This window comes from Rhipicephalus microplus, chromosome 6 (genome assembly GCF_043290135.1).
Source record: "Rhipicephalus microplus isolate Deutch F79 chromosome 6, USDA_Rmic, whole genome shotgun sequence".
In the NCBI taxonomy this organism is placed as follows: Eukaryota; Metazoa; Arthropoda; class Arachnida; order Ixodida; family Ixodidae; genus Rhipicephalus; species Rhipicephalus microplus.
In genome coordinates this window covers 8751091-8890693 of record NC_134705.1, presented here as the reverse complement: position 1 = coordinate 8890693, position 139603 = coordinate 8751091, and the positions used below count along the sequence as shown (strand labels likewise).

The window sequence follows — 139603 nt, the reverse complement described above, 5'->3', positions numbered from 1 at the left end:
AGGTGCATAACGGATCGCGTTTTGGCATCAAGCTGCAAATGTTAGTGTAAAGCAGTGAGAGATCATGCTTAACACACTGATTCGGTCTTCGTGGCATTTGCGCCCGTTGCTAGGCCTGACGTTCGACAACCAACTGCTTAGCCTGATCAAAAACGTATGTTTTTCTGCCACAGATAAGCTTGTCATAACGGAGCTTAAACGGGGTGTGCTGTGCTTTTCCAAATTCGATAAGGCGTCTTCTGTCTACACGAATTTCCGGGGCAAAGTCTTCACTGATGCCGTAATCTGTGCCTTTCAGTTTACTGCTAGACGAAAGGAGTGCTTCTTTATCCTTGAAGTGGGCAAATTTTACTATTATCGGTCGCCATTTCCCCTCACGATAAGCTCCGAGTCTATGGGCACGTTCTATGTCGCGACTTTGAATAGTCATGCCCAGGCTTTTGTGACAGAGATCAGTAACCAGTTCTTCACTAACACGCCACGCCTCGTTTCGCACGTCACTGAACCTGTAAAGGATCAAGTTGCGCCTTCGGGATGTGCTTTCCATGTGGCTAATCCGGTCAGACAGCCTAGTTACCTGAGCAGCGCTGTTAGTGGCAACAATTTTAATGATTTCAAATTGAGACTGAACATTTCAAAGTGATAGTAAGTCGGATTCTATTTTGGTCAACCGCGAGCTCAGGTCATTGAACGTTTTTTCATGTTCATCAAGGGTTGATCTGATTGAACCTAACTGCTCAAGCATGGCCGACTGCCCAGATTGCAGCGTCTTCAGTATATCAAGCATGTCACTAGGCACTACTTAGGCACCACACAGTGTTCATTCCTAGGTCCAGGATTAGTCTCAATATCACCTGCTAATAACAACAATTTCAACAGCATTTTGGCACGATCGAGAACTACAGAGATGGAGCGCCGTGGGCTCAGCAGAACAAGTAATGATCGGCATCCAGTTCGCTTAGCGTAAAGGCAGTGGTAATTCGTTACCTGCGTAGTGAAGAAGTCAAGCGGGTTAGCATGACCCATCGCCGGTGTGCCGCCGAGCCCACTAGGCACAGCGAGCGTCTGCCCGGGGTTTATATTGGTGCTCCAAGGAACGGTGGCGCAGTCAGAAGATAGCGTGCCTGAAATCCAAGATGCCAGCCGATGACCACGAGGCAACCGTAGTGATAGCGTTTGGCGGTGATGCGCATTCCAATGCACAGTACAGGCTGGCCTGGCGCACCCCGTCATGGCGAGGTGATGCGTTCACAGGCAGGTGGTCAGCGCCGCATGGTAGTGGAGACCGGGTAGGCTGGTCGAAGTTCTGCAGTAGTATCAGGATCCAGGGCAGCACGAAGAACTGCGTAGCGAAGAAGTCAAGCGGGTTAGGATGACCCATCGCCGGTGTGCCGCCCACCAGCTCGGCGGCACACCGGCGAACTGTGTACTTGATGGGCAGCTGACTGGGAATCGCAAATTATTCATCGCGGCGAAAATTTTGTTGTAGCAGTATTAGACAATGCCCCTTTGCGCATGCCCACTTCAAAAAGTTTGGCTGTGCTTGTGCTACGAGGGTGCAGGGGCTTTGTCGAAGGCCAGAAACTCTAATGTTCCTTCTCGAAGGGTGAAGGTCGATAAGACATATATAGTTGTGCCCCATGTGCATACAATGCTGTACCACCACAAGAAGGTTGGGAAACGACATGGAGTTGAGGTGAAGTTTTTGATGCTTAAGGAGCTTGCAGTCTTATGCATGTTCATAGGCGGCCACGAAAACAGGGTGCAAGAAGCACTACACGAAATCATATGCAGAATGCACTGCTGGAGGGGTATATGAAATACATTTGTCATGTGGCTAAAGTTGTGTGGCACAAATGGAAAGATGTGCCAACATGTGCACGTGTGAACACGATTTCTTAGTAAAAGAAACGCATACAAATGGGCACCTACTCACCCAGTGCTCAGAGTGCAAGTGTAAACCAATGCTGGAAAATAAGAAAATATTGAGCTGCTGCTGCGATAATAGAGCAAGTAAAATTTGCAAAACACACCACACAAGGAAGAAGGGAAATGACTGTGCCAATGAATCATCTGTTGACTAAAGTATGAAGTCCTTTGCCACTTTTCATTGTCAAATTACTATATTGCACATGGACATCTTGTAAAACTTTGTAATAACTGAGCTTTTGAATTTTTGTATACTGCTGTTTGTGTGTTGGGAGGCAGGCTTGATTACCTTGTTGCAAAGGCTCCTTGGTGGGGATCTACCTTACTTCTTTGTTATTTGTCTGCATAGCATGAGCTTACTTTCATTTTGTGGATTGTTCATTTCAATCTTCTTTTTTTCATGGTTGCTCAAATTATCAACCTTTAGCACTTCTCAAAAAGTACTACACTTTGCAGTCGAATCTCGTTATAGAAATCCTCAATATAATGGTTTTTTCGAAAATTCCCCTCCAAATGTCCATTGGTTTATTGTAAAAATGTTTCACTACTACAAATTTCAGAATATTGCATGTTTCAGAATAGTTTATCGAATTTTATCTCCCTTACATTTTCAGAACACTCCAAAATGATGAATGACGACTTTAAGAAGCTATTCACGGCTGTAAACATAATGCCCAGCTCCGTAGCTGCCACTCTCCTCATGATGAGAATGCTGACATATTTCTCTTTGCCTGCACTATTCAATTGTGCGATAGCCCTGTTGCCATCATCATCGTCTGGAACTTGCTTTTCAAGTTAGCCTTTGCCCCGTCATCCTTGCTTTTGTCAGGCAGCTTGACATGCGGGCTGGTTTCTAGCCTTTTTGTTGGTGGTTGAACATTCAAGATGAGCTACGGAAACAGCACAAGAGGAATGCTTAGACGGGAAAAAATGCAATACGAGAGACCTATTGGTTGAAGTCTCTGATAATAACTCGCTCATGCTGTACTAACGCTCACACAACCTACAGTGCTTCAACAAAGCGTGCATGTGAGCTTAGCTAATGACTGATAAGATCCGTGTCGTTCATTGTGGTAAGGAAATTGTGACGAGAGTAAAGACGGCGTTGAAACAGTGCACGCAAACCCACGTGAAGAATTCGTATTAACTGCTAACATTTCGCAGTGCGTAATAAGGACGCGCCTGCTTACCGTAATAGTTTATTTTCCAGCAGTCGAGCTGCTCACATCAAGATAGACTGCCCTCTTTTTCAAATAAACGGTTCTGTATTACTTCGAGTTTGTTTTTTCGCACTTATTTGAGCATAATGTGGTTGCTCGATAATGTATACACAGCATGGGTATGCAGCTCATGAGTTAATCTTAACTATTTTTGTGCAAATTTTTATTACTTTCTTTAAAGAGACTTCACAATAAAGGATAATATTTAGCGGTTATTTGAGATTTGTTGCATTGAAATTTCACTGTGTATTCACCATTGCTACAGATCCTTCTTATGCGTTATGGCTGCCGTGCAATGAACACTGTGCCACCAGTGGTCCGGGTGCAACTAGCAACTTCGATGAGGACGGCTTGCCTCATGAAGACTATGGCTGTATGTGTGCCTTGTTAATTCACTGATAATTTTTTAAATGGTGCATTAGTAGCTGTAAGCTATGTCTGTAGACAATTACCAGCATCATTTGTGGTCTACACTACAGTGTTGCTTGTGTCTGTACAGTCTAGTGTAGAACATACTCACGACTTGCAGTCTTACATACTCACGACCTGCAGAACATACTCACGACCTGCAGTCTGCTGCCTGCAGTCTTGCAACTTAACGTGCTGCATCGGGCACTTTGTCCTAGACAAATTGATAACGGGCGCAAATAAATCGCACTGGCGAGCTTAATCAAGAGCAGCACGCGTGGAACCAAATTTGGGTGCTGGGTGCTTCGTTGTGGGTGTGACATTTTGGGAGGCCATCTTTCATGCACAGCGTGAACTAGTGGTGCAATTTTATACGCGTTCCGAATCCGGACGGAGGCGGTCCATTTTATTGAGTCACTCGTGATTGGTACATTTGAGCCGGGGGAAATGCCGTGACGCTCTGTCACGTGACAGACAGAGGCGTTTCGCTCCATCGAGTCACACCGGATTGGCTCATTTATTTATTTATTTATTTTTACCCTCAGGGTACACAGTACATTTCAGAGGGGAAGGGCATGCCCAACAATGAAAAAAAAAACAAGCAATACAAAGCAAATGGCATAAAAATGTCACTAATTGGGGTACAAAGATTATTACTCCTAACAACTCACATCAGAATAAAGCAAATGATAACACTAATTTTATTTTATTGCATGGTGAAGGCAAAAAGCAATACAAGTAAACTGTTCAACAAACATACAGGGGGTAATTAGGTAATAATTGTTTTAAGGACATTCTTAAATTGAATGGGTTCATTGATGCTTGTTATTGATGCAGGCAGGGAATTCCATTCATTACAAGTTCTTGGGAGATATGATTGGGCATATGTTATTGTGTTGCAATGGGGGACTGTGACTTTTTGTTGGTGATTAAGGCGAAGAGAAATGAAGGGAGCAGCTTGGATTAAACGGGACCGGAGTTTCGGATTATAATAGAATATTTTATGAAACAGACAAATGCGAGTACGCTTTCGGCGGGTAACTAGTGGGATGAGGTTTAGAGATGCCTTCATTTGAGTGACACTAGCTGAACGATGGTAGCTAGCCAAAATGAAACGAGCTGCAACGATTTTGAATGGATTCCAACATGTGTGATAATGTTACCTGACCGGAGTCCCAAACAGATGAAGCGTATTCCATTTGAGGACGGACGTATGTGGTATATAGTAATAACTTTAGTGATGATGGAGCAAGAAAGAAGTTTCTTCGAAGGTAACCCAGCGTTTTATTAGCTTTGGACGCTATATGTTCCGTATGTAAATTCCAGGACAAAGTGTTAGTTATGTGGACTCCGAGGTACCGGTAAGCTGTTACAGTTTCAAGGGGGTGACTGTGAAGAAAGTAAGTTGGACAAGTTGTACTCGACCGCGAAATCCTCATAGACTTGCATTTTCGAATGTTTAGTTCCATTTTACAAATATGACACCAATGAAGTATGTTATTGAGATCAGCCTGCAGAGAATGAATATCATTGTCATTAGATACTTTACGGTAAATCACACAGTCGTCAGCGAACAAACAAATATTGGAAGTAATAGTAGAAGGTAAGTCATTTATATAGATTAGGAATAGCAGGGGGCCAAGTACTGATCCTTGAGGAACCCCAGAATCAACCGGTGCAGTGGAAGAATTAACATCGTTAGTGCTGACAAATTGAACACGAGAAGAAAGAAATGCACGAATCCAGTTAAAAACTGCAGGGTCAATTTTTAGAACACTTAGTTTATGTAAGAGCAGGGAATGGTTAACTTTATCGAACGCTTTAGCAAAGTCAAGAAATATACAGTCAGTTAAAGAAGCAGAGTCCAAAGATAAATGCAAATCATTAGTAAAAGAAATTAGCTGAGTATCACAAAAAAAAAACATCTTTCGAAAGCCATGCTGATTTGAAGAGAAAAAGCTATTATCCTCTAAAAAATTAACAAGATGAGAAAATATTATATGTTCCATTATTTTGCATGGAACACATGTGAGAGATATAGGACGATAGTTAGATGGACTATGTTTATCACCGCCTTTATGTACTGGAATAATCCCAGCAGTTCTCCAGTCTTCAGGTAGTACACCATCATGATACGATTGTGAAAATATGCATTTAAAGATGATGGAACTGTATTCTTTCGTATTCTTTAAAAAATTACTTTTAATTCTATCAATACCGTGAGAAGACGTTAGTTTCAGGTTGTCGATAATCGTGATGATGCCATGCGAGTCAAACGTGATGGGATCCATCGCAAAATGATTGTACGACTGAAACTCAGGACGTTGGGTATAATTAGATGAAGAAAACGACTTAATGAATGTATCATTTAGCACAGTAGAACAAAGATGGTCGGGAACAGGATCGCCGGTGGGTGTAACCAATGATACTTTACTGGTGCTAAGTGGTTTCATTATACTCCAAAAACGTTTAGGATTAGTCTTCAGGATATTCGGCAGGGTTACATTGAAGAACGAAGATTTAGTATCCTTTAGCGCTCGCGAATATGCTAAAGAGGCTGTCTTGTACTTTGTCCAGTTGGCCGGTTTAAGTGAATACTTAGCGATTCTAAAAAGTCTTTTTTCCCTGTTAGAAAGTCGGTTTAAGTATCTGTTATACCATGGAGCTTGGTTATTGGAGTACACCCGGCGAAGAGGGATATGGAGATGAATTAGTTCAGACACTTTATTACGGAACAAACACCAATTGGTTTCTACTGAGCGCCCAAGATAACCTGGTAAGAAAATGTTTAAAAAGGAGCACAGTTCATTATTAATGGCGAGATAGTTACCCTTGTTGTAGTCTCTGATGTTCTTGGACTGTTTTACTGATGGTGCATGCGACAAATCGAATGTGAAATGCAAAATATTATGGTCGCTCAGGCCAGGCATGTGCAATACGAGTGACGTGACAGTCTCTGATGACGTTAGTACTAGGTCTATTAGGGAAGAAGAAGTTTGAGTGACACGTGTGGGTGAGGTGACGATTTGTGTTAAACCAAAATCCATGCAGGTGGTGATAAACTGGTTGGCCTCAGTTGTCGGTGGGTTGGTAAGTGGGAATGCGTGCAACCAATCAATATTTGGGTAGTTGAAGTCCCTCATTAGTATGAGTTGTGCATTGGGATAATGAACCGTTACTTGATTTAGGCAGTCTTGCAAGCTATCACAAAATGACGCATCGCTTGATGGGGCGCGATAGCAAACGCCAACAATAACTTTCTTGAAATTTACATTCAAGCAGCACCACACAGATTCAATGTTTGAAATAATTGGTATGCAGTAGCAATCAAAACGCTCGTCCACGGCCAGCAAAACTCCACCCCCCACTCTGTCAGAGCGGTCACTACGGTAGACTACATACCTTTTTTCACAATGAAACAATTCAGTGTTAGATATCTCGCTGCTAAGCCATGTTTCAGTTAGTGCGATGAGATCGGCTTTCATATCGTTAATTACTGTACATAACTCATCCTTTTTGCGGTAGATACTACGAATGTTAGTATATAACATAGAAAATTCTAATCTCTAGCGGGTAGCACCGTTTCCCCTCCCGTGTCCCTAGCGATCTTTATGCTGAAGAAGGCGGCCAGAGCGGAGTGCTCGAGAGGATGTACCATGCGAATTCGATGCAACTTTCGAGACACCGATCTCAACAATGGTGTCATCTATGTCATTGTAGCCAAAGGATTTACCACCAACATGCAGTTTTTTGTACCCAAGTTTATATGGCTTACGCAAGCTTTTGGCATGCTCTCTTGACTTTTTTTGAATTTCGCGCGTGGCGGGGCAGAAATCCTCACTGAGAGCAAAGCAACTATTTTTAAGCAAGGAAAACTTAGCAAGAACCGCTTCTTTTTGCTTGTATGCAGCAAACTTGATAATGATCGGCCGTGTTTTCATTTTCATAAACCGACCGAGCCTGTGAGCGCGTATAATGCTATCGCTGTTAAGGCTCAGATTCAGTTTATCATTAATGATGCTCAAAACTTTAGCTTCAGATTCAGTATACGCCTCGTTTTCAACATCAGTTATGCCATAAAAAACTAAATTATCTCCTCGAGAACGGTTCTCTGCGTCGTCAAGCCGATGGCGCAGTGCGCAGGCTTCCGACTCAAGTCGATTAAATTTATCATGTAGCTCACTAAAATCGGCCCGACATTGCTGAAGTAATGTAGTCTGGCCTTCAACAGCCTCTAACCGTGCCTTTATATCAGATATGGCTTGAAAAGTGTTTTTCTGCTGGTCTTTCAGCTCACAAACCGTTTCAGCAACTGATTTTTGTACTGTTTTCATTCTGATTGATCGCTCGTTTAAATCTTTGACGGTTTTAAGAACTTCCGCAAGAGCAGCCGATGATTCATCAGGACCCGGGTTGCACTCAACATCCCCACACAAAAGCAGTAGCAGCGAGCAAAAAGGTTCGAACAAGGCTTCAGGGCATGGAAGCACGACTAGAAACGGATCATCTGATTTAAAACAATGGCGACGTAGTTGGGACTGGTAACTAACCTGCAGAATGAGCAAGAGCGTAGGTGAGCCTCCCATCGTTATGATGCTTCCATGCCCATTGAGCGGCGACTGCGCAGCACTCGGTTTTAAACGGGGCGTAGGTGGGGCTGTCAATGTTCCTGCAGCTGCCACGAGTTGAGGTAGAGCAAGATAAGGCAGGAAACCTTGAAGGTGGTCGTGCCGGCAGGAATGCAGTCACTCTAATCCAGGTGAAGTGGCATCGCTGGACACTTCCGAGGCTGTAGGTCCAGTGGCGAACGCACCGGCTAATGGCACTTGCGAACAGTTCCCGCAGCCAGCAGCACCAAAGACGAACTGCAGAATGAACAAGAGCGTAGGTGAGCCTCCCAGCGTTATGATGATTCCATGCCCATTCATTTGAGCCGTGACGAATGCCGTGACCTTCTATGTCACGTGAGCCAAGGTGTCACGCGTCAGTTTTTGTCCGTTTCTCATGCGGAGGAGAAGGAACGGTCTGAAGAACCGTCCGAAACGAATGGATTTAAATAGCTGCGAGGTGGCTTGGATTGGATTTAAATGTAAGCGCTTTGCACCTTTCACTATCCGAACACTTTGAGAACATGACGTCGCAGCGGTCCTCATGCACTTATGCTGCGATTCAATCCTCCCTCCGTTGTTGTAGCCACCCCGTCTGTTTGTTCATGACCGTTGTCGTAGACAGGCAGACAGACACACGGGCAGACAATCAGACAGGCAGATGGACGGACAGACAGACAGGTGGACGGACAGAGAGATGGACGGACAGACAGATGGACGGACAGACACAGACACAGATGAACGGACAGACACTGACAGACAGACGGACGGACGGACGCAGGCAGGCAGGCAGGCAGGCAGGCAGGCAGGCAGGCAGGCAGGCAGGCAGGCAGGCAGGCAGGCAGGCAGGCAGGCAGGCAGGCAGGCAGGCAGAGCAGGGCAGGCAGGGCAGGCAGGGCAGGCAGCATCACCGAGTGCGTACTATGTCCTTGTTTGTTGTTTGTGGCACTCTTGAGCACGTTTGTGGAGTGCTCACAGCTACGAAGCCATACATGCATCATGTCAGGAAAGAGGCGACTATACTCAGCAAAAACTTTTCTTGTCCTTGAAAGGAATGCTACGGCGGTGGAGATTTCTGCCCATGTAGCCCTACATGAAGTAGTTCAATTGAACGCGCATCTCGTAATGCATCTCGTAATCTCGATGAAAAGTGGCAGGAGGCACACCATCAGTGTTTGATGTATACGCAGACTCGGGCGCCGCTTAGTGTTTGAGGTATACATAAAAAGACGACGATACAGGGCTTTCTCACGTGTCGAAAACCCCGTTAAGGTAAATAAATACAACTGTCTTGTTGCTGTGTACTGCATCCTGTTTTGAACTGTTCCACACAGAAAATAAAAGAGGAACTTTCATATTTCACTTTGAAAATGTGTGTACTTTTGCAGAACTACGTTCACTGGCGATAAGATGAATGTGATTTGGCTCTGTAGCCTTCGCTTCAATGCCAGTAAAATCTGTTTCTGAGTGTGGAGAAGGCAGAGTCATCAATGCTGCTGTTGAACAGCTCGCAGATGACTGCCTTGAAGCTAGCAGCTTGGATGATGACGATCGCCAGATTTATAGGGTCGATTTTATGAGGTCTCCGATATTGAACGTGGCCTTTCTGGATTCGAAAAAGAGCTGATGTATCTGTGAAAAGCTTCACCCAGTCCAAGCTCCGAAATGGAGTTTAAGATGTGCGTGTGAGAGATGATGTCAAACGCTTTTTCCAAGCCAAGACCCAGGATGCCTGTTACGTCCATTGTGTTCACGTCTATGATTTGATGTTTGAGCAGCTTGATGTCTAATTTGATGTTTCAGCAGGCCCCGGAGCTGATCGTCCATTAAGGGTTTGAAGAACTTCCCAAGCGTCGCTGGTGGCCAAGGGCTCTCCGAGCTCAGTGCATGGGGGTTCAGTGTAAGGCGAGTAGTCTGAATAGCTTGAGGAGCCAATGGGTAATTATCTGTGAGCCAAACCATCCGGTATAGCGTCTTCAGAATCAAACTGTCTGGCGGCGTGTATGAATTTTGCAAGGGCTTGCCTTTGATTACTCTTTGAATTTGACTTGTTCAAAAGGTGCTTCAGCAAACTCATTTCTCTCCTATTCTCAATTGGCCATCAACAGAATTGCACACCTCATCTCACTGCTGCCTAGAGAGCGTCTGGCAGTGGTCCTCGATGGTTCGGTTAAGTTTTGCAATTTTCTCGCGAAGCCGACAATTGAACCTCTGCCCCTTCTACTTATTGAGTAATGATTTCTTGGCCTCTAGGAGGTGCGCAAGGCAACTGTCCATCCTATCCTTTTCAATTTTCGTGTGTATCTTTTTGTCACCTCACCAACGTCTCCCTTGAGCTGTTTGGCCCATTGATCCAGGCTAGGGGTGGAGTCTCCAACTTCCCTGCATTTTTTTCTGATATGCCGGAAGTAATCCTAATCTGTGAAACTAAACTCTCGTAGGGGCTCACCTTTTACACTGATATGGGTAGCTAGGACATTATGGTCACTACCCAGATCCACGTACAATCGTGCCAAGTAGCAGATTCAACATTTTTAACAAAGGTAAGATCTGGCGTGGAGTCCCTCGGGCAGGAGTTACACATCCTGGTCGGAAATGCTGGGTCCGGGGCTCCGCAAGGGCGCCTGCGCAAGTAGGCGTTTGGTGTGTAGCGACACCATAGACCCGAGCGAACGGGGGGGGGGGGGGTTTGGCTCCCTCCCACGCCTAGCCGTGCGGGGCTTTGCCGTGTCCGGGGAAAAGGGGATCCTGGGGGTTGAGCCAACGCCGGGTGATTGGACCTTTAAGGCCCCCCGGCGGAGGCAACACACCCCTTTGGCCCCGGCTTCACGTAGACGGCACCCCTGGGCTTACCCACCCAGGGGAAACCGGCAGTCGCCTTTTCCTGTCTCTGCCTCTCTTCATCTTCGTCTTTCCCTCTTACTTTCAATCTTTCCTGATATCTCCCCTCTTCAATTTCTGTTTTTCCTGGCGGCAAGGGTTAACCTTGTGGGCCTATTCAAACTAGGGTAAACCATAATGGGTTATAGTAACTGCGTACTGCTGGCGTTGCGCAGACATGCCTCATGCTCTGCCACGTCCCCTCGTTGGACTCCGTGGTGGGTGGTAGGCGCCGTTACCGAAAAATACACATTTTCCCATGGGATCCTCGATCCCCTCTTTAACTGATCGTGCTTCGAAAAGGGTACGCACTGACGAAACTTCACTACCTTGGCCCAAAAACAGAGAAGCTTTCCCAAAATACCATGTCCTCCATTGCGAACAATCATCTACCATAGCTAGAGCAATCTCACCCTTCCTTGTGGCCAAGTGCTTCAGAAAGACCATTGGAACCGGTTATAAGGCCACGAAGATGGCAAGTGAAGATCCGCTTCTCGAATTGAAAGACAAGGAACAGTACAATAAACTCTCGCACCTCATAGCCTTTGATAACATCCCCGTCTCTGTGAGCGCACACCCTACCATGAATACAGTGAAGGGCGTGGTATCGGACGAAGATTTGATGACACTGAGTGAAGAAGAGCTCTTTGATGGATGGAAGGACCAAGGTGTAATACATGTCCAGCGCATCAAAATCAGACGTAACAACAATGAAATAGCAACAAAGCACTTGATACTCACCTTCAACTCAACCACTTTACCTGAGACTGTCGAAACTGGCTATGTAAAACCCCATGTCCGACCCTTCATTCCGAACCCGAGGCGTTGTTTCAAATGCCAGCGATTTGGTCATGCATCCCAGAGCTGCCGAGGACAGCGGATGTGTGCATCGCCTGAGTGTGGCACAACCAGCCACAGTGCTGATGAATGTAGTCATGACGAGGTCCTCTGTGCTAACTGCGAAGGTAGTCACCCCGCATACTCCAGAGCGTGCCCAGCCTGGAAAAGAGAAAAAGAAATAATAACTATAAAAGTTAAGGAAAATATCACATTCAGGGAAGCAAGACAACGGTTGTCGTTATCATTGGCACTAAAAACACCTTTTGCCGAAGTGGTGCAACGAGGGACGGCACCACAAAGGCTCTTGGCAGTTGCCCGGACAGCGCCTAGCGTGCCGATGCCAATGCCACAAGCCCCTATGGCGGGAGCAGCCAGCGCTGCCCTGCCCACATTCAGCCTGTCCACACCAGTGACCTCTACAAGCTCTGGCAGCAGCCAGGGCAATCACGAGGCCAAGGGGGCTTCATCGACCCCCAGCTCGGTGGGGACAGACTTCGTCGACCGAGGCGAAGTCTAAGCGACGCACTGATCGCTCTTTAGAGCGGGCGTCCAGTGCCTCACAAGAGGCTATGGACACTAGTTCAAGCCAAAGCGCATTCTCCAACCTTGTAGTATGGGCAATACGAAAATGTATAAAACTTTATCCGTCTGTAATTGTATTCATCCTCAATAAGCGATTGACACTGCAAAGTGAGACTGTTGGCACGTTAAGGATAAAAGGAATGCTGTAGAAAACAAACACAAGTTTTATTTGAAACTGCTGGAGTAATAAAAAATAGGGGGTGCTGAAACAAAATCTATGTGGTGACACGCATATGGCCTGTTGAATCAATATTCTCAACATGCCCAAGGAATGTTAACATTAAAGTGTATTTTCAGCGAAGAAGCATGGTGGGGTAACCTAAAGAACCAAATTTGACACCGAAATACACCAACACTGCTCCCAAACATCCTACACGCGCTGGCCTGTTTTCTAAACTTACCTGGCAGCTTTCGGAGACTTGGTATTCTCATTCATCACGTACTGATCAAAAATCAACTTCGTGCGGGTTGACATTTTTTGAAGGCTTAGTTCAAGTTTTTTGTGCTTGCTCGCTTGCACTCTCATCTTGGCCAATTTCGTCTGACACAAGGTCAGCTGTTGCTTCGTTGCCCGAAGTTGGCATTTCAGCAGTTTAACCTCGGCGAGAGGGCTGGTAAATTCATCTGTCTGGCACACCGAGTCCGAAGTGCGCGTTGGCCCCTCGCCGACAAGATCTGTGGGCAGTGCAAGATCTGCACAACAATTTCAAAAATTGTTTCAAATAGTGCATTTTCAGCTCACACACTCCTTCGAAATTTCACCGATATAATCACTGCACGGGCAAGAAAGTTAAAACAACATTGGACGTAAACTCCCCTTCATCACACGACGTGGCATTCGATGTGCCTGGTTTGGCATGAACTTCTGTTTTACGGGCACATGAGGACGACTCACGACGTCGCTTCGCTGGGGACCTTCTTGTCAGGGTCCGTGACCGCTGCTTCGGCTTCGTCAAATACGCTGGCAAGCCGTCAAACTTCCTTAGAATGGCACAAGGCTTCAGAAGGGGCTTGTCACGCGGAAGTGACACTTTTTCGCCATTCACCACAAATTCATCTGCGCGGACGATGTCACTGACATCGAAATGCTTCTCGCACACTCTCACATACTTAGAGTCGAAGCAAAAGTCATCCGTTTCTTGCCTTGGAATCAAGCGCTTCCGTTTCTCGCGCACCATGCCGTCGCTGGGTAAACAGAACAAGGAAACTTTTTCTGTTCTGCCCTTGTACCCGGAACGACATCCCGGGACACAACACGTGTTCGGCATCGTCGCTGCACTAATGCCGCATCACAACAGCACGATATGCACGTTTTCCACACAAAGCAAACAACTCGCATGGATGGATGGATGGATGCTATGAGCGTCCCCTTTATAACGGGGCGGTGACAAGTATGCCACCAGGCTCGACAAAAAAAAACCCTTTTTTCTTTTTTTTATGTTGGCCTAATGCCTCCACTTCGATAAATTCTATCTTAATGGAAAAAAGGTAAATTTTCAGCTTAAGTTCTCTGCCATTTACGGCACACTGTCCATATTTTATTTTTCCAATATTTATTTTTGTCCTTTCTCTCTAATTTTCTGCCACCAATACTCTAACCGTCTCTTACTTATTTCAATCGCGGGTGTGTTCAGCTTTCCATTGTTGTCCCTAAAACCCAAGGCTTCCTGTAGGCTCGTGCCCAAACGTACACCTGGGTGGATATCTCCACATTCAATCAGAACATGCTCCGCCGTTTCCTTATCTTTCCCGCAGCATGTGCATTGTTCTTCTTCTTTACTGAATCTTGCTTTATAACTACGCGTTCTAAGGCAACCCGATCTCGCTTCAAACAGTAAAGCGCTTCCCCTTGAATTATCGTAAAATGCCTCCCTCCTTATTTCATTTTTGCCCTTTCGGTAGTTACTCAAAGCCGGTTTTTTCTCCATAGCTGCCATCCAGTAAATCCTCTCCGCCTCCCTGACTTTTCCCTTAACGCTCTTTGTTGACATATGGCTCACAATACCAGCCGTATATTTACTAGTGAGTCTTCTAGTTCTTTTTCTCCACTGTGTGTCCACGCTCTTCCTATACAAATAACGGAACACCTTCTCTGCCCATCTACTCTCCTTCATATTTCTTAGCCTTTCTTCGAACCTTATTTTGCTCTGCGCTTCCCTCGCCTCAAAACCTGCCCACCCCATATCGCCCTTTACAGCCTCGTTTGTCGTCTTCCCGTGAGCACCCAACGCGAGGCGTCCCACAGTCCTTTGATTTACATCCATTCCCGATTGCACCTCTGCCCTCATGCACACCACTGAGTTCCCAAAAGTAAGCCCTGGAACCATTACACCCTTCCACAGACCTCGAAGCACCTCATACCTATTGTATCCCCACAACGCTCTGTGCTTCATTATTGCCGCATTCCTCTTTCCTTTTGCTGCCGAGGCTTTTTCCTGTACCTCCATGTATCTATCACTCTCATTTAGCCATACTCCAAGGTACTTGTATTCACTTACCCTCGGTATTTCTTGGCCTTGTATGGACACCGTCTGATCACAGGGATCATTGAATACCATCAAACCACACTTCGTTACACTGAATCCTAGTCCAAGAGCTTCACCTTCCCTTCCGCATATATTCGCCAGCTGCTGTATATCATCTCGACTGTCCGCAAATAAGACGATATCGTCCGCATAAAATAAACCTGGAAGCTTCTGCTCAATCATCATGCCGCCCTGTTTGTGTGACAGATTAAAACCAATGTTGCTACCTTCTAGCGCTTTTTCCATACTCACCATGTACAGCATGAATAACAGTGGGGACAAAGGACATCCCTGTCTCAGACCCCTGCTAACCTCAACGTTCTCTTTGCTACGCATTCCTTCCCACTCTATGCAAACTGTATTTTCTCGGTATATCTCCCTCAAAAGCTGTATACAGTCGTCAGCCATGCCCATTCCTTTCAATATATCCCACAAAATTTCCTGATTAACGTTGTCGTATGCCCCAGTGATGTCTAGAAAAGCCACGTACAAGGGCCTATTCTCTATTTTAGATATTTCTATACACTGAGTGAGAACAAACAGGTTATCGTCTAACCGCCTGTCGACTCGAAATCCGTTCTGAAGTTCTCCCAAAATATCGTTATGTTCGGCCCATGTTTCTATTTTCATTTTTACTGCTTGCATCGCCAACCTGTATAGTACCGATGTAATGGTTAGTGGTCTATACGAGCGAATCTTGTCCTTTTCTCCCTTGCCTTTATAGATTAAGTTCATTCTACTTTGTCGCCAACTGTCCGGTATTTGTCCGTCCTTTAAGCTTTTTTCTACTGCTTTTAACAATGCTTCTTTAGTGTTATGTCCTAGTTCGTTAATGAGGCTAACGGGAATCCCATCTAAACCCGCGGCAGTGCGCTTTGGAATTTTTCCTTCGGCCTTTTTCCAGTTGAAATTATCTAGTACTAGCTCTTCCTCTGTTGCTTTCTCCGCCACACTTTTACTCACCGGGGAGATCCCCTGGACGCTCTTTTGAAACGAATCGGCTGTTACCTTTTGGATGTAACCTAGCGCTTCGTACCCTTCCAATTGATTTCCTCCTTCATCTAGAATATGCTGTTGCGTTGTGACAGACTTCCTACCTAGCGCCTTTATGTGGCTCCAAAAAATCCTAGACGCGGCATCCTTTTTTTCGTGTATCTCTGTCATCCAGCGTTCACTTTCACCTTTAATTTTTGCCTCTACCGTCGTTCGAGCCAGCGCAACGCCGCCCGACCGGCCCAACGAATCCCCTCAGTGAGATGGTGGCGCCACCGCGCGGCAACCCAACGCATCACATGAAGCTCTCCCATTGAGTTACGGAGCAGTTTCGTGACCAGTAAAATTGAAGGACTCTGGCGTTGGCTTGCGATGGCGTACTAATCACAACAATGTTCTGCACAGCGTTAGGACAAATGATGTATTCTGCAATATCCGCAGCGGGGAAACGCGCCGCTGTCGAGAGGGCTTGAGAAATCCGGACGTTACTGGTACTCTTGACGTTCAGGCCTCCCCAAGGCCTAACAATGATGTGAAAATATTTCCTTGGTAGACGAGGAAGCCTTGACGCTTTGGGTAGGTATTTCTTCACGTTGGCGGCAGATCGGGTGTCAGCGTTCTTGCTGTATGGTGGGCCTTGAACTTCAGCGCCCGCCACGGATGCTTTAGTTGACTTACGCTTACAAAGCGCCGTTGTCCATCCAGAACACTGGAATTCTTCGGGAGAAATGTCCTCCCCTTGCACAGTGACTTGCATAGCTATCTTGATAGCTGAAATGCGCTTAGCCTTGCGTTAGGCTTACTTAAGCCTAACCTTAGGCCTAGTAAGCCACAGTGTGGTCTAACAAAAAAGTTCTTCAAAATTCGGTAAAAGATCCATCCTCGTGACAAAATTGTTTACACGTTGTCCTCAAGACTTCGGGCGTCGACTGGAGCAAAAGGCATCAAACACATAGCTAGCTTTTACAGAAAAAAAAAGGTGAACAAGCAGGAGCCGATGTTTAGACGACCGCATAAATCAGCTCCCTCTAGCATTTTCCGACCTGCGAGAGCGGGGGACATCTGTTGTGATGGTTTAATTACGGCCAATGATGATGCCAACACTGCGGAACCGTGCACAGGTTTTGGCATTGTGAATGAAGTACGCAGCGAGAGCGATTTGTAGGAATCGGATTGCGAGAAGGACTGAACTTTGGAGCCAGTGCCTCATGCAGCTTCTTCCACGGGCCTCAGCGAACGAGCGATTTGCTGTTTTAAATGAACTCGAGACCGCCCTTATCGCTTCTGTTCTTCGATACACGTGCATCACGGACTTTTTGAACCGAAAAGTTTGTGTTTTCACTCGCAACTTTTTCTAAAAGCTTTGTTTCATTTACTATGAACTTCAGGACACAGCGAAGGGATGCCACGTCACGCTCAGGTTCATTATAAGCGGGCTCCACTGTGTTTCGAATACTTCGAATAGTACAATTCTAGTGCCAGTCAAACAGAGTAGCAAAGATTGTTAGAAAAGCATTTCATATATTTGTGCACTTCTACAAAGAAAATATTTTTGGTGTGGCCCTACAATATGGCAGTTAAATCAGATACATCAGAGCACTGGGCTCACTTTGGCATCTAAAGAGCAAACTGGAACTAATGAACTACAAAGAAAGTATGCCAAGAAACTGCATACATTGATTCACATCTGCCCAGCCATTGAGATTTATCTACCTTGGTAGAGCATTTGTGCTGTACTTGTTCTTTCCTGAAAATGTGATGTCTGTACTTCTGCAAAGCTGATCATTTACGGGGGTTGAAGCTTAAACTTGTCATTTCTTTCAGTAAGCTGACATAGTGCAAGAGAGAGAGCCTGTTTGTAAAGAGCAAAATTCTGGCAATACAGTTCTACTTGCTCAAATTTAAGTTAGGCAGAAAGAGAGAAAAGTGCACATTAATTTCCCACAGCCCAGCCCCAGTGAACGCTCAAGCAGACATGACTCCAGCGGTGAACCAGGCTCATGCAGAAAGCTAGCCGCCTCGCTATTTTCTGTGAAGCCATGCTCGGCAGGTCTCGCACGAGCACGTTGCTGAGAAGCGAAAGCTTGAGGCCAGGGGGAAGAGCAGTGGCAAGATGAGGCTCCCGTGGAGCCCCCCTGAGCAGGCCCAGCCCACGGAGGATCCGGTGTCAGCCAGTCCCGGCCAGCATTGCAGCCAGGTACTTCCTCACGGTGGGAGGACATATTTCGTATAACATTCGTTCTGGTCAATCATGTTGCTAGTGATGTTGAACTAAAATGTTTTCCACTGTATGACATCGAAAAGAACAGCGGTGCTCCAATTGTGCCATTTAGGTACAGTGCCATCTTCCTGTGCCTTGTCGCGCATATTCGAGTAAAGCTCGCACCAACTGCACAAAAGTCCACCAACTCTTCTAGTTTTCACAACAATGTAGGCCATTTATAGTCCAAAAATATTTCTTGTCACGACAAACACTATGCAGCTTTTCCAAAGTGCCCTGATGCTCAATGCATTTCAGCAATGCACTTTTTGTCACAATATATCCAGCCTAATCAGTCTTCGCCATTGCATACATCGCCATTGTTGAAAGCTGAACATGCCGTCAACAATTGAACATATTTGTTAGCGAACTGACATTAAGGCATAGAGAAGTGATCATATCGTTCACAAGTCACTTCGCGTCCCATAATGTAGCCATCAAAGACAAGCAGTAACAGCTACCGTATATACTCGCATAATGACCGCACTTTTTTTTTCAAGAAACTGACTCCAACTTCGGGATGCGATCATTACGCGGAGTAAATTTTCCGTGAAAATGTATTCTGAGCACCGGAAACGCAAAAAAGTCGCTAATCAGAATTCTTACAGTAGCTATCACGAACTTAACGAAAAATAAAAGTAAATTAAGGCTTAACTTTGTAATAAAACGCATGCATTACGCAGGAGCTACATGCATGGCGCACTTCCCTTTTATTTTTTACCTCTCCCAACCCCCTAACGTTCATTCAGACTCCGAAGCATCACTGGCGTCATTGTCGTCGCCGCACGGTTACCAGTCGAAACCGGTAGTGTTTTCACTCTCCCACAGAGGGTCATCTTCTATGCCATCGAGCGCGTTGTAAAAGCCAGCAACAGTCCATTCCGCCGCATAAAGCTTGTCGTCCAGCCGGAACTGGCGCGGATGTTTTGTGGCTATTCCCAGCCTCCGGGAAACTGCACGCCAGCGTCCGTATCATGTCTATAACTGTTCTTGCGCATGTCCTTCACGTATTCGAGCACTGCCTTTTCAATGTCTGGGAACTTGCCAAATTTGGGTCCTCGGAAAGCCCATCGCGTGCTGTTAGTAGCCATGAGCATGTCGCGCTGTTTTTTCCAATATCGGATCCGGATTTCGTCGACGCCGAAATGTCTGCTGGCAGCGCGGTCGCCGTGCTCTAGCGCGTAGTCAAGCGCCTTCAGCTTGAACGCCGCAGTGAAGCTCGCATACCGCCCCATGGTGAAACGGCACTTCAACAGATGATCAGAAAGCACACCAAAAAAAGAGTGGTCTCAGGAAACAAAAAACATTGCTGCGAGATGAACACAGGTCGACCAACAGGCGGCCGCCGCTGTAACAGTGTGGGATGTCAAAACAAACATGGCGGCTGACGGAGCGAAGCCACAGCAATATTTTTCTTCTTTGCGTCAGTTATGGAGGTTGTGAGTACGTCACACGCGTGAAAACAGTTTTTTCCATCTAAATAAGTAATGCTTTCATTTAAGTAGGTAAATTTACGGCATTAGCTAGCATAGTGATGCCCGCTTTCAGATCACAGAAACAATGATAGGTGCGTTCAGCTAGACTTCGCACATGACATGTCGATGCGGCAAGTTCAGGTTGTGATCATTACACGGGGAAAAAAAACGTTGAATTTAGACGACAAAGTTTAGGGGTGCGGTCATTATGCGAGTGCGATTATTACGCGAGTAAATACAGTGTAGGCATTGGAGACTCGTGTGTTCAAAAGCTTTTATGATATAAAAAAGTAGATGTCTCTTGATCACACTGGGCAATGTTCTTCATTATGTCTATAATAAAGCCAAGGCAATGATTCCCACTTTTAGTTCATCTGGTATGATGAGTTGCAACGTCTGCTTGAGCACTTCCAGGACTTTTCGCGCGGCTTGATTTTGAAGCTGGCATAACTTAGGTGGCAAGCCACCGTGACCAAATGGCCAGCCACAAACAAAGAACTCTTATGCGCTTCCCGAACGCCATCAGAACAATCAGTGTTGTCATCAATTGGCAAAAAAAAGTTCAGTTTTACCTCAAGGGTGAAGAAATGAATGTAATAGCAGTGAATCGAAATGCTATACAAAGTCAGGCTGGCAGCTAACTTTTTTCAATGTGATATCACAAAACACCAGAAAGTGCTAGTGTAAGCGAATGCAGGCTCTTCGTGGAGAGATGCTTTTTTACACAATGCGTCCGTGTAGAGAGTACAACACGTAGCAGGGTATACGAGCCAACTGCTGATGCCTGTCGAGGTAGTACGCATGCCCGTAGAATTCAAGTTCACAATTGCTTCAGGAGCGAGACCCCTGCCCCATCTCCATATCCCTTACTACTTGTTTAAGACCTGCGAGGCATTCGCCTCTTCAGAAAGCCACTTCAGAAAGAGCAACACTTTTCGCACAATCTCCTTCGAAGTGTGTTTGAGCTGCCCACTGATGGCTGCTGAACTAGGACGCACGCCAGTGCCTTTAGAAGCAGAGTTCACCCCTTCCCTTTCGTCTTTTCGTGCTTGTTCAAGGCTGGCAGGTTGTTTCCTCTCTGCTTGGACAGCAATCCTCCCAAGCGGGGTGTTTACATGTGCCCTCTGAGCATTAAAGATGGGCCAGCTAGTAATATCTCTGTTTCAGCTGCCTTCATCGTCCCTGCTCGAGCGCATTCCTCTGTGGGTAGTGTATACGATGGGTGATGGCATGTTATCAGTTTTGGCTTGACATGGGATGTAGCAGCGACTGCTGAAATCCGTTGAGTGTGTTGATATTGCTGTAACAATATTAAGGTTATTGCACAATTCACCTTAGTGTTAAAAAAATGAAGCATTCGACAAATGTTGTCGAAATGGGGTGACATATGCTCTGATTGTTCTCTCTGACTGCTCAAGAAGGCCACTGTGGCTCCTCAAAGCTTGCTACAAAAGGCACATTTGCCTGCTCCTAGGACTACTCCCAAACCTATGTACACTGTTCTACCTTTGAAAGGGACAAAGAAGCCTTTTCTATTTACAATAAGTTTTGTTTAAGAACTAAACACTTCATATGCATCCATAGTCATATGAACACACTGTTGAACGAACCGTGATGAAGTTTCACTGTTTATTATTTTTTTCTTTTTGGTAAAGCCATCTCAGTGACACCCTCTCTACATTTTTTCTAAGCCTTCTTTCTGTAGTCGATTTACTTTTGCTTGCTCTGCTCAGGGTTCGCACAGCCCCTTAAAATTCTTCAATATCATTGATATTGACAATATCAGTTTCAGGGCCCTTGAAACTTGTTGAATGCCCTGAACTCCTTGTAATCCTTGGAAATGCTGTGTAACAACCTCTAGCTTATTTCAAACGCCCTTTTTTCTTAAGAATGACAATGAAAACAAGCTGTGTTGACAAAACTGTGTTCATGAAATTGCACAGCCGTGACAAAGACTATCTATCGGAAATAAATGTAACCCAAGTCATATTGCTTGGTCGCGCCATGGTTTATAAATAGGCTATATGCTGTCATCTTTGTGCACTCTGGAGCTAGGCCATGTCCACAGCTGTAAAGGTGGTGCTGCCATCCATTGTAGCGAGTGCCGTAGAAGTTGTGCAGGCGGAATCAGTGGCGCATCATGTCTAAATTTTTTAATATTGTGCTCCTACATGGAAGACTCATTTCTGCTCTGTTTTTTTTGAGGGGGGGGGGAAATCTCATTCATAATCAGGAGAAAAAGAGGAGACTCGTAGAAGATCGTCCATTGACTGGCATGGCCTCATAGCACAGCGCTTGACGATGGCAGGCATCGCTCCCTGTGCCATCACGACACCTGCACTGGGCACAATAGAGAGTGGTATTTTGTCTGTCAGGCTTGTGTGTGAATTTTCACCCAGTACACAGTACGCTTTCTTTGAAAAAATTCCAGGTGGAAAGTTCTGGTTCCAGCTTGCGTGGCTTCATCATACGGTATATCGCAACTTAGTGTGATCGGAATCAAGTGATCTTTATCCAACCAAGATCACAATACAGTCGAATGTCGATTATACGTCCCCCGGTTTTGCGACGACCGGCACTTTACGACGAATTGGTTTAGTCCCGACAATATGCCCCATAGAAATAAAGTATTTAAAAGCCCAGTTTCATGCGAACTTCAAATCTTACAACCCTCAGATTTCAACCGAAAGGAAAAAAAAACACCTTCACTCGAATCAAACATTGACGCTTATATTCACGAGTGCGAAATATGAACTTTTATTCCCCTAGGTTCAAGATTGGAAAAGTAGCGAGTGAGACAGGATGTCTTTTTAGGATGGAAAATTTATTCTCCTGAAAGTTCATGCTACATGAGCCCCGATCACATGCGTACGTATCTGGGGTCGTTACCTGGTTGAGGTCCAGCGACTCAAAGTAGTTTTAGCCAGCCAAAAAGCTCATATTTTCACGTTTTCGGTTTGTAGAAACTTTGCCTACTCAACATACAACTGATATCTTGTCTTCGTCGCAGTCACAGGCTTGTACACGCATAAGAGTGTGACATAGCTGTCTTCTTGATGCAAAATTACTTTCGCTCGACGTCAACATTCATAAAAGGGAGAAACCACTAGTAGTACCTCACAGGGCAACAAATTACAACGCACACAGCTCAAGTCGCGCACGAAGGCATTCTAGACAAGCTTGTGGTCTGTCACTTTTGTGTAATAGTGATGACATTGTGTCTCACTCTTCTGATGGGCAGGCGATTTTCGGACTGTTTATCATATAAATATACGCGTTGAATTCTATTTTTTGTTTTTTTGTAAGGTTGAGAATAAGGACTCCGTTTTACCTCCTTGAACTAAGCAATGCTGCCATTAGCTGCCACTTGGCAAGAATAATTTAATATACCTTCCTTGCATCGGCACATGGTCATGCCGTGGGTCTATTCAGGCAGTCTGTACCAGTTTTTTGGGCAAGGCTGAGTGTCGCTGCCTAAAGCTTAGTTTTCAATGCGGATAATTTCTTAATTACACAATGTTGCGCTTTGGCAACTGCGCCGTCCGCACCCCCACTGCGCATGCTCGCGTGTCGTGCTGCATGCACACATTTTGTGCCGGCCCAGGAAGACACCCGCAAAACTGTCGCTTCCCTCCCCCTCTCTCCTCTCACAAGGCCAACGCAGGCTGTGTCGGCTAGTAAAAAATCGACCGCTTGCCCTGCAAAACCGTTCGCTGGCCACCCTGTATGTCTAGGCACTGGATCGTGCATTGAGAATTCACTCAAGCAAGGGAGTCTTTACTTGGCTTTCGCTTGACTTGATGCTTTCCTTGACTCGAGTAGATGTGATGGAAGCAACATTACCTTCACTCAGTAGTGGGGCACAACCCAACATCAGCGTCATACCACTCTCCTTTATTCAATGAATAAGAACAATAAAGGTGTAATAACGATTAAACATTCACAAATTATACCCAATTGCGCAATGTTCACGCGATACCCCCTCCACTTTGTAACGCATTTACTGGAGTTCCCCCCGTAGGAAAATGCGGGCGGGTTTCTTTTTCGATTACAGGACGCCTGGGTTATATGACTGTTTTACTTGGTCCCTTGAAAGTTGTATAATCAGGGTTCCACTGTATTGTAGAAGATGTTTGGCATCGCAACAATTGGGTAATTTGCCTTGAATAGCCATCGGAAAGGCACAAAGCTCTGATACAAAAATTTAGCAGGTGAGGTCATCTCATCTGTCGCAAGTTTTATGCAAGTGGCAAACCTGACCTTCGAGGTGACTTGTCATCGTGAAATCACAGCAACTGCCTCTCGAACTGTGACACTTGATGGAGACTACAGAAAGAACGACTCCGGGGTCGAAGCAGAAATATAGTGGATGATGAAAGTTACATGGTCACATCTGTTGCTCTAGTGCATTAATTTCGAATTTATTTAAAATGATGTTTTCAGATGATGAAATTTTGCGGTGTTTTACCTGTTCTGAGAATAAATGCTCTTTCATCGTGTGCAACGGTCTGGTTCATTTTTAAGGAGGGACCAAGGTTCTCAGGGCTCTCTCATTTATTTTTGAACCAAGTGTGACAGAAGTTGGCATGCTTACTTAGTTTGTTCTCTGGATTCTAAAAATGTAGTTATTTTTTCTGTAGCTTCATTAGTTGAATAAGTAATCAAGATATCAATTTATATTCTTGCCAGAATAGAAAAATAACCACCTGTCAAAAATTTATAAATAACATAGGGATCGACAGTAGAAAGCATAAGACATGCAACATAAGAAGCACTTTTTTGAATGGGTCATTATTTCTTACTTTACAGTACACTAAACTTCAAAGCCCTGAATTTGGCCATTGTGTGGGCATACAAAAGACTAGTTTGGAAAATTTGCATCAAGAGAAATCAAAATCTGCTTCCTATGTTGTGTGCTCCAAACATATAGCTTCATGCTGCAAAATAAAATATTCTGCTATCTGTAATAGTTTCAGATATATTGCAGTAATTTTCATAGAGGGTGTACAAAATTGCCATTTTGAGAAAATGAAGAAAACAAAGAATTGTAACATTTTTAACTGTAAAAATGTATGCGCTTATGATTACACAGCCATTGACATATAAATGAATGCTAGAAAGCCTAAGGAGTGCAATGCTGCAAGCTGATCGAAAATTGAACGAGTACTTCTCGAATTACAGCACAGTAAAGTTCGTTGCATGTAACCAAATAGAGAAATTTTTATATTAAAATAAAAAAACGTAGCTGTCCATTAAAAATAGGCTCCCAGCAATGTTTTTTGTGCACATTCAGCTACATTGTGCAAAAACAATTACAACTCTAGCTGTCCTAGGTCCACTTTTACCGAACAAGCAAAAGAAAGTGGTCAAAATCTGTGCTTCGAGAATAATGCTGTTAAAACCTAATTTCGCAGTTTTAAGGAAAAAAAAATCGTGGCACACATACTTTTAGGCAGTTAATATGCCCCGGGAATGTAATAGGACTGATTGTTTGTACGAGCGTGTCGTTTCTTCTAGTCATGTAGCAAGTTGTCGCCGTGTGCTCGTCTGCCGCGAGGCCGCTTATCAGTTCGGTGACTGTACTGATGGCGATGTCCGACAAATGTGCGTGTGTCATCCACGATCCGTCGAATAACGCAACGATGTTTTCCGGCTTGTCCAGAATAAGTTACCCGTAAGTGTCGCGAACCAAAGTCGCTCCCTCGCTCATCAATTGATTGATATGTGGGGTTTAACGTCCCAAAACCACTATATGATTATGGGAGACGCCGTAGTGGAGGGCTCCGGAAATTTAGACCACCTGGGGTTCTTTAACGTGCACCCAAATCTGAGTACACGGGCCTACAACATTTCCGCCTCCATCGGAAATGCAGCCGCCGCAGCCGGGATTCGAACCCGCGCCCTGCGGGTCAGCAGCCGAGTACCTTAGCCACTAGACCACCACGGCGGGGCCCTCGCTCATCAATTTTGAGGCTACACAAGTGCCGAGGTGTTAGTTTCCTTTTCACGTAAGACTGCCGCATTTTCGAGTGGAGATTGCGACAACGTTGCGAACACGTTGTTAAAAGCAGTCTACCTGTGGACCGCGAGCATGTTCACTGCGAACGGATTGACTTTCTGTTGTTGGTCGACGCGCGGCGTACTCCACTCTGACGACCTGTCGTGCAGTTCAAGATCCTTTCGTCAGGCTGGGGGAACCACAACATCGCCGGGTTTAGCGATAAGACTGCACTTCCGTTCTGTCACTACAAAGATTGATATCTCTCGTAGCTTCACTTCTGCTTTTTACTTGCCGTCCTCTAAGTGATGACGCTGCAAAACACAGCCGTTCTCAGTGACGTCGGCAACCAAAGCGCTCGTACGTGAGTTAGGCCTACACCGGTGACTGGGCGACCGCCGTTGACCGCGTCGAGTTCATTATCCTCGTTGTCCTGAGCCATAGCGGGGATCTTTCTGAAGTTCACAGCGAAAGAACCACCGCCAAACCCGCTTCACAAATTATTGTAGCACGGAACTTCTTTACTTCCGCAAGCAGTCAGTAGCACCATGACAAAATGGCGCTTGTCTGTGCGCGTCACGATGGTGAAGCAGACGTCGAAAGCGCCTCTTGGCCAATCCTCACTTGCCCCAAGCAGCCAATTGAATCACGCGCTAGTGCATCTCAATGACGCGTTTTCGCTAAAAAAACAATGAGCAAGGTGAGCCAGCGGTGGCGGGAAATTGAAGATGAAAAACGACCCTTCCAAAGGAGACCAAGATGAACACCATAGCTCCTGTGTAACGGCAACAGTTTGGCGCGGAAAAAGCGCGATTTTAGCGTCAATTTGCGCTCACATTCATCTCACAGGGATGTTATGAATTGATTTTCCGCCAGAAATAATGACGCGAGAAGCTAGAAACTTCTCAGATAAGTGCGAAAATAGGTGCAGATTTTGAAAATATCAGCTTCAAGAAGTGGATTTTTTTGCAATTTTTGGCCTTCTAAGACCCGTTTCACCCTTTTATTTCACAAGTACGACAAGTAATGCAAATGTTTGAGCATATTGTAGTACTTTTTGTTGGAACCTTGAACGAATACCTGCAAAGGAAGCAACTTGATGTTTCACGTCAGATCGTGGAACAACTGTGAGGTAACAACCAGATATCTGACTTCGACATTCTGCGGTCACAGCACAATAGATGACCTCTTGCAGAAGTTCACAAAAGCACTCGCATCGTTTTCTCTGAGCAAAATTGTGCAGCTCATGATGGATGGCCTGAATGTCGACTGGAGGTGAAAGTTGTTCTTAACAGTTTCATTGACAACAAGCTTCTTTCTGAGCACAGAAGAGATGTTGTGTGTGCACAATATTCACTTCTACCAAGAAAAACTGCATGAACTAAAGGACTTGGAAAGAGACCGTGAATGCCTAAATGTTATTTTTGTGCGCCTTAAGCATGCATTACCTGTTCTCAATCTTATGGGAAATGCTGAAGGTCCTTCTCTTGCCTAGCTATGAACAGCTGTTGTTAGAACGAGCTTTCAGTGTGAACAAGCTAATTATAGCAGTGATTATAGCAGAACTCTTTTATATCTCTCAGTTAGTTATCTATGAGGCTGTGAGAAACCCACAGTAGGCTGCTTACCGTTCCTTTGTTGAAGGAAGTGAAGTCATCAGTGCTCCAAGATATGCCTAGATATGCGTTGCACACAGGAGAACAGAAGCATGTTGTAGCACAGCGGATAGCTTTCAGAAGGAAAGAGCTTGAGGTACAGAGCACGCAAGATGAGATGGCAGGGCTCCGAAAAACTCTGAAGTGCTTGCTGGGGGCAGTAGATCGGGCTTTGAAAGACTCCAGTGCAAAAAACGACATGGCATGTATTTTGTCAAGGTGAACAGGTTTCGCATAACAGCTAAATAAAATGAGGCGGAGATAGCTGTTCTTGAAAAAGATGTCAGTGTAAAAGCAGAGCTGATTTCATAAGTCATGCGCAAAAGTAACATTAAGTTTACACTGCTTGAATCCTTTTTTTCAGCATCCTTGAAATCCTTGAAGAGTCTGTGAATTTACAGCGAAATATTGTGTGCGAACCTCATGTGTTGATTGTCGCAATAAACACACAGGAAACAGCGTTTTCTTTCTGATGAAAGGTCACCAGTGGTCTCTTGCAAAATCTAAGACCATGAACAAAAAGTCAGCTTATTGGCTAAGTAGGGCCTCTAGTTCCGGGCTGACTCTGTTGAACATCATAGGTTGCACACTTGCGACGACGTTGTGAGCGTGGGAACTCGGATTTCGTTTAAAGTTGTTATCATGTCTCGGCCACATAACGATGTTTTCGGACTGTTAAACACTGTTACCGTGCCTTGCATATCCTTCCCATCGCATGTGGCCGTCTTGCTTAGTTGTCCCAGCTGGAGAAGTTCACCCAAAAGGCAGGACAGTTTTAGCTGTGTTTTTCGCAACTGCCTCCCCTTCATTTCATACTTCAGAAACATAGCTGCTGAAATGATGCTTACAGGTGGTCCGGTGTCCACTAGCATTGTTAGAGGAATGTTGTACCTGCTGATGACTCCATAAATAGGTTTAATCTTTCAGATACTTGATTCTTCGAGAAGGACGACCCCTATGGCGTACAAAGCCTCGGTATCGACCGAGGTCATGCAGTCTTCAGCTGTCGTTGCGTACAGCCCTTTCCATTGTGCATTCGCATGTGGCTTCTTCTGTCGGTGATTAGATGTTGCTGAATGACACATTCGACTCAGGGGGCCTCGACTTCGGCGCACCCAAATGCTGCTGAAAAACGCCCGGTCCTGGAGATAACAACGATCCATTCTGCGCCATGTGACCTGCCTCCATACGTGTCTCCCCAAGGGGACGCTGCCCAAGCCGCCAGAGGGACATCGACCGCATCCAGCATGGCCTACGTAAGCCGCCTTCCGACTTCGCCATAATTCAGTGGGCATGGAATGGCAGCAGCGACGATGGTCGCTAAAAACCCTTTTTGCTTTTTTGTTCAGTTGGCTGCACTTCTCCACACGTGCCGTTATGCCTGCGCCGTGACTTCGGCGCACCCAAATGCTGCTGAAAAACGCCCGGTCCTGGAGATAACAACGATCCATTTTGCGCCATGTGACCTGCCTCCATACGTGTCTCCGCAAGGGGACGCTGCCCAAGCCGCCAGAGGGACATCGACCGCATCCAGCATGGCCTACTTAAGCCGCCTTCTGACTTCGCCACAATTCAGTGGGCATGGAATGGCAGCAGCGACGATGGTCGCTAAAAACCCTTTCTGCTTTTTTGTTCAGGTTGGTACTGTACCCTCGCTCTATTCGAAAAGATCCGATAATATCTGCCTGCTGCTATTCCCGTGCCCACATGTTTTAGTGCCTGAGTTTCATGACATTGTGTATGTTGTTAAACTTGTTGTACTAGGAGGTGACGTTGAGCTTAACCCTGGTCCCCCAAAACTGGACCCTGCAGCTGAAACTAGCCAAGTCTTGTCTGCAATTAACCGTCTTACTAAGCACCTAGACGAGCGGCACGACCAGCTCTTGGAATCTACCAATGAGGTAAAAGAAAACCAACGAATTCTTGACACCAAGGTATCTGACTTAACAATGCGTCTTGCCGCTGTTGAAGAAAAAGTAAGTTTCTTTGACGTATACATGATGAAGCGAATTTGGACGCGATGAATACGTCAGCTGTACGTAATGAAAGCGCCACACTACAATCACGGCTAGATGATTTTGAAGACAGGGCACGACGAGAAAATTTGGTATTCTATGGAATATCTGATTGTGCGGAAGAGACGTGGGCTGAAGCAGAAAATAAAATTAGGGGAATTCTTTCTGACAAGTTCAAAATACAATTGTCCGATGAAGCGATTAATCGTGCGCACAGATTAGGAGCGTTTGTCGAACATAAGTGCCGGCCAATCATCGTCCAATTTGCGTCTTTTAAAACGAAAGAATCAATTTTTTCACAAAAGTCCAAGCTACGCGGTACAAACATTTCAGTTGCTCAGGACTTTTGTAAGGCAACGCGCACCGTACGTAAAAAGTTGCTGGATTTCGCGAAGGCCACCAGTCAGCCATTTTCGATGAAGTACAACAAAGTTGTAATCGACAAAAAGAGCTATGTGTATTGCAGCATTACCGATCGTGTTGTTGAAATTGGACTAAAGGATGGGCGCTTTCAAAACTGCCGAAGTAATCATAATAGTCTGGGCTAAGCCGGATCGTGTTCCCCAAACAAAAGTGAAGGTCAGTCTTCAACGTAGCTAGATGTGCGCACACAGGCTGATGCTATTGAGCGGGAAATTTCCTTTCTCCTTTGTAATGTAAGGAGCGTAATGAACAAGCGTGACGAATTATTATCCCTTGTTCATGCGTGCCTGGCAGATGTAATCATACTGACGGAAACCTGGTTGTCAGCGAAAATTGATAGCAGGGAAGTTTTGCATGGTGCAAAAAACTACGTTCTTTATCGCTACGACCGAGGTAGCCGTTCTGGCGGAGGCGTCTTAATTGCGGCATCAAAGGAATTTGTGTCTTTCAAAGAGAATGTCGCTTCTGAACTAGAATTAGTTTGTGTGTGCATTCGCCTGCACCACAAAGACTACATTCTTTGTGCCTGCTATCGGCCTCCAAATTCTTCTTCAGGCTTTTCCGAAATATTTCATGATGTTTTAAATAAGATACATATTAGATTTCCTGCTGCAGGGTTCTTTGTTCTGGGAGACTTCAATCTGCCCGATATTTCTTGGTGTTTACCCTAACCAAGTGCTAGCTCCAGCTCGTCTGAAAGCGCATCTTTTGTCAGTGTGTGCTCAGATTTCAATCTAATACAACTTGTCAAGTACCCGATCCGTGTTACTACTACCAGCTCAACTATTCTAGACTTAGTCCTCACAACTCACGCAGATCTTGTTACATCCCTTTCTGTGATACCTGGTCTCATTGACCATTCAGCAATCCACTTTACTATTCCCAACAGGAATCCCAGACGACAGAAAACCTCCAAAACATTCAGAGACTATAAACGTGCAGACTATGCTGCAATAAATAGGGAGCTTGAAATATTCACCGAAGAACTGTTTCAAAATTTTGATCAGCGTTCTGTAGACAAAAACTGGCATCAGTTCAAATCCAAGGTGTCTGAGTTAATAGACCACTATGTACCACTGCGTAGAATAACGAATACTGTTCAATCCCCGTGGTTCACACCGACCGTAAAGCGACTACGCAATAAAAAGCAGCGCCTTTTTCGGAAAGCCAAATGCTCGAGGTCAACTGACCGATGGGCTGCGTACAATGAATCAGCCGATGAATATGCGCACGCGCTTGCCGTGGCTAAGCGTTCTTTCTTTGAAGTTACCCTCCCCTCTATGCTTAGAACTAATCCCCGTAGATTTTGGCTAACCATCAACGGAAAAAGTGAAAAGAAAATTGAACTGATGTCTGAAGACGACTGTATGATCCCAAGTGAAATGTGCTGCGAAGCCTTAAATACGGTATTTTCGTCGGTATTTGTGACCTGTACGCCATACAGTTTGTCCCCTTTCCCTGCTTGCAATTATTTACCTATGGATCCATTAATCATAGACTGGGTGGGTGTTGCCAAATTGATAAAGAATCTGAAACCTTCCTCCCCCGGAGATGATGGTATTAACCCCAAATTCTTAAAAAATACTGAAATGTTATCCGCTATAATTCTATCTAAGATTTTTTCACAGTCTCTGGGAACTTCTGAAATACCACAGGATTGGAAGGTCGGAAAGGTGGTTCCTTTGCCCAAAACAGGTAACACTCACAATCCCATCAATTACAGACCCATATCGCTCATCAGTGCACCATGTAAAATTGTTGAGCACATTATCTACAGCCATTTAGTCCGCTTTCTCGAAAACAATTCCTTTTTTAGCGAATTCCAACATGGTTTCAGAAAAAATTACTCCTGTGAAACTCAGTTACTTAGCCTCACTAACGACCTATTTTGCGCCGCTGACCGTTCTTCAGTTATCGACTGCGTATTTATCGACTTCGCGAAGGCATTCGATACCGTTTGTCATAAACTACTGCTTTCTAAATTAAACTCAATCAATCTAGATGTAAATATTCTCAAATGGTTGGAGTGTTTTCTAAGTAACCGCACACAATACGTTGTTGCTAATGGCTTTATTTCCACGCACTGCTCTGTTACGTCTGGTGTGCCGCAAGGTTCTGTCTTAGGTCCCCTATTATTCTTAATTTATATTAATGACTTGCCGAATACACTATCATCAACTATTAGACTCTTCGCGGACGACTGCGCAATTTACAGAGAAATTTTGGATTCCGCTGACCAAAGTGCGCTACAATCTGACCTTAATAAGATTTCTACCTGGTGCGATACATGGTTAATGAAACTGAACACAAATAAGTGCAAAGTAATGCGAGTAACCCGTCAAAAACATAATACTACAGCGTGCACTTACATACTCAACCACGACCCCCTAACCAAAGTGTCATGTTACAAATATCTTGGCGTGTACATCTCGGATAACCTTTCTTGGCAAACACCCATCGATCATATCACAAGTGACGCTAACCACATGCTCGGTTTTTTACGACGAAATTTTGCTCTTGCTTCAGCAGATATTAAACTCGTTTTATACAAAACTTTAGTTCAGCCAAAGCTGGAGTATGCGTCGTCGATCTGGGACCCGCATATCAACTCGTTACTTCATGATATCGAAGCTATCTAGAATCGTTCCACACGCTTCATATTATCAAACTATTTTCGTATGGCTAGCGTCTCGTCCTTGAAATCTTCCCTTAACCTACTTGATCTGTCTGTTCGCAGGAAAATATTACGACTTTGTCTTTTTCATAAAATTTATCACGCCAATTCAACGCTCAAAGATTCGATGCTTTTTCCTCCCACTTATCATTCGACAAGAAACGACCATCAGTTCAAGGTTGGCGTACCCAGCAGCCGGACAAACTATTATTTCAACTCATTTATTCCTAAAACCAGCTCGGACTGGAACCACCTCCCCACCTGCATTGCTTCAATAATTAATCCAGCCAATTTCAGGGTGGCTATTAGTGGCCATATTACCTGATTTTTTTTTCGCGAATTCCGCGGTTTTGTGTAAATCCTGCTTGGTTGTTCCCGTGTACGGCAAATGTTTTTTGCCCCTTTTGATTTTTCCTTTCTGTTATTGTTTGTTTATTTTTCCAGTTTATGCGCATACTTCAAATATGTTTCATATGTGTAACCACACTCCTGCTGCATTATATACCTGTAGAGTGTTTTACCCCCCCCCCCCTCCTCTCTGTAATGCCCTTGGCCCTGAGAGTAAATAAATAAATAAATAATTAAAGAAATAAATAAATATCGTTTTCCACAGCCGATGAGTGCAAATCCGCAGTTGTGCTGAAATGATTATTAGCCGAAGGCACGCGGCTAATGCAGTGGTAGAGCTGATAAAGATGTAAAAAGAAACGCTAAAGGCGTTTTGGCGTTCCTGTCCGAAGAGTCTAGTAATGTTGTTCCTTTCAATCTGGGTACATTGGCTATACTTTGGCATTAAGTTTTCAGTTGACCTTATGCGAAGCTTCAGCCTGCACTTTCCCGGCAGCCGGCTCATTCACTTGGGTCCCAGGAAAACATACGCACATTTTTTTGACAGAAATAGATTTCGCTAGGTGTTATCAAGACACAAAGTTTTGAAAGATACAAGTATATTCAACCCCATTTTTCTTTTTGAGAAAGAAAGAAAGGGGGAGAAATAGATCAGTGGACACCCCCTTTACTTTCTCTTCCGGAAATCTCTCAGATTCAGAATCCTTGAACTTGGCACGTAAGGATCGACATCGACCTGACCAAACTGCCCATTTCCAAAACAGCAATTTGGCCTGAGTTGATATGGTTTTACTAACCAAAACTGCATGGTGAATAGTTTTACTGCACCAAACCACAAACAAACGAAGTGAGAGACTTGTAATGCTCTTCAGTGCTGGCTCCTTCCCTGTTGTGGGAGCGGTGAAGCTGGGGAAAAATATAGGGAGCTATAGTGCAAACTAGATATGTTTGTTATAATTGGAATATGTGTGTACTATATAAGTGCAATAAAAATGTGTAAATTTTGAAAATTTTGAAGTAAAAATATTTCAATATTTTGTGCTAATTTTAGTTCTTGAAGAACCTGTGAACTAGATATGTTTGTTATAATTGCAATATGTGTGTACTATATAGGTGCAATAAAAATGAGTAAATTTTGAAAATTTTGAAGTAAAAATATTTCAATATTCTGTGCTAATTTTAGTCCTTGAAGAACCTGTGACATGTCCTGGGTAGTCCTATAATATCCTTGCATTTTCGCTTCGGAAACCTGTACGAACTCTGTGAATCATACTGACTGAGTTGGGGGTCCTGAGGCATGGGTCAGTAAACATTACATTACGCTTGTGCACAATACTTATCTGTTACAGTGGACCGGAAGTTAAACTGCTTGGCTGCTAACCTGAAGGTTGTGGGTTGGCAACATTCTTGCTTCAGTGGAGGCTATGGTGCCTGCATCAGCATGTCAAAGAACACCGTGTGGTCGAAATTTCAAAATCTCTCCACCATGGGGACAATAGCCAGAAATTTTTTTGGGAAGGCACCTCCTTGATTTTGGGAGAGTTACCCCTTTGAAATAGTTAATCTTCGCGCTCTATGCCATGGCGAAAAAACATTTCGGGGGAGGGGGCTGTGGCACGGGCCCAGTGTTTACCTCATGGCTATACCCTGCTCTCCACTGCAGCATCGCTCCTAATTATATGGTGACTTTTGAACGTGAAACCCCAGATACTTAATTGTCAGACTTTCATAATGAAAAGCAACCCATTCTGTCTAATCATGGTGTTCTTTTGTTGCTAATGCTTTTGTGTGTAGGCTGTGTCCATTCTGATCATATAGGGAGGATCTGGTTTACACCTGGTGAACTGTTACTGTCAAAAATCCTATTACATGCTTCTTGCATGAAGTGAGCCTCCTCAAGTTTATTGTAAGGCATTCCATGATTTTGTGTATTGCTTTCAGTATTTCTGCGCTCTCGACGACGGAGTCAAGCTGACCATACTGAGCAGTGTTTTGATGAGCCTCCCAAAGAAATCTTTTTTCTACGTCTGCAGAGGTTTATCGGCAAAACTTATTTGCTGCTTCTTTCATTGCTCATTATCTTAGCATTGTAAGCTTGTCCTTTTTCTTTATTTTTCAAATTTGGGGAATACGTTTGTAAGTGATCTTCTCACAAGTGTACCCATGCTTTTGCAAGGGTACTTGATTGAAAAGATTATGCTGTGTCGGCAATTGTTATGAAATGTTTAGAAAAAAATGATGAATAAGAAAGAGCTCCTCATTGGCATAATAAGTTGAGTATTTGAGTGTTGGTCATCGGCATCTATCAAGGGCCATGTTAATATCCGTAGTATTCACTGCAAGATTCCAAGGTCTTCTTTTTCTTCTAAAAGTGCTAAAAGAATTCTTTCACTCAGTTTTAAAGATGAAATGAGGTGAAGCCAATTGGGCATTGTTTAGCTGCTTCAAACAAACACCCTTCTCTTCGAAACTCCATTGACTTCGAAAACAGGGTCTCAATTACTACCTTTTTCACCTGTGACTGTAGAACAAGGGACTTTTGTGCTGGCAAAGCTGTGAACCATTGATTGGCATGCATATCCACAATTATCCTTTCACTCCTACCCTACTGCCGTGGTCTGGTAGTTAGGCAATCAGTTCAGTTGTGAGACGAGCATTCAAACAGCACCTTGGTAGTTATAGGGTGAAGAAACGACAACAAAAAAAAAAAAGCTCTTGCCTGTCCTTGCTTCTTTGTCCTGTATAGCGCTGTACTATGTTGGAAAAGGAAAATTATTACCAACATTTGCTATGAGCAGCAGCTATCTAAGCTCTGCACACCGTCTTCTTTCTGCAAGATGTGTCTTCTAACCAACCCCAGAGGGTAGTTTCATTCCTTCCATATTGCAGCTCGCAGATGTGCTTTAGCGGAAAATAAAGGGAATGGAATATTGTATCAACGCCCCCTAAAAGAACTATGCCTGGAACGTGTCTCTTTTTACAATTGGGAGCCTCCTGTCAGCACCTAATCTCAGAGGCCATGCTTTCTGCCGCTTGTTGCGACCTGCCGTCGCGCGAGACCGCTCACCTCCGTACTGCTCAGTCACGTGACATTACTGTACCGCTCTGTCACGTGACATCACGGCTGCTTAGAGGCGACTGTAAGAGCATTGATAGTTCGCAGGGGGTGACCGTCAGAGATGCTCGCTTACGTACCCAAGGAAGAGGGTAAAATTTGAGAGTAGGGCAGCACGTTCGCGGCTGATGTTCCAGCATAGTTTTTGTAGGAGGCATTGATTGTATAAATGTGTTGCACAAGGCAGTTGACTTGCGGTAAATATAGCGAGGTGTATTACCTACCACATTGTGTAATAACCAGAGATGTGCGAATACGGAAATTTTGGGTGTGAAGCAAATTCTAATAGAAAAGTGTGAACGCAAACTGAGAATCTTGTTTTTCAAATATTCCTGGGATACTTTTTTTCATTACTTTGATGGTGAAAACTGCAGAAAAAAAAGAACGTTCAAAGCATATTCTGAGGTACGTCACATTATGAAAGCCTTTATTTTGGCTAGGTTGATGAAGCGCTAGCAGGATGGTGTTTCATAGTTATCTAATGAACAATGAAGTATAAGAATACATTTAGAGGCCCAGGTAAGGCAACCGTTTAATGTGCCGAACAGCAGCGAGACAGCAGCCAGTCGTTTTAGCATAAGTAGCAGCACGAGCCCCAGCCACAAGTGTCGTCTTCGTCGTTGCTCTAGCTATGCCCATATTTGTCACTACAATGACTCCCCAGTGGAAAAGGAGCCATCCAGGCACAGTTTTGCCAGAAAACGAGCCATCCTGGTACAAGCAGGACAGCACAGTTTCGTGCACAGTTTCACGCCTGTGGTGCTGTTAATCTGTACAGGCAAACCTGCATATAACAAAATTGATAAATTCCCAGAAAAATTCGTTATATGTAAGTTCGGTACAAAAATTTGTAAAATAAATGGGAAAATATAAACAAAAGGGGGACTGAAGGCAGAGCTAACCCCAAACACTCATTTACAGTAAAAAACTGCCTTACTATTGTTATAGCAATTATATGGACACTCTCGGCAGGTTGTTGCTGTGGCCGCCATGTTCGGCAACAAGTCCAAATTGGCAACAAGTCCAAATCGACAACATGCCTCCGCACATTGTAACTTTGACAAGTGGGTAAAAGCGTGAGAACGCTGCTAAAGCAGAGATCACATGAGTTAGCCCATCACTTTCGCCTGGAAAGTGCATAACATCGCCCGCGTGTTAGAACTGCGATCGAATGCTTAAACAGAAAGTAAACTACCTGTCTTGAACGAGCATGAAACAACGTTGGGAGGGGGGGGGGCAATCGCTAGAGTAGTTATAATGAACTTGGATTTTAAGGGCGGTCACAATCGCTGATGCGCTTGCTATCGCGCCGAGTATCAGTGCGGTTTCAACGTGAAGGGACTGTGTGAAAAGAGCAAACGAAATCGTTTCAGTCAAAGTAGAAGGCTCGCGATTCTCCCCATCGAAGGATAACCGCTCGTGCACAAGCATCTAACCCCCCTCTCCCCCCCTCCGCATTAGAGGAGCAATGTACACATGGGAGATAAACGACTATCATCACGTCGAGACAAGCTGTGTGTGGGCAGCCTTTTTTTTCCTTGTTTTTCTTGAGTTTATATATATATATATATATATATATATATATATATATATATATATATATATATATATATATATATATATATATATATATATATATATATATATATATATATATATATATATATATATGAAGGCGGCGGCGACAGAAACCCAGCCGCAACTGCCTATCGCTATTAAAAAAAAGCAAAGCTGAACGTCATCGGGGGACACACCTTGCGTGTGCAGTGGAACTATGTACACGTGCACGGCGTCGGAAACGAAGAGCGAACGACACGGACGCGGTTACCGCGGACAATATTCGGTGAAGCGCCCTTCATATGCAGCACGGCCCCACATATGTGACGCTAAATGAAAGCGACCGCGGCGGCGAGAAGGGGGCAACGACGGCTCGTAAGGTGCAGGCCCTCCTGCCCGTCATACGCGTGCCCGCCACCACCGCTTCGCGCTTTGACGGCGGCGGGGCAGCAGCGGAAAATGCATGCTCGTACCCAAATGCCACAATGCGCATCAAAATTCCAAGATTGTCCATGGGGAAAATTCATTATATCAAGGTTGTCTCGCACAGTTACTTTGTTACATAGAGGTCGCAAATACATGTGCTCCTATGAAGCGACCACAGGGAATATGAAAACTTCATTATATCCAGGAATTTTTTATATGGAGGTTCGTTATAAGCAGGCTTAACTGTAGTTGGCTGAATAGGCTCCACAATTTAGTTTACTGGCGATGTCTGGCGCAGGCCTGGTATAGTGCGTTGTACTTGGCTATGAACTTAGAGGAAAGGTCAGTTCCAGACAATAGCACACAGAGTCACACGATTGTTACAGGCGCGTATGACGACGGGGATGAGCGTCAGTCAGGAGTGTGCTTGTGGCGAGCTTGATCGTACGTGGTAAGCAAACGTGCCAGCTGCCGACATTCTTTGTCATTAGTGGCGGCTTCGGCCAAAGTCGTAGTTTCTGAAGGGTCTGGGTTGTTCAGAAGGATAGTGCCAAAGAACAGGGAAGGTTCCCGACCATAAAGAAGGAAGAACGGGGAGAATCCAGTTGAAGATTGAATGGCACTGTTGTAAGCGTAGGTGACGAATGGCAGTATGTGGTTCCCATTCGTGTGGTCATCGGAAACATACATGGAGTGAATGTCGCCTAGTGTGCGAATAAATCAATCTGTCGTCCAGTTGGTTTGGGGGTGATATGTGGCAGTGTTCCGATGCACGATGCTGCATTCGCGCAGGAGGGCTTCTACAGCTTCATATAAGAAGGAATGCCCGCAGTCACTGAGAAGCTCGCGGGGTGCACCATGAGGAAGGATGAGGTTGCGCAGAATGAACAAGCCTACTTCACAACCAGTGGCCTCGGGAAGCGGTGAAGTTTCAGCGTAGCGCATAAGGTGGTCCACAGCTACGATGACCCAGCAGTTTCTATTTGCTGTGTATGATAGGCGACCGTACAAGCAGATTCTGATGCAGTCGCAAGACTGAGAAAGACAAGGCAGTGGATGGAGTGACCCTGTGGTTGTGCGAGGGGAGCTCTTCCGGGGTTGGCATGAGGAACATGAACAGACGTACTGCTGAACAAAGCGGTACATTTCGCGCCAGTAGTATTGAATTCTTAGGTTAGCATACGTCTTCACCACACTAGCATGGGCGCATTGCGGATCCGCGTGGAAGGAGGCACAGACGTCAGAACATAGGCGGTGAAGAATTACTAGCAACCATTTGCGCTCATCAGATAAGTAGTTTGCTCGGTGCAGAAGGCCATCAAGGATAGTGAAATGGCCGGCAAGTCGTCGAAATGAGTGATTGTCAGTACGTGGAGACATCTGAGACAGGTACTCTAGGAGAGACGCTATCTGTGGATCCTCATGTTGCTCAGAGGAGATGTCTGCATGCTGAAGTGAAAAACTTTGCAGCTGGAAACATTTGCTGTAACATAATTGTGGGGAAGTGGTGAACGAGAAAGAGCGTTGGTGTCCAAATGCTTGCGGCCTGACCAATAGACTACACGGATGTCGTAATCTTAAGATGTAGCGTCCTGCGAGCTAGGTGACCACATGGATCTTTTAATAACTACAATCAACACATTGCGTGGTGATCAGTCTCAACGTCGAAGGGGCGGCCATATACATAAGGTCGGAATTTCGTGATTGCCTAAACTATGGCAAGCCATTCTTTTTTCGTGACTGAGTAGTTATTTTCCACTATAGTGAGGGTGCGACTAGCACAGGATACAACATACTCACCGAAACCAGAATTACGCTGGGCAAGAATAGCGCAGAGGGCTACTCCACTAGCACCCGTATGGATTTCAGAAAACTGGGGGTGGAGCCCTGCAACGTAGGTGCACCAGGGGACTGACTGCCACAAAGATCTAAACTGGAATAAGAGTAAACAAGTTCTTTGGGTGTAGTAGAAAGGGCGGCATTCTGGAAAGAATCCCTAGGAATTACTGTTAACTTGGATGCATTCCACACTTTTCCGTCACTGAGGAGAAAAGTGGACGGCGCAAACTGAGGCTTCACTGTAAGAGGCCTACTATACTTGAAAAAGCCTTTACTATGGAGTCTTACCTTAACCAAATCGCCGACCTTTATGCGGGTTTGCTGCGCACCTTTCCTTTTGTCAAAATACCCTTTGCTCTTATTCTGTTTCGCTGAAACCTGATTCCGGACATGAGGCAACCCATTGGGTGACTCCGATACTTTAGGACGAATCCTAAAGTTGCCAATGTCTACTTTGGAACGAGGTTGTCGACCGTGCAGCAAAAAAGCTGGAGACAGGCCAGTCACCGCATGTGGTGTGACCTTATACGAACTCAAAAATGGTGTGATGCTCCTCGAGGCATCTTTAGCTTCAAGTCTGGCTACCTGCAAATGTTCCTTAAGAACCCTGTTAAGGCGTTCTATTTGACCGTTGGCCTGGGGGTAATAATTGGACAAAAATATATGATGGATGCCCTGTTTCTTTAGATATTCCTGAAATTGTACAGAGACAAGTTGTGGACCATTGTCAGTTACTAAGAACCCTGGTAGCCCTTCCCGGCTAAACGACGATTCCAACAGCTTAATGACATCCTCTGTGGAGATAAAATTCGTGCCAAGAACTTCAGGCCGTTTCGAATAGTAGTCGACTTAGGTAACAAGATACCTGGGAAAAGATACATTTAACGGGCGACAATGTCCATACCCAACTTTTGCCACGGCCCTTCAGGTCATTCAACGGGCTGCAACGGGGCTACACGTGACTTGGCCGACTTGTCCGTCAGCTGACAGATGTGACAATGCTTGACATTTTCTTCTACAGGACGATCCATTTGGGGCCACCAATATCTTTCACGCAGAAGTTGCTTAGTACGTACTATCCCTTCATGATTTTCATGTGCTATTTGGAGGAAAGTAGGTACCAGAACACTAGGAATGACTACATGGTCACCACGCATGAGTAATCCGTCAACACAAGAGAGTTAATTCCTAACATGAAAGCAAGCCATAAACTCATTGTTTATATGCTTCTTAAAAGGCCAGCCCTTGGATAAACATTCACATACTTTTTGCATCGTGACATCTGCATTCATTGCAAGTTGGATGGTTTCTTTGTCAACTACAGATGTCACTAAATACACTATTTCTTCATCCTTGCTAAGTTCTGCACAGGTCTGATTGGCAGCCTAGACAGGGCATCAGCGACCACATTTTCTGAGCCCTTGGAATATTCTATGTCAAAGTTGTAATACAAAAGTCTAGCTGACCACCGCGAACTCCTTAAAGGCCATCGGCCTGCATCACCTACGGCTAACAAAGCAACTACAGCCTGATGGTCGGTTCTAAGGGTGAAACGTCTACCCCAGAGGTAAATATGCCACCTTTCACACGCGAATAGACAGGCAAGCGCTTCGCGTTCACCCACAGAGTAGTTTCTTTCAGTATCTGACAAGGTTCTCGCCGCAAAGGCTGCTGTTTCAGGCTTAGAACCATACCGCTGCTTTAACACAGCCCCGATGCCCACATCAGATCCATCGGTTGTAACCACCACAGGTAGCTCAGGATTAAACATCTTAATGACATGCGAACAAGTCAGGCGCGTTTTCAACTGGTTAAAACTACGTTGGGCATCCTCCGACCAGCAAAACTTTTGGCCCTGCCTGATCATGAGACAGAGCGGTTCAACTAGGTCTGCATAATGATCAATGAACTTGGCATAGTATCCTGCCAGACCTAAAAAGACTGTAAAGACTTAATGTCTGTAGGAGCAGGGGCATTTACTATAGCCTTTACTTTACTTTCTAACGGCGATATGCCATCAGCTGAAATCCGGTGTCCCAAGAAGCTAAGTTCTTTCACAGAAAAAAGACATTTATCATTCAACTTCATGCCACTGTTGGCTATGCAAGTCAAGACTTCAATTAGGCTCGGGTCATGCTCAGACTGAGTCTTACCCCACACAAGGACATCATCCACATAGCAAATTACATTCTTGCAATCTTTTAAAATCTGGGACATCATTTTTTGAAAAACTGCAAGCGCAGACGCCAGACAGAAACAGACACGCTTAAACCTGAACAAGCCATCATGCGTGATGAACGTCGTTAAGTCCCTACTGCTCTCCTCTAACAAAAGCTGGTGATAAGCTGACGCTAAGTCTAGCTTAGAAAAACAAGTGGCTCCATGAAACATCTGCAACAACTCTTCAACGCGCGGCAAAGGATACCCATCGATGATAATTGCCTTATTCAGTTCCCTGAGATCTACACATAGCCGGATGCTTCCATTTTTCTTGCGGACGACGACGAGCGGCGAGATCCACTCGGAAGCGTCGACGCGTTCGATGACATCCGAGTCCTCGAGTCGTCGCAACTCGGTCGTCACCTGATCGCGAAGAGTCAGAGGGAGACGTCTCAGATTGAATGTAACCGGATTCACACCTGGCCGCCGTTGAAGGCGATGAATGAAACCCTTGACGAGACCCAACTCGTCGCTGAAGAGCTGCTCGAAGCCTGAAGGCACATTGGAGGGACACTGCACTTCACATGATGCGTGTCGACACGTCAACCACGCGCCGTGAATCTGGTTGCCCAGTCGCTGAATCGCGTCAAGGCCCAAAAGCGATGTGCCCTTATCGGTGACATAGAAGACCACGGAGCAAGACCGCTGCAACACTTTGGCTGGAGCTTGGAAGGAGCCAAGGACCCCGATGCGCTGCTTGGAGAAGTTTCGCAAGTGGACTACAGCTTTGAACAGGCTGTGCTGTTTGCTGAAATAACGCTGGAAGTCTTCTGCAGTCATCAAGGATACAGACGCTCCTGTATCCACCAGTAGTCGTAGGGTAACATCATCGACCACAAGGTGGACGACTAAGGCTTTTCTGGATGAGGTTCTAACTCTGAGCACGGACAACAAAGGACGATCCGAAGATAACATTGATGAGCTTGAAGTTGAGTTCAACTGAGTGGAGGCCTGCTGCTCCGGTACGACGTCGACAGCTCCCCTCGAAGAGACGCGCTGTACAGGGGCAATCTTGCGGCACATCGACGCGAAATGTCCCCAAGCGTTTCACGTATTGCAACGTTGACTTTGGGCTGGACAATTCCGAAAACTTGAGTGGTGTCGTCTGCTTCCGCAGTGGTCGCACGATTGAGGTTGGAAGTCGCCTGGAGACTTCTCATTTGGGCCTGGAGCGCGGTACCCAGACGACGACTGCGGCTGAAAGTCGCCATCTTGGCCTCCCGGACCTGGTGACGTGACGTCACGGCCTCCCCGACTGGCGCGGCCATTCTTTCTCTTCGCACCGCCACATTGGGTGCCTTGTCTAACGGCTTCGACATGTTCAGGTTGATTGGGAGCAAATGCTTGGTTCGCCAAGGACAATGCTTCGAGCGTCCGACCGACTTCTTCCGCTTTCTCCAAGGACAACTCTTCGCCGTATGCCAGCAGCTTCTCTCTCACCCGCAAGGTGAATGAGCCGTGAATAATCTGATCGCCGATGTGTTCCGTGTACGTGAGCCCAAACTTGCATCGTACGGCTTTCTTCTTCAGAACTTTCACGTAGTCGAGGAAACTCTCGCCGGGGAGTTGACGATGACTAGTGAACTCGTGACGTTCAACTAGCGGATTAGTGGACGCGGCGAAAAGCCGGTCGAGCTGCTTGACGAGACTGTCATACTTTTTAACGGTCGAAACCGAAGAATCTGGGTCAGACGCCGGCGTAGTTGGCGTCGCGTTGCTTGGAGTAGACGCCGCATTGCTCGTCTCGTGTCGGGCTTCTTCCTGTTCGGCTGCCGCGAAACACCTCCGCTGTCCTTCCCGTCCCAGCAGGCTGACGAGCACCGACGCACGACGCGCGTCGTTCCAGTCGCTGTCACCAGCCGCCTCGAGGTGGGCCTGAAACATTTTTTTTAATGAGTCCACGGAACCGGGTGCGGCCCCGGCAGCTGGAGGAAGACAGGAAGGTGCTTGAAGAAAGCCATGCCGACAGGAGAGGTGGTACAGAGAGGTGTGGAGCGGAGCAAGGGCGAAGGCCTAGGCGAGAGCTTGCCAGAGTCTGCACACAAAGAGCGCTAGGCCTCGCGTCAGACACGGGTTCTTTCTGCCGTGGTAGGAACCGAGGCGAAGAACATCCTCGTCGCCATTCTGTTGTGTCGGCGAGCGGCGTCCGACGGCGAGGGCCCGACGACTGAACGCGAGATGCAACATGCGCCGGCACACGCCCCCGACACGCGCAGTAGAAGTGAGTTGACCGGAGCCCGCGGGAACCCAACAAAGACTGAGCCGGCCAGCGGCCGTTTATTGAACGACACACAACGGACACGCGAACACACGCGATTGGCTGCATGAAATTACGTGTGTGCTGTTACAGACAACATCTGTTGAACAGAGTACACACTAGGGCGCACTCAGTGCGCGTGCCACTCACAGGTGGCGCCATGACACAACAGTGTACTACTTCGTGTTTTGGTTCTTTGTGTTGTGACTTCGCGTGTTGCGGCTGTGTTTGTGCGCGTTCTCGCCGCCGTCGCGCTTCATGGCAACCATCACAGAAGTTAAGCGGCCAAAGCAGCCAGCAAATGATCTTAGAAGAAAGGTTATGATAATAAAAGATGTGATAAGCCGACGCGACGTCGCCTCACCGTGCAGGAGGCCGCCGAAGCTCTCGCTATCCTCGAGGAGTTCTGCGTTTGTTATAGCGACAGTGAACGTGCGCACCACCACCTGATGGGATTAAATAAGACCGTTCTGTCAAAAATTTCGACCGCGAGGGAGTCAGAAATAACGCACTTGTTTAAGAAATAAAGGTTTGTCTGTACTGTGTGCGTTATCTTTTTGTTTTCATGGTCTGTTAGATAATTCGGAATTCAGTTAACTCGAACATTCTCTCCGGTCTTGTGAGATCCGAGTTAACGAGCTTTTACTGTACAAGCTAGGACGTTTGCGAGGCAGCTGAGGTGGGAGTCATTGTCGTTCGAGAAAAGGATGACGTTACCCAAATAGCATAAGCATGTGTTCCATTTAAAGCCTCTGAGGATGTTGTCCATGAAACGATCGAAGGTGACAGGCACATTACAGAGGCCGAATGGCATCACGTTGAACTTCTACAATCTGTCAGGCATTACAAACGCAGTTTTTGAGCTGTCGGCATCATTCGTAGGGACCTGCCAGTAGCCATATCGAAAATCTAAAGAAGAAAAGAACTCTGCTTCTTGCAGGCAATCGAAGGCGTCATCAATTCTGGGCAGCGGATAAACGTCCTTTCGTGTGGTCTTATTGAGACGCCTATAAACTGGAGAAGCCCAAGGGCTGTTTGAGGGTTCTATTACAACACGTTGAAGCATATCGACCACCTGATCATCAGTGACATAGCGTTCAGGATGAGAAACTCGATACGGGGGCTTGCGCAAAGGTGCATGGCTACCGGTGTCGATGTGGTGAACGATGGCAGACGTGCGACCCAAAGAAGGTTGGCTATGGTCAAATTACATGTTCAAGCGATCGTGTAGAGCCAGAAGTCGGGAACACTGAGCAGCAGGAAATTCAGGGTCAATAGATGCTAAAAAAGCCTCGGGAGATGAAGTGCGAATGATAGCAGTAGTAATGGTGTTTATGTGAGATGATAGCAAGCTATCAGGTATGTGACTGGAGGAAACAGAATCAATGTCCTCAAGGTGTCCGATGACTTCGCCACAGAATTAGATGTCTAGGTGAAGAAGCGAGTTCGTTATGTAGATGGAGCCATGTGAATTTTCTATGGTGACAACTGCGAATGGGAGAAGGAAGCTTTTGGGAAAGCCGAAGGCGTCGGAGGGGATAAAGAGGGCGTCGACAGAGGGCACACCTTTGCAGATGAGTGGCACAAGATCACAAGATAGAGCAGGGATGTGACTGTGTCCATGGCTACGATGACTCGAGATGATAACGGCTAAAAAAGGGTCTTTCAGGCGTTGGTGCATCACACAGAAGTAGTTCACTCATCGTGGACAACTCTAGTTCAGCACGCGCACAGTAAACGACGGCATGATGAGCTCAGAGGAAGTCCCAGCCCAGGATGATGCAATGTGAACATGGGGAAAACGCAACGAATTCAACTACAGTCTAGCCTGCTTATAACGAACCTCAGCCTGACGCGACATCCATTCGCTGTATCCAGCAGTTCATATAATATGAAGCACAGCTTTTAAAAAAGTGGCGAGTGAAAACACAAAACTTTTTGCCCTAGAAAGTCTGTGATACATGTGTTTCGAAGATCACGAGCGATATGAGTGGCCTTGAGTTTAATTCAAATGGCAGCGTGCTCTTCGCCGAGGATCGTGGCATAACGATAGTTAGCGCGATACCATAACGATGACACAGAGACAAGAAGGAGACAAAGGACACGAGCGCTAACTTCCAACTGAATGTATTGCGCAGAGCGCGAAAATATATAGAGGAGACAGTAACCATGTGACAAAACCATATGGCACAAAGAGAAAAACATGAGTAAGAGGAAAAACAACAAAAAAACGAAAGCACAGAAAAAGGCAGAGAAAAGTCTATAAGGAAACAAAACAGAAAAGTAAAGGTAATGTAACTACTTGTGCGCACCAAAACCTTCGAGAAACCTTAGCTCCTTCTTGGACAGAAAAAGGCAGAGAAAAGTCTATTAGGAAACAGAAAAGTAAAGGTAATATAACTACTTGCGCGCACCAAAACCTTTGAGGAACCTTAGTTTCTTCTTGGACAGAGACACGAAGGGCTTGCTAATGCATGACACCTGTTCGCGTGCCATCTGCGTGGCCTCGACGATGCCTCGGGTGCGCTCATCCTTGTGCTTGTACAGCGTCGCTGTGTCCTTGAAAAGGGGCACAGAGTTGCACTCAGTGCAGTGCTGAGCAAGAAAACCATCTTTCCCGTTTCGAACATTGTTAGTGTGTTCTCTCAGTCGATTGTTCAGATACCTTCCGGTCGTTCCGACATAGCAAGCACCGCATGAAAGAAGGGTTTTATAGACAATTTCCCGGGAGCATTCCGCAGCGGAAAACGTGTTGGAGTTCGTGTACTGTTTTCTGTACTGTTCAAATCACTCTTGCCGCTTACTTCATTCACAATGCCCTAATCCGTGCACGGTCTCGCAGTGTCGGCATCATCGACCATAATTAAACCATCGCAGCAAATGTCTCAACCCACTCACCCAGGTCGGAGTCAACGACGCACTGCCACTAATCGCTGACTTGGCAGCTGGGGCAGCGTACCGAGCGTATCCGTAACGCTTCCACTTGTTTCTTCAGGTTGGAACTTTCTCGATTTTTAGTGCACTCCTTCAATTTGTATTTTGCTGTCCCTTGCTGCCACTACAACTGTTGTTGCGTGTTATTTACCAACATTGACGATGTCAGGAGAACTTGATGCCCTGAAGCGTGATTTTCGTAAAGAAATGAGGGAGATGAAAACTAGTATGGATTTCATCAACAAAGAGTTTGAGTCTCTGAAAAATGAATGCACTGAACTAAGAAAGGAAAATGCCACTCTCAGAGCAACGCAGGAAGCGCTCCTGCAAGAAGTTGAAGCATTGAAGAAGAAAGCCCATGAAAATGCATTGAGTATTACAGCGCAGGAACAATACTCTAGAAATAAGAATATCGAAGTCAAAGGGGTTCCGCAGGTAGCAAACGAGAGCCTTGAAGGCATACTCAGCAAAGTGGGCGATCTGATAGGTGAACCAATAAGGAAAGATGACATTGAAGTTTGCCACCGGTTGCCTACGCGGAGTGCCGATTCTGACCCTAACATTTTAGTCGTTTTCAACAACCGTGCTAAGCGAGATGCTATCGTCGAAAGGGCCAGAAAAAGTAGGTTCACTGCAGCAGACATCGGCTACACGAAAAAGCAGCCGGTCTATATTAATGAGCACCTCTGCCCGCGGCTGAAGAAGCTGCTTGGGATGACCATAGCAAAAAAACGGGAACTGAACTGGCGCTTTGCGTGGGCCAAAGGTGGCAAAGTTTTCGCGCGGCAAACGGAAACATCACGCATTGTGCGGATTGCATGTGAAATTGACCTAGAAAAAATGGTCGACCAAACGCCTACTAGCTAATTGCACACTTGTGAGTGCCACTTTCTGCATTTTACTTCGTTGTTGTGATAAATTATGCTTTATAAACTGGATATTTCGAACCATGGCGACTATCTGAAATTTTTACACTTAAATGCGCAGTCCGCGAGGAATAAATACGACGAGTTGACTTTGTTTTTTGATGCATTTTCTTTTAACTTCGATGTAATAATGTTATCAGAAACTTGGTACAAATATGCTGACGACGTACTTAGCGTTCCCGGATATCAAACTTTTTTCTTAAACAGACCTACACGTCGTGGTGGAGGCGTGCTGCAGCTGGTATCGAATGAGCTGTCATGCACGATGCTACCAGAATTCTGCCTTATAGCGCCAGACTATGAAGTTTTAAGCGTGCAATGTAAAAAATATGTTTTCGTTGTTTTATACCGCCCGCCAAACGGAAATATCGACGCATGCCTTCTTTTTCTCGAAAGGCTGCTAAGTTTCATCTGCCTAAACGACCTGTACCTCGCGATAGGTGGTGACTTCAACGTTAACCTTTTGCAAAATACCAAATGCGCGCGTGATCTACAACTTATTTTTCAGTCATTTCATTGTAGAAATGTGATAACAACACCTACGCGCCTTAGCAGCACTTCCGATAGCCTCCTTGACCTTTTTATAACAAACTGCACTATCGAAGACACGAAAGCAGGTACTATCGTAGCTGACATGGGTGATCATTTGCCAATCTATATGTTCTGTCCATTCAGTGCATCTTCTGGGGGTGCTCGTCACTCCAAGACTTTTCTTGTCCAGGAAATAAACTATAAAACGCTAAGCATGTTCCGTAACGAAATTGGAAACGTAGATTGGACAACCGTGTTTCACTGTAATGACCCTGATAGAGCATATAGCACGTTCCTACACATTTTGAAAGGTATCTATGAGAAGTGTTTTAAGTTTAGAACCGTACAAAAATGTGCGAAAGGTCGCAAACCTTGGCTTAATAACGAGTGCGCAGTCATGATACGCAAAAAGAACTTACTATATAATAATTTTGTCAAAACAAGGGACCCATGTGAGTTTGCGGCATTCAAGAAATATCGCAACCAGGTAACAAAGTTCTTGAGACATACTAAAAAAGTTTATTTTGAAAACCTTTTCAGTCAAATAAGTAGTCGGAGCGACTTGCTTTGGCGCGAAATTAACCAGTTGTTAAACCGCAACAACCGCCAGATTGCTGAGCTTGAGCTAATACATAATCACAGGGTCATAAAAGGCGTAGAACTTGCAGATCAGTTTAACGATTATTTTACTAGTCTGGAAAAAAGCGATTTTAATATTGCCGCGACTGAATTTTTAGGTCCGCGCAATGCATACACAGCTTTTTTTGCGCCCACAACTTCCGATGAAGTCTTCCAAACCTTTATGTCCTTAAAAAATAGCAAAGCACGTGACATAAACGGGTTACAGATAAGACCGATAAAGTTTGTGGCTGACATCTTATCACCTGCACTTACTCACATTTTTAATCTTTCAATATGTGCCGGAATCTTTCCTCAGGAAATGCAATGCGCGAAAGTTAGCGTCATTTTCAAATCTGGTGACAGAAATGTATTCTCGAATTATCGGCCAGTGTCTGTTCTCCCTGTTATATCAAAAGGATTGGAAAAAATTATTTGCAAAAGAATAACGGCTTTCTGCGATAAACACTCGATTATAACAGCGCAACAGTACGGTTTCCGTGAAGGAATGTCAACAGAACTTGCCCTACTAACACAAAAAGAGTTAATCTTGAACAGTTTTGAAAATAAACAATTTATGTTGGGTATCTTTGTTGACTATTCTAAGGCGTTTGACCGCCTGAATCACCGCACTTTATTTACAAAACTAGAACATTACGGATTTCGTGGCACTCCTCTTGAGTTAATAATTTCGTATCTAAAGCACAGAAGGCAATGCGTTGCCATCATGTCAGAACAATCTACACTACAAAAAATAACTCAAGGAGTACCGCAAGGTAGCATACTGGGGCCCATACTATTCAACATTTATATCAATGATATAACAAATATTTCTAATGACGCTGACTTCATAGTTTATGCAGATGACACCAGCATTTTCTTGAGATCAAGTGACATAAGTACTCTCTCGGTCATCTCTAACAGTGCACTGAAATGCTTAGCCGAATGGAGCTTCGTTAATTCATTAAAACTGAATACAGCAAAAACTAAGGCGGTCCTTTTCACCCCGCCGCAACGACATGATCTTAAAGATTTCAGATTGGAGCTTGGATCTGCTCGCATAGAACTTGCATCAAACGTCAAAACCTTGGGAGTTGTTTTTAACAATCATCTCATTTGGAATGATCATGTTGATCACATTGCCACCCGTTTAGCGAAAGCCTGTGGGGTGCTCTGTAGACTGCGCTATACTTTACCGAGGAGCGTTAAACGCATGATTTATAACGCCCTATTTTCCCCTCACTTAAAGTATTGTCAGTTAGTATGGGGTGACACTACAAAAGTCAATTTACATAGGTTGAGTGTGCTTCAGAAAAGAGCAGTTCGTCACATAGCAAATGTTCAGTATGATGCCAATACTGGAGAACTATTTTCCACCCTTAAGATCTGCCCCCTCGAAAATTTCTATAACGTTAACCTCGCTTTAAAATGCCAAAAATACTTCCGATGCAACAACCATAGTTTTTTGTTATTATGCAAGCTGACTATACCTAAAGCTATCTCATATAACATAAGGGAGAGAGACAGATGGCTCATACCTTTTTCGCGAACGAAATATGGGATGAGCAGTCTGTCATACCTTGTGCCACGCTTGCTCAACGAATTTGAAAGAAATGGCATTTGCATACAAAGATCTTCAAGAAGTGCAATAAAACGGTATGTGGGTGAGCACTTATCTTCAAAGTAGTAGTGCGCGTTACGTTAAGTTATTTTTTTATCAAAAAATTTGCCTGTTATACAAGCTTCTCAGTTTGTTAAGATGTTTACATACATGATGCATAATGGTCTTTATTGCGCATACAAATTTTGTACATCTCATTTGTGCGAAATAACCTGTGTATTCCATTATTCTACATTATTTCCGCTTGCGTTATGCACTGTTTCATGATTTTTCTGCTAGATGTGATAACCGAAAATGTTTAATAGAAATGTGAAATTAGAGATGTTTAAATGCATGGTAGGTTGTTTTTGGCTGTCGAGAATTGGGGCAAGGACCTTTGTCAAGCTGCTGTATAGCAGCTTTTTGTTCTTGTCCTCGTGTTCATTATCTTGCTGTAATGAATGCCAAATAAAAATTGATTGATTGAAAAAAAAAAAAAAAAAAAAAATTAATCAGCCTCACCAAATATACAAACCCCCTGAAAATGCAGTCACCAACTCAATGCAGCGTTAGCATAGAAACAGGTATGCGGCATGCTCCCGGGAAGTTGTCTATAGGACCCCCCTTTCATGCGGTGCTTGTGCGACTCTATATGATTCCTCCGATTCGATTCCTCCAAACATGCGATTCGATTTCTCCAAATCACTCTTGCCGCTTACTTCATTCACAATGCCCTAATCCGTGCACGGTCTCGCAGTGTCGGCATCATCGACCATAATTAAACCATCGCAGCAAATGTCTCAACCCACTCACCCAGGTCGGAGTCAACGACGCACTGCCACTAATCGCTGCCGCAGTGGTCCCGTTCGGAATCTTTAGGCTCGGCGTTGGGCCCGACATTGACGAAGTCGGCCGTGTGAAAACAGTTTCGCACTCATGTAGTCATCACTGCCGCCCACGAATTATTTAACATCTCCACAGCTGGATACCCGGACGCTCAAAGCAGCAAGTTGGCTGTCTGGTGATCAACAGCTATGAGCAAGCGCTTCGCAACGCGTCACCTTATGCGCGGATTACGCCCAAGTCAAGCGGTCGCACTTTCGACGTTTTGTTGAGCAGCACAAAAAAACGTGCTAGTCCTCCCGCCGGCCATCATGACCACACACACACACCTAGAGCGAGCAAGACGCATTCACGTGACACACATCCCAGAACACATGGTACAGCACTGGGCTCATTTCTAGTTAGAAAACAAAACTTCTGAATTCGAGCCAGCCTGGCTGGCGTCGCGGAGCGGTGGAGACAGGCGAAGGAGTTGTGATGAAGACAGGAGAGAAGATTTGCGAGAGAAGGACAAGAAATTGCGATAGAGTAAAAAGAGGGGAGGATATGGCCGGAAAGCGACCTTGCAAAACCAAAACACGCGGTAAGGAGGCAGGTAGGGTAGCTTGCTTGAAAGGTCCGCGAAACGCGCAACTCACGCGTAGAAATTCTTAAAAAGACCTGAACGCGCATGGCCGCCTAGATTGGCACGCGCCGTGATGTTCAATGAATCGGCGGCCGTGGTCAAAATTTGTTTTGTCGCGCCAGTGAGTTTGTGTGGCCTCACCGACTTTGATATTTTGTGATTTGTTTTGTGCAAACTAACGCCCATTTTTACGCTGCTTCCTCATGCATGCGGAGGGCATGCGTAGCCAAGTGCTAAGTGAGCAAGAATAGGTCATAAACACGAAACGAATAGTGAATTATCAGAGTGAGTGGGGTACCATAGGCACGTGCAATAGAACTTTACGCTAAGACAAGACGCTGCCGATTGGATGCAGGCGATGTTGGCAAATGGTCTGGTCACTCCAGCGGCCAGCGAGGCCAAATACAGTACCAGCGATCGAAAATGGTGGAGATGAATGACTGGTCTTCGAAAAATCGGTGGCAGTGTGAAAACACTGGCCGCGTCTGGCGAAGCGGGTTGCTCGTAGTAGCGGTGCGGAGGGGGGGGAGGGGCAAAGTACAGAGGGGTGCACCACAAAAAGAGGTCGGGGAGAGCGGCAACTAAAGGCGCGTGGAGGCAGGCTTGGCGTTTACCAAACTAATGGGCACCTCGCTGATGCCTGATCAGTGATTATAAGTGGTTTCTGAGTGCCGTTCGCTGTAACCAATCGGCGGCGCTCAGAGATGGTCTTTGTAAGTGCCATTTTGTGTCATGGAAACAACGTATATTTTCACGGTCATGTGGATATTGTTCATTTTAAGCGAAAATTTGTTTTAAGTGGGGCCGTTATTTGTGGGCTAAACTGTACATACAAACTATTCTGGAGGACCAGTCGAGCTGTGCACGCCACAGAAGGTTGGTTGTGATGTGCAGTTGCCGTGCGGAGAGACACGTCGGAAAGCGGAAGCATAAGCTTCTTCAACTTGCAGCACAGTTCACCACTGAGCACACAGCAGCACCAGTGTCAACCAGCACTCGCGCAGGCACACCATCAATATGCACAGTTATTTCGTTAGTGGGTAAAAATGGAGGCCTTGAAGTTTTCAATATGGGCGCAACTCTTGCCTCAGAAACTGCGACGGTCAGTTTTCCGCTGGGGCGGGTAGCGATCGAAGAAGCATCAGAGAAACAGAACGACGCCGTGGTAAGAGCAATCGTTTTCTGTTGAAGCTGCGGGGACGTGGCGGCGACTCATTTGACGTGCGGGGGAACGAAGACGACTGTGGTAGCTTGAGACGATTGGAGCTGTAACTGGCCTCACCAGCGCCTCACCAGAGGTTGTAATCACGACGATGGCAGTAGCGTGCTACATGGCCAGGGAGATAGCAAACGTAGAAAATCGGCCTGTTTTCCGGAGTGCTCCAAGGCTTAGGCGGTGTGGGGTGACGAAAAGGAGGTGGGTGTGCACGGATAGGTGGACTCGCTGCCTAGAGGGGACGGGGCTGTCGAGAAGGATCCGTGACGGGTAGTAGCGATGACAATGATCGACTTGCGGCCTTAGCATAAGTCAGAGGTCGGAGATAGGCGAAGGGTGGTATGTGGGAGGCAGAGCATCAGAACGTAGGGCACAAGAGACAATTGGTGCGCCACTTTTCAGACGAACTGCTGGATTTGCTGCATTATCCAGGTTTGTTCAGAGGAAACTGCGCCAATGGTCAACGCAGACGTGGAGCTTGTGTCGAGGTTTGGAACCCGCGTAGAAAAGCGGTCTCTCCGCAGCTCGTTCCAACTCTGACAGTGGTGAAGCAGCTGGGCGACAGTCCGGGGGTTTTTTGCAACAAGCATGTAAAAGGCACCGTCCTCGATATCTTTCATGATGTGCCGTATTTTGTCAGTGTCGGACATGACGAGATCGATGCGACGGTAGAGGCCCAGAACATCCTCAATATACAAGGTGAAGGTCTCACCAGAGTGCTGTGCGTGATCGCGCCAGCACTGTTTGGGGCGGAGCTTGCGAACAGTGGGTAGACCGAAGACTTTTACAAAGTGTGTCCTGAAGGTTGACCAAGAGGGAATTTCAGCTTTATACCACAGCTGTGCCACACCCGTGAGATAGAAATTAAGGTAACCGTGCTTGGCTGTGTCATCCAACTTATCGTGAGCGCTTACCACTTCGTACTGAGACAGCCAGTCTTCAGCGTCTCTGTTGTTGGTCAGGTCGAAAATCACTGGATCTCGCCGCTGTGCCGTTCTGGTTCAGGTTACAGATGGGATTAGGACTGCAGGTGGCTGGGTCATGTCTTCTGGCATTGGTTAGCCGGGTGGTTGATGTAGAGTCCGGGAACGTAAATTCAGGTTGAGGAAACCAGCACTCTCCACCAAACGTAAAAATACTTTTAGACACCCAGGTAAGGCAATCATTTAATGTGCCTGTGAAGAGGACAGCAGCGAGATAGCAGTCAGTCGCCTTAGCAGCAGCAGCAGCACGAGCCTCAGCCATCGTCTTCGTCGTTGTTCTGGCTGTGCCCATCTTTGTCACTACAGAGGTACTGAAAAAAAAAATAAGAGAGAGAATACCTCCTGATGCAGACTGAAAGCAAACCGCGATGTGCAGGAAAGAAGCAACATAAGTGGGATAAAAAAGGCCAGCACATACAGCTAGTATCTTCTTCACCCCTTAGTCTTTAGGTGGACAAAGGAGCAGCTATATGGCACAGCAAAAAGCTTTCAAGACTCCCTCCTAAATTCAAAGCAATAAGAAAGGGGGAGAAGAAAGTTCTTTGTAGATGAACCTCCTAACAGCAGTAACAACTGGGACCCTCAAGCTATTCCATCCTTTTGTATCCTCTATGTTCATCAGTTTGCTAACAGGAGTACAGTGGAGAACAAAGTAACACAAGAGCTTGGCTAGAAGAAAAATCGGGAGGAAGGAGGGGGCAGAAAAAGAAAAGCCAAAGGAAACTGAAAACAGTAACAAAAAATTATCTATACACTATATTCGCATATAAAACTAAAAACACATTTGTGGCAATGGCACTCCCAGCGGAGGGTCAGATGCATTGTCATCACCATCGCACAATTGCACCCGAGCACATGTTGTGGTCAGTTTGCATCATTTCACATAGGGCCTATGTGCATCGTATCCGTTTCCAGTGAAGTGCAAATTGCGATAAGTTATTTTTGTAATGAATTTATACGGCAAAATGAAGTTAATTTCGAGCTATGAATATATCTGTATCATGTCTTTTTTTCTGTGTTCGAGAACTTTTGATGGTGAGTAGCGCAAACTTAAATCCTCAGCTGCACGTCAGTCGGGAAAAGTTACTGCAGGCTGAAATTAGGAAAATATCAAGGAAAAGCTTGCAAACTTCAAGCAACTCGTCATATTGTCACGGGGTCGTGACGTGGCCGAAGACAGGAGACTTTGCGTTGGAATTTAACTGTTTATTTGGGCGAACCTGTGCCCAGTAAACGGAACGTCCGATTACAGTAGCAGTCTTGAACTGATAGCGGCGAACGGAGCGTCGGCCGTCGATCAACTAGTGACAAGCGGGTAAGCGCGTCGGCATTTATACTCTTGCCGTCGAATGTTCTAGCGTTATCGCTGGCGGTGGCGTAGGTTCCAGAATAATCTGGACCGTTCGCACAATGGGCGTGATCTTATCGAAATGATCTACTACAGTCCGGAAGCTTCTCGAAAACTGCAGGCGCGGTTTGCGCTAAGAATCGTGTAGTGTTTTGGGACGATAACAAAACTTGGGAAATGGAACGTGGCATTGCCCTCCTCTGAAAAAGGCATTGTCCCGATGCTTTAACTAAAGATGAAGGTACAACAATAATGCAAGAAAGTACAATGAATAAATTACGATACAATATTAATACAAAAAAACACTGTTTTAGTTTGTTAACGCGCATGAAACGGCTTGAGGCGCGCGACATGGACGACTTCAGGTCGCGATTGGCATCGTTGAGAGTTCGTGATCCCGTCGGGGACAACCTCGTAATCAAGTGGGCCGAGACGTCGAACCACCCTGTACGGTCCGAAGTACCATCGCAGAAGCTTTTCACCGAGTCCACGTCGGCGTATCGGTGTCCACACCCAAACACGTTCACTGGGCTGGTATTCCACGAAGCGTCGTCGAAGATTGTAACGACGGCTGTCGGTCGTCTGTTGATTCTTGATACGGAGACGCGCGAGTTGTCGGGCTTCTTCGGCGCGTTGCAGGTACTCACTTACATCAAGGTTTTCTTCGTCGGTGACGTTAGGTAACATTGCATCGAGCGTCGTTGCCGGGCTCCTTCCGTAAACCAATTGGTATGAAGATATCTTCGTCGTCTCCTGCACTGCCGTGTTGTATGCGAAGGTCACGTACGGAAGAATGGCGTCCCACTTTTTGTGTTCGACATCGACGTACATTGACAGCATGTCGGCGATCGTCTTGTTAAGCCGCTCGGTGAGGTCGTTGGTCTGTGGTTGGTACGCTGTCGTCCGGCGGTGGTTTGTCTGGCTTTATGCCAAGATAGCTTGAGTAAAGTCTGCAGTAAATGCTGTTCCTCTGTTGGTGATAAGGACCTCCGGGGCACCGTGACGTAGGACGATATTTTCGACGAAAAACTTAGCTACCTCGGATGCACTGCCTTTTGGCAGGGTTTTTATCTTGGCGTAGCAGGTGAGGTAATCGGTAGCTACCACGATCCACTTGTTTCCGAAAGCCGACGTCGGGAACGGCCCCAGTAGGTCCATACAAATCTGCTGGAAAGGTCGGCAAGGTGGTTCAATTGGCTGCAGAAGTCCCGCTGGCCTTGTTGGCAATGTCTTGCGTCGCTGATAGTCCCGGAATGTCCTCACATAACGAGTGACGTCGGTGGTAAGACGTGGCCAGTAGTACCTTTCTTGTATACTTGCGAGCGTGCGAGAAACATTGAGGTGCCCTGCCGTCGGATCGTCGTGCAGGGCCTGCAAGAGTTCTGGTCGCAGAGCTGAGGGCACCACAAGGAGGTACTTAGCTCGAAGCGGTGAAAAGTTTTCTTTTGTAGAAGACCGTTTCGCAGGAAGAACGACGCAAGTGCGTGCTTGAATATCTTCGGGACTTCGGCGGTCGGGCCTTCGAGGTATTCTATTAGGGTCTTTAGTTCCGGGTCGGCCCGCTGTCGTTCAGCGAAGTCGTCGGTAGTTATCGTTCCGAAGAAGTAGTCGACATCTGGGTCGTCGGATAGTGGTTGGTCGACAGGTGCACGAGAGAGACAGTCTGCGTCGGAGTGTTTTTTGCCGAACTTGTAAATGACAGTAAGGTCATATTCTGGAAGTCTCAGGCTCCATCGTGCGAGGCGACCTGAAGGGTCCTTCAAGGGGGCTAGCCAGCACAAGGCGTGGTGGTCGCTCACAACTTTGAAGCGCCTGCCGTAGAGGTAGGGGCAAAATTTCGACGTAGCCTAGATGATGGTGAGGCACTGCTGTTCTGTTGTGGAATAATTGGCTTGTGCTTTGGATAGCGATCGGCTGGCGTAACTAATAACCCTTTCAAGTCCGTCAGCCCTCTGCACAAGAACGGCGCCAAGAGCTACGCTGCTTGTGTCAGTGTGTATTTCTATCTCGGCTAATTCGTCGAAATGGGCAAGTAACGGAGGCGTCTGGAGGCGATGTTTAAGCTCCTGGAAAGCGTGTTCCTGCGGCGTTTCCCACTGGAACTCTACGTAGGCCTTGGTAAGGTTAGTGAGAGAATCGGCGATGCGGGCGAAGTTTTTCACGAACCACCTATAATAGGCGCACAGGCCCAGAAATCGGCGCACCGCCTTCTTGTCAGTGGGCGGTTGGAAATCGGCGATGGTGGCTGTTTTCCGAGGATCAGGACAAACTCCAGACTTGCTAATAACGTGCCCAGAAACAAGAGCTCCTCGTACGCAAATCTGTACTTTTCTGGCTTCAGTGTGAGTCCGGACGTCTTGATGGCTTGAAGTACAGCTTCAAGACGCCGAAGATGCTCATCGAAACTCGAGGAAAACATAATGGCGTCGTCCAAGTACACAAGGCAAGTCTGCCACTTCAATCCTGCCAGTACTGTATCCATAACGCGTTGAAAAGTTGCAGGCGCTGAGCAAAGGCCGAAGGGCATCACCTTAAACTCGAAGAGGCCGTCTGGTGTTATAAACGCCGTCTTCTCTCGGTCTCTTTCGTCGACTTCGATTTGCCAATAGCCAGTCTTGAGGTCCATTGACGAAAAGTACTTGGCTTTATGGAGCCGATCAAGTGCGTCGTCTATTCGTGGGAGAGGATACACGTCCTTTCTTTTGATTTTGTTCAGGCGGCGATAATCGACGCAGAAACGTAGGGTCCCATTCTTTTTCTTCACTAATACCACGGAGGTTGCCCATGGACTCTTGGACGGCTGGATAATGTCATCCCGCAGCATTTAATCAACTTGTCTCTTCATGGCCTCACGTTCTCGCGTCGAAACCATGTACGGACTCTGACGGAGTGGTCTTGCATTTTCTTCGGTTATGATGCGATGTTTCGTGATTGGGGTCTGCCTGATTTTTGATGACCACGAAAAGCAATCTTCATATTGCAGGAGCAGGGCCTTGAGCTGTTCTTGCTTATGGTTCAAAAATCTGGGATTGACATCGAAAGCTATGGGAGGTGCTTGGTTCCTCTGAGCAGGTTCCGCAGAATCGGCGAGGGTGAAAAGCACTGGTGGCTTTGACAATTTCTTCGATGTATGCGACCGTTGTGCCTTTGTTCACATGTTTATACTCATTGCTTAAATTCGTGAGCATAACCGTTGCTTTGCCTCCCCGTAGCTCTGCAATTCCTTTTGTGACGCAAATATTTCGGGTGACCAACAGATGCTGACTGCCTTTAACGACGCTTTCCAAGTCAGATGATTTAGGAGCGCCGACTGAATAATGACGCTTGAGCGAGGCGGACTGGTGACTTGTTCTTCCAGCACATTCAAAGCATGGTTTCCTGACGGCGTGCGCGGCGTTAGCGCTTCATCTGTGGATAACGTTATCGACTTTGTTTTTAGACTGATGACAGCACCATGGAGGCATAAGAAGTCCATGCGAAGGATGACATCTCTCGAGCAACGCTGTAGGACTACAAAGTCTGTAAGATAAATACGGCCGTTAATGGTGACTCTCACTGTGCAGATTCCTGCAGGCATCACGAGATGACCTCCGGCTGTGCGGTATTCAGGGCCTTCCCAAGCTGTCCTAACTTTCTTTAACTTCGCGGCGAACGGCCCACTGATGACGGAGTAGTAGGCTCCAGTATGGACGAGAGCGGTCACACTGTGGCCGTCGATACGAACGAGGTCGCTAGTTCGCCGTCTCGCATTAAAGTTAGGGCGTGGCGTCGGGTTACGGCTGCGTTGGCTTGTTCCGCTGCTTTCATGTTGCGTCGTCAGGCCACCTTCGGTAAGTGAGCTTTCGTCGTCAGGGCTTTGCCTGGTTGGCGTTGTGTTTGGAAAGCTCCGTCGCGTCGTCGTCGTCGGAGGAGGATCTTCGGTAGTTCGTCGCACAGCAACCGCACCTCCATCGGTTGCTGCCCTTAGTTTCCCGGATACGGGCTAGGAGACCGGCCCCGCGTTGGGCCAGAGTACTGCTGGGGGTGCGGTGACATGCGGCGGCTGGGCGATGGCGAACGGAAAGGACTTCGTGGTGTCCATTGAGTTCCTGTCAGGTAGTCGGCGATGTCACGTGGCCGTTCTCCTGGCTGTGGATGCGGTGCATTGACGGCGAAGCCACGCAGTCCCATCTGTCGGTACCGGCAACGGCGGTATGTGTGTCCGGCCTCGCCGCAGTGGTAGCAGAGCGGGTGGTGGTCAGGGGTGCGCCAGACGTCAGTCTTCCTCGGCGCACTGCGCTGGCCCGCTGGGCAACGGTAGGACGTCGGTGGGGGTGGTGGCGGCGGTGGCATCTGGCGAAGGAAGTGCGATGGGGCAGTGTCTTGGCGTGCGCGTGGAGGAGGGGTGTGGCGGCGGGCTGCAGCAGCATAGTTCATGGCTTGCAGCTAAGGCTCTTGAGGCTGAGAGATGCCCAGCGATTGCTGGATCTCCTGGCGTACGACGTCAGCGATGGATTCTACGTGAGGCTGCGCTGAAGGAAGTAATTTTCACAGCTCTTCTTACACGATCGCTCGGATCGTCTCCCGCAAGTCGGTGGTTCCAAGCGCTTGAATGGCGGCGTAGCTTGTAGACGAGAAGCCACGGTTATATTGCCGCGTGCCCATCTCGAGCATCTTCTCTATCGTAGATGCTTCTGAAATGAATTCGGCGACCGTCTTTGGGCGGGTTTCTGATCAGCCCGGCGAAGAGTTCCTGCTTTACTCCTTGCATGAGCAGACGGACCTTCTACTCCTTGAACATGTCGAAGTCAGCGTGGCGGAAAAGTTTAATCATATCTTCCGTGAATTGCGCCACGTTTTCTTTTGGCATCTGCATGCGGGTTTTAAGAAGAGCTGCGGCCTTCTCCTTGCACACCACACTTGCGAAAGTAGTGAGGAACCTGGCGTGAAAGACGTTCCACGTTGTAAGGCTTCGCTCTTGATTCTCAAACCAGGTTCGAGCAGCATCTTCTAAGGCGAAATACAAATGCCGGAGCTTGTCATCGTCTGTCCAGTCATTGAAGGTGGCGACGCGGTCGAACCTTTCGATCCAGCTTTCCGGGTCTTCCAGTGGCGAACCGCGGAAAGTTGGCGGCTCTTTGGGTTGCCGGAGCAGGAGTGGTGCAGGCTGCACGAGGGCGGTCATGGTGGCAGTAGTTGATGTCGGGATCCGGGTCTGCCTGGCTGCTTCAGGAAGGGGCCCGTACTCTGGTTGTAGTCTCCTCTGCCTGCGGCTTGTTCGCTGTTCAGGGTTAGCGTCCGTGTCTTCTTTGCCGCTTGGGCTGGGGTCACGGCTTGAAGGGGGCGTCCGGAACATCAAAGAAGCAGCACCTCCACCAGATCTCACGGGGTCGTGACGTGGCCGAAGACAAGAGACTTTGCCTTGGAATTTAACTCTTTATTTGGGCGGAACTGTGCCCGGTAAACGGAAAGTCCAATTACAGTAGCAGTCTTGAACTGATAGCGGTGAATGGAGCGTCGGCCGTCGATCAACTACTGACAAGCGGCGAAGCGCATCGGCATTTATACTCTTGCCATCGAATGTTCTAGCGTTATCGCTGGTGGTGGCGTAGGTTCCAGAATAATCTGTACCGTTTTGCGAGACTGTGTAGACACGTGGACAGCTTCGCAGAAACACAAGCAGCTTGCTGTGACGGCGTTTAGCTATGAAGGTCACAAGAACCGAGAAGGCTTACTGATGCTAGCACGCGCACGGTTCAGCAAGCATAGCGCTGTTGTCACCATACTGGATGCTTTTAAGATGCAGCCAAAACACACGTAAGTCAGTGGACACAACTAGCCTGAAAACGATTGACTCTCTGCGAACCGACTGCTTCGAGAGAGAGACAAAAAATAGAAATAATACCCAGTTTTTGCCTAAAAGCAGGCCGTGGTGCAGAATCTATTGTGCACAGCCGATTACGTTTTTTCTGTGGCCATACTACGCTGTCTATCCCATATCCCGCAGCAGTTTTGATACACTCCTTTGCGTCGCCACTGTTTGCTATTGGACAGTTGTGTGAAAGTGCGAGATTCTTTACTGGGCTTTGGCAAAAACAAGGATATGGATTTGTGGCCGACATTTTAGTCAGTACTTTTTGCTGTGGCACTGTATTTATACCTTTGTCGGCAGCGACGATACGTCAGATGAAATACGCACGTCAGGAGATGAAAATTCTTAAGCTGGAGCCCTATGCGCAGTACATTGAGTGCATGGTTATGCCGCGTTCCCAGCAAGTATGCAATATTGAGGTTTTACTATAAGTAAACTCTATTCAGTGTTTTCAAGTAACATAGTTGTATGCACTTGGCATGTTTATATTTATTTTGGGGGGCACTTCTAATATGACGAACAAATGACTGTGATCGCTTCAGTTTACCTCAACGGGGCGGTAACTTAGTTTTCTTTTCTGTTCATTTGATTTCTTTTTGCTGAGTGCATCATTTCTCAGAGACGTGTAGCTATTGAACACTTTATTCATGGCAACAATACATTTTTGATTACCAAGTCTGGAGTGTGGCCAGCTATCTGCACAAGCATCCAATTCTTCGATACCGTTCAATAAATGCATAAAAACACAAGGAAGCCACAGTCAATGACCGGCACGAAAGGGGGGGGGGCTTTAGTGATGCTGTCAAAAACAGCAGCCGGCTGTGAGAACTTCAGTTTACATGGACTGATGCTGTTCATTTTCATATGGTCACTTTCTTCCAGCTCTCATTCCATGTGTGTTTGTATGCCTTAACATGGTTGTTGCTTGCTCCCCGTCGCAGTTGTCTAGTGGCTAAGGTACTCGGCTGCTGACCTGCAGGTCGAGGGATCGAATCCCGGCTGTGGCAGCAGCATTTTCGATGGAGGTGAAAACGCTGTATGCCCGTGTGCTCAAATTTAGGCGCACGTTAAAGAACCCCAGGTGGTCAAAACTTTGGGAGCCCTCCACTTCGGTGTCTCTTATAATCATAAGGTGATTTTGGGATGGTAAACTCCACATACTGTTACAAGACTACGTCACGCTGAAGAATCAAGACAGACAGCGAGAAAGACGACGTGATTCTGGGATGTGGGGCACGCTCTGGCTTGTCATCTCGGCTTAGGCTTGGCGTCGTGCAAATATGTTTTAGCTGTAACCTCGTTTCTCTGTGTGCCCTCCAGTAACAATTTGGTGGAGGTGCGGGGTAGCAAAGCACGACGGAGCTTCGCAGCGGACACCAAGTTGCAACGTCTACCGACAGGGATGCTGCGCCAACAGCCATGCCTCGCGCATAAATGGCGCCCACTGCACCTATGATCACTGTGACCACTCCACCCCGCGATCCTGGCAACTTTTTGGGCCCTGATGGCGAAGACGACGATGAGTGGCTTCAGCTCTACGAGCTTGTGAGTGAAAACCACAGATGGGACCCAATCATGATGCTGGCAAACCTTATCTTTTACTTGAAAGGCACGGCCAAGGCGTGGTTCAACAATAACGCGGAAGAGCTCACCAGCTGGGACGTCTGTAAGACGAAGTTGTGGGAGTTGTTCGGTCAATCTGCCGGGTGCAGGCAGGCCGCTAAGAAAGAGCTTGGTAACCATGTCCAGACATCCATGGAGTCTTACCTGGCCCATATTCAAGATATCTTGACCCTCTGCCATAAAGCTAAGTCCATGACCGAAGCCGACAAGGTTACACACGTACTCAAGGGCATCGCTGATGATGCCTTTAGCCTTCTTGTATTTAAAGGCTGTTCGACAGTTCAAGACGTCATTAAGGAGTGCCGACGCTTCCAAGACGCTAAAAGGTGTCGCATTACCCACCACTTCACCCGTCTTCCTGACACCGTAGCAACATCAACTTGTGAGGACCCCCGTTTTGAGACCCAGCCCAATCCACTTTCTGCGGACATTACGAGGGTCGTTAGATGCGAAATCGAAGCGATGTCACCAGCACCTTTGAGGGTCCTGCGCCGAACGATCCTCAGCCCACCATATCTCTCATACTGAGCGTTGTGCGCCAAGAATTGGCAAACGCGGGCCTTCAGTCGATTTGTTCTGTGCACTCACCCGATGTCCATACGCCTACCTTGAACACACGTCAGCACTACCGGCGTCCTGCTCCACGTAACCGAGAACTAAACGCATGGAGGACGCCTGATGACAGGCCAATTCGCTTCCGTTGCGAATTAGTGGGACGCATTTCGCGTCATTGCCGAAGCACGTGGATGTCGCCCTCGCTCAAAAACCCAAACTTCACGAACTTCGACATATCAGCCCGCCCTTCTGGCCAAGAACCGACACGCCGCGATGACTCAGCTCATTACGACATGACCGCCACGACCAATGCCCAGTATAACCACTCGCCTTCACCACAACGTAGATTCTCGCGGTCTCCTCCGCCACCCCGTTCCCCATCCCCGTCCTTCGCCCGGTGGTTTGCTTTGGGAAACTATTTGGTGCAGCTCTTGGAGGTGACGCTGCTGCTTCGACTTGCCCTACAATTCCTCTGTTGACCCTCCCGACCAACCAGAACTTGCTTGATGTAAAAGTGGATGGTTTAACTGTTAAAGCTTTAGTTGACACTGGCACCCAAATTTCTGTTATGAGCTCACACATTCATGACCGCTTAAAGAAAGTCTTGACTCCAGCCCTTTCACGATGTGTTCGTGTTGCTGATGGCAGTGCTACTGCCGTCGTTGGTATCTGTACAGCACGCGTTATTATAGCCGGACATCAAACTTACGTCCTCTTCACTGTTCTCATCAACTGCACCAATGATGTTATCTTTGGTCTAGACTGTCCGCCCATTCGGCCCTGACTGTTCAGCTAGCACGGTGCAACTCGACCTGCCCTGTATGCCTGATACGCCCAGTCTGCCCCAAGTTCGTTTCTGCTCTTCTGAACATGCCCGTTCGTCACCGCACACAGTTACCTGCATCACCGTAACAGCGTCGCCACCTGTACCTGATGGAGACTACATGCTCACGCCCATTACATCCGTCCTTCTGACTCGCAGTGTTACTTTTCCGCACATTATTATTACGTTACGGGAAAACCGTGCTTGCATCCCTTCGCTGAACTTTGCTCTGTGTCCGCAAGTGCTTCGTGTGGAATAGCGCTCGCCATGCTGACACCCTCGAGGATTGCGTCATCTCAGCTTTATATCCCAACGATGTGCGTCGCCGCAACTGCACGCAAGCCTGTTCTTCGACAAAGAGTCCATCTTCTAATGTGGAAAAAATGATCGCGGTGGACCTTTTGCCACAGCAAACTGACGTGCTTCGTCACGTCTTGGAATCGTACTTTGACGTATTCGACTTCTGTGACCGCCTCTAGGTCTAACCAGCATTGTGAAACACCGTATTAACATTGGCGATGCATCTCCGGTACATCGACGACCGTACCGCGTTTCTCCTGCAGAGCATCAGATCATTCAAAAAGAAGTCGAAAAGATGCTCGCCAAAGACATAGTTGAGCTATCTTCCAGTCCATGGGCTTCCCCGGTTGTTCTTTTAAAGAAAAAGGACAACAGCTGGCAATTTTGCGTCGGCTACCGACATTTGAACCGGATCACTAAGAAAGACATCTACCTGCTACCGCGCATTGACGACGCCCTGGATGGCCTTCATGGCGCTAAGTATTTTTCCTCCATCGACCTTCGCTCAGGGTACTGGCAAATTGCTGTCGATGACATGGATCGTAAGAAGACTGCTTTTGTGACTCCTGATGGTCTTTACCAGTTTAAGGTCATGCCGTTCGGAATATGCAATGCTCCAGCCACCTTCGAACGAATGATGGAAACTCTCTTGCACGGGTTCAAGTGGTCAATTTGTCTATGTTACCTCGACGGCGTCATTGTGTTTTTCTCGACCTTTGAAACACACCTTGACCGCCTTTCCTCCATCCTTTCTGTTTTTCGTAACGCAGGACTGCAACTTAACTCATCGAAGTGCCACTTCGGACGCCAGCAAATAACCATGTTAGGCCATCTTGTGGACTCCTCTGGCGTTTGCCCTGATCCTGATGAAGTTCGAGCTGTGCAAAACTTCCCCGTCCTGACCAGCACTAAGGAAGTCTGAAGCTTTTTAGGTCTATGCTCTTACTTCCGACATTTTGTAAACAATTTTGCGGACGTGGCACGACCTCTTACGGACTTGTTGAAGGATGTTTCATTCTCTTGGAGCACTTTGCAGGTTTCGGCGTTCTCCAACCTCATTGCGTTGCTCACAATACCACCTATTCTGGCCCATTTTGACATGTCTCTCCGACAGAAGTCCGCACTGATGACAGCAGCCATAGAATTTGGGTTGTTTTGGTCTAGCATCAATGCGGCTGCGCCCACGTTTTCTCATATGCCAGCCGTCTGCTCTCTGCGGCCGAGCGGAGCTACTCTATCACTGAACGGGAATGATTTGCTCTAGTTTGGGCGGTTGGCAAATTTCGGTTCTACTTACATGGTCGTCGTTTCACTGTCACAACTGATCACCATGCCCTCTGCTGGCTCTCGTCGTTAAAGGATCCCACTGGGCGTCTTGGTCGCTGGGCACTACGGCTCCAAGAATATGACTACTCAGTGTCTTACGAATCTGGCCGTTTGCACCATGACGCTGACTGCTTGTCCCATCATCCAGTGGACCCTCCTGAAACTTTAGATGAAGCGCCGCCATGTGTGCTCTCTCTCTCTGCTTTGAGCAACATCCGTGATGAACAGCGCCGAGATCCCGTCTTGCGTGATATTATTGAGAAACTGAACTCTACAACGCCCCATCCGTCTACTCGACTGTTGGTATTTAAAGAGGGCACCTTGTACCGCTACAATGTCAACATAATTGGGCGCAAACTGCTCCTTGTGGTGCCTTCTCACCTACGTTCGAGTGTTATCGCCCAGCTCCATGACGCCCCCACCACCGGTCACCTTGGTCTCTCTCGGACTTACGACCACGTGCAGCGTTGATTTTACTGGCCCAGGCTTCATTGCTCCGTGCACCACTTCGTCGTCCCATGCGACCAGTGCCAACATCGAAAAAAAACCCTATGAGTCTTGTCGGACTCCTCCAGCCACTTGATATTTTTATTGACCCCTTCTTTCGAGTTGGTCTTCATCTCGTACGCCCGTTCCATCAGTCTACCGCCGGAAACAAATGGATAGCTGTCGCTACAGATCATACAACCTGGTACGCCATCACTTGGGCTTTGCCAACCAGCTGTGCCACAGATGTTGCCGATTTTCTTCTGTAGGATGTCATCCTCCATCATTGTGCTCCATGCCAACTCCTCACAGATCGTGGACGCTATATCCTCTCACGAGTTATTGACGACCTGCTTCGCTCTTGCGAAACCAAACATAAATTTACGACGGCCTACCATCCACAAACTAATGGGCTTACTGAACTATTCAACTGGACTTTAACTGACATGCTCTCCATGTACGTCTCCTCTGACCACCTAGACTGGGACGTTGCATAGTTGCATTGTTGCATTGCCATTTATCACATTTGCATACAATTCCTCACGCCACGATACCGCTGGGTTTTCACCATTCTATCTCTTATGTGGTTGCGACCCAACTCCACCTTTCGGCACCATCTTTCTGACAGCTGTCGATTCGCCGACTGAATACGCCCGTGACACTATCACCAGAGCTCACAAAGCACGAGAAGTTGCTCTGAAGTTCCTCTTAGCATCACAAGTGGAATAGAAGGAACCTTACGACACACATCATCGAGACGTCTTCTTTGTCCCGGGTTCCCTTGTATTGCTGTGGACACCGACTCGGCATGTTGGTCTCTCTGAGGAGCTGCTTTCACAGTACTCAGGACCCTACTGCGTCTTGCGCCAGGTGACCAACGTTACCTATGAGGTAGCTCCGCTGAAGTCGTCATCTATAATGTCTGCATAATTTATTCATGTCTCCCGACTGAAGCTCTACCACTTCACAACATCATAGAAAGCACCGAGACGGTGCTTCTGCATCCGGGGGTCATGTTACAAGACTACATCACTCTGAAGAATCAAGACAGACAGTGAGAAAGACGACATGATTCTGGGATGTGGGGCACGCTCTGCCTTGTCATCTTGGCTTAGGCTTGGCATCGTGCAAATATATCTTAGCTGTAACCTCATTTCTCTGTGTGCCCTCCCGTAACAATATCAATCATCATTGTTGTTGCTTGAAAGCTGCATGTGCACAGTAGGCAGCCACATTGCAAACCAGCGCAGCCGTGTCCTGTCGTGGCTTGTTCAATTCAGCATTTGCCCTCGAGTGTCTCCTGAGGATTGGGCGCATTTTGTAGGCGTACCTTAGCCTAAACTTCGAACACTTGAGTTATCAACATGATAAATCGTGTCAATCACCCACTCACCTGTATCTTCTAAAGCGAGCCTCAAGTGAGTCGATTAAAATGTCACTTGAGAGGACGCATCCAAAGTCGAGTTCTTGCGAGCAGTATCGAGGCGCTTCCATCAGGGCATACGTAGTATTGCCATAAAACTATGTGGGTGTCTTTGTGAGAGCACCTGTTTGCGCATTTTGGTCCCTCCAGTAAAGAAGCCAGCTAACAAACTCGTTCAGACATTGCAGCTGATATCATTGCACTTTGGCTCTCGCCACTCATTTTTTCAGCCTGCAGCCTGTGCTAGGAGTTATCACATTCACATTGATCGACTAATTTACAATTTAAGTCAGTGAAATTTGCTGTTTCATTGCCAAGGACCAAATGCAAAGTTTCATCTTTATTTATCAAAGCTGACGACAAGAAGGGGTTAAATATCTTCAGAGCAAGCGCAGCACTTTTTTGCTTTAGTTAACTTGGGTTCAGAGCCTTGAAAGTCAGACCGTAAGCAATTTACACACCACTATATTCTTCAGCTTCATGCAGTTTTCTTAGCTTTGTGAATGATGCACCTTCCAGCCTTTTGTTCTCCTCATCATAACAATGAAAATTAGGATAATACAGTGGACTTCCAATTTCCCGGACCCTCAAAAGATCGCGAGAACGTTAAAAAAAATCAGACAGTTCGCAAAAACGAATTCAAGTATACACACTTTATTAATGGATATGTTTTGCTGACAGAGGCGGTCATGGCAGAAGTACAGGATTCTCATTGCAATTCAGCAAATGCATCGTTTGGGTGGCTCTGAAAAGAACCGTTTATACTTCTTCCTTCCATTATAGAGATATTTCAGAGCTATATGTATAATGTAAGAAAGAAAAAAAATTTATGTGGCCGGCATCACTGCATTTCTAATCTCTTAGGCGAAAAAAAGTAGCTTATTTTTGTTTGCACGGCATTCCACTTGCCCGCGATGATGTCTGCCTCAATTTCAGCTAAAGTCGTGCTGTCGCTGTACTTGGTGTGATTACTCGAAACTCCAAGCTTGTTGGCTGTGTAGGCGCTGCCTCTTCAATCTCGATGGCAGAGTCGTCAGACTCCTGCATAACTTGATGAATGGCTTAGTTATTGGTCAATGCGCACACAGCTCGAGGTCTTTGTCAGCGTTGGCAAAGCCCTTTAGGGTTATCCTGGCTGGAATAGAAACACCGGCAGCATGTAGTAGGTCGAAGGCAACGTCCGGGGGTTGAAGTTCTTCGCACACATTGTCTACTTCACGTGAGACGGCCGTATAGGCGTCAAGTACTTCATGTGAAAACAGTTAAAGAAGGTCTATTGCGTAAAGGCCTTCTAGGCATAACAGCCTTCCATGAGTCCGTGCACATGCCTACAGAAGACCATAGCTCAACAGCATAGCTTTTCCCACTCGGAGCACAGGCACAGCACCATGCTGACCATGTGGCTTTGGCCACAGGTTTGACTAAGCTACGGCTTGCAACAGATTGGCGTACGCTGGATTGCGGCATTTTCGGTTTCGAGAGTACGAAAACCAAAATGGTCGCATCGATAGTGACAGCGAGTCTGCGATTAGCAATAAAAAGTCCAGAAAATCAGATGGCAAAAGCTATAAACACCCAAAATTTCGGACAAATACACCGACTTTATGGGGAACTTGACGATGCCACAGATGCGTCCAAGAAGTCAAGCATGTCCAGAATTTCGAGCGTTCATGAAATCGGATGTTGACTGTACTGGCACTTGTCAAAAATTTTCTGGTTTATCTAGTTGTATCTAGGATGGCTGCCACTAGGGCATGTTGGTAAGTTCATGATGAATTTACGCCCACAAAAAGCGCTCATCCTGTGTTCTTTTTGCGTCTTTGTACTTATTGGCGCTTGTTTCATCATATATCTCTGATGTACTTTAGCTAGTGAAACAATGTGAGGTAATGTGAAACAAAGGTTTTTGAGGATCCGCTGGATGTGGGTGCATGATTGCTAGATTGTTGCATCCTTCAAATTGTGACATGTTCCTGTAAATTGAATTATTGTCTGTTATTGCTGCCTTATTATGAAGGGTGCAATAATCATGACTAATTTACTTGTCTTAACACTTTATGTAATTCCACGGCATATGTGTGCAACATTATTATATGCTCACTATAAACTCTGGACCATTAAAGCGTGCCTTGTTTCTCGCGGTTCAGTGCTGTTAGGAGTTAGTCTTGAACTGCTTGCCTTGTACCATAGCGAACCTTCTTTAGTTTATTCCATCAAAGGCAAATTTTAGCCTGGATACGATGTGTGGTTGTGATTGGAGTGGAGTTCTTCTCTACGAAGCCTTTCATTTAATTGAAATGAAAAAGAAACCTTATTCTTTTTCTTTCCTTTCAGAAATGCCTTATCAGCTTCGAAATGTGAGTCGGATGACGTCGAAAGTCCTGTATGTCCTCACTGAGCCTACCCTCTGATTAGACGCAACATATTCTTATGGCCAAGATATTGACAACTTGACTCTGCTTGCAAAAGAGTGAGTGTTGTTTTCTTTTTTGCTAACTTCTGCGATTTTCTTTGAGGAAAAAAATGTGGGCAACTTTCACGTGCACTAGTTTTTCGATGTTGCAAAATTTTTCATTTTTAATTTTCAGCATTGACAAATTGGTACGTCAAAAATAGGTTTTCCTTACCCTTGGCACGAGCTAAGTGTAATAATATTTAAATTGCCTACCATGTACATTGGTAAAAATCAAGGCTTTATTTTCTTTGTTAGACACACCAATAATGAGAACTAAGAGGCAGCGATAGCAAGGAAAGTACAGAGGACGTAGTATATGTAATGCAAATGGGAAAGAAGACAAGTTACGAAAAGATAACTTGCCATGGGCAGGCAACCAGCCTGCGGACTTTGAATAATGTGTTGGATGCTTTGATAGCTAGCGAGCTACAGAGGCAGTAATGCTCTCTAGTCCACATTATGGGGTGTGTGTGTAGACTTATACCCGGTAGGGTTATTGCTACTAGTAGTTGATGACTGCGAATGTAGGAGCTTCTTGCACTGTGGCTCAGTTCTCCTCCGTACTGCATTGTTGTAGCCACCTCTTACTTTCACAATGTTTATTAGATGGAACTGCATTGTTGCAGTACATGAAGTGATCACTAGGTGGCTGAAGCAATCTCAACTACACGCGCACATTGCATGTGGTTTAGATTGATTGGAGAGTGGACTGACACACGGATGGACGACTGTGCTGTGAGCCTGCGAAGCTTCGCCCCATTCATCATCATTCACTTCGTGGATGTGCTACGGTTCTTTTAAAGATGATAGTCTTTCTTAAGGACCTTTGACGCAAACATTTTGGCCTGTCTGCCTGCCTGTCTGTACATTTGTCTGTTTATCCACTCTTAGCGACATCGGGTACTTGAAACGGTCAACCCCGTCCGCAGCGCCCACCTATGTTGCTCAAGGTTGACCGTTCGTGCTTGTGCAATTGTCCATTAAAAAGCAATTATTGCGCATGTCTGGGGTCCCATAACAACACGTATACATTCTGCATGTGCGTCTCTTACTAGAAAAAGCATACATAAGTAATTTTAAGGACCGTAGCGCTTATCACGCTGCACTGACCATGCAACGCTTCGACGGAAAAGCGATTATTGCCAGCGCTTTGCTAAAACGAAATGGTGGTTGCACCTACCCGTTGCCTTGCGTTCTACACCTCATAACCTCTGAGTTGGGCGCGCACACCCATCTCAAAGCCACGCGTTTTGTTTTCTAAGACAACTGCCAGATGGCGCTTCTGTCTCACGTGTGACGTACCTTGATGGGCTCGTTCGCCTCCGCTGCACGCTCGAGGCATTCTAACGCAGTGCCTCCAGAATATCATCCACCGATTTTCTTATGCGGAACATAAAATAAATGTCTTGTTCACTCTCTTCACACGCAAGACTATTTTCTTTCGACGACATTTGCAGGTTTAATGCAGATACGGGGCCAATTTTTTTCTTTCTGCCTGTTTGCATCAGGTAGCTTGTGATCTTACAGTAGACGACTGATTTACCTGACCCTCAAAGGATTGCGAGGACATCCAAAAAATGTGGCAGTCCGGGAAAACGAATGCACGCAAAAGTGCACCTTTTAAATGCGAAGCATTTCTTAGCGAACTTCGGCGACTTTGAGCGTATCTATCTATCTATCTATCTATCTATCTATCTATCTATCTATCTATCTATCTATCTATCTATCTATCTATCTATCTATCTATCTATCTATCTATCTATCTATCTATCTATCTATCTATCTATCTATCTATCTATCTATCTATCTATCTATCTATCTATCTATCTATCTATCTATCTATCTATCTATCTATCTATCTATCTATCTATCTATCTATCTATCTATCTATCTATCTATCTATCTATCTATCTATCTATCTATCTGTCCGTCCGTCCGTCCATCCGTCCTTCCGTCCGTCTCTTTGTCTATCTGTGTCTGTCTCTCTGCCTGCATCTGTCTCTCTGTCTATCTGTCTCTGTCTCTCTGCCTGCCTGCCTGCCTGCCTGCCTGCCTGCCTGCCCGCCAGCCCGCCAGCCCGCCCGCCCGCGGTATGGTATGGCATGATGGCATGGGGAACACAAGTGACAGACCCTAACAAGAAAATCATGACATGCAGGTCATGTAACAACATGACTACATGCCACGCTCATGATGCGCTCATGGCCGTTTCGATAGGGTCACATATACCAAATTTGGTATTACACTTCGTAAATGGATGACGAAAGTATGTCACTGATGCAAACATGATAATCATGAGATGCGTGTCATGTAACAACATGACTACATGCCACACTCATGACGCGCTTGCAGCCGCTTCGCTAGAATCACTTATACCAAATGTGGTATTACGGGACGGGAACAGATGACGAAGGTATGATACTGGTGCAAACATGATAAACATGAGATGCGTGTCATGTAACAACATGACTATATGCTACGCTCATGATGTGCTCGCGGCCAGTTCGCTAGCTGCACAACTACCAAACTCGGTATTACGTGACGCGAACGGACGACATAGGTAAATGACTCATGTGAACAGGATAATCACGACATGCGTGTCATGTAGCAACATGACTGCATGCCACATTGATAATGCGCTCGCGGCCGTTTCGCTAGCTTCACATATGCCAAATTTGGTATCATTTGACCCCAATGGATGACGATGGTATGTGACTTGTGCAAAGATGATAATCATGAGATGCGTGTCATGTGAAAACATGAGTACATGCCACAGTCAAAGCGCCAATACATTTCGACGTGACGCAGTGCGCGTTCTTGCCGGCGTTCAATTCGTCGCGTCACGACGGCATTGCGCGCCAGGCGCCGGTCCTGCCATATACTCGCAGGCGCACGCGGCATTGCGTTTATTTGACCCATGCGCGTTTCAGGGCATTCGGCATCTCTCCGTCACAAAAAAAGAAAGCGCATTGGCGTGAGATGGAGCATGTCGCATTTCGCGCCATTTGTCGTTAGGAAGCGCCGACGGACGCCGCTCACGCCTAGCGTCAGACTATAGAGTGCTTGAGTTTTGCTAACATTGCGTCGCTGTGCTCAGCGTGCACGTGCATGAACGCTACATTGGAGTATGTCGGGTCCTTCATGATGCGCTCGCGGCCGTTTTGCTAGCTCCGCATATACCGAATTCGGCGTTACGTGACCTCAATGGGGGACGAAATATAAGACTGGCTCAAACATAATTATCCTGACACGCGTGTCATGTAAGAACATGACAACATACCATGCTCATAGCATGCTCGCGACCATTTTGCTAGCTCCAAATATACTAAATTTGGTATCACGTGACGTGAATAGATGACAAAGGAAAATAACACATTCAAACATGATAATTATGACACGGAAGTCATGTACGGCATTATTTACCTCCCCCTTGTAACCTTGTGCTGATATTAAAGTGACATATCAACATTTCTCATTCGTTCTTCGCATATCATCAATTCCTTCTGTACGTGGTATCTGCCTATTTTTTCACAGGTATTTTTCGCTGACAGAGAAGGCAATGATAGGGGTACAAGATTTTCATTGCAATCCAGCGAATGTATTGTTTCGGTGGCTCTGAAAAATGCCATTTGTGTTAAAAAAGATATGTAAAAATAACTCGATGTGGCCCGCGCAATCTCATTGGTCAACACTTTGGCCCCCAAAAAGTTTCTGATTATCTTTTGCAGGGCAATCTGCTGGCCCGCAATCATGCCTGCCTCGATTTCGGTTAACGTCATGCTGCCACTGTACAACGATGACAGCGTCATCAGTGCTAGCGTCCACTCCGAGCTCGTTGGCTGTGTAGGTGCTGCCTCTTCAAACTCGGTGTCAGAGTCGTCGGAATCCTCCGTTACTTGACAAATGATTTCGTCAGCCATCAATCTCCCACTCAGTTCGAAGTCCTACTGAGTGTCGGCGAAGCCCTCAAAGGTTATGCCGGCTAGAATTGAAACGTCAGCAGCACGCAGATCATCGAAGGCAATGTCCACAAACAGAAGTTCGTCACACACGCTGTCTTTTTTAGGTGAGACAGCTTTCTTAGCATCGAGCGTCGAATGTGAAGCCTGCATTGCAAAAACAGTTACGAAGAGTCTCTTACGTAACCGCCTTTTATGAGTCTGCAAGCATGTCATGCTCAGACCTGAGGTCAACAGCGTAGCTTTTCCCACTGGCGGAGCACAGCAACAAGCAGCTGAGCATGCGTGACTTATAAAAATGCTTCAAGTTGCAAATCATGCCTTGGTCCATCGGCTGCAGGATTTATGTGGTGCTTGGTGGCATAAATTCAATCTTTACAGCCTTTAGGTTGTTGATGTGGCCACGCGCAGCGCAGTTGTGCGCAGAGGCAGTGTCGCATCCAATGAAGTGGCAACTGAGGAGCGGCTATTTTTAGTTGAAAACTTTTTTGTTCACAAAAAGCAGCACTTTTGGGTGTTACTGCTCGAACCTTCTGTCCAGCTTGCGGGCATACGCTTGGAATAGCTGCTGGGTCACCCTGCCTTCTTGTTGGCTTCGTAGAGAACAGGCAGAGTTGCTGCCTTCTTGAAACATCTTTGATGCTTCAACTTCCCTATCGCAAGCTACGGAAGCTTCTCACTGCCTGACATGTTCCTGCGAACGAAGACAGGGAGCCACTTCTTGCTATTGTTTCCGCCGTAGCAGGGGTCACCAGCAAATGCAAGCATTTTCTTTGACAGGAGCTTCTAAAACAGTCCTGTTCCGTTGCAGTTGAAAATAAAGTCTGATAAAAACTACTGGAGCAAGAACTGCAGCCTTCCATTCCGATATTTGGCGACTACGGAATTGTTGACGGCACCGCTTTCCCTACAGATCTTGAATTTCTAGTCATTGTGACTCCCTCAATTGCAAAGCCATCCATCACTGAACTTGAAATCCTTCTCGTTCATCTGGCGCCCAAAAACCTCCACCGTTTGCTTCAGGATGTCACGTGACACCGGGATTTTCTTGCTGATTGTGATATTGAGCCACACAAGGAGCACTTCCTCGAGCTTCGGGTAAACACCCTGACCTGGATTCTTCTTTGCAGCCCTGGTTGACTTCGCACTCAGTTCCAAAATCTTTGCCTTGTTCTGCATAAATTCCGAAACAGTTTGCTTAGAAAGTCTGCACTCCTTACCAACCTCTGCCTGTGACTTGGCCGTTTTGAATTTGTTTGATGATGGCGGCTTTCTTTTTCATTGTAATCCTATGAGGTAGATTTGTGCGCTTTGAAGACGTGGACAAAGATGAAGGAGCAGTTGGTGCGGTCGCTTTTAACGGCGAATTCGCTTGAAAAAAGGCAGCACCAAACAGCTAAAAACTCAGCAAATGCGAATGCTCGGGAAATGTGAACGCTGAAGATACCGTGCTGCAGCACACAATCTACCATATAGCTGACAGAAAAACACGTGAACGAACACAGTGGTTTGACTGGGCTATGGCTGGCAATGAATTGGTATGCGCTAGGTTGCAGCAAAGTGCGGTTTCGAGAGTGCGGCAGCCACGGTGCTGTAGGCGTGGTGCTGCTGGCCGCACTTGGCCGCACCTGCAATGCCGAGTAAAGTTTTAGGCCAAACAATGAAATCAGTGGCGTTTGGTGGCAATTTGTAGTCCGCGGCTAGCGGTAAAAAGTCTGGAAAATCAGATAGCAAAGGGTTTAAGTGTCCAGAATTTCGGACATTTCAATACATTGACTTTATGAGGAACATAATGGTGTCGGGGATGAGTCCAGGAAAGCAGGCTTGGCCATGTCCGGAATTTCGGGCATCCAGGGAATCGGTCGTCGACTGTATTATGAGATGGCAGCTGACCAATATTTCCTCCCATACCACCTGAAGGTATCAACTCTGGCAGAACGAGACCTTTGCTATGGATGAAAAAAAAGTGGAAATTATAAGGGCTAGTGTTTGGTACGCAGAATATTTATCAGGATTAACAGACAATGCCAACCAAAGTATAGCTGCTGTTAGCAGTAATTGTAATGTAAATGTGAACAAAAAAAGTGGGTGAACAGATAACTTGCCGCTAGCAGGATCTGAAGCTGGGACCTTCGAATAACGTGTCCGATGGTCTATCTACTGAGCTACAGTGACGGTACCCCCCCCCCCCATTCACTATATGGGTATATGTGGTCATTCTCTGGTAGTGTCTACGCCTCTGTAGGCGTCGTTGCGGAGATTTGTACTTTGACTTGAGCATTGTCATTGACTTGATTGATGACTGTACGCGGTGTCACGCATTAGAGGTTAGAATTTGTGTCTAAATAATTTTTCATCACTTTTTCCTGATAATCATAAGTGAGGCACAAAGACAACAGGTCTCAACTTTAACCAAGACTTAGAGCTTCATACTGAAGTATTGTTAGTTCTCGTAGATGGCAACCAAGCCATAGCCCTAGTTCCAGAGGAGTCCGCAGCGCAGCAACACAGTCAGATGCTGCTCAACCAAAGCGACAATGGTCCTCGATCCAACTTCACACAAACCCTTCGCTGTTAGATGGGGGATGCACTAACCAACCCCATACAGTAGGGAACTCTAGACTTGGCTTCAGTGAAAATCGTTGCAAGTGCTTTTTCTGTCATCGGCTAAGAAAACCTGGTAATGGTATGCCTTAGTGACAACGTCCCACTCTGCACTCGTGTAGCAATTGTAGCACGAATGCATCTGCCACTTCTGTCTAGCTCTTCTGAATGATGTGAAATGCACTGTTTAACTGGTGAATAACTGCAACAGCTACCACTGTTTTCTTTTGTGAGCTTTCTTTTCCCTTGGTGATGTAAGTGCATCTCCAGGAATAGAAGTGCTGCGCTGATTGTCCCATGCTGCGCCAATCTGATGTGCTGCGCCAAGCGGCGCCTAAACGGAAATTTGCACATGCAACTTCATATTTAGTTGAGAGCTCTATCATTCATTGAGTTCACGTGTGTGCTACACAAAGAGCGTAATCATGTCTATAAAAAATTCCGCATTCATATCAAGCATCGTATTTCGGATAATGCATCAGCCTTGCGCCACGTGAAGGCAATTCATGATTCTTGTTAAGGTGGCGTTTGTGTGCATACCTCACTATGCGACTCTATGTATGTTTTAACAGCGAAAGTGTTTTACAAGCTATAAAAAATACTCGCCGCACTGATGCCGAGACAACCACCGAGCGCGTGCTGTGCTTGGTGGTTGCTCGGCGACAGTGGGGTGAGCTTTTTGCCATATAAACTGAAAGAAAAATTAAAAATCAGTCTCACTGATGACTGCAACAGCAACAATTTGTAATGTTGTAATGGTGATGCCGCACACACTCCTTTCTTACCATTATGCGTGTAACGCTGCCTTGCGCAAACGGTGCCCGAATGATTTGTGACTTTCTAGATAATCTTAGAACCGTCCGATGAGATTACGCGCACGATGGGTACACTGCAGCTTGTTCTGGAACTTACATGGTGGCTAGCAATAATGCTGGAATTTTCGATAACACATGTATAAATGCTGCCGCACTTTATTTGGTGGCAGATTATCGACGGCGACGCTCTATGTTGGTGATATCAGTCTGCAGCTTGTAGAGTGACGTTTCATTTTACTGGCACAGGTTAGCCCAAATAAAAAGTTCACTCATGAAAACAGCGACTGCTGCCTTCGTCCACTTCACGACCCTATGGTTATACGAAGGCTGACAGCTAACTCTCTTGGATCTGACATAACGACACTCACAACTATACAAAATGCTGGTGCAATAGAACAAGTACGTCCACTCCAGGGAGAAATGCTCTTATCACGCAATTCATTCCTGTTAAGACCGCACCACATAATACAGTGTGCGAGTCAATGTGCGATGATGCTTACTGATATTGCGTGCGCCAGCTCTCGTAACCTCACTCTTCATTAGAATCAAAGCTCACGGCTGCTGCTTGAGCGACCCTTTTTTCCCCAGCTTCTTTTCATGCTCGTTCAAGATGGGTGCTGTGTCTCCTTCCTGCTTGAGTATTTGACAGCAGTTCCAATACGCGGTGGGACGCTAAAGCGTGTGCCCTCTGAGCGACAAAGGTTGGCTGCCTCCATTAATCTCGGCTTGAGCAGCGCTCATCACTCCAGCTTGTGCAATTCAAAGTGCGGGTCAAACGTACGATGTGCGGGGAATGGTACCAGCTTGTAGTTTATGCGAAGCGTGGTGGCGACGGCGAGAACCCATTGAGTGTCCATATAATTCCTATCGTAATAAAAAATTTTCATTTAATTGCCTAGCAATGGCGCGTCGAGTGCATCTAAATTTACCCGTGGTTCTCATGTCGGTAGTGGCATTTCAATGACCAAAAGATAAGTTTTTACATTTAATTTTATAGAGCCCCATGGCTTTAGTATGAAGACGAGTTTTAATACATAGTAGCTCATTCCTAGTCTTGAGTTGCTGTTCATGTTGTATGTGGTGTTTTAATCAGATTTTGTACATTGCAACATTTTAACACTAATTTTTTCTTCCTTTGACTTCTAGTAGCTGTCCGGAACGCTGTTCATGTTTTTTCTTTGAATCGCTGCACTTTCACCTTTGATGTAAGCTTTAATATATATGAATTTCGAGTAAGTCTGGTAGCTTGATCAGCACCTAGTAAAACCCAATGAAATGTTATGTGTTAACCAGAAAGCAAAAATTTGAATTAACAGTGTTGTGGTCCAAGGAATCTGCTCCAAAACTCACCTTTTGTTGCTCCACAGCTGCTCCGAAATTCGCTTTTTACTGCTCCAAAGCTGCTCCAAAACCGCATAATTTCTGTTCCCAAAGCTGCTGCAAAAAACTGAAGCTCGATTCTACTCCTTTTTTTATTTTGTGCAGGATTTGTTGTTGAAGAGGAGAAAGTGACAGCGGCTATTCTTCACCCCCTAGTGCCCATCAGGGATAAGGCACACGGTGTGCTTCCGCATAGAAGCGGGTATCAGTAGGCATCGCCTGCTAGGAAGGCCTTCAGCAAGAGAAGCGCAAAACTGAGCCATGCTCACTGGCAGACGCTCCTTCCGAGGACACCTTTGATTGCAGTATCTGCATCTTCATGAGCAGGGAAGTCATTGACTTGCAAATGAAGTTCCAAAAGCAAAGTCCTGCTAAATTCTTACACACGTGGGAGGATAGCACAGAATGCATGTTGGACATACAGCTCTACCTTTTGGACAACTGCAGTTGCTGGTGGGTAGAGAGCATTATGTAGCATGAGAGTGCCTGTGCGGTAGTCAGTTGTTTTTTGGGCGCACTCGATCTTGAAGTGATGCTGAAGGAGGTGAATTTTAAAGTGTTCAGTATGGGCTGGCCTTCGTTCTGTTTATGTCTGTGCACGAGCAGTGTACGCAACTGGTTGGCGATCCTCTGATGGCCAGTTCTGAAGAAGTATGGCACACAGCGATAATGAACCTGCTCATGAGTACACATTGAAGGCAAGAGTGCACCTATTCACTTCAACATACTCTCAGCTCCGAGCCACTGCAGTGTCGATGTGAAGCCGAGTGTTGCCTGGGTTTACATGAAGTCACTGTGTGCATTTGTGCTGCCATCGACGATTGTCCAGCGATGAGCAACATATGCTGATTGCAGCACTTGGGCGTCTTCATGGAGTCTTCATTGCACGAGCATCTTCGTGGAGTCTTCGTTGCACAAGTGTTGTCGAGGGAGAGGCTTGGAATGAGGCACAGATTGTCTGAGGGCGAGAACCTGACATATCAAAATATTTTTCATTGGCTGGTGACAAACAGTTGCAGTTGCGAACTATGCTTTGAAGGTTGTCTACAAAAGGTACTACATCGAGAGGCATTTGGATGTTTCTTTTAAAAGGATCGACGTTCTACAAGTGCAGAGGTTTGTTGGCAAAAGTTATTTACAACTTTTTTTTATTCCTTAGTATCTTAGCATTGAAAGCACATGCTTTTCTTTAGCTATGGGAATAGCAAAATCCAAAGTGCGAAGTGAATTTCAGTAGTGAAGCATGTGTGCCAATGCAATACAATGTTTTAAAATATTTTTCGAATACCTTGAAATGGAATTTCAAGAAAAAGTTCTTATAATGACCGAGGAGTCATGTATGTTGATCCGATCTCACTTTGCCTTTTTGCTAATAGACAGTTTTGTTTTGGAAGCCTGCCTCTCTGTTTGCAAGGTGCCTACAGGTGATACTAAGCATCCAAAGTAGTTGGAGAGGCCGAGCCTCCCTGGGGCATATTTTGAAAATGTTTCTTGTGACGAAATTGATGAAAAAGGAGGCAATACAAAAGACGATTTGTATTTATGTACAATATTTGGCACCACCCAAGGGTTGCCCAAATTTGGGGTCTTAAACAGCAATAGTTGGGCCCCTATCTTTCCTACCTCAAGGTTGGGACCAGTGTTATCTTGATTCAATACACATGCGACTGCAGAAGAGCCTGATAGGCAGCTTTGCCACAATTCTAGAGTGTGCTGGGCTGACACTAATAGACTGTTTGAAAGGCAAACTGTTTATTCGATGTTGACTGTATTTGTCTTCGAGAAGTTCGAATAGTAAAATTTTCATAGCGAATCAAATAGCAAATACTGTTCATAAAATACTTGGCGTTTGAAATGTTTACACACCTCTACTTTTTCTTTTAATATTTTTATTTTCATATTATTACCCGTGTGTGTTCTCGCTGTCCTGAGTAGACAATTACCATCAGTCACCTGCGGCACATACCCGCCTGTGGGTATGTGCCACTGTTTGGCAGAGAGTATTATGCAACAGTATTTTAATATTAATCGTGTCATGACCAGCAGGCAATATTCTAGCCTGTGCAAATATTCAAATGCTTAGAATATTCCTGTGAATAGTACAGTATTGGAATTCACTTTGATTCGAATTTAAATTATTGATATTGTGAGGAAGAAGATGGACACTTGCAAAAGCACATTGCCATCGCCAGGCTCGCTCGACTGTTCGTTCCCTGGCTACGCTTTGCCTGCTGCTACTGCTATGTTCCCATTCGCTGTGAACCTCAGTGAACCCCCGTAACAAGTGTTGGAGCTGCTGGGTCATGTCAACCTGGAAGTTCGCAGCCGGAAATTCAAGCCAGCCTCTGCAATGCCGGATAAAGCACCAAATCAACCGCAGCATCAACCTGCAATGCCGGATGAAGCACGAAATTAACCGCAGCAACAGCCTGCTGTCCTGGTGCCCACATTGGTCTGCCCGGGCCCATCGCGTCAACGTGACCCACCAATCTTCAGCGGTACAGAAGAGGAGGATGTTGAAGACTGGCTCGCGAAATACGAATGGGTAAGCGTGATCAACCGCTGGGATGACGCTGCGAAGCTCAGGTACGTGTCATTTTATTTGAGTGGCGTGGCCAGCGTGTGGCATCGAAACTACCAACGCGACTTCCCGACGTGGCCTGCTTTCAAAACGCACGTGACGAAAGTATTCTGGCGCCCCGCTGTTCGCAAGCTTCGAGCCGAGAAACGGTTGCGTGGCCGCGAATGGTGAAACATTCACCAGCTACATTGAAGACGTTGTCGACCTGTGTAACCGCATTGATGTCGCAATGGCCAATGCCGACGAAATCAGGCATATTTTGAAAGGGATTGACGACGACGCCTTTTAGATGCTGCTGGCAAAGAACCCGTCCACAGTGTCTGAACTTGTGAGTCTTTGCCAAAGTTTTGATGAGCTGTGCAAACAACGCACAGCCACGCGCCGTTACCATCCACAGGCGACTTCAATGTTGGGATTGACTGTTGCTCCTGACAACTTATCGCTGCTGCTACAGATTAAGGATTTCGTTCGTGAAGAGGTCGCTCGCAAGCTTTCGCTGATGCAGCTTGTTCACGACCAGTCGAATTCCCCGTTGGCGCTCTCTCTCCAAAACATCATCTGGGACCAGGTCGCCGAAGAGGTCTCGCTTTCGATCTATCAGGCTCCGACTGCTGCTCCCCTGACGTAAGCCGCAGTCGCTTCCAGGCCTGTGATGCAAGGTTACAGCCCTCGTAGTCCGCCTATTCGCCTGCCAGTATGGCCGCCCACTCGCCAAGTCGTACAGTACGCACGAGCCGAGGACCCTTGGCGCACTCCAGACAGCCGTCCCATTTGTTTTCATTGTGGTCTAGTTGGCCATGTGGCCCGTTACTGTCGCTTTCGTGCACCACCTATCTTCAACTGTGTGCGTCTACCATGAGTCACGTATGCACAGCGTCAATCCCGCCGCAGTTACTCAGGCGACTACAAATCTGGTGCTACCTCCCGGACCCCACCCTCCTCTCGCCGTTCGTCTTCTCCTCGCCACCGCTCCCTTTTCCCTATGCACCGACGGTGGAGCCCTGTGCTCCAGGAAAACTAAGTGGCGCAGTTCAGGAGGCGAGAACTGCGGTTCCAACGAAATGCACAAGGCCTCAAATTTCTCCCAGAAACGTTATTGAAGTCGCTATAGAAGGAACATGGACGCTAGCCCTTGTCGACACGGGCGCTGCCCTTTCAGAGATTGATGTCCGCATTTGCCGTCATACCGAAAAAGTCACGACGCCTGTTTCTGGACTATCCCTCCCTCGTACAGCCAACGCGCAGCACGTCGAGCCATCCGGTGCCTGCACAGCCCGTGTCGTCATCCAGGATGTTCTTTATGTGGTCGAATTCATTGTGCTGCCATCTTGTTCTCTCGATGTCATATTGGGGTGGGATTTCCTCTCTACACAACGTGCGATCATCAATTGCGCCCGCGCTGACCTCCAGTTGTTCCCATTTTCGACAGATGTCATCGATGACAAGGACACATGTCACGAAATCACAGTTTGACGACACCATTCTGCCTGCCCAGTCTACTGTTCTTGTCTCCATCTCTTGCGACTATGAAGACGGTGGCTCAGTGTTTTTCGCACCGTTTCCACTTCTAGTTCGCTGCCAATCACTGCCATTGCCATTTGCCATTCTCGAGTTTCATTCAGGTGCCTCTGTGATGTACATCACCAATCCATCGCCCGAGCCATTCACTTTGGGACGCCGGGAAACACTCGACAAAGCCGAGCCACTGGCGTCATCTTCGGTATTCGAGACCATGGACGACCACACTGATATGGCCACCCTCGAGACATCGACTCCTCAGCCACTACCGTGATCTTTCACACCAGCTATAGCCAGCGATCTTATGACGACACAACGAGACCAACTTCTTCGCTTGCTCGACGATTTCTCTTCGTCTTTCGACTGCCAAGCAAGAGCACTCGGCCACACAAGAACTGTTTCAAATACTATCGACACCGGAAGCCACGCGCCCATTCGTAAGCGTCTTTACCGAGTATCGGCGAGTGAGAGGCGCCTTATCGATAACCAGGTGAATGACATGCTTAAACGCGGTGTCATTCAACCTTCCAACAATCCTTGGGCACCACCTGTGGTCCTTGTTCGGAAGAAAGATGGCACAATACAATTTTGCGTCGATTATCGCCGGCCTAACAAGATTACCCGCAAGGATGTGTACCTGTTGTCACGAATTGATGACGCACTCGACTGCTTGCAAGGAGCGGAGTTCTTTTCTTCCTTGGATCTCCGTTCAGGCTACTGGCAAGTGCCCATGGCTGAGACTGACCGCTCTAAAACCGCGTTTGTAACACCAGATGGAATATACGAATTCACTGTAATGTCATTTGGTCTCTGTAACGCGCCCGCCACCTTTGAACGCATGATGGACGGCATCTTGCGCGGCTTGAAGTGGCACACTTGCCTCTGCTATTTGGATGATATTGTCGTCTTTGCGCCAGATTTTCCGACCCATCTACAATGGTTGCATCAAGCTCTGACCTGTGTCCAAAATGCCGGTCTCCAGCTTAACTTGAAAAAGTGCTTATTCGCCGCTAGAAAACTAACTGTACTAGGCCATGTCGTCTCCAAAGAAGGCATTCTTCCCGGTCCTGCTAAACTTCGTGCCGTATCCGAGTTCCCGAAGCCTAATAACCTGAAAGCTCTGCGCACCTTTATTGGCCTATGCTCATATTTTCGGCGCTTCATTCATAATTTTGCTACTGTCATCGCACCTCTCATTGCACTCCTCTAAGGCTACAACGAATTAACTACCTGGCCAGAAGCTTGTGACGAGTCGTTTACGACACTTCGACGCCTGCTTACGTCTCCACCAATTTTGCGTCGCTTCGCTCCGAGCGCACGCACATAAATTCGTACTGATGCTAGTGGTGTCGGCCTTGGTGCTGTGCTCGCACAACGTGACGATGCCAACGCCGAATACGTGATTGCATATGCCAGTCGTGCACTCACAAAACCTGAGACCGATTACATGGTAACTGAAAAAAGAGTGCCTGGCCATCATATGGGCTCTACAGAAGTTTCGCCCCTATCTTTACGGTCGTCCTTTTGACGTCGTAACAGACCACCATGCTCTGTGTTGGTTGTCAAACCTCAAGAGCCCGTCAGGTCGCCTTGCTCGGTGGGCCCTCCGACTCCAGGAATACGACGTCCGGGTCTTATACCGTTCTGGACAACAACACTCTGATGCTGACGCCCTCGTCACGCTTCCAGCTCATTTCAGACGCACGCATCTAGTCACAATCACAATATTTTGCCACTCGACATCTTGGAAATGGCCTCGGAGCAACGAAATGACCCTTGGATCGCCGCAATTCTAAACTTTTTGTCAAGCCCTCTGACCACCCCGGCTCCACGAGCACTACGCCACCAAGTGCAGCATTACGCTATCCGCGATTGTCTTTTATACCGCCGTAACTACCACACCGATGGCCGCACATGGGTATTGGTCGTGCCCCACCATCTTCGTCACGATCTCTGCTCCGCTTTCCACAGTGACCCTGAGTGTGGCCACGGTGGCGTGTTCAAGACGTACACGCGCCTTCGCCTACGCTATTATTGGCGCGGAATGTACAACTTCATCTGCAAATACGTCCGCTCATGCCTCGCCTGCCAACGACGCAAACCAGTCTTGCACCTCTCCACAGCACCTCTCCAGCCTTGTGACGGGTGTTTATTGAGGTTCACAGCGACCGGGAAGATAGCAGCAGCAGCAGCAGTCAAGGCATAGCCAGGGAACGAACACTCAAGCGAGCCTGGCGATGGCAATGTGCTTTCACATGTGTCCATATTCTTCCTCACATTGAAAATTTTTAAGTATTTGCTATGAGCGCACAAGTGAATAATAATTATTCTGCATGTAACTGTTTGTAAAGGTGGTTTAACTGCAATGTAGGCCTGCTAAGCCGTGAAGGCACAGGTCTAGAAGAATCTGCTTTGCCGCGAAGCCTCCCTTCAAACTTAAAGGGGCCCTGCAACACTTATTGAGCATAGTCGGAAAACGGTGCCGATCGGTAGTCGAGGCTACCAAGAACACGCGAGCCAAATATTATAGCGAAGCACGCGGCCTGCAATTCACAATAAATTCTCAAAGCAGCTAAAAATTGCTCCCTTCTCTCAGCAAATCACACTACAAGCTTAAAAATCACTTGTAACAGCCATTGGCTGTTTTAAGAATGGTGCGCTTGGTCGTTACTGGGGCCGCCGCGGGAGGCAGCCACGTCTCCACGCGTACGTGGGCTGTGAATTGAAAAAAAAAACGAGAAAAAGTACTCAAAGTCACGTGGCCCATGTGACGTATTTTTTTCCCCGCGCCGTCCCTCCCTGCTTAAGTCCAGCTCTTTCGTCGAGACGAGAGTAGAAAGAATGCGATCGCAGTGTGTGACAAATTTTTAAACCTCTGCTCGTACTGGATGTATCTAAAAATTTTTTGTTGCAGGTGAATTAGTGAGGCAAAAACTTTTTTAGTGAATTCATTTTTTGGCTACTTGAAAAAGTGTTGCAGGGCCCCTTTGCATGAACGTATTACCCCCAAATTTATTCATAATTTTATTAGGCTTAGAAGCTTCTTATGACAACTTGTATGCTCTAACTATAATAAATTTATAATGCTACACATTTTACAGGTTATCACTCACATCGTATTGAAACTCAAATCTCACTATTATTCAAAATTGTTTCGACTTCCTGTGAATAAAAAAAGGCATTTGCATAGAGCCCCTATTTCAGTTTAAAAAATACTGATAAATATTCTCATTTTGTTTTTATATGCGATACATACCATTCGAATTCGATTCAAAATATTCGCTTCGAACCAGAAATCCATCATTTGCACAAGCATACCATATTCATCAAAGCATCGGACCCTTGCACACTGATTTTGGTTTGCCCTAAGTTAAGGGGGTGATCAAAAGAGCATCTAGACGTAGGTGGCAAGATAGATACTTAGATGGGTAGATATGCAGAGACACATAGAGGGCGGCTGAAAGTGCCTGCACTACACAGAGAGATGCTTTGCATTTCAAAACCATCTATGGCGAAAAATTATGCTAGTACTGCAGTGTTTTGTCACCTACCTCTTGTCTGAGCCCTTTGCTGGTTACGTGTGAATTGAACAGTTCCACTGTTATTTTAGGAAAGGTAGAGTTTATGGATCTTTTTTAGGATTGCCCCCCCTCGAAGATATTGTGTCATTATGCTACATCATCATCATCATCTTCATCATCATCATCATCATCATCATCATCATCATCAGCCTGACTACGTCCACTGCAGGACAAAGGCCTCTCCCATGTTCCGCCAGTTAACCCGGTCCTGTGCTTGCTGCTGCCAATTTATGCCCGCAAACTTCTTAATCTCATCTGCCCACCTAACCTTCTGTTTCCCCCTAACCCGCTTCCCTTCTTTGGGAATCCAGTCAGTTACCCTTAATGACCAGCGGTTATCCTGTTTACGCGCTACATGCCCTGCCCATGTCCATTTCTTCTTCTTGATTTCAGCTATGATATCCTTAACCCCCGTTTGTTCCCTAATCCACTCTGCTCTCTTCTTGTCTCTTAAGGTTACACCTACCATTTTTCTTTCCATTGCTCGCTGCGTCGTCCTCAATTTAAGCTGAACCCTCTTTGTAAGTCTACAGGTTTCTGCTCCGTAGCTAAGTACCGGCAAGATACAGCTGTTATATACCTTTCTCTTGAGGGATAGTGGCAATCTACCTGTCATTATTTGAGAGTGCTTGCCGAATGTGCTCCACCCCATTCTTATTCTTCTAGTTACTTCAATCTCGTGGTTTGGCTCTGCGGTTATTACCTGCCCTAAGTAGACATAGTCTTTTACAACTTCAAGTGCGCTATTACCTATCTCGAAGCGCTGCTCCTTGCCGAGGTTGTTGTACATTACTTTCGTTTTCTGCAGATTAAGTTTAAGACCCACCTTTCTGCTCTCCTTGTCTAACTCCGTAATCATGAGTTGCAATTTGTCCCCCGAGTTACTCCGCAATGCAATGTCATCGGCGAAGCGCAGGTTACTAAGGTATTCTCCATTGACTCTTATCCCTAACTGTTCCCATTCTAGGCTTCTGAAAACCTCCTGTAAGCACGCGGTAAATAGCATTGGGGAAATTGTGTTCCCCTGCCTTACACCCTTCTTGATTGGTATTCTGTTGCTTTCTTTATGAAGCACTATGGTAGCAGTTGATCCCCTGTAGATTTCTTCCAGAATGTTTATATATACTTCATCTAAGCCCTGATTCCGCCGTGTTTGCATGACGGCTGATATTTTTACTGAATCAAACGCCTTCTCGTAATCTATGAAGGCTATGTATAGGGGTTGGTTATACTCTGAGCATTTCCCTATTACCTGATTGATAGTATGAATGTGGTCAATTGTTGAGTAGCCTGTTCGAAATCCTGCTTGTTCCTTTGGTTGATTGAATTCTAATGTTTTCTTTACTCTGTTAGCAATTACCTTTGTAAATAGCTTGTATACTACAGAGAGCAAGCTGATCGGCCTGTAATTCTTCAAGTCCTTGTCATCTCCTTTCTTATGTATTAAGATGATGTTAGCGTTCTTCCAAGACTCTGGTACTCTTCCCGTCAGGAGACAGCTCGTAAACAGGGTGGCTAGTTTTTCTTACACAATCTGCCCTCCATCTTTCAGCAGATCTGATGTTACCTGATCCTCACCAGCAGCTTTGCCCCTTTGCATGCTCTCCAAAGCTTTTCTGACTTCTTCTATCATTACTGGTGGGGTGTGATCTGGGTTACTGCTAGTTCTTATATTGTTAAGGTCGTGGTTGTCTCGGCTACTGTACAGATCTCTGTAAAACTCCTCCGCTATTTTAACTATCCTATCCATATTGGTAGTTATTTTGCCTTCTTTGTCCCTTAGTGCATACATCCGATTTTTGCCTATCCCAAGTTTCCTCTTCGCTGCTTTGACGCTTCCTCCGTTTTTCAGAGCGTGTTCAATTCTCTCCACGTTATACCTTCTGACATCGCATACCTTACGTCTATTATTCAACTTCGAAAGCTCTGCCAGTTCTATTTTGTCTGTTGTACTTGACACTTTCATGATTTGACGCTTCTTAATTAGGTTCTTCGTTGCCTGGGAAAGCTTGCCAGTGTCCTGTCTAACTACCCTGCCTCCAACTTCCACTGCACACTCCGTAATGATACTCGTCAGATTATCATTCATTGTATCTACACTAAGGTTGGTTTCCTCACTAAGAGCCGAGTACCTGTTCTGCAGCCACACTCTGAATTCCTGTACTTTCCCTCTCAGTGCTAGCTGATTGATTGGCTTCTTGCGTATCAGTTTCTGTCGTTCCTTCTTCAAGTCTAGGCGAATTCGAGACCGTACCATTCTATGGTCACTGCATCGTACCTTGCCAATCACTTCCACATCCTGCACGATTCCAGGGTGTGCACTCATTATAAAGTCTATTTTGTTCTTATTTTCGCCATTAGGGCTCCTCCATGTCCACTTGCGGTTTTCTCGTTTTCGGTAGAAGGTATTCAAAATCCGTAAATTATTGCGTTCTGCGAATTCTACTAGTAGCTCTCTTCTGGCGTTTCTAGTACCGACGCCATAATCTCCTACTGCCTGGTCTCCAGCCTGCTTCTTCCCTACTTTTGCATTAAAGTCTCCCATCACTATAGTATACTGTGTTTTTACCTTACTCATTGCCGATTCCACGTCTTCATAGAAGCTTTCAACTGAAGCGTCATCATGGCTGGATGTAGGCGCGTAAGCCTGTACTACCTTCATCTTGTATCTTTTATTCAGTTTAATCATGATACCTACCACCCTTTCATTAATGCTATAGTATTCCTCTATGTTGCCAGCTATGTTTCTGTGAATTAGGAACCCCGCTCCCAGTTCTCTTCTGTCTGCCAAGCCCCTGTAGCAAAGGACGTGCCCATTCTGTAGCACCGTATAGGCCTCATGTGTCCTCCTAACCTCACTGAGCCCTATTATATCCCATTTAACACCCTCTAGCTCCTCGAATAGTACAGATAGACTTCCCTCACTAGATAAGGTTCTAGCATTAAACGTTGCCAAGTTCAGGTTCCAATGGCGGCCTGTCCAGATCCAGAGATTCTTAGCACCCTCTGCTGCGTTGCAGATCTGACCGCCGCCGTGGTCAGTTGCTTCGCAGCTGCTGGGGACTGAGGGCCGTGAGTTATTTGACGTAAGCATGTGGGAGGTAGTGGCCAGATACTGCACCAGGGTGGCCAATCCTTCTCTGGTGAGAGAGTGCGTTCTCGGCGGTGTTCGCCGGTGAGGCCGCACCCCAGGCCTTTTAATGCAGTTCCATCAACACGCGGATTTTTTTTAATCCGGTTAGGAACTGCGCGGTACCGGGATTTGAACCACGGACCTCTTGCATGTGAGGCGGATGCTCTAACCACTACGCCATTGCCGCATATTATGCTACATATTTCACCAATTGATGAGAAGCAACAGTGTAAATTACCCTGTGGCGCATAAAATTGTATTACTGTCGAACCAGCTTATAAGGATGCTATGTTTAACAATATATCTGTTATAACAAAGAGAAGCTGCTTTACTGTCAACTTCCGTATGTTTTCATGGAGAAATAAGCCAGCTTACAGCACTGCCCGCATGCCATATTCTCGGTATAACAATCAATTCTGGCTGTTGGGTGTCCGTGCCGAAAGGTAATGGAACCTGAAGGGGTTGAAGAGAAAGAACAGAATGAGAAATTGAAGCTGCTAAACCTCCTTCTCATAACTCCCATGTACCCCGGGGCTCCTTTGAACTCGTTATGCTTCATCACATAGCTTTGTCGTACAGCGGCAAAGTGTTTTGGCCCTTCCGCAGGGCTGTCTTCTAAGAACGTTAATCCTTTCAGCGGCCTTTCTTTTAGAAGCCGTGAGATATGGTGCTTGTCTGTTTCCACATCATTCACACAGGGCCTATTGCTGCAGGAGTAGCTCGAAAACGCATTTTACGTGCCGCATCGGCATGCACTCCTCCGAGATTTGATGAAGCAATGTCATGAAATCATCGCTGCCGAAAGCACAACTGTGAATGCACAGTATTTGTTGCAGGCATATTAAATTGGTTTTCTAATTTCTTGATGAGTGAAAGGTAAAGAAAGTAGTGGTGTGTAGGTGTTGGTGAACAAACTGCGCACTGTTATTAGCTGAGTGCAGTGGCTGTAGTGTTAGTGTCGCTCAATGAAGTGGCACCTGGTTTGTCCCTGTGCAGAGCCAGACACTGTGCGGGACGCATGCATCCATGTGTGTCACGTGCGAAATCATCCTTTGTACCTGGATCCGGTGATGCCTGCAGTGGCCTTGACTGTTATTCCTTGGCCTTGCTTACTGACGCCCCACGAGGAGATATACTGGGTGAGGAGGAATTTTGTGTTGTTTTATGTGATGGGACTTTTTTTAACATTCTGTTCCTTAATTCACTTTCCTGCACATACAGATCGTAGCACATATATATCCTTCTGTCAGAGTTCACAGAATTGAATTTACACGTACTTGACAAAATCCTCTTATATTGCACCAAACTTCGCCATTCTTGGGTCTTGGGGTGTCTATCACCGGCAATCACACCGCCAGCGTGTCAAAGCATGTGCAGCTTGACCCTGAGGCCGCCATAGTCACTCACTACCATGCACCAAGGATTATTCCGCTGAATACTGTATTTACCCCCATAGTTTGTACACCACTAATCGTACCCAACGCTAAGGGGGTAGTGTCATGCTCGCAATTAAGAACTTCATATTCAATTAAGAACTGCTACTCATTTTCAAAGTGAACTAGAAGCCGTGTGGTCATGCATAGAGATTGGCCACCGCAAACTTGTATTTGGTGTGTGTTACCGCCCGCCCTCCTATCCGTCTAGCTTTGTATCCGAGCTACATGATGCACTTCACCATGTCTTTACGCAACACCCATCCACACCTATTTTGCTCTTAGGCGATTTCAATTTCCCGAGTATATGCTGGTCTCATGAACCTCCTTTATCTCTCGCTTATTCTTCCGAGGGCAAGGAATTTCTCGATCTTTGTTATATATTTTCCTTGTCGCAGATGGTAACTCAACCAACAAGAATTACTCATGAAAGAGCTAATACTCTTGATCTTTTTCGAACTACTCATCCAGAGCTTGTGTTATAGGTTTCTTACCTACCTGGCATAGGTGACCCTTTGCTACTTTCGTTAGATATTAACATTACGGTATCAAAATCGGCTCATATCACTAAGCTGATTCGTGATTACAATAAAGCTAACTTCGATGCCATTAAACAACGAACTGTCCAGATTTCTTAGCCTTTTCTTGAACAAATTCGGTAACCGCACGGTCGATGTAAATTGGAATTTGTTCAAATCAAAAATTCATGAACTGATAAACAAATACATTCCTTTACGCAAGCTGTCTTCAAACCTTAACCCGCCGTGGTTTAACATTAACCTTAAGAAACTGTCCAATCGCAAAAAAATGGCTCTATTGGGCAATGAAGCAGTTTCCCTCCAAAAATCATATTACTTCACATAAAGTTGCTAACTCTTGTATAGGTGCACTAAAAAGTGCTAAATTTAATTTCCTTCAGCACACTTTACCTTCTATGCTTATCACTGACCCAAAGAAATTTTGGCGTGTTGTCAGACCTACCAAAGATAATTCTATTCGCCTAGTTGATTGTAGTGGTTGTGTTGTCCCTGATGCCGAGTGTCCTCATGTGTTAAATGACATTTTCAACCGGAACTTTGTCATGCCTTTTGATTTTTATTGCCCAGAGAAGCCTCCTCTAACTATTTACCAATGGATCCCATTATGATTGATTCAACCGGCATTGCTAAAATAATTGAATAATTAAAACCTTCTTGTAGTCACGGATGCGATCTAATCACTACAAAGTTTTTGAAGAGAACTCTTACTTACTCATCAATAATATTGTCTAAACTTTATCAATAGTCACTGGATACTCGTGAATTACCGTCCGACAGGAAGGTCGTGAAGGTGGCCGCCCTGCACAAATCTGAAAAAAAAAAGAGTCTCCTTATAATTATCGCTCCATCTCATTGACAAGTGTCCCATGGGAAATTCTAGAATATGTATAGTTTTCTCATCTTGCAAGGTTTCTTGATTATAACTCTTTTTTTTTCGTGTGCATAACATGGTTTTCGCAAAACATTTTCATGTGAGACACAGTTGCTAACCTTTACCTATCAACTTCATGTCATTTTGGATCGTCGTTCACGTGTCGATTGCATTTTTCTAGACTTCGCTAAAGCTTTCGATAAGGTAAGCCATAAACTCCTACTTTTCAAGCTTAGCAAACTAAACCTTGATCACAATCTTTTTGCCTGGTTAGAGCAGTTTCTTCTTAACCCTTCACAGTTTGTAACGTGCAATGACCATGAATCTTCACTTAGTCCTGTTTTAACTGGTGTGCCCTAAGGTTTCGTTCTTGGTCCTCTTCTTTTTCTTATTTATATTAATGATTTGCCATATTGTGTTTCCTCTAACGTCCGCCTATTTGCTGATGACTGTGTTATTTCTCGTGAAATAAAGGATGTTAATGATACTAACATATTGGAAAATGATATCGCTGCCCCCCGGTGGTGGAAATTTCCGGAGCCCTCCACAACGGCGTCTCTCATAATCATATGGTGGTTTTGGGACGTTAAACCCCACAAATCAATCAAATCAAATGATATCGCTGCCATATCCGATGGGTGCTTGAAATGGCAAATGTAACTTAACACTACTAAATGCAAGGTTTTGCATGTTTCGCGGTCCACGCTTTCTTCCCCTGCTTCCTATCTAATTAACACGCCGCTCGAAAACGTTACATCACATCGGTACTTAGGTGTCAATATTTGTGATAATCTAACCTGGTCTTTGCATGTTGAGAATTTACTTAACAGTTCTAATCGCATGTTAGGCTACTTACGCCGCAACTTTCGTTCTGCACCGGTCTCACTGAAAACACATTTATACAAAACATTAGTTAGGTCAAAACTGGTATATGCAGCTTTAATTTGGGATCCCAGCTCTGAAACTCTCATTAAATCATCAGAACTAGTCTAGAACAATGCCGCTCGTTTCATTCTTCACAATTACAGCAGAACAGATAGTGTTACATTCATGGAAAATTTCTTGCAGTTACCTCATCTGGCTACCCATCGCAAACACAGTAGGCTTTCCTTGTTCCATAAAATTTATTACCACAACTCTATTCTACGCACAGCTCTCAATTCCCCACCTTCGTATGTTTCGTCCCGCACTGACCACCCTCACAAAAGAGGCATTATGACGTACTTCACTAATACTTGTTTTCAGTCATTCATTCCTTGTACATCGAACCAATGGAACCAGGTTCCCGGACCAATTGCTGGCATTCAAGATAATGATCGCTTCCGCACTGCATTATTAACAATGTAACAGATGTTAAGTGTATATATTTAGTTGTTGTTGCTGCTGTACTTTATTTCTTTGTTGTATTGCTCCCCCTACAAGAACCCCCACTCCCCTCTGTAATGCCCTTGGCCTTGAAGGTAAAGTAAATAAATAAATAAATAAAATAAAATATTAATGTTACCCCTGTGACCAGCCGATTGTGCCCTGCGCAGCAGGTGTCCAACTAAGTTCGCTATGACAAACCTGACAACAAAAATACAGCGTCGGATGGCGGCGCATGAATATTGCAGGAGCACAACGCACCATCGGTGCGGTTGCGCGTTGCATGGCCTCCGAGATGGTGAGTGCATGGCATGCACTTTATGGTGGCGTGTTTCTACGCCGCACGCCCACTATTGTGGAGGCCATGCGCTTTGTTTTCTTGCCACTGTGCTTGCATGGCGCTATAAGCAAAGAAGTTTCTTCTGCATTCGACAGATGGCGCTCTGCTGCAAAAGGCAAAGGCATTCAGACAAAGGGTATATTAACATGCAGGGTCGTAGGAACAGGCTGAAGTGGGAAGAGATAGAAGAACAGCTAAGGGAAGAGAGGCCGATGGTATACGGTTTTGTAGAAACACATCTCAGGGACATAGAACAACCTCCGAACAATCCGGACTACGCGTGGGATTATTGTAATAGAACAGAAGGCAGCAGAAAGGGGGGTGGTATTGGGGCATTTATTCATAAAAGTACAGACTGGCAAAGGGTCAAGCAGGAGTGCAAGGAACATTTATGGCTAAAAGGGAAAGTGGCAGGTCAAATGACACTCCTTGGTTTCGTGTACTTGTGGACGGGAGCAAAGGCCAGAGAGGAAAACCAGACAATGGTAGAGTGTATATCAAAGGACATTCAGGAGTTAGGAAGAGAGTGCGAGATAACTATACTAGGAGACATGAATGCGCACATAGAAGATATAGAGGGGTATACCGACCCGACAGGCAAAATGATCATGGATATGTGTGAAAGGCTTGATTTGATCATTTGCAACAGTACCGAGAAGTGTGAAGAGCGAATAACATGGGAGGTAGGAAGGCTTCAGTCGACGATAGATTATGCACTGATGTCACATAGGATGTATGATAAGCTCAGGGGAATGCACATAGATGAAGGTGGCTCCAGAAGTCTGGGTAGCGATCACAAACGTGTCAAGCTAAGTTTTGGAAGAGCAGTGAAAGTGGGAAGGAGACAAGATGAGCAAGTACAGCAAAATTTTTATCCAGAAAGGCAAATTGAAATAGCCACTAAACAAATTGAGAAAGTAATCACGGAGGATAATCAGACAGTGTGGACATACACGAATCTAATTAGACTCTTTGAGCTAAAGCTTGCTAAGACGCGTGACAAGTCACCCCGCAAAAGAAGACACAAACCCAAAAGTTGGTGGAATGAGGAAGTTAAGAGAGCCATAGCAAAACTTCAGGAAGCCTCTAGGGAACACAGACATGCTAAGCAGCGGGGTGAACCGACAGATGATGTTGAAAGAAAATGGGCAACCTTTCTAAGCTGTAGAAGGGATGCATCCCTTCTGATCAATGAAAAGATTAGAAGGAAGGGAGCTCAGTGGCTGGCAGAAGTACATAAAAAAGATAGAAAGGCAGCTGCGAAATTTTGGAACCATCTAAACTCCCTAAGAAATGAGACGAGCCTAGAGCAGAGATTTATATCTACAGCCCAAGGTGCTAGGCTAGAAGGGGACGAAGCTATTGAATATATGAGAACAAAAGTGACAGAAAAATTTGAAGAAAGAAGTACTTTATGCAGCACAATAGACAAGGACAAATCAAGTGGTGCAATGGCTCCATTTTCACAACAAGAGTGGGAAAGGGCTGAGAAAAGGGTTCCTAGTAGTACATCAACAGGCCCAGATGGCATTCCAATTAGGCTGATAAAGACATTAGGTCCGAAGTCTAAGCAGGCTTTGAGAGAGGCAGTGAGCACAATAATAATCGATGGTGAAGTTCCCGATGGATGGAAACTTAGCAGGATGAGCATGACCTATAAAGGAAAGGGGGACAAAGCTGACATAAACAACTACCGTCCTATAACAGTGACATCAGTGGTCTACAGGCTGGCGATGCAGATTATAAAGGAAAGACTGCAGGCGTGGATAGAGGATGAGGGGGTGCTGGGGGAACTGCAGAATGGGTTTCGGAAACACAGGAGGTTGGAAGACAATCTGTTCTCACTGACGCAGTGCATCGAAATAGCAGAAAAGGAACACAGGCCCCCGTGGCTAGCATTTTTGGATATCAAGGGAGCGTACGATAGCGTGGTTCAAGAGGAATTGTGGGGAATACTGGGCACACTAGGCGTGGAACATGTAGTCACTAATCTTTTAAAGGGCATCTATAAAGGTAACAAGGTAGGTATAAAGTGGGAAAAACAGGTATTCAAGCCTGCAGAGGTAAAACGGGGGTTTAGGCAGGGGTGCCCCCAGTCACCCTTATTTTTTATGATGTACCTACAAGGATTAGAGGCAAAATTAGAGGGAAGTGGACAGGGCTTCAACCTCTCTTTAGTCAAACAAGGAAAACTTATTGATCAGGCACTACCAGCATTAATGTACGCAGATGATGTAGTGCTAATGGCCAACAACAAGGAAGATTTGCAGAGATTGATGGACATCTGCGGTAATGAGGGAGATAGGTTAGATTTTAGATTCAGTAAGGAAAAATCAGCAGTCATGATTTTTAATGACAACGAAGGTAGTGAGCTTAGAATACAGAAGGTCACGCTAGAGATAACAGATAAATATAAATATCTGGGCGTATGGATAAGCAATGGGACCGAGTATCTGAGGGAACACGAAATATACGTGACGACTAAAGGTAACAGGAATGCAGCAGTCATGAAAAATAGGGCACTGTGGAATTACAATAGGTATGATGTTGTGAGAGGAATATGGAAAGGGGTCATGGTTCCTGGGCTGACGTTCGGCAATGCGGTCTTGTGCATGAGATCAGAAGTTAAAGAAAGATTAGAAATTAAGCAACGTGGAATTGGTAGGCTTGTTTTAGGAGCTCACGGGAATACACCAAATCAGGGAGTACAAGGTGATATGGGATGGACATCATTTGAGGGCAGGGAAGCTAGCAGCAAGATAAAATTTGAGAAGCGATTGAGAGAAATGGGGGAAGAGCGTTGGGCTAGGAAGGTTTTCAGCTACTTGTACATGAAGAATGTTGATACAAAATGGAGGAAGCGAACCTGGAAGTTGAGTGGTAAAGACTTAGAAAACAGCAGGTGGCCAAACCAAAAAGAACTATCGGTTAAGAAGAAAGTGAAGGAAACGGAGACTGACATGTGGAGAATGGGCATGATTAAGAAGTCCGCACTAGAGATCTATCGAACGTTTAAGCAGGAAATTGCATAGGAAAGGATCTATGATAATACTCGGGGTAGTTCTCTACTGTTTGAGGCCAGAACGGGAGTACTGCGAACCAAGACATATCGGGCCAAATACGAAGGGGTAGACACAGTATGCAGCGCGTGTGGAGAGGAAGAAGAAACTGCCGAACACTTGATAATGTTCTGTAAAGGGCTTCACCCTATAGTGCAGGATGATGGCGCAGAGTTTTTCAAAGCACTGGGGTTTAGGGACCGGGAGGGCAAAATAGACTTTAAGCAAGTATACTTAACTAGAAGGAGGTTATCTGATTGGTGGCTAAAGTCAAGGCATGAGTGAAAATTAAACTCTTCACTGAAAAGTACGAATCCTCAAATAACTTTTTAAGAAAAAAAATAAATATAGTTTTGGGTTCATTAAGTAGTACGGCTTGGGGGCGCTAGCCACCGCCCGATCTAAAGGGTACAGCCATATCCATCCATCCATCCATCCATCCATCCATCCATCCATCCATCCATCCATCCATCCATCCATCCATCCATCCATCCATCCATCCATCCATCCATCCATCCATCCATCCATCCATCCATCCATCCATCCATCCATCCATCCATCCATCCATCCATCCACGATTTTTAAATTTTGATTGACGCCGTCCGAGCTCGTGCTGCTCGCAACTGTTTAGCATGGTTGCTAAACTATGTTTTGACTTCTAATGCATCATTATTTTGTAATATATTGGCTTGATTTACCGTATAGATATATATAGTTTTGATCGTCAATGGCATTGGTTATCATACCCAAGTAAAATGAGTAGATAGATTAAATTTTTTTTCTTTTTTTGAGGACCAAGTTGGGGTGGGTTCATGACGATAGTAAGTACAGTAACAGCGTTTCAGTAGCAAGAAAAGAATATGGTGTCGTTCGGCTGAAAATTGCCATTGTGGATATTTAAGGAAAAAATAGCACCTACTTGCACAGTCTTGTTCTTTTCAGATTGATGGAGTACGACCAGTTCAATTTTCTGACTAGCAGTTTTAGCTGAATTATCAGAATTCAGAAAATCTCATCAACAGACCCTACTGATCTTTAGTGCTTTTGAGTTTGGAGCTCTTTAGTGGGCTCAGATTTGGGTGCACGTTAAAGAACCCCAGGTGGTCAAAATTTCCGGAGCCCTCCACTACAGCGTCTCTCATAATCATATGGTGGTTTTGGGACGCTAAACCCCACGAATCAATCAATCAATCAATCAATCAATCAATCAATCAATCAATCGAGTTTGGAGCTCTTTTTATGTGGAGCGCCTTCAATTCTCCGGTCGAGTGCAGTACCGATTGTGTTATAGAAGTTCACAATCAAATTTTCTAAGCTAGAAACGCACCATGGCTGCCATGTTTTTTTGGTAGCACCTCCTCATGACTAGGTTGACGGCACATATTTATAGTTTCGCGAAATTGGGGGGAGTGAAGTCAAACGATAGCCAGGAGGTATGTTTTGTGCTACCGGCCTAAAAATGGTAGCCAAATTGTTGCACATGTTTAAACCTGGCAAGCTTGCTTCAAAAGCTTCTCTTGGTTCCTTTCGGCTTTACTGATTTGCAACTTCCAGGTACCGTGGTGCCGCTGAGCTGTGGCAGCTGGAAGTTCTGATAAAATGATTGAAGTTTTGGACCTGCTTCAAACAGCATATGTTGCTGCTTGTTTTCCCGCGTTTGTAATCGTTTTGAAACGTTGTCAACGGCCTTAATATAACTGTAAACCTTTGAGTTTCTCAAGTTAAAGGAAAAGTTTGCAAAAAAAGAAAGAGCCCACTGATTTCCCTGCGAGCCTCAATGCTCCCAGCCTCCCAAATAGCTATGACTGGCATCCCAAATAGCTATGACTGGTTAAGAGGGTTAATTTTAGCAGGCACCCTCAGGTCACGGGATTGAATCCCGGCTGCAGCAGCTAGATTTTCAGTGGAGGCGAAAATGCTCTAGGCCCATCTGCTCAGATTTGGGTGCACGTTAAAGAACCCCAAATGGTCGAAATTTCCTGAGCCCTCCACTACGGCATCTCTCAATCATATGGTGGTTTTGGGACCTTAAACCTCAAATATAAGTCAATTAAATGTAGCAGGCAATAACCAAGGCCCATGAATGTATGCAGCACCCATTTTGTGTACGAGTGCAGCAATTTCCAGGTTTGCTATTCTAGAGCGTAGTTCTTTTGGTCAACATAGTCGCTGGGCAAAGAGTACCAGAAATAAACTAGGAATGCCTTCCACCTCTATAATAGAATGAATGGACAGGTTTTAAAATGTCTGTCACATCATTACACATCTGAAGAGTTTGCGAAATGCCTCCATGACCTTCACATCTGCAGCAATTGGTGTTCGGTCTTACATGCTGATGGTGTTGTTTTTTTTTTGTAGGACTGCCCCGCACCATGCTATCTTTTGTACTTCTCAAACACCGAAACATAAAGTAGTAGTAACAGGAACGTTACTTCTTAAACATAGTGCATATTACAACTAGTTTCGAATTCGTTGCTTGCCGAATTCATTCTCTTGATATTCTTTTGTTGTTCTTTCATTCATGAAAGCACTCTGAATTAATATTGCCGGTAATATGACATACCTCAGTTGGTGCTTGTGCTTCGGTATTTAAAAACATTTTTTTCGTCTGCTTATTCAAATAGGAGATTTTAGTTGAGCTGTACAAACTTCGCACAGAATGCAATGCAAGCAATACTGTAAGATAAAGCGCATCTCCAAAAATGTTGCTGACATTAATGAGAAATTTGTACTGAGGCTCCCATGATAATATTTTTCCGACATGACACCAGGCATTGCACGCGATTACGTACAGCTAGCAATGTGAAGATCGTAGACTGCCTTATTTACAATTTTGTGCATGTTTGTTTTCCCAATGTGCTACACTGCATTTATTTACTTAAGTTAGTGCTCCTCTACTTTCTCAAAAACATAAATCGAAGGGCCACCGAAACGCGGAGAATTGCACTCCTTGCCAACGGTGTACTTTCTGGTACTGTTCCTCTCAGGGCGATCATCTCAATGACCACCATGTTGGATGAACAGTCACGCCACCTATAGGTCGTGAAAGTTGCAAATAGCCTCCTATCTGCTGTTTGACGTCAAGCATATGGCACCGATAGCTTTGAAGAAAGTGGGCGCAGGCCTTTGTATTTTGGGATGCTCTCTACCACACACGACTGCAAGATTTGGTTGAAATATTATAGTGTCTGCTTTCTGCAGGGTGTGTTTTCTCGTCAAGCCCAAGGGATAGTTCAAGACAAGATATTACAGCCACTACCGCAGATAGGCTGAAGTAGATTTGAAAGGGAATAGATTGTTCTACAAATCTGTTGCACAAGGCAGTTCACTAGCATCAAATATCGCAGCAGGTATTGCCTAATACATTGCATAATGACTCTTGTATGAGTTTTCTGCTAAACATGACATGCTGTTATGTTTGATTTGTGCCATTCTTCGTGATTACTGCGAGTACCCTGTACTGTCCTCACTGAAAGATATTGCATTCTTTTGTATAAATTTTTCCGTTCTTCCAACATCCTATGTGGCAGTTGCCAAGTCTTCTGTTTTATTATGAAGTGAAAGAGAAACTTCCTTCTTCTCTGATTTTTTTGTGCAGGCTTGCAGTTTATGCAGAGAAATTGTGGCCGGACGCCATCAAAGCTCCAGGATGTTCCCAGAGAATAACGCGAGGCTTATTCAGAGGCATGAATTTGTTCGTGGGCCTGCAAGCAAATTGTGTGGTTTTTAATACTTTTTTATTTGTTTTTGCCCCAAGAACTGTGGGCGACACTCAGATGCATTTGTGTCACGTGGTTTCCACTTTTGTTTATTTTCAGCTTTTTTACTGTTGTCTGCAAAAAAAGCATCTACAAATAATGCGTCACAAAGGTAACACTTTCTGCCAAGCAGTTTGCTGTTGTAAAATCTAAAAAAAGTTTCTTGCTTTGGGGAGGCATAGTGGAATCTCACAATCTATATATAATATCCTTGAATGACCATTGCATCCTTCAAGCTTGCATCTGGACAGTTCGGCTTGTTCTCGTTTCTAAGGCTATATTGTGGGTTTAGCACAGGCCCTTTAAAAGCATGCCTTCTTTTCTCAAGGCGTTGGAGACTGTACATTCTGAAGTTCTTGTGATGGCCTTCTTCGCTTTCTTCCATTTAGTGTAGATGTTATGAGTGTGCTTCTTCGATCTCAAGTCGGAAGTGCTTCAAGTTCACTTCTTTGACTTCATTTTAAACTCTTAGAAGTTGAGAAGAAAGTTTTTTTGTGAACACTGCCCATATTTTTACCGTATTTCGCAACTACTTCTGGTTCTTTCACAGGGAATCCAGGCGCTTAGATTTCCCAGACTATTTCTAACTTCCTTTTCATTACTGATACTGATTCTTCTCGGAAGTGGTGTAAAAAAGACGTAGAGGTAAAGTAATTATCAAAATAAAGCTGATAATTACATCCAAGCGAAACTTTTTTGAACATTGGACCGCAGACTAAAAAATCAGTCAGACAGTATTTTTCGCTCATCATTAATCATGCTTGCCTCATTGTGACATATTTTAATGTAATCAGAAAAGTTGTGCTACTTGTCAGCCAGATAACAAGTTGAATGCAGTCAACTTCTTTAAATCAAAACTTTTGACAAGTTACTGGGTTATAAGAATAAACAGCAATAGGTAAACAAGTTGAGAGAGCACTTGTTACCGTGAAAAAGTGTTGATAATTCTTGGGCAGATAAAGGTAAACTGAAGCGAGAACTCCGGGTCTTCTTCGCACTCTGGCACTGGGAGGTGGGGGAGGAGGAGCAGTGACTTCACCCATGCTGACACTCCACACATGGCGAGGAGTTCCCGGGACCATTAGCAACCAAAGGCACCCCGCTGCTCAACAATGATGCCATGCAGAAAACTAAATGCTCACAAGCACTCTCATGCACACACACACACACAGAGAGCCCCGGCACTGTTCAGTGTGGCAAAGCGGGCAGCGCTTCTATAAGCTGTGCACTCTGTGTGTAGAACTAGTGTCAGCTTCCGTTGCTGCCATGTGAGGTGTCAGCTCCAGTTGAACACCACTGCAGATCATAGCTATGAGAACGTCTTCATAGTCTCATTTGTGACTGCCTTGACCACTATCTTTCGCACCATTCCATCTTGACAGGGCGAACTTTTGTCGCAGCTCCTACTGGCCAGTCACTGCGGGCGGTCTGGTTAATCTCTAAACGAAAAGACGTCCCCTTTTTGTAGGTGAGGCTTTGCCATTGCTGCTAAGTTGAGAGTAAGGTGATGTGCCAGTGTTTCTTGTTAGCAAGGCTGTTCACTTGTTGCCAGCGCTACTTGTACAGGTTACTAGCATTCGCTTCTATGTGAACTGAGGTATTGTTTTTCTGTATGAAGAGCTGCTAAAGTGAGAATATGGGTATCTTTTGGGTCATATGATAGGAGGGCTGAGGGCCTGGCATTGGTGATGGAGGGCGTTTATGTAATGAAGGTAGCAAGCCAGTCATGCATTAGGTGATTTTACTGGTTCTGAATGAGCATGGAGCCAAAAGTGCATCGTGTGATGCCAAGTATCCGCTTCCTAACTCATATGAGAAGCATGTGGCGAGTTAATTTATTTATTTATACAATGCTTCAGGCCTAGGGCGGCCCAAGCAGGAGTGGTTTGTTTGTATATCAATGATGAAAACCAGATTTAAACAAAAAAAGAAATACAAATTGAGAGCAAGAAGAAATAAGCAATGAACAATCGAAGAAAACACCAGAGAACAGGAGAGGACTAATCAGTGCATATTTCAGACATATGGCACATAAGAAGGTAAAAACCAAAACAGGAAAAAAAAGAAAAAAAACGAAGCAAGGCAGTAATGATCATAACAGTAGCGTAGCACAGATTTTACACAACTAGATATGGGAAACCAATCAAGTTAACTCCCCAAGTGCAGCCGCTCTCTCTAAAGAAGTTGCCAGTGTCTGAACGATCGTGGCACTTGGCAATAATTCTTAGTTCTCTGCAAGCTCTGACAAAATTTTCACAGTTGGGACATGACCGGCAGACTTTCCAAAAGACCGACTACCCCAGCCGGTCTTTTGGAAGGTCTGCCGTTTTCTGTTCTTGAAAACGTCCTGTGAGATTCTTGCGTAAAACGCAACATCATGACCGAGCAGATGCACCTCTCTCCTCCAATTACCCAAAAACTAGTCATACGAATTGCGCACCATTAAAGTGTCTACCTTAGTGTCGCACACAATCACGACAGTGATGCACAAGGTGTGTCGAGACATGGTGCCACCTGGGATTATCAGAGAGTTCCTTCTGTCAACTGGAATGTCTCCTTTGTACAAGCAGCCACCGACAGGAAACAAACCACATGTGCAGAGAAAGGGGTCAAGCTTTCGAAGGGAGCCATTTTGACTAGGAAGTGACTTCTCATGAATACAGTGTGTCTTTTGAATGAAAGCACCTTGGTGCACTGTTCCACTTGTGACAGTCTTGGACCTCAATAGCACCTGCACGCCACCTGCCTCCAGCTGGGGCTTGTTTTCCTGCTTAGGACTGGCGACAGTGCTATGAAGCGATTGCCAGCTTGAAAACCCAGTGAAGTAATTGTATCCTGGACATTTGTTACGTGCACATTGGTAACTATGTGCTGGTCCCAGTCCTCAGTTTTCTTCATGATCAAGATCCACGAGGACGAAATCCTTTGTGGGATCTGTGTTATGCCCCGAAAAATCTCGTGGCATGAACCAGTTTGTGCCCATAAGCTGCGTCGCTGTGACCATTCTCATGACATTGCCTGCTGGGTTTTCGTCAGCTCAGGCGCTCTTTCACTGTTCCAGCTCCATGCTTTTTTCAAATGCCTTGGACACTGTTAACCCGCCGCGGTGGTCTAGTGGCTAAGGTACTCGGCTGCTGACCCGCAGGGCGCGGGTTCGAATCCCGGCTGCGGCGGCTGCATTTCCCATGGAGGCGGAAATGTTGTAGACCCGTGTGCTCAGATTTGGGTGCACGTTAAAGAACCCCAGGTGGTCTAAATCTCCGGAGCCCTCCACTACGGCGTCTCTCATAATCATATAGTGGTTTTGGGACGTTAAACCCCACATATCAATCAATGCCTTGGACACTGTTAGCTACATACACAAGAAGCCACCTGGTCTTATTCAATATATATTTTCTAATACCACCTTGCTGTATGTGTAGAATACAACAGAGTCCAGCTGAAAGTCTTAATAACTCTTGTAGGATAAAATCAGCCATTGCAACTGCGAACATTACAGCACACAACTCAAACCTTAATATGGTGCGATGTGGCTAGGGGTCAGTTTAGCCTTTCCTATAACAAATCTAATGTGTTTGCTTTCATCTATGTTTAACTCATGCAGGGTGCTACGACTTTCATGAACACATGCGAAAAGACATGAAGTTGTGCTTCGTGTACAGCATTGGTGAATGTTCAGAGATGCCGAGTAAAGACATGAGCATGGCTTGTAACTTCAAGAAGCCCTTTATTCGTCTTTGCTCCTCACGATATATACTTGATTTAAAGTGGCGCTTGCATGCTCACAAAGCACTCTGCGTCTACTATAATGCATACAATCATGCGATTCGAAGGTTGTGTAATGCATGAAGTGAGGTTTTCGAGCCCTTCCACTGTCACCACTAGTCCTCTGAGAGAGGAGTGTCTCAGTATAGCCTTCTGTAGTCATCTTCAGACGTTAGTGCTTTGCTTGCACTATGACTGTAGCTAAAGAACCATCAGGTCGCAGGGGCTATTGACCATTGACAACACTACTCTCCGAGTATACGGTCTGTGTAGAAGTGGTGCTTGAAAAAACAAACATACGTCTATACGTCACATACGTCCCAAAGCAAGCCATGGCTCAGCAAGTGGGCAAGCCAAGCAAGCCAAGCAAGCAAGTGGGCAATGGGTCAGCTCTGAAGTTGGGGTGTTGGAAACATCTCGCGTGGTCCTAAGGCAAGAGTGAGAGTGAAACGTTTTGCCAGTTAAACGCTATTTTATGCAGCTGAATATCAGCAGTTTCATGCATATAATATGTCGTCTTTAGCAAGCCAGTGGCGTCCTTTATCATTGGAAGCGACTTCAGGGCGTCAACCACAAAAAGGTCTCTTTTGATAAACTTCTTTGCGTCTTCTCAGAACTGCTGAGCAGCCTTGAAGGTGTTCGACAAGGACTATAGGTACCGTATATGGCAGATTATGTGAAATATGTTAGAAAGGTATCGGACCTTTTTTTTTCGAGCACCCGATATACTTGAAACAAGCACGCTTGCGTCAGCCGAACTTGAACCTTCGTGCTCATGCATGAATTTTTTCCCGCCTGTCAACAGCATCCGTCATTGAGACGCAGCGTTTGAGTGAGGTAGTGCGCAGTGCTCTCATCTGTTTTTCATTGCAAAGAAAATGACGGAGTGACTGGAGGAGGGCTACTGTATCAAATTTTGCAAGAAAATGGGTGACAGCTAAGTGGAAACTATATGGAAGGGCATGGCGGCTTTCAGTCAGGATGCTAGGCACCGCACACAGATTAAGAAGTGGTATAACTTGTTTAAAGACGACCGCACATTGGTAGAAAGGGAGCCACGCTTCGGTCTGCCATCAGCATGCCGAAATGACCAAGTCATTGCCAATGGCTGATTCCACGAGAGATCGACACAGGTCCCAAAGTTGATATTTTGGATTTCATTGAGTATTTTATATTTCGTGCACCTCTCATCAGGTAGCCCGAAAGTCAACTTCGTTTTATGATTAACGGCACAATATAAAAGAAAAAAATATATCAAACTTCAGCAACGTGGAGGCACCAATTTCGTCACCTGTCATTTTCGAAAATTGCAGATGCTATAAAAAGACAAATATTTTCGTTTCAAGGAAGATATTTGTTACCTGAAATGTATGCCTGATGAAGAATGAATTCACACGGTTTCAAGTTTGTAGACCGAAAGAAAATAGCTTTTAAATATGTCTAATCTAATTTTGCGACAGTTCAAAATAAGTTACGTATCGCCCATTTTTTTTCTTTGAAAGTATTGCAAGCAGCATTTTCAAACTTGACATGTGTCAACAAAATAGTGTGTTCATTAGGTACATAAATTATTGTTGCCGTAGGGCAAATGTAAATTTTTATATATTGCCTCAAAGATCTCATAATGGCAAAAGTGTACTCCACTAAATTTTAAATAATAAAAAAAACCCATCTTCGATTTTTCTTAAAATCTCGTGAATAGACAACCGAAAGCCATTATAGAGTAATATAGCGGCGGCGCTGTGGGAGCGGTGGCACTACAGCAGCAATGTCGCTGAAACATGCGTGGCTTATCTTGCAGATGGTGCCGCTCGTGCTCAGTGCTCCAACATCGACCGACAAAGTCCCGGCCCTGCCCAGATTATCCCCGACAGCATCCCGTGGCGTCATCGGGGCCAACCTATGGAACTGGAAGACTTCGGTGACGTCACCACGCGAAGAAGACATAAAACCTCGTCCGCTTCAGCGGCACCTCAGTGGGAGCGGCGGCACTACAGCAGCAATGTCGCTGAAACATGCGTGGCTTATCTTGCAGATGGTGCCGCTCGTGCTCAGTGCTCCAACATCGACCGACAAAGTCCCGGCCCTGCCCAGATTATCCCCGACAGCATCCCGTGGCGTCATCGGGGCCAACCTATGGAACTGGAAGACTTCGGTGACGTCACCACGCGAAGAAGACATAAAACCTCGTCCGCTTCAGCGGCACCTCAGTGGGAGCGGCGGCACTACAGCAGCAATGTCGCTGAAACATGCGTGGCTTATCTTGCAGATGGTGCCGCTCGTGCTCAGTGCTCCAACATCGACCGACAAAGTCCCGGCCCTGCCCAGATTATCCCCGACAGCATCCCGTGGCGTCATCGGGGCCAACCTATGGAACTGGAAGACTTCGGTGACGTCACCACGCGAAGAAGACATAAAACCTCGTCCGCTTCAGCGGCACCTCAGTGGGAGCGGCGGCACTACAGCAGCAATGTCGCTGAAACATGCGTGGCTTATCTTGCAGATGGTGCCGCTCGTGCTCAGTGCTCCAACATCGACCGACAAAGTCCCGGCCCTGCCCAGATTATCCCCGACAGCATCCCGTGGCGTCATCGGGGCCAACCTATGGAACTGGAAGACTTCGGTGACATCACCACGCGAAGAAGACATAAAACCTCGTCCGCTTCAGCGGCACCTCAGTGGGAGCGGCGGCACTACAGCAGCAATGTCGCTGAAACATCCGTGGCTTATCTTGCAGATGGTGCCGCTCGTGCTCAGTGCTCCAACATCGACCGACAAAGTCCCGGCCCTGCCCAGATTATCCCCGACAGCATCCCGTGGCGTCATCGGGGCCAATCTATGGAACTGGAAGACTTCGGTGACGTCACCACGCGAAGAAGACATAAAACCTCGTCCGCTTCAGCGGCACCTCAGTGGGAGCGGCGGCACTACAGCAGCAATGTCGCTGAAACATGCGTGGCTTATCTTGCAGGTTGGTTATTATGCTCCTGCATCTTCCTATCGTTCCTGCAATCTTTTTTGATTGTGCTGCCGCTCCCAGTGAATTGTTTTGACATTTTGTTCAAGTTGTGGTCAGAATTGGTGCTAATGCTTTCCGGGGACATTGAACTCAATCCCGGACCAACTGTTGAGGAAATGCTAGAGACAATCTTAAAGACACAAACTCAAATACAAGCTAGGCTAACTCAGATAGAAGAAAAATTGGAACCTTTGTCTGAATATGCTACTAAAATGAATAACCTTGACATTGCTGTTGAAAGCCTCCAGCACACGATTGAACAACAGCAAGAAAGGTTAATCGAATTGGAAGACAGGGCTAGAAGAAATAATCTTCTTGTTTTTGGTGTCACTGAGACTGATAAGGAAACACGACAGGACATTGAAGAGAAAGTATTAAAAAACATATTCTCAACGCGCCTTGGTGTTACAGTGTCCTCAGTAGAAAGAATTCACCGCATTGGTCAGAAGAAAAGCAAACAGGACAGACCAGTAATTGTAAGATTTTATGACTACAATGAAAAGATGGCCATATTTAGGAGCTGCAAAAAATTGAGAGGTACTAATATCGCAGTCTCTGACGACTACTCAAAAGAAACATTAGAAAAAAGGAAGTCCCTTTGGCGCTCTGCTCTTGATGATAGGCGCAATGGTGCGAAGGTGAGGCTTGTTCGAGATAAGCTTTACATCGACGACGCTGCTTATACGTGGGATTCCCGTTCCCATACACGCGTGAAAGTTAAGAACGCTCAAAGCGAAGCACGCAGCCCGGTCTGACAAAAGAAGCAGTGCGACATAAAGCTGATAAACGTGAATGCACGAAGCGTTTTGAAAAAAACAGAAGAACTAGAATCGTTGACACTAATTTATGACCCTGACCTCGTGGCTGTAACAGAAACTTGGCTAACAGAGGATGTTGCAGATACGGATGTTTTTCCCATTTCATTTCATGTACTGCGTAATGACAGACTAACCCGAGGTGGAGGCGTTGCTTTACTGATTAAGAAAACTCTTCGGTACGAATTATTGCCACCCATTAAAGACTGTGAAAACGTGTGGTGCAAATTATTTATGGGAGATATCACGTTACTTATAGGGGTTCTCTATAGGCCCCCCGGAACTTCAGTTGATATTTTTGAGAAATTGGATGACTACTTGCTAACAATGACAAACAAACGAAGTAGAGTAATAATCACAGGCGATTTCAATTTACCAGGTGTTGACTGGAATGCACGAGTTGCTGGGCCGCTTAACAGGCCTCTTGCAGAAAATCTGCTTGACATCATGATCAAGTACGATTTGGTTCAGGTAGTTGACAAGCCCACTCGAGTTCAAGGAGAAACCGAGACATTGTTGGACTTACTATTTTTGTCACAGGAAGTGTTTGATTATGAAATAAGTATCGAGGATGGAATCTCGGATCATAAGGTGGTTGCAGCAACTCTTAAACCAAATAAAAAATTAGAAAAAATAACCAGAGTAAAGGTGTACAATTTTCAGGCCGCAGATGATACCTCAATTCTTGATTACTTAGAAATGGCTTTTGACGCCATCCCGCCTACAGATGATGTAAATGACCCCTGGGAATACTTTGAGAAGGTAGTAAACGACTGTTTGTCACGTTTTGTTCCCCAAAGAGAAAAGAGAACTGCAAAAGCTAACCCATGGATTACCGGAAGCATCATTCACCTAAAACGACAACTATGTCGCGCCCGTCAGAAAATACCAAGAAACTCGTCTGTTATTGCTCACATTAGTGCTCAGGTACGAAGAGAAGTCAAGCAATCTAAAAGTAATTTTCTAACTAATATATTGTCTGAATACATATCCAACTCTCCCCAGAAATTTTGGCGGTACCTGTCCAGTTCGCAGTCTGAAATAACTGGGCTTTCTATAGACGGGACCTCCTATAGCGAACCGATTCAGATTGCCGAAGCATTCAATCATTACTTCAGTACCGTTTTTTCTCCAAGTATTGATCATTCAAAAAAAGGCTGTACGTTCGATGATACTAGTTCCAATCTTCTTACCGTATCTAAAGAGGGCGTAATGGCTTTACTGCTTGAATTGGATCATAAAAAATCACCTGGTCCGGATATGATTCCCAACGAATTTTTGAAGCGCTACTCTGATTGGGTTTCTAGTTTCTTAGTTAAAATTTTTAATTTATCTTTGTGTACTGCCACTGTTCCGATTGATTGGTTATTAGCAAGAGTTGTGCCCATTTTCAAAGCTGGTGACCGCCTTAATGTTTGTAATTACCGTCCAATTTCTATCACATGCACGGCATGCAAAGTAATAGAACATATAATTTCAAAATATATATTTCAATATATAGAAAACAATAATCTGTTTTATAATAAGCAACACGGTTTTAGAAAAGGCCTTTCAACCGTCACTCAGCTTTTTGAATCTGTTCATGCTTTCGCTACAGCGATAAACTCAAAAGAACAAGTCGATGTCATAGCAATTGATTTCTCTAAGGCCTTTGATGAGATGTCATGAGAAACTTATTCAAAAAATGTTAATACTTGGTATTGATCCCGCAATTGTAAGATGGGTTGAAGCGTACTTGCGCAATAGGTTGCAGTTTGTTGAAATAAGTGGCGCACGTTCTTCTCTTTTACGCGTATCCTCAGGTGTGCCACAAGGCTCCGTGTTGGGACCTCTACTCTTTTTAATTTATGTGAATGATATTGCAACGGTTGTGCCTCCTTTTGTTGATGTAAGGTTATATGCAGATGATTGTCTCTTGTTTTGTCATGTGAAAAGTGTTTCTGATCAAATGCTCCTCAATGATGCTCTTCGATGTATTGACAACTGGTGTGAAAAATGGGACATGAAAATTAATTTTGATAAAACTGTGTGCATGACAATTTCAAATAAAAAAACCCCCCTTAACTATATTACACAATAAACAATAGAGAAATTAAGAGTTCTAATGAGCTTAAATACTTAGGTGTTACTATATCCAGCAGTTTAAAGTGGGACAAGCATATTGACAATATTACAGGACTGGCGAAGCGAAAGCTGGGTTTTCTGAGAAGGAAACTCCGTAATGCACCGCCCTCTGTTAAATTGTTGGCGTATAAGACTATTGTTAGACCAACGCTGGAGTACGCAGCTATCATCTGGGATCCGCATACTAAAACTGAAATTAACAAACTTGAACGAGTACAAAGATTGGCCGCGAGGTTTATTTATTCAGATTACATGAGAACACAGTCTGTATCACTTTTGCTTGCTAGGGCTGACCTTGAATCGTTAGCTACACGTAGAAAAATAGCTCGCTTAAAATTTATTTATGACCTGTATCATAAAAACTACAAGCTGGATCCCAGTGTATACCTGCGCCCCCCAGGACGAGTATCGGCTCGTACCAATCACTCATTTTCTGTCCGAGCTTATGTACCGCGGGTGGATGTATTTAAGTTTTCGTTTCTGGTGCGATCTATTGTTGACTGGAATGCGCTTCCTCCCGAGGTACTTACAGGATGTAGATCCTCACAGGGTTTTCAACGACGGCTGGACTTGTTTTTTGCCTAACATTGTTTGTGTATTGTTAACCTGTTCACCTCCCACCCCTGCTACAGCCCGCAAGGGCTAGCAGTATTGTAAATAAATAAAAAATAAATATAGAAAAACATGTTGCATTAATTTGTTTTTAGTGACAATATTCGTGGTACAAATCAGAGCTTTTCGAGAATGCGCTGATAAGTTGAGAAATCTATAAATCGGAACAGAAAAGTGGCAAAGAGCTTCAAACGCGAGTAAAAGTGACCGCATTTGGTGAAGAAAGACTGTTTTGGCAGATAAGAGTAACTATTTTGAACACGATATTCTACAGTATCTGAATTCACTCTTACACGTAGAGCACTGAGACTTCTAATAAGTGGTGCCTCTCCATTACTGACACACAGATGGAGCTGCTGTGATGGCCATGTGTTTTGGACACGTTGGGTATGAGACTTGATTGTTGAATGAGTTCATAAAGGATTCATAACAAATTTTTATCATTTGGGGCACGAAAACTGCCGCATTAGACTGAAGAACACGCTTTAGGGCAAGTTGTCATCCGTCGTCTGCTCTACAGATGAATTGCTGTGCGCCGCATCTCGGAGGCAATGCTTTAGATGATATCGTTAAAAGTAGGGACAAAGATTACGCCTCCCGTAATTTTATCGACAAAAACATTGTGAAATTCATTTTAACGTACTATACTTCAGTTTTGCATTCGCACTGCGGATACTTGTGCACACTGTCTTACGTCTGCTCTCATTAAAGGTGAGAGACATAGGAACAGGCGACAGATAGATCACTTTCCTGCTGCTGGTTTCACGCATAGTTGCATTGCCAGTCATTTGAGCCTCAAGGAGCATGGCGATTGCTGACCACTTCAGCCGGGATAGAGTTTTTTGTTCTGGTTACCTCATGTTGCATAAAAATAAAATACCTTATCAAAGAAACTTCCGCAAGGTCGAAGACATCGGCCTGTTTGCCCTGCAGAAGCTTTTGCCGAAAGCTGCCTGCCATGCATATAACAACGACCATGTCTGCCAGAACTGCTTCAGACACCTCAGCGATATGCCGTCTTCGTCTAATGGCTTCTCAGCTGAAACAGCTGATGAGTTTTTGCCCGAAGAAGAAAAAGGCAGAAGTCAAGAGCGGTGCATAAACACGCCTGAAGCAGTGTCACATATGCTGCATGCACAAAATAGCAAAGTTCATGCAGAGCCAAGTCAATTTAGCAGCAATTCTATAGTAACCCTGAAATGCCACCGTAACGTGTGTAACCGCCACTTTCAACCATCAGATCTAAAATGCAGTGTGTGTGCCCAGTGGTTCAAGAACTTCAAGCAAGCCTATGAAGCGTGTTCTTCGTATAAAGAGCGCATGCGTTTGTTAACGCTGTTGCCGAGCGATATAGAGAGCCGAAAACTCCCGCTTATACCAAACTTGTCAGCTTACATAATATACAGATCTCGACGCTGTTGCGCAAAACTTGGAATATGGTTAGCACCAAATGCGGTAAAAAAGACACGGCTGAACCCAATGGACGTCGAGGCAGCTATGGCTTGCTACTCCAAAGATAAGTATAGCTGCTCTCGGCAGAGTCCCAACAAAAAAGATGTATCTGTTATCATTGACCGAAAAAAGGAGCTTGTTTTGAAAAGGTCTATGACCCGTTTGGTGCGAGAGGCTTACTGTCTCTTTACAGAAGCTGATCCGAACACGTCTATTGGGCTCTCGATGTTTTATTCACTGAGGCCGAAGTGGCTTCATCTTGCACCACACCAAGAAGTGTGCCTTTGTATATACTGCGCTAATGCCACGGAGTGTGTTTCTGCCCTACAAGACGTCACCGATGGTGCCTACACGGCGGACTTCTTGAAAGAACTATGTCTTTGCAGCTCCCTTACAAGTGATTGTTTTTTAGGCCATTATGACTATTGTGCTAAGGAGGACGCTCTGAGAGCCACATGTTTAGGAATCCCTGAAGATATTGAGGTAGCCTATGCAGTATGGGAAAATGGCGATCTAGTAAAAAAAAAAAACAGCCCAGGTAAGTGCTTTTCTGCGAAAGCTAAGTCTATGGTTCGTGAAGTGGATTACCCATGATTACATAAGATACATTCAAGAATCAGCTATACGCTAGGCGAAAGAGAACCAAGAAAAAGAATCTTGCATTTTTCACTTGAATATTCGCCGAAAATTGGACAGCCATTTTACCAAAAGAGGCACAGTCGTATCACTGGCACAATAGACAGGTGTCTATATTCACGTGTGTCGTCACAAGGAAGCAATCAATTCAAAGTTTTGCCGTCATCAGTGATGCCACATGCCATGATGCTGCACATGCCTGTTTTGCTCTACAAATAATTCACAACTATATGAAGGAACAACTTAAGCCTGACACGCATGTTATTTATTTATTTATTTATTTATTTTCAATACTGCCAGTCTCATTCCGAGACCATAGCAGGTGGGCGTACAGATTGTACATGCAGGTGGTACATTAACAGAAATGTAGTGAAATGACAGTCATCACAAAGTACAAGCGCGAAAAATATACAAATTGTTTACATCTGCAAAGACAAAGAAACCATCACCAAAAAGAACACAAATTTTGCATGAAGTGCAGTGGTACACAGGCAAACAAATAGCTAACCTCCAAACACTCCAGTTGACACTTGTACACTCCACTAATACGCTTTCACTGGTGGCGCAATGCTTCTGGTAATGCGAGTATTGCCGCATTAAGAGAACATATTGTCTAATTTTAGTGCAAAGTCGGATACCGATTTCGCACTAGTTATGGAGGAATCCAAACTGTTCCATTCCCTTATGGCAAGTGGAAAAAAGGAGTGTTTGAACGTGTCATTGCGGTAAGAGTACTCTTTCAGTGTGTATGAATGTTTGTGCCTAATAACGCGGGAGTCTGACGGACGGATGTACAATGATGGGTAAATTTTATAATGGTTGTGAAGTAGCTGAAAAAGAAATTTAAGGCGCGCTTGTTTCGCTCGAATCGCAAGTGTTTGGAGGCCAGAGCTTGCTAACATATTTGTAGGAGAATCAGTGCGCTTATATTTGTTGCAGATGAATCTTGCTGCCTTCCTCTGTACGTTTTCTAGCTTTCGAATGTTAGTGACTGTATAAGGAAACCATACTGTGTTAGCATATTCTAATACCGGTCTTACGTAAGTAGTATAGGCTAAAAGCTTGGTTGAGTGAGGGGCCAACCGAAGGCATCTGCGAAGATAAAAGAGCTTGCGCAGAGCAACCGAAGTAATGTTTGAAATGTGCGTATCCCATCTGAGGCTTGACGTTATCGTGACGCCTAAATATTTGTGCGCATTCACTTTTTCTAGCCTGGTGCCTTTAATCCTGTAGTCATACTGGATAGCTTCTTTTTTTCGGGTTATCGTCATGCACACTGTTTTTTTGGGGTTAATCGACATTTGCCACATGTCGCACCAGTTGGAAAGATGGTGTAAAGAATCGCTTAGTGCAAGGTGATCTGAATGACTGTTAATTTCTCTGTAAATAATGCAGTCGTCGGCGAAAAGCCTAATGGTGCAAGAGATACTGTCTGTGATATTGTTAATAAAAACAAGAAATAACAAAGGCCCCAAAACGGAGCCTTGTGGTACTCCGGACGTAACAGGCAAGTTTTCTGATGGTACTTGGTCATACAGGACATATTGTGAACGATTAGTTAAGAAGTCCTTAACCCAACTTGTTAATATTCCATCTCCAATAATACTTCGAAGTTTTGCAATTAATTTGTTGTGGCATACGGAATCAAACGCTTTTGCAAAGTCTAATAGTATAATATCCGTTTGCATGCAGTTGTTAATAGATAATGCTAAATCGTGAACAACTTCTGTTAGTTGCGTGGTAGTCGATAATCCACTGCGAAACCCGTGCTGGCAAGATGACAAAACGCCATTACTTTCTAAAAGAACGGTTAAGTGTTTCAAAATTATATGTTCTAATATTTTGCATGACGTGCTGGTTAAAGATATTGGCCTAAAGTTTGAAGGATTATCGCTATTTCCTGCTTTGGGAATTGGTACTATTTTAGCTTTTTTCCAGTCGTCTGGAAGTTTTGCTACGGCGAGAGATTTGCGGAAAACCATACCAAGGTATTTGCTGCACCATTCGGCATATCGCTTAAGAAAGGGATTGGGGATGTCATCTGGTCCCGAAGATTTTTTGGGGTCTAGGTCGAGCAAAAGAGAAAATATTCCTTCATCAACTACATCTATAGGGCTGATTCCAATATTATTCATGTGTGCAAGCTGTGGAATTTCCCCGTCATCTTTTGTAAAAACAGAGTGGAAATAGTTGTTGTACATATTAGATTTCGCCGTTTTCTGTTGCAACGAAAGTTCAGGACTGCTGTTTTTTCTACGGCTGAAATGCTTCCAGAACCTTTGTGGGTTACCAGTGATGAATGACGGTAGCGTTACTTCAAAATAATGTTGTTTTGCTTGCTTTGTTTTGGCCTTAAAGTGTGAAATAGCTGTTTTTAATTTTGATGTATTCGCACTGCAGCACTGTTTTTTTACTGCTTTTCGAAGTCGTTTGACTTTCCGCTTTGCGTGTAGAATTTCTCTTGTGATCCAGGGGTTATGCCTTGCGGCCGTGTACGCCCCAGTGGTATAAATTCATTCATGCAGTGCAGAACGATGTGCTTGAACCTTAGCCAAAAGTCATTTACAGTTGTGGCGGGATCACAGTTCAATTCCACAAACTCGTAAAACTCATGGGCTAAATAAGTTAGTACGATGGCGTCGTCTGCTTTACTGAAGTCTGGGACATGGTTTACTGTTGATTGCAGGTGTAATCTGTGATCAAATATTAACCGGCAAACAGGCACTCTGTGGTCTGAAATGCCCTCTACAACATCAACTTGAGTGTCCACATGGCTAAGGTGACTACTAATAAGTATTAAATCTAGTACACTTGAGGCTGTTCCTTGAACACGAGTTGGGCATGAAACAATTTGATGGAGGTTGAAATTTAACATTAAATCAAATAAATCCTCTGATCCCTGTGAGGTGTGGTGCATGGTACTCCAGTTTATGTCAGCAAGGTTAAAATCACCCATTATCACGACTGCAGAGCTATGGACATGCTGCTGAAGAAAATTGTGGATGGAAACTATGCATTCCGAACCAGAAGATGGGCTACGATAAACGCAACCCGCCACTATGCTTGTGCTATTGCACAAAATTTTGCAGAAAACCGCTTCTGTGTCCGGAACGTCTGGCAGTAGTGTGTATGAAATGGAACGTTGAATTAACAACGCGACGCCTCCGCCTCGAGATAGTCTGTCTTTTCGGATGACAGAATAGCTAGGGGGAGTGAATTCGTGGTCGAGTATATCTGATGAGAGCCAGGTTTCTGTGATTGCTACAATATCTGGTTTATGAAGTAGCAACAAGTTCTCAAGAGGCTGCACTTTATTCACGACGCTTCTGGCGTTCACGTTTAGCAATGTTAATTTTTCTTTTGTGTGGTACTCCGCGTGTTCGGCCGAGTTGGTATTTCGTAGTTTTTTGGTTTGTTCAGTGGCACCCTTTCATCTTTTTCCTCATCCCAAACGAACGCGCAGTCATTTATGTACAGCCTCTCGAAGGCCAGTGCCACTTTTTCATTTTTAGCTCGGTTCGATTTCGCACTGTCCCAAAGCTTTTTTCTAATTTCGCGAGTTTTGCGACAGAAATCTTCGCCAATAGCGTAATCAGTTCCCTTAAGGTGCTTTCCATTCTTTAGTATGGCTTCCTTCTGACGCGAATCCACAAGTTTAAAGATAACTGGTCTGGTTTTATTGGGAGCTGGTTTACCTAGCCGGTGGATGCGCTCGATCGCAATCGGTTGTAGTTTGAGTTTATCCTGTATGACGTTCCTGTTTACTGCCTGTTCGAGGGTTTCACTTGTCTCAGATTGTGCTTCCGGCAATCCGTATACGATTAGATTGGATCTTCTGCTCCTATTTTCAAGATCGTCTATTCTTTTTTCTAATGTTTGTATTACCCTAGTCATTGAATTAAGTTGCGTTTTACAGTTCCCAAGCTCTACCTCAAGGACTGACACAGCGTCAAGTTTGGTATCAATGTCTACTAGCCGCTTTTCTTTTATTTCCTTAATGTCGCTTGCAATGTCCTTTAGTTGGTTAAAAACTTCATCAAGGGTGGGGCCTAGGTTAGCTTCAATGTCTCCTCCCAACAACAACAGTTTTTTAAGATACTTCGTGCTATCTAACGCCATGCTAAACAGCCGTGGGCACGGCAACACCATCAAGAAGCGGTCACTTGAGCGAAAGCATTTACCGTAGTTTCTGCTTACCTGCAGAATGAAGACAAATGGGTTAGCGAACCGCATTCCGCTGGTGAAGCCGTGCCCAGTGACAGTCGCCTCAGGGAGGCTGGCCTTTATAGGTGGTCTGGAGGGGGGCGCTGCCAGTTGGTTCTGCGCACCGAGATGCGCCGATGTCGTCTTGCGTGGACTGATTTCGTTCAGCAGGCCCGGCACGTGTAGGACCCTCTTGTTCCAGATTAGCGCCGTTCCGTTTATGCTCAGCCATCCAGTGTCGCCATTGCTGGCGGGGTACAGCTGGATGAGGCAGAACTGCAGAATGAAGACAAATGGGTTAGCGAACCGCATTCCGCTGGTGAAGCCGTGCCCAGTGACCATCGCCTCAGGGAGGCTGGTCTTTATAGGTGGTCTGGAGGGGGGCGCTGCCAGTTGGTTCTGCGCACCGAGATGCGCCGATGTCGTCTTGCGTGGACTGATTTCGTTCAGCAGGCCCGGCACGTGTAGGACCCTCTTGTTCCAGATTAGCGCCGTTCCGTTTATGCTCAGCCATCCAGTGTCGCCATTGCTGGCGGGGTACAGCTGGATGAGGCAGAACTGCAGAATGAAGACAAATGGGTTAGCGAACCGCATTCCGCTGGTGAAGCCGTGCCCAGTGACCGTCATGTTTCTGATGGTGCCAGCAGTCACTTCAAAAACAAGTGCGAGTTGTTCGAGTTATGTCAGAAAGATCATATATCAACACAGTAGATTTTTTCGGCCACAGGACATGGCAAGAACTTTTGTGAAGGCGTTGGTGGCCTACTAAAGCATCATGCTACGCTCTACAACCTCAGAGCGGCAAGCTCAGCTGTGATTATGTGTCACAGAACGAGCGCTAAAAATGGGCGCGCCGCCAAATTCTTGCGATAATGCGCGAGAGAGAGGCCGGGAGATCAAAAGAAAAAAAAAAGAAAACAAACATCCAAGGCTCCCCGGGCGCGCGCTCTCCCCTCGGAAGCGTGGATTCGCCGACGAACCTCCTCACCCCACAACGGCGGCCGAGCAAGCACTGGATTTTTCTAGAACGAAAGAGGCGTGGTCACGCCGGATTGAGTCATCCATCGCGGAGGGCACTCGTACAGTCTCGCGCCTCTCCCCAGCTTTCGCTGTGTATCGCGCCGACGAAATGACGAGAACTTTCTGGAATGTCATGCGGAAGGTATTTAACCGAGCAGCCGAGATGAGAGATCAGGAGAAGACGGAAGTTAGCGCCAGAGTGCGAAGGAATCCCGCCGTGTAGTCGGCGAAGGTTTTGTCCGTAGCGACAAAGCAGGAGATGAAGAGGATTTCCACCTGAGGGGTGAAGGCTCGAGCTACAGGCAAGAGCGTGTGTCTACCGCTATCGAGCGAAGACGCGTGGCAACAGCTGCGTGTGTGAAGCCGACGTGTTTCCGACAAGGAAGGTTGAAGCTTGGAGAGTTGCCAAGTGAAGACGCGAGGTTTCCTGGAAGAGAACTTTGGCGAGGTTTCCTGGAAGAGAAACTTCAGAGGCTGCGGAACGACAACAACGCTGGACTTTGAGTGAGTGATTCTCGGAAGAGTATCATCTAGACTTTGGTTCCAAGAACTTTGGACTGAATAGGTTTTCTATCTCTTTAGTCTTTAAGTGTCTTGGTTGTTTAATGCATGCGACTGCATTGTAGTGCGCATTGTTGCCTGTGTCCGTTGTTTTGAGTGTGGCTGATTGTACTGTGTAGTAAGTCGTTTGATTGGTGACGTATTGTATGTAACTATTGTGGAGTGTGCATTCTTGTGTATTGTTTTCGATCTGCCATTTTGGAGAATATAATATTTGTTTTGTTTATCAACTCTCGGCTCTGACTTGTTCTTTGGGCCACAGCCGGCGTCCGCTGGCGCGCCAAAAAGAACCACTTCTAAATTGTCCACGCTTTCGTGGTGCGGTTCGGGGGGCTGATACTTCGGCCCTTGGAATTAGCCCGGCAATAGCCTTCCTAATTAACGGGACCGGTGTGACAATTAATCTGGCGTCCGCGACAGGACCTTTTGGTGCACAGTGTGTCCAAAGTAGTGAGAAAGAGCCTCGAGTTGTTGATAGTGCTATCAGAACGATTTTGTGTGTTGTTCAGTGTTCTCGTTAACGAGTGCAGGGGAGTGTTTCGATAGACTGATTTAGGCAGATACTTTTTGCACGCGGCAAGGTTTTATTTGCGAGACACCATGGATCTCGAAAGGTTAGTAGCTCTTGGTGAGAAGATGGGTCTTTCTGGCGCCGAACTACGGAAGTGGGTCACCCAGAAGGAAAAAGAAGAAAAAGAGAGGGCCAAAGAAGAAAAGGCAGCTGAGCTGGAAAAAGAAAGGTTGGCGGTCGAAAGAGCCAAAGCGGAAAAAGAAGCTGAGTTGGAGAGAGAGAGGTTGGCAGCTGAGAGGGCCAAGGAAGAAAAAGCAGCTGAGTTGGAGAGAGAGAGGTTGGCAGCTGCGAGAGAGAAGGAAGAAAGAGAGGCAAAGGAGCGACAGCTGAAGGAAGAAAGAAAGCAACAATTGAAGTTGAATTGGAGAGAGAAAAGTTGGCAGCTGAAAGGGCGAGAGAAGAAAGAGAAGCGAGGGAGGGACAGCTGAAAGAAGAAAGAGAAGTGGAGATGGCTGAAAGGGAACGGCAGCGGCAGCACGAAATTGAACTCAAGCGGCTCCGTTTGCAACAGCGAAGTGAAACTCCGGTCCAAGCTAGAGTTGAAAGCAGCGAACGGGGAGGACCACGGCTTCCGCTTGAACCCAATCAAGCTGCTCGTAGCGTTTGATGAAAGGAAGGACGACCTTGACGCGTGCCTTCACAGATTTGAGACCATTGCGAGGAGCCAGAATTGGCCGGAACATCAATGGGCAACTGCTTTGAGTACCTGCTTGAGTGGTGAAGCGCTCAGTGTGTACGGCAGGCTGACGCCGACCGATGCAGCCAACTACGCAAAGGTGAAAGCTGCTTTGCTGAAGCGATTTAGATTTACTGTACAAGGTTTCCGGGACAGATTTAGGACAGGAAAGCCAGCTGATGGTGAGACGGCTACGCAGTAAGCCGCCAGACTTTGCCATTATTTCGACAGATGGATTGAACTTTCAGGGACAGCGCAGGAGTACGATGAGCTTAGAGAGCTCCTAATTAGAGAACAATTTCTTACTAGTTGCCACCCAAGCCTGTCACTGTACTTGAAAGAGAGGAAGGCTGACTCACTTGAAGACATGCTTGAATTGGCTGATCAATTTTTGGAAGCGCAAGGTGGCACTAATTTGGCCAAGGTCAAGAAGGATTGTCCCGATGATTCGAAGAAATTGGATCCCGAAGAAAAGAAGCGTGCACCAGAGAGCATTCCGCGATGTTTTCTGTGCAACCGAGTGGGTCATCGTGCGAAAAACTGTCGAACGATCTTTACGAGCCCTACGGCAGTAAAATGTTTCAAGTGTGGTCAGACTGGGCACAAAGCAGACGCTTGTCGGAACAGAGTGAGTCAAACTCACCAGGTATCCTGTGTGCAAGTGGCACCGAAATCTTATAATAATGCCGTCACCGATGGATTCGTAGAGTTGAAGAATGGGGAGAAAATTCATATTGTGGGTGCTGTAATGTCAAAACAGCCAACCGGTGTTACGAAGGGAATGCAAACGCTGCCTGGAAAAGTTGCGGACAAAAAGATTACGGTGTTAAGAGATACCGGCAGCTCCGCTGTTATCGTGCGGAGAAATTTGGTGCGGGAGAGTGAGTTAACAGGCAAAACGAAACCGGTTTGCCTAATTGACCGTATGGTTCGGATGCTCCCCGAAGCCAAAATTGAGGTTGAAACCCCGTACTTCAGCGGGAAGGTTACCGCTTTATGCATGACGACCCCCCTGTACGACCTTGTCATCGGAAACATCGATGGCGCGCGAGGACCGAATGATCCGGAATGTTTGGGAGAAGATCCTAAGATAGAGCCCTCGCCAACCCAGCGACCGCGAGATACAGTGGAGGAACATCCCGTGACGGATCTCACTAGAGCCCAAGGTGAAGCCGCGGCGCAAGAGACAGTGAATGAGAAGATGATCGTGTTGAATGAGTTCACGGGCCAGGCAGCTGGACTTACGTCGGCACGACCTCAACCGACCGGCAGTGTAAGGTGACGGAGTCGGCCAGCCGAGCCAAATGTAGAGACATGAACAAGCTGGTAAATAAACAGACAGGACTCGTCGAACGTCATGACCCGTTAGCAGGGTCGGAAGCGACAACGATGGCTGAGGCGCCGCTTCAGATATCGTCGTTGGAAAGGGCTCGCCGAAAAAGAACGTGGAAACACAAGAAGAGATCGAGCGAGCACCGCAAGTAAGGGCGCAAGCACCACTCAAAGTACACAGGATAAGTGCTGAAGTGGAATCCGAATGTGTTTGGCAGTGTTGAGTGCCTTATGTTGTGTTGATGTGTTATCCTGTGTCACAAGTGTCGAAGTGTCTGTGCTGTGATGTGATGTATAGTGTTGTATAATTGTTGTAATGAGAGAACTTTGTACGTTTGTATTGTTTGGAATGTGTGATGAAGTGTTGTAGTCATGTACTTGTGGCTATCTTTCATGTGTTGTGGAATTGAACTACAATGTACGATTGTATTGAGCGATCTATTGCGAATGTGAAGTGTCAGGAGCGACGGTTTGTGTTACAGTCTTTCAGAGTGTGAGGTGACTGTTCGCGCTCGTTTGTGTGGTTTTGAATATTATGAGATAATATTCTTAAAGTGGGGGCAGTGTCACACAACGAGCGCTAAAAAGGGGCGCGCCGCCAAATTCTTGCGATAACGCGCGGGAGAGAGGCCGGGAGGTCAAAAGAAAAAAAAAAGAAAACAAACATCCAAGGCTCCCCGGGCGCGCGCTCTCCCCTCGGAAACGTGGCTTGGCCGACGAACCTCCTCACCCCACAACGGCGGCCGAGCAAGCACTGGATTTTTCTAGAACGAAAGAGGCGTGGTCACGCCGGGTTGAGTCATTCATCGCGGAGGGCACTCGTACAGTCTCGCGCCTCTCCCCAGCCTTCACTGTGTATCGCGCCGACGAAATGACGAGAACTTTCTGGAATGTCGTGCGGCAGGTATTTAACCGAGCAGCCGAGATGAGAGATCAGGAGAAGACGGAAGTTAGCGCCAGAGTGCGAAGGGATCCCGCCGTGTAGTCGGCGAAGGTTTTGTCCATAGCGACAAAGCAGGAGATGAAGAGGATTTCCACCTGAGGGGTGAAGGCTCGAGCTACAGGCAAGAGCATGTGTCTACCGCTATCGAGCGAAGACGCGTGGCAACAGCTGCGTGTGTGAAGCCGACGTGTTTCCGACAAGGAAGGTTGAAGCTTGGAGAGTGGCCGAGCGAAGACGCGAGGTTTCATGGAAGAGAACTTCGGCGAGGTTTCCTGGAAGAGAAACTTCAGAGGCTGCGGAACGACAACAATGCTGGACTTTGAGTGAGTGATTCTCGGAAGAGTATCATCTAGCCTTTGGTTCCAAGAACTTGGGACTGAATAGGTTTTCCATCTTTTTAGTCTTTAAGTGTCTTGGTTGTTTAATGCATGCGACTGCATTGTAGTGCGCATTGTTGTCTGTGTCCGTTGTTTTGAGTGTGGCTGATTGTACTGTGTAGTACGTCGTTTGATTGGTGACGTATTGTATGTAACTATTGTGGAGTGTGCATTCTTGTGTATTGTTTTCGATCTGCCATTTTTGAGAATATAATATTTGTTTTGTTTATCAACTCTCGGCTCTGACTTGTTCTTTGGGCCACAGCCGGCGTCCGCTGGCGTGCCAAAAAGGACCACTTCTAAATTGTCCACGCTTTCGTGGTGCGGTTCGGGGGGCTCATACTTCGGCCCTTGGAATTAGCCTGGCGATAGCCTCCCTAATTAACGGGAACGGTGTGACATTATGTCAGCATCCCAATTGGTGGCGCAAATGAGCGCAAAGCTCAAGAATGTCAAGATGCTGTGTGCAAACGCAGACGAGCTAGAAACAATCCTTCAGTTTAAGAAGAGCCAGTGGAAATTGTTGCCACATGTTACAGGCATACGTTATTGGCAAGTTTGGCTAAGCACATCTGAGGGAACTGGTCGTGTTTTGTTAGTGTCACGTACTGCTAAATGTGATCTGCAAAAGATGCAGCCATTTTGAGCGCATCTATTGTTTCACGCAGTCACCACCAAAATACCAGTGAGGGTACTTCATGCGCATACGCTTTTTCTAGGGAAACACAACATTTGCGTTGGAACATTTTCATGTTTTAGTTTATCTGCAAATATAGAACGATGTTTTGCAACTTAGTTGAAGTGTCGAAGATTTCCTCTTTCAGGGCTGTGTTATCAGGAGCATAAATGCGCCTTCATGGGTACGTATTTGTCACAGTGCTAAAACAGCCTTTCTTTACCAACTGCGGTCACGTTTACTCGCGTTTGAAGCTCATTTCTGCTTTTCTGTTCCGATTTCTAGATTTCTCAACTTATCAGCGCATTCTCGAAAAGCTCTGATTTGTACCGCGAATATTGTCGCTAAAACAAAATAATGCAACATGTTTTTCTATATTACTGTATGATGGCCTTTGGTTGTCTATTTACGAGATTTTAAGAAAAATCGAAGATGGGTTTTTTTAGTATTCAAACTTAAGTGGAGTACACTTTTGCCAATATGAGAAATTTGAGGCAATATATAAAAAATTTACATTAGCCCTACGGCAACAATAATTTATGTACCTAATGAACACACTATATTCTTAAAACCTGTTAAGTTTGAAAGCGCTGCTTGCATTACTTTCGGAGAAAACAAATGTGGAATACGTAACTTATTTTAAACCGTCGCAAAATTAGATATTTTTAAAAGCTATTTTTTTTCGATCTACAAAATTTAAACCGTATGAATTCATTCTTCATTAGACATACATTTCAGGTAACAAATATCTTCCTTGAAACAAAAATATTTGTCTTTTTATAGCATCTGCAATTTTCGAAAATGACAGGTGACGAAATTGGTGCCTCTATATTGGTGAAGTTTGATATTTTTTTTCTCGTAAGTTGTGCCGTTAATCATAAAACGAAGTTGACTTTCGGGCTACCTGGTGAGAGGTGCACGAAATATAAAATACTCAATGAAATCTAATATATCAACTTTTTAACCCGTGTCGATCTCTCGTGGAATCAGCCCAAAGTGACCACTATGGCGATGCGGGTTAGTCGTGTGACTATCCTTGAAATTGCGAAAGATGTTGGCATCAGCACTTTCTCTGCACATTTCATCGTGACGGAAGATTTGTCCATGAGGAGAGTTGCGGCGAAATTCGAGCTAAAGCTGCTCACAGTGGAGCAAAACCAACTTGTTTTGAAGTCTCACAGGACCTGCTGCATTTCACAAGCCATGACCGTAACTTCATGAACACCATTATCACTGGATGGGAAACTGAGATTTGGTTTACGGGTACGACCCAGAAACCAAGTTCCAGTGATCACAGTTGAAGCAATCCATATCACCATGGCCGAAAAAGACCTGCCAAGTGCGCAGCAACATCAAAGTATGCTGAGTGTTTTCTTTGACTCCCGCAATGTGGTACACCACGAGTACGCACCACAGGGTCAAACAATCGCTAATGAATACTACAGGGATGTCCTCTGTCACCTATGGGATACTGTGCGGCGCAACAGACCCAAGTATTGGTCAACAGGAAACAGGCTCATTCATCACGAAAATGCTCCTGCACATTCTTCCCACTTGGTTCAGACTTTAAGGTAGACGCTTGTAGTTCAACAGGCTCCTTGCTCTCCTGACATGGCCCCCCGCGACTTCTGGCTGTTTGCCAAACTCAAGAGGACATTGAAAGAAGAGCAATTTTAGACAAGGGAGGACATTATGGCTGCAAAGACAGCTGAACTAGAGTCCGTCAATACTTTGACTTCGGGGAAAGTTTGATATAAAGACAGAAGCAACCGATAGGGGCCCCCTTGCCCATGGCCCGGCATTCTAGCGGCCACGGCGCTGCAATTTTACGGCACGTGCCCGAGCTGTAAAACGTTAATAAATATAGCCGTGAAGGAAGGTTGAATACGTATTTAGAGTGACGTTAGATTCAAGGAAATTCGAGAAAGCTCTAATACTACAGTGAAATTTAGCGTCTAATCAGGCCTTGAAGCTAGAGACGACGGCATACTGATTCCACTGTAAGATACGCTACCGCTATAAAAATATGCTTATTTTTTGTTTAAGCCTCTAGTGAACATTTGTGTACAATCCAGATTTCTTCAACGAGTCTGGGGGTTCTTAACGCGTCGTGTAAGTGCAGTGGTTGCAACTTTTGACAATGCCTATCCAACCTTGCAGGTTCTATACACATTTGGTGTGTCTATATAAGAAGGTATATATCTTGAAATTTCATTGCACTTATTAAACCAACAGCCAGTTTGAATGAATTAGTTTTTTAATTTATTAGCAAGTAATGAGGATCAAGCAATACTTCATACGACTTTTGCCTTGTTTTTGTGTTTTGTCTTGCATTGATTTATCACTATGGTGCCATAGCGCATTCAAAATTCGGTTCGCCAAGCAATGTAGTTTCCCAGTCCTTTACTTTGCTGTGCAGCTTACTCATGCTCTGTTTTCTCTGTTCTTCTTTATTGTTTTTTCTGTAAAGTCGAAAGCCTTACATGCCTCCTTAAAAGTGAAAATCGACCAACTGCGTCCCGCACCGGTGGCGTCAAACATGTCACAAAAAAAGTAATCATTACATACTCATGATGCAATGGATGTGTGCTTTGAATTTTTCAAGCTCCGAGGAGTTGCATGCAGCTCCGCCTGTTTGGCATATGATTTCTACGCTTTTGTTAATCTCAATGCCTGTATAAAGAAAACGGCAAGCATTTCACTCATCGAACTTCTGTATCACCTGCTGGCATGCAACGCGGAAGAGGCAGACAGTATGTTCACTTCAATTAAATGCATCATTATTCATCGCAGCTATGTTAAAAAGGCTCATGCACAGTGTCGATGCAGCCTCAACAGTTTCCAGCTCAGCTGTCAGTTCCTGGCTACGCTTGGTAGGCGGGCGAGCTCTCTATCATTTCGCACAATACAAATATGCCATGAGGCCATGGAAAATCCTCGGCACATCGTTGGCAGAAGTTCCGTAGCATCGCGCAGTGACTTCACAACAACACCTCCGATTAGCCACTGGCCCACCGGAACGACGTCACTCTCAACTAATTGCTTTTCGCACACGTGCACATTCGGGGAATCAAATGTGAAACCACCAGTGTCTTGTCACGGCATTGCGCGCTTCCACTTTTCCTGCCGATCACTGTCGGCAATGAGAACTTGGAGACTTTTCATCATTTCTTTTGTAATGAGATCGTCATTTCATCATTTCTTTTGTAACAACTAGGTACACAGGTACAGGGCATCCTTTCCTATCTTCAGGCACAGCACACTAGGCACGATAGTAATCACACGGTGAAAGCTTCGCGATGACACTCCACGTCATAATGCAGTGAACCCAAAACGGTACCAGCTGCTAGCTTCCCTGTGGTCTGCCCCATGTCCCGCGCTGGGATGCAGCGCCGCCCCACGGCCTCCACTGGCAGTTCACAAAGGTCTCCCATAGAGTTACGGCGAAGCTTCATGACTAGTGAAAGTATTGAAGGACTCTGGCTGAACTAAACTTCATTCCAAAAGAGGCCTTCTTAGAATGCTTCCAACAATGGCAGTACCGCTGGGAGAAGTGTGTGGAATCCAAAGGGGACTATTTTGAGGGGGATTAGGTTTCCAATGCTCCAATTATGCCATTTTTTTTCTTTTAGCAAAGGTCTGATACTTTTCCAACAGGCCTTGTAAGTCGACCCTCCAACTGGCAACCTCCCCTTTAAGGCAAAAAAAAAGGGGGGGGGGGTAAAGACAGTTGACTCCGGACACAGCTTCATGCGGTGGCCATAACTCAACAAAAGTCATTTCTTTAGAAGCGGAAGCAATGCAAAGAAACATTTGCCTATGGAACATTACGTATGGCCCGTCGCCTGAGAGAAGGTTGTAGTGGTTGTAGTCACATTCATTGCCATCTTGTGAGCCACTGCTGCTGCTCGCTATTGCAAGAGGTGGCAGTGGTACTGAGATGCCGCATGGGATAAATTCCGCACGGACCATGTCGGTTGGCTGTCTATACGAGGCATCGTTGGCTCTTTGCGCCACTTCAAAGAAGTACGCTTGAGCTTCCCTTTTGGTGTCTGCAGGTTTTCTTGTTGGACTTATTCACTGTAGAATGCACATGCGTAGTCTTCGAATGGCTTGTTCAGGACCACGTCCCATGGCTGGAGAATGTGTGTCCATCTGCATGGAATGATGGCCAGCTCACGTTCAGAATCTGCTACCACTTTCTTCACTCGATCCGTGATGTGGTCGTGTTTGGGGTCAAGATTTAGCAAGCTGCAGAACTTCAGCAAAGCGCTTGGGTGCCTGCGCCACCTGACCCGAAATTATTCGATAACAGGTTCATTAATAAAAAAAAGCTTTTTGTTCACCCGTACGATAACTTTCAGAGAAAACTTTTCTTTCTTTGGCATTGTTTTTCCTTTGAAGAGAATAAATAAGAATAGGCTTGGATGCCTGCGCCACCTGAGGCGAAATTATTCGATAATAGGTTCATTAATAAAAAAAAGCTTTTTGTTCACCCGTACAATAACCTTCAGAGGAAACGTTTCTTTATTTGGCATTGTTTTTTCTTTGAAGAGAATAAATAAGAATAGCTTGTGTCCGTCAGCCGTATAGCACAGAATGACAGTTGAACGATTGTGCCTGTTTCCCATTGTCAGCAGGCAAACTTGGCACTTCGCTTTTCTGGATACTGTCCTCTTGCTATGCACGTCGAACCATATAAAAGTCTGGTCGGTATTGGCAATTTCACCCAGCAGGAATGGATACTTTGCCTTCAGGTCACTTTCGTAGTGAAGAAATGTGCACCGTTCTTGTTCTGGCCATCTTTGGCACACAGTTGGAAGTCTTAGGCTCAGGCCGTATAGTTTCATGAAGTACATGACTTATTTCTTGAATACGTTGAACTCTGTTGTGAGATGCACATATCCTTTGCAACAGTGTGTCTTTTTGCTTCACTGTCGTCATCTATAGCAATCTCTTTGGAATATTGTATCGTTGTATATCGTGGCCAGCGAAAAGAATGGCGTGTAGCATCCATTTCGACCCGTGGCAGATTCATTTCCCTTTCACTTTGTTTTCTCGAAAATGTCCGGCTTTGAAAGCGGCGTATGCGCACCGGGAGATTACGATTTCTCACGACTCCTCTGTTTCTGTGGCTTATGTCATTAGTGTGTCAAATAACAGCAAATCTGAAAACAATGTCCTTTCCTTGGACCCCAAGGTATTTTTACGACTCCACGTATAAGTCGACTTCGATTATGTGTCGACCCTCAATATTGTCACGAGGTCATGACGTGGACGAAGGGACCATATTCGATGTTGAGATGAAACTGTTTATACGGCTGAACTTGTGGCTAGAAAATTGAAGGTTTTGAAAATTACAGCCACATACGGGCGCTGATAGCGGCAAACAGAGCGTCGGTCGTTGATCAACTGACAAGCAGCAAAGTGCGTCGACACTTATACACTTGCCATTGAACATTCTAGCGTTATCGCTAGGGGTGACGTAGGTTCCAGAATAATCTTTAATGTTCACGAAGTGGGCGTAATCCCAACTAAATGATCTACTGCACCCCTTTAGCTTCTCGAACACTGTAGGCGCAGTTTGCTCTGAGAATTGCTGACAGTTCAACGAGGCGATAATGAAACTTGTAACTTGTAGAGGGAATGTGGCATTGCCCCACTTTGAAAAAAGCATCATGGCGATGCTTCAACAAAATATGAATGTGCACTAATAAAGAAAATAAACAATAAGTATAAGCAATACAGCACAGCCACAACAAAATACAGCCTCAGGTTAGCGCATAAAATGGCTTTGAGGCGCATGACATTGACGACTTCAGGTCGAACACGGCGTGATTGAGAGGTCCTAGTGTCATAGAGAATAAGTTTTTAATGAAGAAAAAACTGTTGACTTATTTTTTTTATTTATTTACAATTACTGCAGGCCCTGTTCGGGCCCAAGCAGGAGTGGGTATTTATTTACAAATACTGCAGGCCCTGTTCGGGCCCAAGCAGGAGTGGGTAACAAATGTCAGTAACAAAAAAGAATATAAAAATATAAGAAAATACAATACTTGGTACAAAAATAAGGAAATTCTCAACATCAGGGAGAATATAAATAAGACATAGCAATAATGGCATTCATACCGAAATACGAAAAATCTCAACACTAATGAGGAACATAATATATTGCACATTAAAAATCAAGTGTTAGGTGATTGACGAGATCGGCGAACGATTGTGTCGTGTCTGTATTAACGACCTCCTGAGGTAACTTGTTCCATAATGAAAGAGCATGAGGGAATAATGAGTACTGATGAACGTTCAGATGACTGAATGGTTCTCTGTTTTATTACGATGAATACGGTCAAAGCGCACGGACGGTCTAGTTATGTAGCGATTTGGCGGAATTTCGAAGTGACCATGGTACAATTGATAGATGAATTTTAATCGAGAGACTATTCTACGATGAGCGAGTATTTTCAGATTTGCCTTCTCGCGAAGAGCAGAGATTCTTGGAAAACGAGAGTAGCTAGAATAAGTGACCCTCGGAGCCAGGTTTTGGATCCTCTTTATTTTTTTAAATAAGTATTTTTGATACGGCGCCCAGACCAGGTCTGCATATTCTAACTTAGGCCTGATAAGCGCTTTGTAAGCTAATAGTTTTATAGAAGATGAAGTGCGACGCAGTTTACGTTTTAAAAATGCGAACTTCTTTAGCGCATTGCTACAGATGTTATCTATATGAGTTTCCCAATTTTAAATTGCTTGTGAGCGTGACACCCAGATATTTCCCTTGCGTAGCCTTTTTAACATAACCGTTAATAATAGTATATTGGAATTCTAATGGGTTTTGTTTGTTCGTAACTGTGATGGATGCTGTTTTTGATGCGTTGAGCTTCAAGTCCCACTTACCACACCAGGCGCAGATGGATTGCAATGCATCGTTGAGTCTGGCTTGATCAGAATGCTGAACAATGTCGGCATATATAACACAATCGTCCGCAAAAAGTCGGATTTTCACAGGTGATTAAACTGAGAAATAAATATTATGTATACTAAAAACAATAATGGTGCAAGCAGAGATCCTTGCGGCACTCCTGAGTGTACATCTAATGAGTCAGAGACGCCGTTATTGACCGTCACATATTGTTTCCGTGATGACAAATAGCATGCGACCCAACGGACAATGTTCTGATCAACACCAATAGGTGACAGTTTCGTAATTAAATCATCGTGTGGTACAACATCAAACGCTTTAGAAAAATCTAAAAACACTGCACCGATCTGGCCCTTAAAGTTTAGTGAATTTCCAAAGTCATGAGTGATCTCGGCTAATTGAGTTGAAGTGGATAGGCCAGACCTAACTCGGTGTTAGTTGTCGTGAAGCAGTTTATTGTCTTCCATATGTGTCAGAATCGCCTTAAATATTATGTGTTCTAGTAGCTTACAAGCTGTGGATGTAAGGAAAACTGGTCTATAGTTGTTTATTTTTTTATTTTTTTTTATTTAAGTAGACCTCGGCCCAAGCAGGAGTGGTACATAGGATATACAAACAATGATGTCACGTACAGAAAGGCACCGACAAAATCCAAGAAAAGAAAAAAACTATTGAATTCCAAGTAGCCAAAACAACAGTGTCATAATGCAACGTTCAGAATCATGCTAAAAGGACAAACCAGTCAAAGGGAAAGAAACTGCTCACAATAAATCCCTATTCGTACAATTGCGTCTATTGTTCAAAACTTATAGTTTTAATCTTTTCAATAAAGGATTTTACGGTGTCACAGTTCACAGCTATTAATGGAAGTTGATTCCAATATGCAATTGATGACGGAAAAACAGAGTTTTTGTGAATGTTGTTGTGACTAGTGGGCAGTCGTGTTGTCTTATTGTGGTTAGTTCTCGTGAAATGCCTGTAAGGTTCAAGAAGATAGTCTGATCTGGATATTCTATATTTCCCATGATAAAGAAGATACAGGAATTTAAGTTTAGAATGTATTCTCCGTTCGGAAAGGCAATGAAGTTCGGCTCTTTTACGCAGATTAGTAACACTGGTATACCTGGAGTAATCGGAAAACACTAATCGAACTGCTAAGTTTTGAACTCGCTCAATTTTACTAATGAGAAATTTATGATGTGGACTCCAAAATATATCGGCGTATTCTAGTTCTGGTCTAATCAGGGTCTTATAGGTGGTTAGCTTTACTGCAGGGGGAGTGTTACGGAGTTTTCTTTTTAGGAAGCCCAATTTACCTTGCGCTTTCGAACAAATAGCAGTTATATGTGGATCCCAATTAAGGTTGGATGTTAATGTAACTCCCAAATATTTAACTTGATCGCTTTTAGTAATTTCTAAATTGTCTATTGTATGAGCAAATTTGAGTGGTTTTTTCTTATTCGTTAAAGTTATGGCTACAGTTTTCCGCGCGTTCAATGTTATTCCCCACTGGGAACACCAGGCTTGAATTTTTGTTAATGAGTGATTAAGGTTAATCTGGTCTGCCCCGCCGCGGTGGTCTAGTGGCTAAGGTACTCGGCTGCTGACCCGCAGGTCGCGGGTTCGATTCCCGGCTGCGGCGGCTGCATTTCCGATGGAGGCGGAAATGTTGTAGGCCCGTGTGCTCAGATTTGGGCGCACGTTAAAGAACCCCAGGTGGTCAAAAATTTCCGGAGCCCTCCACTACGGCGTCTCTCATAATCATATAGTGGTTTTGGGACGTTAAACCCCACAAATCAATCAAGGTTAATCTGGTCTTCAGTTCGATTTACCCTTGTGTACACAACGCAGTCATCTGCGAAAAGCCTTATTTGAACGGGTGAGTCAATGACCATAGGAATGTCGTTGACGCAGATAAGAAACAAAATTGGTGCTAAGACTGATCCTTGTGGTACGCCCGAAAGGACGTTCAGGCTGTTTGACGTGTGGTTGTTCACAGCGACAAACTGCTTGCGGTTGTGTAGATATGATGTTATCCATGTAATAATATTATCTTCAATACCAATTGCATGCATTTAAGTTATTAGATCAGGGTGGCGAACGACGTCAAATGCTTTTGCTGACAGTTTAATTGTAATGGTGAGCCAGATTTATGAAATGGGACTATTCTTGCAGAGCGCCGGTCATCAAGTATCACACAAGTTTCTAAGGAAGTCAAATATATCTTATAAAAATGTTCTGAGACCCAGATTGCATATCTACTAAGAAAAACGTTTGATATATCATCAGGACCCGGAGATTTCTTCGTGTCTAATTTACACAAGAGGCTAAAGATACTTTCTTTACTTAAATATACTTTAGGCATATGTTTGAAGAGCGTATAAGCTGACAGTTGCACATGTGAGGCCGTCCGCGTAAATACAGACTGAAAAAAAGCGTTGAAACTTTGAGCAATGACAGCAGCATTATCAGTAGTTCCGTCAGATGTTTTTATCTCTGCGATGCTCTTTTTATCTTTCGATAAGTAACGCCAGAATTTTTTGGGTTGTTCTGTGATGAAGAAAGACAGAGTAGACGAAAAAAATTGGTCTCTTGCTACATGCATCTTTTAATGAAAAATGTGTACTAGACTTTGTAGCCGTTTCTTGTCACCGCGTTTACGACAGCGTTTGATTTTGCGCTTCATATGAATCAAATCACGGTTAATCCATAGGTATTCTCTGTTAGTACGTTTCTTTTTAAATGGCACATAGCTGCTTTCACAGTGTAATACTATAGCCTTAAAACGGGACCACAATTGATTAACGTCAACCAAATCGCTGAAAGAAGAAAACGAGGATTCCATGTAATTAAGTACGGAATCGTCGAGCGCATGCTTGTAGTCTCTGACAAATGAGTCAGAATGTTTAATAGTGGGTCGGAAGCCTGAAATTGGACACTCTACAAAGAGTAATTTGTGATCAGAGATACCTTCTTTCACAGCGACCGAACACTCTTCGAGCGAGCTGCTTGCAAACGGTAGGTCTAGTACAGAAGAACTGTTAATCATAGTAGCATCAGAAACAAATTGATTCAAAGAAAAAGTAAATGCAGTTAACAACAGTGATTCAGCATTTCGAGAGTCCTTGCCATCATGTGAAAGAGTGGGCCAATTAATGCTGGGCACGTTGAAATCTGCAGTTATAAAAAAGCTTGAACGTGAATTTGTATTTTGTAGCAGGTAATCATAGAGTGCTTCTAAGTATTCTGGGGGTGCATTTGGAGGCCGATAAACACCTCCCAAAAGTATATTCTTACGAAAAAAGTTGACTTTGCACCACACGCTTTCGTGATTATTTATACCATCCAAACGAGTAAATTTAACATTGTTTTTAATCGCTACTGCAATGCCCCTTCCCCGTGATCTCCTGTCCCTACGGATAAGGGTGTAATATGATGGCACTATTTCAGAATCTTGCACTTCAGAATGCAGCCAGGTTTCTGTGATCACCAAAACGTGTGGTTGGTAGGTGGAAACTATATCTTCAAGAAGCGGTATTTTATTTAGGACACTTCGTGCATTGAGTGAAATAATCCAAAGCGTTTTGTTTGCTTGTCACTTATTATCGCGTTTACGAGCGGTTGCCCGAGTGAAGCGAGAAGTCGACTTTTCGGGTTGCGCAGAGGCAGTGGATTTAGACAGCTCTGTCCTGCAATTTCGAAGTGCGTCCCACACATACAGTTTGCCATCGACTTTTAGTTTATCGAAATGAAGCGAAACCTTAGAACCGGTCTTTCTTTCTTCAACGCTGGAACGCCATAACTTTGTACGAGTATCGCGAATATTTTTAGAAAAATCTTCCGATATAGATATGTTGGTTCCTTTTAATTTGAAACAGGACAACAAAACCTTAGTTTTATCAACGTAGTTACAGAGTTTCAAAATTACCGGACGAGGGCGCTCTGCATTTCTTTGACCGATCTGATGCATTCGCTCTATGAAATTGATTTCAACACCTAGAATTTTTTCTGAAGATATCGCCATTTACTTTCTGTTCAAGTTTTTTCGAGTCCTCCTCGTGGCTTTCTTCTACACCGTAAACTACAAGGTTATTACGACGACTCCTGTTTTCGAGATCATCGACTTTAGCCCTTACCTCAAGAATCATCTTGTCAGTACTCTGACATGTTTCTTCAACCTTCTCCAATTTTTGCTCACACTTCTCAGTTCGACCGAGCTCTTGCTCAAGATTGGTAATCCGAGTTTGAATGTCCGCGACCGATGGCTCTACCTGTTTCAAGTTAGTAGTTAACAGGACAAAAGTTTTATTTGTTATTGTTTGCTCTTTCAAGATTTTTTTGAGTAATTCACTGTTTAAATGTGTTTCTGACTCTTAGTCAGAAGAGGGACCGGGGTTTAGTTCTATATCTCCGGAAGTTAGTAGCAGTAAACGTATTGAATCGTAACAGTCACACCATACACCGAGCAGACACTTTGGGCTTGAAAACACTGCCAGTGTGAGCGAGTCGTCTTTGATAGAGGAAACTAAATATTTGTCACCAACATGGACAAAGAAAAACGGCGTAAGCATCTGCCTGCCTGCAGTGCCGCCAAGCCCACTGAAAGGATCCTCCAACGGGCCCCGGTATTTAAGCTTGAAATTTTCGGCACTGGATGATGTCACGGAGTCGACTCGATGATATGCCTGGCTTAAGTAAGGTGCAGGCTCATGATGAATCCATGGTAGTGCTGCGGTGGCGAAGACCTTCTGCGCATGCTCCCTGTCCTCCGGCACGTGACAGTCAGACAAAGCCCGCACGAAGGCATGGCCAGTTGATCCAACGGCAAGATGCACCCGCCAGGCGTTCTGGACAAAGAGAAACGGCATAAGCATCCGTCTGCCTGCAGTGTCATCTGCCTGCAGAGCTGTGCAAATAGCGATACTTTGCAAGTACGAAGCAAATTCAAATATTGAGTGTCAGTGTGAATTGAATATTTTTGTAATATGTTGAAGTGAAATTGCAAGCAAAAAAAGGTTGCAGAGGATTCTCAAGCATGGTGCTATCTCATATTCTTGTGAGGTAGCAACATTTAAATGTTTCCTTTGGCTAGGTTGATGAAGTGCTAGTAGGGTGGTGTTCATGGTTGTCGTCGTATCGAGAATGAGGCAATTGCAGAGGCTTAATTGTATGTTGCATTGTATTTATGCGCATTATTTAGTGCAACCAAAATGTTGCCAACAACACTTCTCGTGTGAAAACCAAAGATGCTGTTTCTTCGGGTTCGTCTCCTCTTTCAACTTCTGTCAAAGCCCAACTTATTGGGCAGACAAGGAAGTGCTCCCTTCGAGTCTGTAGATTTAAATCTGCCTCGTAGACATCATTATTCGGCTTGTTAAAATAGTGGATTTGAAGTTCAAAAAAAATTGAAAGCGATTAGTGGTTTTGGTTGAGAAATTTTAAAGTGAATTCTATATATCACATGTTATAAAAATGAGGGGCATATTTTTCACAAACTGCCTAAACTGCACAGTTTTTTTTAATGGGAACCAGGCCTGTGCAAATGTTTTTTTGTTCAGAAAAAGTGTGAACAAGTTCCAATAGTATCCGGACTTTATTTTTGGTAGAATGCAAGTGATAAGCTGTAATATGTTGTTATGTTTTAAAATGAACTATATTTAAAGCATGTAATTCTGTATCACAAGCTTCTTAAACTTGAAAAACGAAGTGATCTAAGGGTAATATTTTCATTTAATCTTTAAATGAGGCTTCTGTCACAGAACGAGCGCTAAACAAGAGCGCGCCGCCAAATCCTTGCGACAACGGGCGGCAGAAACGCCGCGAGGTAAAAAGAAAAAAAAAAGAAAGCAAACATCCAGGGCTCCCGGGCGCGCGCTCTCCCCGCAGAAGCACGGCTTCGCAGACGATCCTCCTCACCCCACATCGGCGGCCAAGCAAGACCGCGGTTTTTCTAGAACGAAGGAGGCGGGGTCAGACCGAGTGAATCATCCTCGGGAGAGGGCAGTCGAACCGTCTCGTGCCTCTCCCCAGCCTTCGCTGCGCATCGCGCCGACGAAATGACGAGAAACATCTGGAAAGTCGCGCGCAAGGTATTTAACCGAGCAGCCGAGACGAGAAATCAGGAGGAGACGAAAGTTAACGCCAGAGCGCGTAGGGATTCCGCCGTGGAGTCGGCGAAGGTTCTGCCCGTAGTGACAGAACAGGAGGTGACGGAAGTTAACGCCAGAGCGCGTAGGAATTCCGCCGTGGAGTCGGCGAAGGTTCTGCCCGTAGTGACAGAACAGGAGGAGACGGAAGTGAGCGCCAGAGTGCGTAGAGATTCCGCCGTGTAGTCGGCGAAGTTTTTTTGGTCCGTAGGGACGGCTCGAGCTACAGGCAAGAGCGTGGGTTTACCGCTATCGAGCGAAGACGCGGGCAACAGCTGCGTGTGGGAAGCCGACGGATTTCCGGCGAAGAAGTTTGAAGCTTGGAGAGTGGCCATTTGAGGACGCGAGGTTTCCTGGAAGAGAAACTTCGAGAGCTACGGAACGACAACAACGCTGAACTTTGAGTGAGTGATTCTCGGAAGAGTATCATTCAGACTTTTGTTCCAAGGACTTTGGACTGAATAGGTTTTCTATCTCTTTAGTCCTTAAGTGTCTTGTTTGTTCAATGCATGCGACTGCATTGTAGTGCGTATTGTTGTCTGTGTCCGTTGTTTTGAGTGTGGCTGATTGTACCGTGTAGTACGTTGTTTGATTGGTGACGTATTGTGTGTAACTATTGTGGAGTGTACATTTTTGTGTATTATTTTCGATCTGCCATTATTGAGAATATAATTTGTTTGTTTATCAACTCTCGGCTCTGACTTGTTCTTTGGGCCACAGCCGGCGTCCGCTGGCGCACCAAAAAGGACCACTTCTAAATTGTCCACGCTTTCGTGATGCGGTTCGGGGGGCCGATACTTCGGCTCTTGGAATTAGCCCGGCGATCGCCTCCCTAATAAACGGGACATGTGTGACAATTAATCTGGCGTCCGCGACAGGACCTTTTGGTGCACAGTGTGTCCAAAGTAGTAGGAAAGAGCCTCGAGTTGTTGATAGTGCTATCGGAACGATTTTGTGTGTTGTTCAGTGTTCTCGTTAACGAGTGCAGGGGAGTGTTCCGATAGACTGATTTAGGCAGATACTTTTTGCACGCGGCAAGGTTTTAGTTGCGAGTTGCGAGACACAATGGATCTCGAAAAGTTAGTTGCTCTTGGTGAAAAGATGGGTCTTTCTGGCATCGAACTACGGAAGTGGGTCACCCAGAAGGAAAAAGAAGAAAAAGAGAGAGCCAAAGAAGAAAAAGCAGCCGAGCTGGAAAAAGAGAGGTTGGCGGTCGAAAGAGCCAAAGCGGAAAAAGAAGCTGAGTTGGAGAGAGAGAGGTTGGCAGCTGAGAGAGCCAAGGAAGAAAAAACAGCTGAGTTGGAACGAGAGAGGTTGGGGGTCGAAAGAGCCAAAGCGGAAAAAGAAGCTGAGTTGGAGAGAGAAAGGCTGGCCGCTGAAAGGGCGAGAGAAGAAAGAGAAGCAAAGGAGCGACAGCTGAAAGAAGAAAGAGAGGCAAAAGAGCGACAGCTGAAGGAAGAACGAGAGCAGCAATTGAGGTTGGAGCTGGAGCGAGAAAAGTTGGCAGCCGAAAGGGCGAGAGAAGAAAGAGAGGCAAAAGAGCGCCAGCTGAAAGAAGAAAGAGAGGAAAGGGAGCGGCAGCGGCAGCACGAGATAGAACTCGAGCGGCTCCGTTTGCAACAGCGAAGCGAAGCTCCCGTCCAAGCTAGAGTTGAAAGCAGCGAACGGGAAGATCACGGCTTCGGCTTGAACCCAAGCAAGCTGCTCGTAGCGTTTGATGAAAGGAAGGACGACCTAGACGCGTACCTCCACAGATTTGAGAGGATTGCGAGGAGCCAGAATTGGCCGGAACAGCAATGGGCAACTGCTTTGAGTACTTGCTTGAGTGGTGAAGCGCTCAGTGTGTACGGCAGGCTGACGCCGACCGATGCAGCCAACTACGCAAAGGTGAAGGCTGCTTTGTTGAAGCGATTTAGATTCACTGTGGAAGGATTCCGGGACAGATTTAGGACAGGAAAGCCAGCTGATGGGGAGACGGCTACGCAGTATGCCGCCCGACTTTGCCATTATTTCGACAGATGGATTGAACTTTCAGGGACAGCACAGGAGTACGATGAGCTTAGAGAGCTGCTAATTAGAGAACAATTTCTTACTAGTTGCCACCC

At 45.5% G+C, this 139603-nt stretch overlaps 1 protein-coding gene and 1 non-coding gene across 3 annotated transcripts; both read left to right on the top strand.

Annotated features, from left to right (window-relative positions):
* The first annotated feature begins 18007 nt into the window (after window positions 1-18007).
* Window positions 18008-80575, top strand: LOC142764738 (uncharacterized). Of its 2 annotated transcripts, XM_075865267.1 has the most exons (5): window positions 18008-18181; window positions 28467-28628; window positions 28722-29009; window positions 70592-70727; window positions 79576-80575. In XM_075865267.1, the coding sequence occupies exons 1-4, from the start codon at window positions 18098-18100 to the stop codon at window positions 70616-70618; spliced, it is 561 nt and encodes a 186-aa protein (XP_075721382.1). In that variant the 5' UTR covers window positions 18008-18097; the 3' UTR covers window positions 70619-70727; window positions 79576-80575. The 2 variants fall into 2 exon arrangements, with proteins under 2 accessions (XP_075721382.1, XP_075721381.1); XM_075865266.1 differs by lacking the exons at window positions 70592-70727; window positions 79576-80575 and having other exon boundaries at window positions 28722-30328.
* On the top strand, window positions 75086-75222 carry LOC142766568 (U4 spliceosomal RNA). The gene has a single exon (XR_012884589.1). It is a non-coding gene; the product is annotated as a U4 spliceosomal RNA (small nuclear RNA).
* Window positions 80576-139603: the final 59028 nt, after the last annotated feature.

Bases quoted from the DNA above. Each gene is read 5' to 3' on its own strand.
- LOC142764738 (XM_075865266.1), top strand. From the start codon at position 18,098: ATGAGGCTCCCGTGGAGCCCCCCTGAGCAGGCCCAGCCCACGGAGGAT. The intron at 18,182-28,466 runs GTACTTCCTCAC...CATTCGACTCAG, and splicing joins CCGGCCAGCATTGCAGCCAG to GGGGCCTCGACTTCGGCGCA. The intron at 28,629-28,721 runs GTAAGCCGCCTT...TTTTTTGTTCAG, and splicing joins CCGCATCCAGCATGGCCTAC to TTGGCTGCACTTCTCCACAC.